Consider the following 139,431-nt stretch of genomic DNA (forward strand, 5'->3'; position numbering starts at 1 on the left):
TTGTTACTATGTTATTGATTGCATTTAGTTTTATTTTCAAGAAAAATAAAGTATATATTTTACATTTTCTAAAAAGTGTAGAATATAATAAATAAAAAGATGAAAAAAGAGAAAATTCTATGAGAGAGAGAGAGAGAGAGTGTGTGTGTGTTAAGGAGAGAACTTCATTTTATTTTAGGTAATTACATTCTTAATTTATTTGTGTACTAGAGTTTGTCTGTGCCGAGAGAGAGAGAGAGAGAGAGAGAGAGAGAGAGAGAGAGAGAGAGAGAGAGAGAGAGAGAGAGAGAGAGAGAGTGTGTGTGTGTGTTAAGGAGAGAACTTCATTTTATTTTAGGTAATTACATTCTTAATTTATTTGTGTACTAGAGTTTGTCCGTGCCGAGAGAGAGAGAGAGAGAGAGAGAGAGAGAGAGAGAGAGAGAGAGAGAGAGAGAGGGAGAGAGAGAGAGAGAGAGAGAGAGAGAGAGAGAGAGAGAGAGAGAGAGAGAGAGAGAGAGAGAGAGAGAGTGTGTGTGTGTGTGTGTGTGTTAAGGAGAGAACTTCATTTTATTTTAGGTAATTACATTCTTAATTTATTTGTGTACTAGAGTTTGCCCGGGCCTAAAGGCACGACACAACGCGTTTTGAACGCAACTAAAATGAATTGTGAAACTATTGACCACCCCCGCCAATGAAACTAATTTATACGGGAAGATTTTTTCTTAAATTAGGATTAAACAGATTTTTTTCTTGCCTTTGTTTAGTTTAAAAACACACACACACACACACACACACACACCAAAAAAATTGAAATTGATCAACCGATAAACAAAAATATTTCTTACCCTTTTGTTTAATTTACAATCTGCCTTGCAATAATTTTATACATGAAATTTTATTACTTTCTATCTTTCTATAACAAAAAAGAGTTGGAATAGGAAAAGTTAGAAAAGATTTCACTTTGCTTCACAGAGAGAGAGAGAGAGAGAGAGAGAGAGAGAGAGAGTGTGCGCTAAGGTTTCAAAAATTACTTCCTTTTCAAAGCCCGGCTCTTTTTTTTTTTTTTACAATGAAATTTTAATGCTTTCTATCTTTCCATAACAAAAGAGAGTTGTAATAGCAAATGTTAGAGAATATTAAAAATAGGATTTTCCAGCCCTAAGACTATTCCCAGCCCTTCGATTTATGTGGGGATAGATTTGGACCCTTGATTTATGTACGTAGGATTCAAATACTGAGCTCTGTTATTATGTAGATTATGCTAAATAAGTAAGATTACCGAAATGGGCGATGATTTTCATTGCAATTGTCCTCGTTTATTCCCTTAAATTTTTTTGAACATTTTATTAAAGATCTTGACAATGGTACATCAAGATAGGGGTGAGGGGAAGGAAAAGGGGAATCAAACAAAGGTTGGATAAATAGCCAAACAGAAAAAAACCCATAACACCTATAAGCCTAAAATACCTAGATTAATACAGGGCCTAAAGAGCCCAGATAGGCAGATAGTATAATGCAGAGCTCATGAAAACATCAGAGGGCGGTGTCCAAATACAACATTAACAGCACACAAAACAAGATTAGGTCACATAAGTAGGCTACGCCACGTCGCCACCCAAAAAAACCCCGAAACCTAATCTACTCATCTGTGAGACTTCAAGCTTCACCGTCCAACCACCGCCAACCACCAAATTCAGATGGCCAAAACAAGCCACACTGTCGGAACGCCACCAAATTAAGGTTGCAATTTGTGGATCTCAGTCCCACGGGTCATCCAGTGCTTAAATCGTTCACGTTTACAGGTGGGTTCTCAAGTGGCCCGCACATGGAATCTGAATTTGTGAGGTTCCTATGGAGAAAAAATCAGCAACTAGACTTGTGATTCTGTTTGGGTGTGTATTTGTGCTTTTAGAATTATTGAAAAATTAGACACTGTGCGCTTTAGAGACCCAAAAACCTGAATAAAATAGTAAGATGAATGATAGAGTACTTAAAAAGATTGAGCTAATTTTTAAGAAAAGTTATTGAAAAAATATTTTAAATTTAATAAACATCTCAAATTGTTTTTTAAGAATTCGGCTTGTTCCGCTTTCTCAAATAAGTACAAGAATTCGGTCCCTTCTGTTTTATCAAATAAGTACTTAAAAAATAAGAACTTATTTTCATGCTTAAAAATAATAAACTTATAAATAAGTCTACTATTTTTAAACTTGAAAATTACAAATAAGTATTTATCCAATCCGGAATGCTTCACATTGCAGAGAAATTTTTCAGTGTCGGGTGGGCACGGTGCCATGTGGTGCCGAGCACCATCTTGGCTGTCCAAACGTGTTTTGGATGACCCATATCTGTTTGGGTAATTTTTAAGTATAAAATTACTTAAACGTCTTCTCAAGCCCAAATAGATCTGAGCAGTCTAAAACACGTTTGGACAGTCGAAATGCGTTCGGCACCACATGGCACTGTGCCCGCTCGGCATTGAAAAATTTCTCCACATGGCAGTCTACTGTAAACAAATTTTCTGTGTCTATAACACCTCTGATTTACCCACAAAGCGTGCCTTCACATTTCTCTCCCTTTCATTCTAGAGAGTGCGGTGCTGGCAAGCACCACAGCCACCCACTTCCGCTTTACCTTCACATTTCTCACCCTTTCTACTGCCTCTCTCTTTTTCTCTCTCTCATACCGTCTAATTGTCCCTTTTGTAGGTCTTGTTGGGAAATTATTTCCCCACAAGGCGTGTATTTTCTTTCACATTCTCGGCCGTTCTTCTTATTTGTTCACCGATCAGTAAATTAAATTCCAGAGTCTTGCTGTACTTTAGTAGTACTTAAGTAGTCAGAAGCTGCTCCAAAATCACCCACCTAAACTAGTCCAGACCCTCGGTCCCACGGGTCATCCATTGCATCGCCGCTCCCCACCCCCCCTCTCCTCGAAATAAATTGAACAGTTTAACTTCTTCTTGGATCCGCACCTCCAGAGCTAGAATTTTCTGACCCATGAAAGATTACTCTTCTGTCCATCAATTAAGAGAGAGAGAGAGAGAGAGAGAGAGAGAGAGAGAGAGAGAGTTGGCAGATATGAGAGAGAGTATGCAGAGATATATGTGGCACGAAGCAGGGATCTACAGGCATTTTAGGGAGACCATCTGTCTTCCTCTTTTAACGGCCAAGAGGTCCTCTCAACGATCCTCTCTCCTCCTCTTCTTCCTCCTCCTCTTCTTTCTGGGCGCGTTCGTTGCCACGCGCTTACTCGACTCCACCCTCACTGTAAGTTCCAATCTCATTCCTTCCCGAAACACTTCACCTCGCATTAATTATCGTATCTTAGTAGGTCCATTTGCCCTTTGTTCTTCTCCCTGTATTTTTCTTTAAGAGTAGGCGTACGAATTAATCTCGCCCAAAAAGTTTTCTTTAGTGTAGGCGTACGTATTAATCTCGCCTCAAAAAGTCTACGAACACACAACTGTGTTCGGAATCGTTCGTGTATGCGAGCCCACATGCTTCGGACGGTGCTCTTAAATAATCACGACTGGAGAGACGTTTTGTGGTCAATTAAAACGACGTCCCGTCGTTGAAACGTCGGTAGCCGCGCCGCCTTCCGACACGGGTTCCTTACTTACTTTTATGTTGCTAACGTGCGCCTGGAGAGTCGATCCAGAGGTGCTAGAGGTACAGAAAAAGTTGTACAAACAGTTTGCACAAATTCATTTTGGACTCCATTCGGATTCTATAGAGATGTTTGGAGCTGTTCATTTTGTTTAAAATTTGTTTTTTAGGAATTGAGATGATTTGTTTCAGGGACGCTAAAAAACAAATTTTGAACAAAATGAACGGTTCCGATCATCTTTGTGGGACCTGAATTGGGTCCAAAATAAATCTGTGCAAAGCTGTTTGTACAGCTTTTGCTGTACTCATATCATTTCTGGAGTCGATTACCCTTTTCCTACGATTGCCCTGACAGAGGAGAAATTATTCCCTGCTTCTAAGCCGGGAACAGTATGCTTCAGGGGCATCGCAGCAGGCATTTGCGTCGAATCAAATAAGCAAATGCGGTTGGAAATATCGCTTCCGGAAGTACTGAATAATGTTTCCTCTTATTCGGACAGTGCATATGCTTGTGGGCCGAATTAAAGTCCTTCAATAATGGTCTTTTAAACTCGTATGTAGCGACTTCGGGTTGGTGCTGTGCACTACACAGTACTGTATTGCTCACCTCTGAGCCGTCCGAACGGTGCATCCGACAGCTCAGATCTCATCTCGACAACCAACGATCGAGAGACGTTCATTGTTGAGATGAGATCCGAGCTGCACGCACCAGTGCACAACACCATCCCCAATTTCAGAATAAACTACACCCGCCTTTCAGAGCCGTTCAATTTGCGAATAAACTATATCCCCCTTCCAGAGGGATCGGGGGCATTTCGGCTATCCAAAAATGTTTTCAATTGTTTGATTTTGTTAAAATACTTTTTTTTGAGAAGAGTATTTTTTAAGATTCTGAACAATTAATTGCTGAAATGGACGGCTAAAATGCTGCAATATGCCAATATATGCCAGTTGTGCACCTCTACACTATAGGATGCTAGGATCCCTCTCGGAGCCGGGAAATGTTTGAATGAGTGTCGAACCATAAATCCTTCTCCAACCACATACGATACAGACTATGACCAGGAGTTTTTAAAGTCACAGTGCAGTGTGTGGGAAGTGCTTGTATGTTTGTGTGCATTTGTCTGTGGCACTCACTTTTTAAATGAACATGAACATTTGCATTCCAGTATCGGCCTTAATTTCATAATTCTAACCGTTCATATTTTAGATCTTATTGATATGTTCTCGTCGTCACCAAAAATTAGTTTAATCGAACATGTGTAAGTACATGATTGATCCAAATACATTTAGATGCAAAAATTGGGGTTTTTTCGGCCCGATTAGGAGGGTGCAAAACACAATTTACGGATCAATATTTTTCAGTCATGTACTTAAAATGATTTTTGAGAAAGACAAGCATCTTGACAAGATCCAAAATACGAACAACTCGGATTATGAAAATACTGGAGTAAGGCCAATATTGAGATGCGAAGGGATGAGCTACACCCCTGCAGTATCAAAACCCAATGGCGGAGATACTGTCAGTATCTGACTTCTGTCGCTTACATTGGGTATTGTTTTGGTGTTTGTTTATTGCATGCAGTCTATTGCTGGGAATCCCACACCGAATACAATCCTAACCACCACAACCACCCATGTGTACCCATCCGAAATCCCCAAAAAGCCCCTGCCAAAAATCCAAATACCACTCAACTGCACATCCGGTAACCTCACCCGAACTTGCCCGGCGAACTATTACCCAAAGGACTTCTTCCACTCCCAAGATGACCGGGACCGTCCCCCACCTGCCACGTGTCCGGATTACTTCCGTTGGATCCACGAGGATCTACGGCCGTGGAAGAAGATGGGGATCACGAGGGACATGGTGCAGAGGGCCCGAAAGACGGCCAACTTCAGGCTGGTGATAGTCGACGGAAGGGCTTACGTGGAGAGATATGTGAGGGCCTTCCAAACCAGGGATGTTTTTACGGTGTGGGGAATCTTACAGTTGTTACGGAGGTACCCTGGGAAATTACCTGATTTGGACTTGATGTTTGATTGCGTGGATTGGCCGGTCGTCAAAGCGGTGGATTACAGTGGGCCCAATGCGATGGCCCCACCTCCGTTGTTCCGGTATTGCGGAGATGATGCCACGTTGGACATTGTTTTTCCCGATTGGTCGTTTTGGGGATGGTAAGCGAAAGTTAACTAATGTAGAAAAATTAATTTTTTCAGGCATTTGGCACTTTGCACTTCTAGAAAAATTAGAAGTCACTGATTTTTTTTTTTGGATCTATATCACCACATAATTCGACTTTAATAATGGTTTTGTTTTCTGAAGATGTGATAGTCAGGGCGAAGTCAAGATTTTTAAAAACGAATATGCAAGTTATTCTTTCATTTGCTAATCTAAAGGATTAATTGAATTAGGAGGTCAATTATAAGGTGGATTATGTGCGGAGTAATTTCGCTTTACAAGTGGTCCCAAATACTTATATTTTTCAAAAAATGCATGATAGATAGCCTCATTTATAATACTATGAACTCTTGAATAGAGAAAAGAAAAGAATGCTTATAGTTTTTATGAATTTAGAATTTTTTTTGGTGGGGTCAAAATAGCAAAATTTGGCTACAAACTGCCAAATGTCCATGTGAGAAATCAAAATTAGTGGGGTCCTTTATCTTACTTCAGAATGGGAGAGCCTGAGTGGGTGCTTGTGCCAAAAAAACAGGCATCATCCCAAGCCCAAAAATATGATGTGAACCGTTCACTATGTTCGGTTCACTATGTAGAACTTGATGCTTAAAACAATCTTTCAGCAAATGAAGTCGATCGGAGATTAGTAAATCAGTGAACAAAGCACATTTTTCACACTATTTTTAATTGCCCAAAAATGTAGTTCATTCACTGAGTTATCAATATCCAACTGACTTGATTTTTTACGAGTTTGTTCTACGCGTCAAGCTCTACATAGAAGATAGAATGGTTCAAATCACATTTTTGGGCTCAGGATGATTCTTGTTTTTTGGACACAGACACCGTACTGTAATTGGGTCCGGTTCTAAATTCACACCTGTGATATATTTTTATGAGTTAGATATCTTGGATGTGTGGTATTCAATGGAGGGAATATTTTAATAATATAAGTATTTCTTGTAGGGCAGAGATAAATATAAAGCCATGGGAGGGATTGTTAGAGGAACTAAAAGAAGGGAACAAGAGGAAGAGATGGATGGATAGGGAGGCTTATGCATACTGGAAGGGCAACCCGGTGGTTGCTGCAACTAGAGTGGATCTCCTCAAATGTAATGTCTCTGACAAACAGGACTGGGGTGCTCGCTTGTACAATCAGGTATTCAAAATTTCTTCATGCGTGAGCATGTAAAGTACATATCTATATGCATAAAGATATGGTCAATTGTATGTAATTAACGGCCTTTTGTTTTATGAAAATGACTAAAGTAGCAACGTTTAACAAAGCATTACTCTTAGAAGTTACAATGGCTTTTAGTAGTATATTGTTGTACTGCTTACAATGTTCTAATGTTCAAGATCTATCCTTTGGGTCCAAAGTGGCTGCCTTGGAGGGATTTTCCTTCATATCAAAACCAAATGGTTTCTTCAGGGCTTCTGAACTGGGCAGTGGTGTAATAGATTCATGATGGCATAGCTAAGTAACTTTCTTGGCGAGTTGATCTTCATTCTTTTATTTCGTTTCAAAGCGACATGTGATTTGTTCTAAAAACTATAAAACTGTCTTGCAATGTGGATAATTTGAGAATCAAGTATGAATGGGAGCTAAGTTGTTAATTGACAATGTCGTAACCAATCTCTGAAGCAGATTGTGATCAGTAATTTACTCTTGGATTTCTATACTTTCCTCTCTTCCTCTCCCACCCCTTCGAAATATTTATGCACCAAAAGTGAACAGTAAGGACTGATAAAAGCTGTGCTGCTAAGCCTGCTATGATCAAATTTTTTGTGTGGATAAACTGTGCTGCTATGATCATGAAAGCTGTTGTTTTTAACGGTGAAAGCTCAGACCTCAAGTCGTAATACAAGGGTGTTGGCTTTAAGACATGGAGGAAAAGATTTGAGAGTTCATGCGTCCAGTTAACTTCAGGTGTTTGGAGCCTTGGATAGTCTTGTCTGGTTATTGCAAGTTACATACCATGAATGCAAAAACTGCAAATCGAGTCCCTTTGAAACACCATATATGCGCCAAGGCTAATATGCTTTTACATTGTTGTTATGATTCCATTTGCTTATTCTAAATCGAACTAGAAATTGTGGAAGCAAGTTAGCAACTATATATCAAAATTTGGAACTTTTGTAGGATTGGATTAAAGAAACACGGGAAGGGTACAAGCAATCAGACTTGGCCAGCCAGTGTATGCACAGGTAAAAGAATTAAAATTTTAGTATCCCTCTTTCTGTTATTTCCCTTGAAGGCAAGTGATTTTACGAAATGTATTGTTACATCTCTTTTACAGTGAGATATTCACTTGCACACTTAATTTCGTGTCTTTTGATAAATATTCTACTTGCCAACACATTTTATTTCTTTGTTGATCTCGTGCTATTTTAACAGGTATAAGATATACATTGAAGGATCCGCATGGTCAGTGAGTGAAAAATACATTCTTGCATGTAATTCTCTTACCTTACTGGTGAAGCCACATTACTATGATTTCTTCACAAGAAGTTTGATGCCTGTGCACCACTATTGGCCCATAAGAGAGGACGACAAGTGCAGATCTATTAAGTTCGCAGTTGAATGGGGCAACAGCCACAAGCAAAAGGTACATTCTTTTCTTACTTTGGTCTTCTCTTCATAAGCAATAAGTAAACTTGCGCCATACCTACTGTTCCATTTTGGTCATTTTGTCCAAAGCTTCATTTGATTTGAATGTCAGATTTAAGAAATTTGGCCCAAAAGGACAGGGGTTTTCATAGTGTAATCAGTTTTACCGTTCGTGATTTTCATTGCGGAGGTCCATTTATCTTCAATCAGAAAAAAATTCTTATTCCTTTACTGGCCCCCTCCCTCTTGGAAATGAAATCCTAGTTCCATCCTTGCAGGCACAAGAAATTGGGAAGGCAGCAAGTGACTTCATTCAAGAGGATTTGAAGATGGATTATGTGTATGACTACATGTTTCATCTCTTGAGTGAATATGCCAAACTCATGAGATACCAGCCCACCATCCCTAAAAGAGCAATTGAAATCTGTTCGGAGAAATTGGCGTGTCCCGCGATAAGATCACAGAAGAAGTTTATGATGGAATCGATGGTGAAGGGTCCAACAGACGTGAGACCATGCAACATGCCTCCTCCATATGATGCTCTTGCTCTTCATACGCTTCTCAAAAGGAAAGCAAATTCAATTAGCCAAGTAGAGTTGTGGGAGAAGAGATACTGGGAGAATCAAACTAAACATAATTAGTCATGTTCCTTGGTATATTCATCATTCAGTATGAATTCACTCATGTGTACTTTATGCCTCAATTTCTACATATGCATAATTATATCAAAAGGAGATTTTACATGTCTCTGTGGTCAGTCCTTTGAGATTTAGTGATTTTCTTTTTAAGCGGTGAACAGAAAAATGCTATTCTTATTATTTCTCACCAAATCGGTCACTCCTAACGGGCTGTAATTGGTTTTACATACTTATGTGCCCTGTACATTTATCATTACACCTAACAGGTTGTAATTGGTTGAGTTCAATTTTTGCTCACTTCTGCTTCTTTTTTTGTTTCGTTTTGTTTTGTTAAGTTCTTCTTTCGCAATCGCGTGCACGCACACAAAGGTGTCCATATATGTGTAATTGTTCTTGACATTTTCAGTTCGTTTTGAAAAGTGAAAATATAGTTTCCAGTCCCGCCCTATAGTTAGAGTCCCAGATTTCAAAGAAGGTAGTAATACTTTGTTCAAGTAGATCTCAATTGAAGAGCTTTCAGACTGCTTCATGGAGAACGAAATGTGCATACCACTGGCCTAGTGCCTTAATTTTTGATTAACAAGTCATACCATATAAATCATTGGCCCAGTATCTTAATTTTGATCCATAAGCCATACCACCTGGCCCAAAATACTTAAGCCAAAGGTATTAATAGTAACTCACAAGATTTGTTATATGTCCAATATGATCCATATAGACTACTGATGACAAGAGGACCATACATTTCTAATGGAATTCAAGCCAGCAAGCTGTTATCCAAAAGCCCTCGGTGGCGGTCGAAATCTACGAATTATTGGTCCTCACGGAACCTGCTCAGGGTCTGTAGTCCTATGGTAACGCCTATAGGAGGTAAGTTGCTATAGCTGGTCGCAGGGCTGACACTTATGTTTGGGTTGTCCAAACCCGACTCCAAGTTTGGTTGCTCACATACTATTAAGTTATAAAAAATAGAACGGCATACAAGTCACAAAAAAAAAATCAACGTTACATTGAACTTTTAGCTTGCATTACATCAAAAATAAAAATAAAAATAAAAATTTGATTATATTGCTTTATTGTTACCATGGTTTGACTTAAAGAAAACAACTTCTCCTTGCATTTCTTGAAATAAAATTTTCAGTTAAGTTACCGTACTTTAATTAGCTTATCCATGTACTCATTTTCAATTGAGATCATAGTCAATCCACTTAATTTCTTGTGTAATATATAGTAGCCTGAAAAGAAATTTTTATGTGACTTTAACAAAGAAAAACTACTCTCCGCCGAAATAACTGTTTTTACAAATCATTTTTAGGAAAAAAAGCCTACTATATAAGGTTAAAATTAAGCGACTACTGATATTTACCAATATAGACTTTTTAATGTCTATATTAGTTATTAGTTAATCGAAATGAATATGAAAGTAAAATGGTTTTACCAAAACAAAAAAAAGATACATCACAATAAAGTTTATTTACCAAATAAACCCTTTAACTTTTAATAGCAAAGGCCACATGAAAAAATAATACAAAAAGAAGTAATAGTAGGTTTGTTGGGCTTATTCCGGGGCCGGCCCTGGCTGGTCACCCCCTCCTCCACCCTTTAAATGAGCAGAGAAACGATAGAAAAATGGGATGTGGAGTCTACTTTGTTGACGGGATTTATGTGGACAGTGTGCATCAGTTGACGGACTAACTCTATTCTTGTCCTACTAGTAGAAATTGAACTTTGTATGCCCCCAAGGACGACCAGATGATCCTGTTGTAAACCCTTGGACAAGTAGTGCTGGGCTCTTTCTAGCTGTTATTTGTAAAATATGGGGATATTCTCCACTGCTGGGCTCTTTCTAGCTGTTCTGCTTTGTAATGGAATTTTTTTGCATTCCTGTTTGGGCAGTGGATCAATTCCAGCCATCACCTGCATTGAACAAGAGAGACAAGCTCTCCTGAAGTTCAAACGAAGCCTAACAGACACAACACGTAGGCTCTCCTCTTGGACCGGCGAAAATTGTTGCAACTGGAAAGGAATTCAGTGTGATGGAAATACATCCCATGTCGTGAAGCTTGATCCAGTCAGTTTAGACCCAGACACAGCGCCAATAGAGGCCAATGAAGTGAACCCTTCATTGCTTGAGCTGAAGTATCTGGAGCACTTGGACTTGAGCGGAAACAATTTTCACGACATCCCGATTCCCATTTTCTTTGGATCAATGACGTCGTTGAGGTATCTTAATCTCTCTAATTCAAATTTTAGTGGAAGGGTCCCCCATCATCTTGGAAATGTTTCTAACTTGATGGTTCTGTTGGAAATCCGGTCTTCATTATGATGAAAGTGATGGCGTTATCTCTTCAAATTTGGAATGGTAGAAGCATTCGAGTCACGTTAGGAAAACGCTTTCCTAAAGACAGTATTTGCCCCCACCAGAAGGTGTGCACCGGATTATAGCAAATCTGCCTTCAAGATAAATCGAATCTGAACTCTAGGTTCTTTCTGTCATCGTTTGCACAAACGGAGACAGACAGAATATCCGCTAAACAAATGTAGAAGAACCAAGAACTGTTACTCTTTTTTGAGATATAACAGAATATCAGTTTGCCATTTCTAGGAAGAGAATGTGTAGAGGAAAAGAGAGCAATTTAGTATGGAATTTTCAGCCCCTTGAATGACTTTACAAATGGCCTATTTATAGACTTATAAGCACCCTTGTATGAAAAGTTGTTACTCTAATAAACAACCATAAGAAATGGTCATGTCCTTTGAAGACACCAATTAGGAAAGATCATGTCTTTCAAAGACAATTAATAGAGAGGAACATGCCTATTAGTAGACATCCTTTAAACAATTAATTAGGAAGGATCATGCCTCTTGGAGGCACCCCATGATTCACATCCCTTCCTAAACAAGGGAAAGTCTTCAATACACCTCTTTAAGGTGTGTACCATATGCACCTATTGTGTGGTTCATATTGTACCACCTCATAAAAAATTACTTGTAGGACCGGTCATTCATAACATTTTATTTCGTATCGTAACTTTTATACTAAAAATTCGTAACTTTTCAACAATATGATTCGTAACTTTTTAGCAATAGATTCGTAACATTTTGGGATTCATAACATTTTGGTGTATTTTAATAAGGGTGCATACGATACACACCCAAATAAAGGGTGTGTATTGTAGCACTTTCCTCCTAACAATCACATCTTTCCAAATGAACACACCTCAATTTCATGGGTGTTACAACCATTTACATAAAGTCACAACTCATGCGAAAAAATGTAGCAACCTTTCACAAAATCCTCATTTAGTACCTTTCCGAAAATTCCAAACTAAAATCCAATTTTATTTTGGAAAACTCCAACAATTCTTGATCTTAACTGCATTGATACGGGATCGTTAACTATTGATGATTTCACTTGGGTTTCTCGTCTTTCCTCGTTGCAATACCTTGATGCGAGTGGCATGAATCTTAGTCGAGCGCTGAATTTGAATGTGATGCTAAATATGCTTCCTTCTTTAACAGAGTTGCGCTTGTCGGGATGTGAACTCTATAGCACTCTTTTAATATCTCATTTCTATTTGAACTCCACTGCTTCAAATATCAGGAAACTGGATCTTAGTTGGAACTCATTCGCCGGCGAATTCCTTAAATTTATTGAAAACTTGACTGCTTTGAGAGTTCTCGATCTTTCCTATAACGACTTGAATTCTTCTTTTCCTCTCTATCTGGAAAACCTTAAAAGCTTTGAACATCTCAATCTTGCCGGCAACTCGTTTACCGGTGATGTTGTTGGGTTATCGAGGCTCTTGCTGACTCAATGTACCTTGAAATCATTAGACATTTCTTCAAACCAATTCGAAGGGCAGATGTCAAGAAGCTATGGAAATTTATCTGGATGCGCCATGTATAATTTAGAGATGCTAATTTTTGTTGGAGTTTTTCAAAATAAAAGGTTGCGGGAGATTATTCGTGAAAAGGTGCGACACATTTTCACATGGGGTATGACTTTACGTGAATAGTTATTACACCTATTAACTTAGGGTGTGACTATTAGAATGGGGTGTGTTTGTTAGGAAGGGATGTGATACATGGGGGTGCCTCCATGAGACATGACTCTTCCTAATTAATTATTTGCATGAAAGGGTGCCTACTAAAAGGCATGATCCTTTCTCATAATTAATTGTCTTCAAAAGACATACCCTTTCTAATGTGTGTTTACAAAAGACACAACCTTTCACGTAAGGGTGCCTATAAGTCTATAAATAGGCCATTGGTTAATTCTTTTGACACACCAAAAAAAATATCCAGAAACTCTCCTGCTTCTCTGTCTCGTTGTTTTCTATACTGTTATTCCGTTATTCTGCAGAAACGGAATTAACAGTCCTTGGTTCAATTGATTCTCTTAGGCTCGGTATTCTGTCTGTCCTTCGTTTGTGCGGACGCAGGCAGAAGATCATTGATCGGGTTTCGTTTTATCCTCAGAACAGATTCGCTGTAACCCGGTGCACATCAATTGGTGGGGGCGAATACTGTTTTCGGAAAGCGACGACGTAACGTGACTCGAAGCGGTTTCCATCAGTTTGTTCAAGTTTCAGAAGGCTCCAGATTTTGAAGGTTCCAATTTTTGCACCAACAATCGAAAACAGTATTTCTACCATGGCTTCAAAATCGTTGTCAGCGTTGACACAAGATTTCGTGAAATTGGACAAGTTTGATGGCGGTAACTTCAGACGTTGGCAAAAGAAGTTGCATTTTTTGCTTACGACTCTCAAAGTCGTGTATGTTCTCACCAACCCCTTTCCAGAGGAGAATGAAGATGAAACATTGGAGGAGGCTTGTGTGAGGAAGAAGTTTGAAAGTGATGACTACATTTGCAAGGGTCATATTCTGAATGCACTTTCGGATGCTTTGTTCGATGTGTATTCGGATACGGAGACTGCAAAGGAGATGTGGGATTCCTTGGAAGGGAGGTATTTGACTGAAGATGCAACAAGTAAGAAATTTCTGGTCAGTCAATTTATGAACTACAAAATGATTGATAACAAGTCTGTGATTGATCAGTTGCATGAAATTCAGCATATCTTAAATCAGTTTAAGGTTAAGAACATGAACATGGATGAATCGATCATAGTGTCATCTGTGATTGATAAACTTCCTCCCTCCTGGAAAGAGTATAAGAAAACTCTTAAACACAAAACTGAAGATCTTACGCTGGAACAATTGGCTGTCCATCTTCGGGTGGAGGAAGAGTCAAAGCGTCAAGAAAATGAGGAACTTGGAGATAATATCTCCAAGATCCATGTGGTGGAGGGAGGAAAGAGTACCAACAAGGGTAAAGGTAAACAGAAGCAGAAAGCCCGAAAGGGCGATGACCGTGGTGATGAACCAAAAGGGAAAAAACCAAAAGTTGTATGTTGGCGTTGCGGTCAGCCAGGGCACTTCAAGAAGGACTGCAAGTCCAACAAGAAGAATGATCCAGGGGCATCGAGTTCAAAGAATAACTTTGTGGCTGTAATATCCGAGATTAATGTTCTCGAGGATGCTGATAACTGGTGGATCGACTCAGGGGCTACAAAGCATGTGTGCAATGATAAGAGGTTCTTCACCGACTATGAATCGGTTGAAGATGGTACAGTTCTTTACATGGGTAATTCATCAACTGCTCTTATCAAAGGCAAAGGAAAAGTGGACTTAGAGTTCACTTCTGGGAAGATTCTGACTCTGACTGATGTTTACTATGTACCAGAAGTTAGGAAAAACCTTGTATCTGGAAGCCTGCTTAATAAGCATGGTTTCAAGTTAGTGTTTGAGTCAGGCAAATTTGTTCTGTCTAAGAGTGGTACTTTTGTTGGGAAAGGCTATTTGTACGAGGGCATGTTCAAGCTTAATATTAATAACACAGTTGCTATTTCTGCTTACTTGATTGACTCTCTTTCTTTATGGCATAATCGGTTGGGGCATGTTAATACTAGGAAAATGGATACTATGGTTAAATTAGATTTGATACCTAAATATGATGTTGATATGGTTGATAAATGCAAAGTGTGTTCACTTACTAAAATAACCAGAGTTCCATTTCCTAAAATTGAAAGAACAACTACTCTGTTAGAACTTGTTCATAGTGATGTGTGTGACATGCATAGCACTCCAACTAGAGGAGGTAAGGAATATTTTGTAACTTTCATAGATGACTATTCCAAATATTGCTATGTGTATCTATTGCATTCAAAAGATGAAGTTCTTAAGAAGTTTATTGCTTTTAAAACCGAAGTTGAAAATCAATGTGGAACAAAGATAAAACGTTTAAGGTCTGATAGGGGTGGTGAATACCATTTCCCTGATTACTGTGAATCAGTTGGGATCATTCATGAGAAAACTGCACCTTATACTCCACAGCAAAATGGAGTTGCTGAAAGAAAGAATCGGACTTTGACTGAGATGGTTAATGCTATGCTTAGCAATTCAGGATTAAGTAGTGGTATGTGGGGCGAAGCCATACTTACTGCTACTTATATTTTGAATAGGGTGCCTCTCAAAAAGTCTAATATAACTCCTTATGAGTTATGGAAAAGAAAGAAACCGAACCTAAGTTATTTCAAAACTTGGGGATGTAGAGCAATCGTTAGATTGCCGAAACCCAAAAGGAAGAAGTTGGGTGAAAAAGGAATTGAATGCATATTCATTGGTTATGCTTTACTTAGTAAAGCATATCGGTTTCTGGTTTCTGAGCCAAATGATTCAGTTGGAGTAAACACCATTATTGAATCACGTGATGCAGTATTTTATGAGAATAGGTTCGTATCTATTCCAAAGGTGCCTAATCAAGAAAATGAGCCAGACTCTGTGGAGTCTGACATAGAGGCGGAACCTACGGAACATGACGGACTTAGGAGAAGCAAAAGGGCTCGAGTTGCTAAGTCATTTGGTCCTGACTTCATAGTTTATCTAGTTGAAGGAACTAGAAAGATTGCAGATAATCATTTCATGATTTCGCTTCATGTGGAATCGGATCCCTTGACCATCGGGGAGGCTATGAAATCACAAGATTATGCTTTCTGGAAAGAAGCAATCCAGGATGAAATGGATTCTATTATGGGTAATAATACCTGGGTTCTTGCTGATTTGCCTCCGGGTTCCAAAGCCATTGGCTGCAAATGGATTTTCAAGAAGAAAATGAGGGTCGATGGTACAATCGACAAGTTCAAGGCACGGTTGGTTGCCAAGGGCTTTACGCAAAAAGAAGGTATTGATTATTTCGATACTTATGCTCCGGTGGCAAGGATCTCTACAATTAGAGTACTAATTGCGTTGACTTCCATTTATAAACTTGAGATTCACCAAATGGATGTTAAGACTGCATTCCTAAATGGTGAGTTGGATGAAGAGATTTATATGGAGCAACCGGAGGGTTTTGTTGTGCAAGGTCAAGAACACAAAGTATGCAAACTTGTTAAGTCTCTTTACGGACTTAAACAAGCACCTAAACAGTGGCATGAAAAGTTTGATAAGGTGATTGTATCAAACGGATTTAGGATACACCAGTCTGATAAATGTGTATATAGTAAATTTAGTGGTAATCAAGGTGTAATCATATGTTTGTACGTGGATGATATGCTTATCTTTGGGACTGATCTAGAAAGCATTCAAAGTACAAAGGATATCCTTTCATCTAGTTTTAGTATGAAGGATATGGGTGTTGCTGATGTAATTCTGGGAATCAGAATTAAGAGACAAAAAGGAAATTTAATCCTTAGTCAGTCTCATTACATTGAGAAAGTTCTAAAGAAGTTTAATCATTTTGATTGCACGCCGATTTCTACACCATTTGATCCACATGTTAAGTTGTATCCTAATACTGGTAGAGCAATTTCACAACTAGAATATTCTAGAGTGATAGGAAGCTTGATGTATGCCATGACTTGCACGAGACCAGATATTGCATACGCTGTGGGGAAACTAAGTAGGTACACACATAATCCGAGCGATGTCCATTGGCACGCAGTTAATCGGGTATTGAGGTATCTAAAGAAAACTATAGACTATGGGATGGTTTATAGTGGTTATCCTTCGGTTCTAGAAGGATATACTGATGCTAGTTGGATAGCCGAGAATGAAGATCACTTGTCAACAAGTGGATGGGTCTTCACACTTGGTGGAGGAGCAGTTTCTTGGGGATCTAAGAAACAAAGTCTCATTACAGACTCAACTATGGCAGCTGAGTTTGTAGCACTAGCAGCAGGGAGCAAAGAGGCAGAGTGGCTGAGAAGTATGTTGTGGGAGATACCCATGTGGCCAAAACCTATGCCACCTATATCTTTGCATTGTGATAGTCAGTCGACTCTATCACGGGCTTATAGCCAGGTGTATAATGGAAAGTCCAGGCATATAGGACTTCGACATAGCTATGTGAGGAACTTGATTACAGATGGGGTGATAACCATTGATTATGTAAAATCAAGTCAAAACTTGGCTGATCCTTTAACAAAAGGTCTTGCAAGGGATTTGATGTGGAGAACATCACAGGGGATGGGACTCAAGCCCATTGAAATCTAATCACTCTTGGTGGAAACTCGACTCAACGCTTGAATAACTTCAAGTCTTGGGTTCAATGAGCAAAGTACACCATAAGTTGTGGTTGCAAGCATTTTCCGATTTTATCCATCCCATGGTAAATGCTTGGTACCTGTAATGTAAACATGGAGGTTAAGCTACTTAGCTTTTAATAGACTTCTAACGGTTTGTTAGGTTTCAAGTGCTGTAGTTACAGGGGCACTTTCAAAGTCTACCTATATGAGTGTGAAGGTGGTGCCGCCTTCTATGGGTTCAAGGGCTAGGACTCTAGAGCACTCACGAAATTCAGGATAAAGACACACGGCCAAACCACGTGTCGGCAAATTTGAATACCTGAGTCAGGCAAGATGCGTGCGTGAGACATGTCCGGTTGGTCATTTAAGGATCGCTAGTTCAAAGACAAGTCTACTATGCTTTCCGACTAACTTTGATGTGTTTTCACTAGGTGAATGGTTCAAGTCGTGAGACACCTTCATTGATGCACAAGTCTTTTCAAAGGAACCAAGAAAACTTTTTCTCTATTTCGAAAATGGTGGGGGATTGTTGGAGTTTTTCAAAATAAAAGGTTGCGGGAGGTTATTCGTGAAAAGGTGCGACACATTTTCACATGGGGTATGACTTTACGTGAATAGTTATTACACCTATTAACTTAGGGTGTGACTATTAGAATGGGGTGTGTTTGTTAGGAAGGGATGTGATACATGGGGGTGCCTCCATGAGACATGACTCTTCCTAATTAATTATTTGCATGAAAGGGTGCCTACTAAAAGGCATGATCCTTTCTCATAATTAATTGTCTTCAAAAGACATACCCTTTCTAATGTGTGTTTACAAAAGACACAACCTTTCACGTAAGGGTGCCTATAAGTCTATAAATAGGCCATTGGTTAATTCTTTTGACACACCAAAAAAAATATCCAGAAACTCTCCTGCTTCTCTGTCTCGTTGTTTTCTATACTGTTATTCCGTTATTCTGCAGAAACGGAATTAACAGTCCTTGGTTCAATTGATTCTCTTAGGCTCGGTATTCTGTCTGTCCTTCGTTTGTGCGGACGCAGGCAGAAGATCATTGATCGGGCTTCGTTTTATCCTCAGAACAGATTCGCTGTAACCCGGTGCACATCAATTGGTGGGGGCGAATACTGTTTTCGGAAAGCGACGACGTAACGTGACTCGAAGCGGTTTCCATCAGTTTGTTCAAGTTTCAGAAGGCTCTAGTTTTTGAAGGTTTCAATTTTTGCACTAACAATTTTAAGTGATAATTCATTCATCTCCGGTAGCTTGCCGGATTGGCTGGGCCAATTCAATATACCTTGATCTGTCGTCGAACTCATTTTCCCATCCCATCCCGGATTTGTTTGGGAAACTTCAACTTCTGAAGTACCTTGATCTTTCAGGGAATTCGTTTAGTGGGTCCATTCCTCAATCGCTGGGGACGTTGTCAGCTTTGGAAGAATTGCGTATTTGTGGGAATCAGTTAAATGGAACAATTCCAGTTTCTCTTGGTCAATTATCAAGCCTTAAGATACTGGATCTCTCTTCTAATCAGTTAACTGGAACCATTCCATTATCTCTAGGTCAATTATCAAACCTAAAGATACTGGATCTCTCTTCTAATCACCTAGAAGGAGTTTTAACTGAGGCCAATTTTGCCAATCTCACAATTTTAGAGGAGCTGAGAATATATTCTAACTTGTTGACATTGAAGGTGATATCGCCCCCCCCCTTTTCAAGTGAAATCACTTCTAATGGGTTCTTGCAAAATTGGGACTGGTTTCCCTCAGTGGCTTCGAACCCAAAAGAAAGTTTACGAGTTGGATATTTCTAATGCTAGCATATCAGGAACCCTGCCTCAATGGCTAGATGAAATGCCTCTTGTGTTGTTGTATCTTTCCCATAACCTTATCGGTGGACCGATTCAAAAACTTCCTCCCACTTTACGGGCATTGTATCTTTCCCATAACCTTATCGGTGGACCGATTCAAAAACTTCCTCCCACTTTAACGCAATTGGATCTCTCCTATAACTTAATCTCTGGACCTCTTCCACAAAATATCAGTGAGATGGTGCCCGGTTTGGAAGCTCTGTTACTAGCCGGTAACTTGATAAGTGGTTTGATACCCGATTCATTGTGGGAAATTCCAGATCTAGCAGTTCTTGATCTCTCCAAAAACAAGCTATTTGGGAATCTTCCCCTTTACAAGGGGTGGGGGGAACTTTCATCACTATTGGATATGAGATTATCGTCCAACAAGCTTTCGGGAATTCTTCGTTCCTCTATTGGAAATTTTACTGATCTGGTGTGGTTACACTTGAACAACAACAGTTTTTATGGAGAGCTTCCTTCGACATTGAGAAACTGCACAAGTTTAACGGTATTGGATCTTGGTGAGAATAGATTCTCTGGAAGCATACCTACATGGATCGGAGACTCGTTTTATTTGAAAGTTTTGAGACTGCACAAGAATATGTTCATTGACAACATTCCTTCACAATTGTGCCAAATGTTGGGACTCCAAATCATGGACTTCGGAAATAATCTCTTGACGGGACCCATCCCGCGTTGTTTAGGCAATCTCTCTCGCATGATTTTGGATGAAAGTGGGTATCCTAGGAGTAATTATTGGCAATTATTTGACACAATCATGATGCAAGTCATTAAAGGACGCGAACTTGAATTCACCAGCTGGAACTTAGTACTTCTAGCCAACATGGACCTTTCGAGGAACAATCTGGTTGGATCAATCCCAAAAGAGATCACAAATCTTTCTGGGTTGTGCGGGCTTAATCTCTCTCATAACAATCTGACAGGAAAGATCCCTGAGAAAATTGGGGGGTTGAAGTTACTGGAATCACTTAATTTCTCCGAGAATCAACTTTCGGGGATAATTCCACAAAGCATTTCGGGGTTGAATTTCTTAAGCCGCTTAAACTTGTCATACAACAACTTGTCTGGACGAATTCCAACGGGATACCAGCTCCAAACTCTTCCCTCATCTAGTTACCTTGGCAACAGTGAACTCTGCGGAGATCCATTACCAAGAAAATGTCGCGGTGATGAAAAATCTCAACCTCCGACGGCCACGGGTCACCGGGAAGAACACGAGGAAGATGACTCTGAAAAAGTTTGGTTCTACGTGGCTATAATGAGCGGCTACGCAACGGGGTTATGGGGATTCGTAGCTGTTCTGGTGTTAAAGAAGTCTTGGAGGCATGCTTATTTCCAGTTTGTGGTCATGGTCAAAGACGAGGTACTACTGGCGATTGCACTCAGAGTTGCTCGACTGAAGAATTACATCGATCAGTTCGGTGGGCGAAAACGCAAATCTACGGTATGCGTAACTATCACCTTCACTACTTTTTAAATAGTGCACTTCTTGTATTGTTCCACAACTTCTAAGATTTGATTTTATTAGTCTTTGTTTACTTTCTTGTTCTAATAAAAAACATATATAGTACCATGTTCTGTAGTACTATATAGTAGTACCATTTTGATCATATGCATGAATCTATTTCCCAATACAAGTAGTGTTTAGAGTAATTGTTTACTAGTCCGGAAGTATCGCCACGTGATACTTCGGATCACTTTACAATTACACATTCCTGTGGAGTCCATACACTTTTCGTGATAGATCCCACAAAAATGTGTGATTATAAAATGACAGGAAGTACCACGTGGCGGTACTCCCGAAGTATTATATAATTTCACGTAATTGAAACTCATAGTACTTATCTAGAGATATTCATATATACCAAAGGGTAAATTGCAAAGACCTCCCTTGAGGAAGTTTTGAAAATGACCATAAACACCCTTATTTTGGAAAATATTACTCCTACTAGATTCCCCCATCGTTAGTCAGGGGTTACAAAACTGGACGGAAAGTGATATAGTTAGGCATTAGCAATCATTTGGATCATATTGCCCATTTTGCCCTCATTGGATTGACTTATTCCTTCTTTGGGGTTTTGGCCGGTGGTGGCTTTGGTTTGTTTGAAGGTGGTGAACCGGCGGTTTTGGTTGGCGACTGTCTGAATCTAGTGGCTACCGTTGTCGAACGGTGATGCTTGGAATTCAACAAATGAGTTGATTAGATTTTGGATTTCCTTTAGGCTGGGTTTTGCCCACCTTAGTCGAACGGTGATGCTTGGTTCCTATTTTGTAAAATATATTGTTTGATTTGGGCTTTTAGGCCTCTTAGGCGTTTGTGTGCTGTTTATTGTATATTCGGGCATTTTCGGCCTTTAGGTGTTATGGGCTTTGTATTTTGGCTGTTTTTTTCAACCTTTTTTTTTTATCGGCAAAAGATGAATTTTATTAAAAACGGGGAAAGGGAAAGGGAATCTAACAAACAGTTGGATAATACACTTCAAGGGCAAAGCCTAAAACACCCAAAAGTCTATAGGTCCACAACAAAAAACATTAAGCACAACCCAAACCCAAATAAAATGTCACTTTCTCTCATAAAATGTTACTTTTGCTAATAAAAAAAATTTGTGCCTTCTCTCTCTCTCCACCTTCTTACATCTACTATAATTCAGAGAGAGAGAGAGAGAGAGAGAGAGAGAGAGAGAGAGAGAGAGAGAGAGAGAGAGCCCACTTTTCCATGATTTCAAATTCCAGAACCAGTGCAACGAAAAAAGATTGAGCCAAGTTTTTCTAGGACTACAACCCCAATTTCCTCCCTTTCTCCTACTAATAGCATTGGTGGTTGCAATATCAGTTCTTGGTGTAGAGAGAGAGAGAGAGAGAGAGAGAGAGAGAGAGAGAGAGAGAGAGAGACGGTGGTTGTGGAGAATTGGTTGTTGAAGATGATTTTGTAGTCAACGGAGGAAGAGGTGAAGGAGGCTGTGCCTCATGGTGTTTTTAATTAATCAATTTTGTTTTTTTTTTACGAAATGGAGTTTGGACTGATTGATTATCATGGTGTTTTTAACCTAAATTAATGTTACCTTAAAGATGGTCGCATTATTTACTTTTAGTTTTTCCTGTTTAGTTTTCTATAATATTTTTTGGAATCAATGATTCATCTCGACAAGAAAGACTACAAGAGTATAAAAATATGGAACCCTCTTCTTTTTTTGGGTTTGTAGTAACCTTTTTTTTTAGTTTTGAGCGTAGTTTTTTACTGTTTAGACTCTCCTTATTGAGATGAATGATTAACCTTAAAAATTGACGTGAATTTAATAAAAAATTAATAAAGATACCAACACAGTGACCTTTTTTTTCTTTTTTAAATTTTATCTTTCATATGTATCTCGTATAAAAGTAAGGTTTTTTTTCCTGAAAATAGAATAGTGATTGGAGTAGCCCCCTTTTCTTTAACCGATTGGACTACTTTGGTTTCTAAACATTCGATTTAAGTGGACATTTATAATTGGTTATTACATTTACAATAGCTTTCGCAGAGAACTATCTGCGGCCTGAGGGTAAAGTAATAAAACACCAATTTCTGTTAGAAGTGTTAAGAGCGGAGGCTTTTGTAACTACTGAAATTTCAAGGGAGGTTTCTGTTGTGTCTATTAGGCTTTGTTTGAACTTTACGAGAGCTTCTCTCTTGTTCAATGCAGATGAAGGTCCACTGCCCAAAATCATAAAAAAAAAACACACCCCATTAATTGCAGGGCAGAACTGCTAGAAAGAGCCCACCAGGCCACCACCGGAGAGTATCCTCATATTTAACTTATGTGCGTTTCATCAACACCCCCACTCGATAATTGTCAGTCCAATCACGTGATGGAATAAGCCAAAAGAGACTTATATCTAAGAATTCACGCTCTCTGATAATAAAAATCACAAATAATAAATACTAACAAAAAACTATCAACTCTCACTTAGTTTGAATAAAAGTGACTTTTTTTCCGTTGGAGGAGTTGTTAATGATCAAAATGCTAGAATTTATAAATAACAATTTATTTTTCATTCCTCGAAAGAATCATGTTTTGTTTGAATTTATAAATTTATTACTTTCGAGCGAAAAAATTGAGAATTGAGCGCTTTTTATAATTTATTCTCTCTTTTTTTTTTCGGGCAAACTGAACTTTTTATTAAACTCGAAAGGGTACATCGATAGGAAAGAAAATAGTACAAAGATCTACAAGCATAGAAATATATTCCCTCTCATTAAAAAGGGTGAATTGACATATAAAACACTTTTCGTTAATTCCATCACGTATCCGGTTGAATAGTTGTTGGCAAAGTGTCGGAGAAAAAAACATTTAAACCACAGGGTTTTATAGTCATTTCTGGTCAAGAGGTATGTATTATTGAGGGTAAACCTCAGGAGGTGTTAGTAATTTTATCCAGAATAGGATCACTGGTTCTCCGTCGGGGGCCATACAACTTACAAGGTTGAATTTGCACTAGAAGAACATGGGGTTGTGGCTTAAAATCACATAAATTCCATCACCAAAGTAGACTCCACATTATGATAAAAAAAAAAGTAGACTCCACATTCCACTTTTCCATATTTTTTCTGCTCAATAAAAGGGTGAAGAAGGGAGCGACACGGCTAGAGCAAACTCTTATATATAGGAGTGATCATAGGAATATAGACCCATGCACAGTGACGGAGCCAGAAATCGAAGTCGGAGCGGGCCGAAATATTAATGAATCTTTTCTTTGAAACGAATATTAAAGAAATTTTGGTTTGATGATTTTTTCATTACTAAATCCACTCATTTGAGTTTCCACGGGATGCTTTTGATAAATTGAAGGATTAATCTCAAATATTGTTATTATCATATCGTTCGGTGAACACTTTATCGTTATTGCACGTTATTATTCACCATAATTTAGTGTTCTCGAAATAAAAATTATTCTTACTTTTAATTATATTTGTAAGTTTTATGATTTTTTTATCAATATTTATAAAAAAATATGTAAAATATACTAAAAATATGAAATTGGGTTGGGCCGGGACCACCTCTGGCCCCTATATACCTCCGCCCTTGCCCATGCATGCATGTAGAAGTGATCATTTTTTTTTTTTTTAACAATTTGCTTCTCATCCAAGGAACCCATTCATGATAGGTTTTATGAGAGACCAATATTCATCCGTAGGTTTTTATTGTCACAGAGGGCTAGTGGATTAAGCCGGGCTTGCATTTCACTTATCGAAAAGTCAGGAGGATGACAGAGACGACCTAAAATCTCTTTTTATCATAATTATGTAGAGTAATCACTGCTAGCTTACTCATTATTTACCTAGAAATTGAGGCATAAAGTACACATGAACGGATTCCTATACCCGCCGGCTACGGATGAAAATACTCCCAAGGAACTTGACTAATTATTTTTAGTTTGATTCTCCCAGTATTTCTTCTCCCACAACTCTACTTGGCTAATTGCATTGGCTTTTCTTTCGAGAAGTGCTTGAAACGCAAGAGCATCCTATGGAGGAGGCACATTACATGGGCTCAAGTCTGTCGGACCCTTCACCATCGATTCCATCATAAACGACTTGTGCACTCTCACCTTAGGACAAGCCAATGTCTCCGAACAAATTTCGAGAGCTCTTTCAGGTATGGTGGACTTGCATCTATCTCAAGAGTTTGGCATATTCATTCAACACATGAAACATGTAGTCATACACATGATCCATCTTCAAATCCTCTCTAATGAAGTCGATTCCCGCCTTCCCGATGTCTTGTGCCTGCAAGGATGGAACTAGGATTTCATTTCCGAGAGGGATATGGAACCAGAAAAGAAACAAGAACTTTTTTTGATTGATGATCAACATACATCCGTAATGAAAATAACAAGCAATAAAATTAACGAAAATATATATGAAAACTTAAACCCCTGATTTTGTTGGGCCAACATACTTGGATTTCATACATTACATGTGTTAATGGCAGTTAGTCCAGAGGCGGTTATCACTCAGTCGGTCCATCAAGTGGCTTAGAGCTAGTGAGGGAGTTTTTTTTTTTTGAACAGCCTTAGAATTAGTGAGTTAGTTGATCGGCATCGAAAATATCCAAGAAGAAGAAGCAGCAGCTTACTTTTCCCCGGGAAAAGCTTAATTTTATCCAAATATTTTCAAAAATATCCAAGAAAAAGCCCCAAAAGCTTGCGTTTGTTAATTTTGCGTCTAACTTTTGCGGATTATTGATTCATCTCGAAGAGAAGAATCAAAATTTTTTACATTTACCTAAATATTTGCAGAAATATGTACAAAAAACCCACATATTAGTGGAACAAATCCTAGCATGGAGCGTATGACAATTGACGAGTTAATGTATACTATACATAATCAACATCTAATTACCAAAAACAAGAAGCCGATCAATTAGGACTAACAGAATTGGGCTATGAATATGAAGATCTAGCGAAATTTAAACAAAGCCCTATTTAATTCGCTTATCTCCAAAACTCCAACTCTCAAAATGAAAACAGAAAGCGCTAGCGATTGAAACAAGAGAAATACCTCTTGCTCGTGGCTGTTGCCCCATTCAACGGCGAACTTAATAGATCTGCACTTGTCGCCCTGATCGTTTATGGGGGCCAATAGTGTTGCATCGGCATCAATCCTCTCGAGAAGAAATCGTAGTAACGTGTCTTCACCAGTAATGTTACAGAATTACATGCAAGAATGTATTTTTCACTCACTGACCATCCAATTCCTTCAACGTATATCTTGTACCTGTTAAAATAGCCAGCACTAGATCTATCAATGAAAAAATAAAAACACCAATTGCCTTTAAGGGATCGGAGTAAATCTTTAACCTGTGCATACACTGGCTAGCCTGGTTTGATTGCTTGTACCCTTCCGCTCTTACTTTATTCTAATCCTACAAAAGTTCCAACTTTCTTTAGTTGGTTTGGTTGGGGAGTTTTCTGGGCTACATTCAACTTTGTGTTGAATGTTTTTATTTTGTTTTAGGGTCCCCACACCCCCCCCCCCCCCCCATATATTAACATCATGAAGCATGTGTTTTGTCTCTTTTTTCCTTCCTCAATGTATAATTTGTTGAGTTTCTAATAAAAATTTTTTGCCGGTCGATTAAAAAAAAAAAAACTTTAGTCGTTAATTAGGTACACCGACCAAATGTATAAATATATGCATGTATATAAAACTCACGCACATCCATCTCTTCCTCTTATCTTCTTCTTTAATTTCCTCTAACAATTCTTTCCATGGTTTTATATTTATCTCTGCCCTGCAAAATATCCCATATTCCGCGATCAATTGCTTACCACACATTCAAGATGTCTGACCAATTAATTAACAATATAGCAAGGGTACAAATTTAGAACATGACCCAATTACAGCAAACTATGCCTAGCTAGCTAAGTTTCTCTCTCTCCTAATATTAAGCAATGTTATGGTGACCACATTTTGAGCACCGTCTAATGCATCTCGTGTCATCAATGAATTGGGAGAATATGCTCTAGGGGAAATTATAGTTACCCCCCTTTAACTATGCCTCGCGTACACTTACCCCTCTCTAACTTTTTTTTTGGCACTTAACCCCCTCAAACTAACGGAAATTCAAACGGTCATAACTTCAAACAGTCATAACTTTTTCGTCCAAAGTCGAAAATATGCAAATTATATATCGATTTCGAGATCTTGAAGTCAGTTTTCTAATGACACCAAAATCACATCACGATTCAAAGCACACAGAAAGTTATGATCAAAAGAGTAAGGGCTGGTAGACAGAAAGACCATTTTGATCATAACTTTCTGTGTGCTTTGAATCGTGATGTGATTTTGGTGTCATTAGAAAGTTGACTTCAAGACCTCGAAATCGATATATAATTTGCATATTTTCGATTTTGGATGAAGAAGTTATGGTCGTTTGAAGTTATGACCGTTTGAATTTCCTTTAGTTTGAGGGGGTTAAGTGCCAAAAAAAAGAGTTAAAGGGGGGTAAGTGTATGCGAGGCATAGTTAGAGGGGGGTAACTATAATTTCCCCTATGCTCTACTACGTCACAAATGGGCACATGGTCATCAAATGTGGCGATTGAAGTATTGTTGCTATATCTTTTCTTGTTAAGCAAAATGAATTTATTAATCTTTATAAAAGATTACGAAAATTAAAAGGATCAAGATCATATCGGCAAAAATTCACCTGAGACCTAAAATAAGGCAAGACACCACTGAATACCAAAAAATCCACAAAAACTCAACATAAAACAGCCAAAAACCAAAGCGAATCTCAGACCCTACACATAAACCGCCATCGATCATCAATTAGCCAAAGAGTCAAACAGACAAAAAACAAAGTCACTGAGACCTAAAAATAACGCCATCCCCCATATCAAAAAATTCCTTCTTCTATCTCCGTAAAAGACTACACCTCTATTTCTCCCTATTATCAATTTCCGCAACCAAAAGAAGCAACCAAAATCGAAACCAAGAGACCACCGATCAAAACCAAAAGACCAAAACACCCCAAACTTGCCCAATCTCAAAATCAAAAAGCCAGAGAGAGAGAGAGAGAGGCACCATCCTCGAAATCAATATCGTCCTCCGAGATAAACTCTTCCTCAAAATCATCTAGAGCTTAAGTATTGTTGCTATATTCCCTCTGAGAGAATTCTATCCGCCATAGGTGGAAACCCACCGCCTGTGGGCTCCACAATTATTATTTTTATAATCTGAACCATTCATCTTGTAGGATACGTAGAGTAGTATATCTATTTAAAAAAATCAGTTTGATTAAATATCGATAGGTATATAAAAACTTGAATTTCGGTTTACAAAATAGACGGTCATAGATTTTGAAGTTAAATTGTCCATGACTATCTATTTTCTAAGCTCAAATTTGATTTTTAATATACTTATTGATGTCCGATCAAACTCATTTTTTGAAAGAATATACTATTCTGTGGACTCTACAAGATGAACGGTTTAGATTATAACAAAAAATGTCTGGTGGGGCCCATAATGGACGGTCTATCTTGAGAAAACAAAATCAATTACAAAACATCCAATTATGGTGATATAGATCAAAATAATCTGTGGCATTTAATAATAATAATAATAGTGTGCTCCCGGGACACCGCAGCAGGCATTTGTGTCGAATCAATTAAGCAAATGCGGTTGGCAATGTCGCTTCCGAAAGTACTGAATAATTTTTCCTCTTATTCGGACAGTGCATGTGCTTGTGTGCCGAATTAAAGTCCTTCAATAATGGTCTTTTCAAAAATGATAGAGGTACAGAAATTTTGGGACCGAATCCGGACCGACGGCCGCCGGCGAGCCATCTCCGGCCACCGGACGGCCGATCCGAGCCGTCCAAAAATTCTATAAAAAAAAACCGAGGGGCCCTACGCGGGAATCAACGTCATCCGAGGTGTGTAGGGTGCTTGATCGGAGCACCCCTTTTCGTATGTGTATGTGTACACATACGAAAAGGGGTGCTCCGATCAAGCACCCTACACACCTCGGATGACGTTGATTCCCGCGTAGGGCCCCTCGGTTTTTTTTTATAGAATTTTTGGACGGCTCGGATCGGCCGTCCGGTGGCCGGAGATGGCTCGCCGGCGGCCGTCGGTCCGGATTCGGTCCCAAAATTTCTGTACCTGTAGTGTTACTCTGGTCTTTTAAACTCGTATGTAGCATCAGAATAAACTACATCCGCCTCCTAGAGCCGTTCATTTCGCGAATAAACTATATCCTCCTTCAAGAGGGATTGGGGTCATTTCGGTCATCCAAAAGTGTGTTCAATTGTTTGATTTTGTTAAAATATTTTTTGGCTGCTGATTTTGCCATTTTCTTCTTTGTTAACGTTACTTTCTTACAAGTGTATTTTTTTGTGCAAAAATACACTTGCAGGGGAGTGGCGTTAACAAAAAAAAGAATGATAAAATCATTTTTCTATTTTTTTTGGGAAGAGTTTTTTTCAAAAATTATGAACAATTAATTGCTAAAATAGACGGCTAAAATGTTGCAGTATATGCCTGTCGTGCACGTAGGGCCGGCCCAGACATAAGGCCCAAGAGGCCTAAGCCTTGGGCATCCAAAAAAATTTCAATTTTAGGGGCACTCCAATATTATTTATAAATTAGTATATATATTATTTGTTCGTATTATAACACAAATGTCTTTGTAGCTCAGCGGTAAGTTAATTTTAGTCTATATGGAGTGTTCGAGTTCGAATTTTCTAGGCAACTTTTTCTTTTGAATTTTTTTTTCAAAAATAATACTATTGTAACTATCAGGTTTCAAAACCAAGTCAAGTAGAATTTAAGCCAATCATTTTGGCCGTTGATAACAAAACAGTTAAAATGTATGATAAAGTCTAAAGTAGTTATATAAAGAAATATTTCTATCATTGTTGTTTAATTCTAAAAGTACGAACATAGGGCATCATTCCACAATTTAACCTTGGACATCTAAATCCCTTGGGCCGGCCCTATAGGATGCTCGAATCCCTCTCGGAGCTGGGAAATGTTTGAATGAGTATAGAACCATAAATCCTTTTCCAACCACATACGATACAGACTATGACTAGGAGTTTTTAAAATCACAGTGCAGTGTGTGGGAAGTGCTCGTATGTTTGTGGATTTGTCTGTGGCACTAACTTTTTAAATGAACATGAGCATTTGCATTCCAGTATCGGCCTTAATTTCATAATTCTAACCGTTCATATTCTAACTGTTTGTATTTTAGATCTTATTCATATGTTCTCGCCGTCACCAAAAATTACTTTAATCGAACATATGTAAGTATATGATTGATTCAAAAGCATTTAGATGCAAAAATTGGGGTTTTTTGGGCCTGATTCGGTGTGTGCAAAACACAATTTACGGATCAATATTTTTCAAGTCATGTACTTAAAATAATTTTTGACAAAGACAAGCATCTCGACAAGATTCAAAATACGAAAAACTCGGATTACGAAAATATTGGAGTAAGGCCAATATCGAGATACGAAGGGATGAACTACGGGGCTGGATTCCATCCAGTCTATTAGGAACCAGTTTTGTCCAGTTAAAGGTGGTGATGGAGCCAGCCCACCAGCCCCTAAATCAAGGGCTCTTCCCATGCCACCCCATCTCCCTTCAGCTCCTTTCTCTAACCCAAAATAAAAACAAAATAGTTCTGTCGATAAAAAAAAAAGGAAGAAATAGATTAACAATTTGTTGATAATTAATATCCGCCAAAGACATTTTTAGTATTAACAAATATTCTCAGTATGTTATTGGTAGGTATTAATTATCAAAACACATCATAAGCCGTTATTTTCCCAATAGTTTTATAAGAGATCTTGTAAGAAATTAGCTCAATCTGACATTCGTAAGGATTTTTTCAGAATTCATAAATGTTCTGACGAATTCTGAAAGGGCCCCTGCAAATTTTGAAAGAACCCCTATGAATTCTAAAAAAGTCGCAACAAATATCGGATTGAGCTAATAAAGAACTCTTAAAAAAATAAAAATAACTTGTGATTTGGGTTTTTTTTATTCGAAATGGGCCCCACAATATCATCAAAATTTGTAGGAACCTTTTCAGAATTTGCAGGGGCTCCTACGAATTTTGTAAAAACCCTTATGAATATCAGATTGAGTAAAGTTTCTATTTGACAAAAAAAAGAATATCAGATTAAGCTGATTTCTTACAATAACTCTTATGAAACTATTTTAAAAATAACTTACTGTTTGATTCATTTTTTGAGATCGGAAATAGGCCTCACAAAATCATCAACAAATTGTTAATCTATTTCTTGTTTTTTTTATCCGCAGTTTGTTTTTGTTTTGGGTTAGAGAAAGGAGCTGAAGGGAGATGAGGTGGCATGGGGAGAGCCCTTGATTTAGGGGCTTGTGGGCTGGCTCAATCACCACCTTTAACTGGACAAAACTGGTTCCTAAAGACTGGATGGGATCCGCCCCCATGAACTACACCCCTGCAGTATCAAAACCCAATGGCGGAGATACTGTCAGTATCTGACTTCTGTAGCTTACATTGGGTAATGTTTTGGTGTTTGTTTATTGCATGCAGTCTATTGCCGGGAATACCCCACCGAATAAAATCCTAACCATGACAAGCACCCACGTGTACCCATCTGAAATACCCAAAAACCCCCTGCCAAAAATCCAATTCCCAATCAACTGCACTTCCGGTAACCTCACCCGAACTTGCCTGGCGAACTATTACCCAAAGTACTTCTTCCACTCGCAAGATGATCGGGACTGTCCCCCGCCCGCCACGTGTCCGGATTACTTCCGTTGGATCCACGAGGATCTACGGCCGTGGAAGAAGTTGGGGATCACGAGGGACATGGTGCAGAGGGCCCGGAAGACGACCAACTTCAGATTGGTGATAGTCGACGGAAGGGCTTACATGGAGAGATATGTGGGGGCGTTCTAGACCAGGGGTATTATTACGGTATGGGGAATCTTACAGTTGTTACGGAGGTACTTGGGAAAATACCTTATTTGGACCTGATGTTTGATTGCGTGGATTAATTGGCCGGTCATCAGAGCAGTGGACTACTGTGGGTCCAATGCGACGGCTCCGCCTCCGTTGTTCCGGTATTGCGGAGATGATGCCGCGTTGGACATTGTTTTTTCCGATTGGTCATTTTTGGGGATGGTAAGCGAAAGTTAACTAATGTAGAAAAATTAATTTTTTCCGGCATTTGGCACTTTGCACTTCTAGAAAAATTAGAAGCTACTGATTATTATTATTATTATTATTATCTATATCATCGCATAATTCGACTTCAGTAATTGATTTTGTTTTCTGAAGATGTGATAGTCTGGGGCGAAGTCAAGATTTTTAAAAAAGAATATGCAAGTTATTCTTTCATTTGATAATCTAAAGGATTAACTGAATTAGGAGGTCAGTTATAAGGTAGATTTATATGAAGTAATTTCACTTTACAAGTGGTCTCAAAGACTTGTTATATTTTTCAAAAAATGCATGATAGATAGTCTCATTTATAATACTATGAACTCTTGAAAAGAGAAAAGAAAAGAATGCTTATAGTTTTTATGAATTTAGAATTTTTTTTGGTGGGGTCAAAGTAGCAAAATTTGGCTACAAATTGCCAAATGTCCATGTGAGAAATCAAAATTAGTGGGGTCATTGTATCTTACTTCAGAATGGAGAGCCTGATAGGGTGGTTGTGCCAAAAAAATGGGCATCATCCCGAGGCCAAAAATATGATCTGAACCGTTCACTATGTAGAACTTGATGCTTAAAACAATCTTCTAGCAAATCAAGTCGATCGGAGATTAGTAAATCAGTGAACAAAGCACATTTTTTCACAATATATATATTTTTGAATATTTTTAATTGCCCAAAAATGTAGTTCATTCATTGAGTACCAATATCCAACTGACTTGATTTTTTACAAGTTTGTTCTACGTGTCAAGCTCTACATAGAAGATAGAACAGTTCAAATCATATTTTTGGGCTCGGGATGATTCCTGTTTTTTGGACACAGACACCGTGCTGTAATTGGGTCCGGTTCTAAATTCATATACCTGTGATATATTTTTATGGGTTTTATATCTTGGATGTGTGGTATTCAATGGAGGGAATATTTTAATAACATAATTATTTCTTGTAGGGCAGAGATAAATATAAAGCCATGGGAGGGATTGTTAGACGAACTAAAAGAAGGGAACAAGAGGAAGAGATGGATGGAAAGGGAGGCTTATGCATACTGGAAGGGCAACCCGGTGGTTGCTGCAACTAGAGTGGATCTCCTCAAATGTAATGTCTCTGACAAACAGGACTGGGGTGCTCGCTTGTACAATCAGGTATTCAAAATTTCTTCATGCGTGAGCATGTAAAGTACATATCTATATGCATAAAGATATGGTCAATTGTATGTAATTAACGGCCTTTTGTTTATGAAAATGACTAAAGTAGCAACGTTTAACAAAGCATTACTCTTAGAAGTTAAAAATGGCTTTTAGTAGTATATTGTTGTACTGCTTACAATGTTCTAATGTTCAAGTTCTATCCTTTGGGTCCACAGTTGGCTGCCTTGGAGGGATTTTCCTTCATATCAAAACCAAATGGTTTCTTCAGGGCTTCTGAACTGGGCAGTGGTGTAATAGATTCACGATGGCATAGCTAATTAACTTTCTTGGCGAGTTGATCTTCATTCTTTTATTTCGTTTCAAAGCGACATGTGATTTGTTCTAAAAACTATAAAACTGTCTTGCAATGTGGATAATTTGAGAATCAAGTATGAATGGGAGCTAAGTTGTTAATTGACAATGTCGTAACCAATCTCTGAAGCAGATTGTGATCAGTAATTTACTCTTGGATTTCTACACTTTCCCCTCTTCCTCTCCCACCCCTTTGAAATATTTATGCACCAAAAGTGAACAGTAAGGACTGATAAAAGCTGTGCTGCTATGATCAATTTATTTATTTATTTTTGATAAACTGTGCTGCTATGATCATGAAAGTTGTTGTTTTTAACGGTGTAAGCTCAGACCTCAAGTCGTAATACAAGGGTGTTGGCTTTAAGACGTGGAGGAAAAGATTTGAGAGTTCATGCGTCCAGTTAACTTCATGTGTTTGGAGCCTTGGATAGTCTTGTCTGGTTATTGCAAGTTACAAACCATGAACGCAAAATCTGCAAATTGAGTCCCTTTGAAACACCACGTATGCGCCAAGGCTAATATGCTTTTACATTGTTGTTATGATTCCATTTGCTTATTCTAAATCGAACTAGAAATTGTGGAAGCAAGTTAGCAACTATCAAAATTTGAAACTTTTGTAGGATTGGATTAAAGAAACAGGGGAAGGGTACAAGCAATCAGACTTGGCCAGCCAGTTTATGCACAGGTAAAAGACTTAAAATTTTAGTATCCCTCTTTCTGTTATTTCCCTTGAAGGCAAGTGATTTTACGAAATGTATAGTTACGTCTCTTTTACAGTGAGATATTCACTTGCGCACTTAATTTCGTGTCTTTTGAAACATTCTACTTACCAACACATTTTATTTCTTTGTTGATCTCGTGCTATTTTAACAAGTATAAGATATACATTGAAGGATCTGCATGGTCAGTGAGTGAAAAATACATTCTTGCATGTAATTCTCTTACCTTAGTGGTGAAGCCACATTACTATGATTTCTTCACAAGAAGTTTGATGCCTGTGCACCACTATTGGCCCATAAGAGATGACGACAAGTGCAGATCTATTAAGTTTGCAGTTGAATGGGGCAACAGCCACAAACAAAAGGTACATTCTTTTCTTACTTTGGTCTTCTCTTCATAAGCAATAAGTAAACTTGCGCCATACCCACTGTTCCATTTTGTTCATTTTGTCCAAAGCTTCATTTGATTTGAATATCAGATTTAAGAAATTTGGCCCAGAAAGATCAGGGGTTTTCATAGTGTAATCCGTTTTACTGTTCGTGATTTTCATTGCGGAGGTCCATTTATCTTCAATCAGAAAAAAATTCTTATTCCTTTACTGGCTCCCTCCCTTTTGGAAATGAAATCCTAGTTCCATCCTTGCAGGCACAAGAAATTGGGAAGGCAACGAGTGACTTCATTCAAGAGGATTTGAAGATGGATTAGTGTATGACTACATGTTTCATCTCTTGAGTGAATATGCCAAACTCATGAGATACAAGCCCACCATACCTAAAAGAGCAATCGAAATCTGTTCGGAGAAATTGACATGTCCCGCGATAGGATCACAGAAGCAGTTTATGATGGAATCGATGGTGCAGGGTCCAACAGACGTGAGGCCATTCAACATGCCTCCTTCATATGATGCTGTTGCTCTTCATACGCTTCTCAAAAGGAAAGCAAATTCAATTAGCCAAGTAGAGTTGTGGGAGAAGAGATACTGGGAGAATCAAACTAAACATAATTAGTCATGTTCCTTGGTATATTCATCATTCAGTATGAATTGAGAATTCATTCATGTGTACTTTATGCCTCAATTTCTACGTATGCATAATTATATCAAACGGAGATTTTACATGTTTCTGTGGTCAGTCCTTTGAGATTTAGTGATTTTCTTTTAAGCGGTGAACAGAAAAATTTTACTATTTCTTATTATTTCTCACCAAATCGATCACACCTAACGGTCTGTAATTGGTTTTACGTACTTATGTGTTAGATGTAATTATGTGTATTATCATGTAATTAGTTTAAGTATTTAGGACCATAATGCAATTATTGTACAGCCTGTATATATTTCCACGTTGAATGAAAAATAACCCTAAGTGGTTTTTCCTCTCTATTACGATTACCCTAAATCGAACTTGGTATCAGAGTGGTAAAACCTGGCGATCTTGTTTCCGTTGTTCTTCTGTCCTTCTCGATCACGACCCAGCCTTGTTCGAACTCAGTCGTACTGTTCCGGCGTCATCTGAGGTTGACCCGTACTGTTCCGACGTGGACTTGTACTGTTTTGACATTGTTTGATGCTAACCCAGCCATCTCAGCTCTCGCTGGCCCTCGCCGCAGCTCCGACGACCTTTGCCGGACTGTCGTTGCGCTTCATCAAACTTCCGACAGGTACTTAGAAGGACTGATCTGTGGTCGCTGGCTCTTTTTCTGACTTCTGGCGCACCCTGTTCTCATTACTCAGATCACGATCACGATCGTCGATCTGCTTTTGCGTTGCTGCTATGCTTTTGCCGTCGCCGTTGATCAATTCTGTTGTTCTCACCGACTATTTTTTTTCTTTTCGCTACTGGTGTTGTTCTCACCAGCGTAGTTCTGTAGTTCTGTTGTCGGTGTAGTTTTTTTTTTTGCTGCCATTGTTGGGTTTCGACAGATATATAAAGCGGATAGTGAATAGGGTTGTGAGTCAGTGGACTTCATTATTTTTATCTGCTACCTTTGGGTCATTTTTCCCTTGTTTATTTGCTGGTTCTATTGCTATTATATTGAATAACTATGTCAGAGGATTCAAAAGATAAAGATGCTCGGGTTGTGGAAACAGGTGGAGTGAGTAAGGTTGTGATTCTAGATAACTCTCCACTGGATATTTGTCCCATCAAACTGGATGGCACAAATTATTTACTTTGGTCTCGAACTTTTACTTTATCGAGGCTAAGGGGATGTCTAAGTTTATTGAAGGTCCAGTTACTGAGCCTACTACTACTTCTGAACTTAAGACATTTAAGTCTCATCGATCTTTAGCCATGACCTGGTTGTTAAACTCTATGAAAGCTGATATTCGTAGTCCTTTTTTGCTCCTTGACACTCCGTATCAAATTTGGACTGTTTCCAAACAAACTTATTCTCAGCAGGGTAATGATGCTAAGTGTTTTGAGTTGAGGAAGAGACTTCGTACTTTGGATCAACACAATAAGTCTGTTGCTGTTTACTTCGCTGACCTAAGTAGGGCATGGTAGGAATTTGACTATTATCAGGGGTTTCAGGCCGTCTACGCTGTTGATGTTGCTGCTTGGATAAAGAGAATTGAGAAGGAGCGTGTATGACTTTCTTGCTGGTCTTGATGTGGAATATGATCCAATTAGAGTGCAGGTGTTAGGTCATGTTCTGTTTTCATCTTTGGGAGAGGCCTATGCCATTGTTCAGCAGGAAGAGAGTAGGAGGAGTGCTATGTTGCAAGCTCCTACTTCTGATCGTTCTGCCTTGGTTGCTATTTCACAGGGACAGTTTGGGTCTAGCAGTGGAAAGTCTCAGTCTAGTACTAGCAGTGGGACCATCGACCGTATGTCACTCCAATGTGATCATTGCCACAACACTAGACATACCAATGATTTCTGTTGGAAGTTACACGGTCGTTCTTCTCATGGGCGAGCTAGTGGACGTGGAGGTCGAGGTCGTGGTCCCGGGCGTTCTCAGGCTCGGGCACATGTTTCAGAGTTTGCTATCTTGTTTGACTCTGGGTTCAGTACAGGAGTTCAGCCATCTTCTGATTCTGTTGGCGGTTTCTCTCAGGGGGAGATGCAAGCTCTCAGGCGTCTTATGGCTCGGGCTGATTCTTTCTCTACTGTAGCTCCTTCTTCCACAACAGCTCCTACTACATCCTATTTTGCTCATTCAGGTATTCCAGCTAGTGTATTTACTGCCTCCTCTGATATTCCTTGGATTATCGATTCTAGTGCTTCAGATCATATGATAGGTTGTCCCTCTATTTTTGATTCATATTCTACTTGTTCTGGTAAGGATAAGGTTTGAATTGCCGATGGGTCGTTCTCTGCTATTTCAGGGAAATGTTCCGTTTGCTATTCTTCCTCTATCTTTCTTTCTTCAGTTTTTCATATTCTAAATTTTGCCACTAACCTTCTTTCAGTTAATAGTTTTACCCGTTCTGCAAATTGTTCTGTGACATTTTTTCCTACTCATTGTGTCTTCCAGGAATTGAAAACGGGAAAGGTGATTGACAGTGGTAAAGCACATGGTGGTATCTATTATCTGGAGAACGCACCTCATCCATCTCAGTCATCTTTAGCATGTGGACAAGCTCTACAGGCAGATATGAGTTCCACTCTTTCTTTGTTACATCGGTGGCACTGTAGATTGGGTCATCCCTCTTTTGGGATATTAGAGAATTTTTTTTCTATTTTAGTTAAATATTGTCCTAGGGATCAGTTTATTTGTGAAGCTTGTGAGTTTGGAAAACATAAACGCTCTTTTTATGCACTTACTAATAAACAAAGCGGTTCTCCATTTACGGTTATCCATTCTGATGTTTGGGGTCCTTCTCCTGTTACCTCTTTAAAAGGCTATCGATGGTTTGTTACTTTTATTGATTGTTATTCTCGTGTCACATGGGTGTACTTACTCAAATCAAAAAATGAAGTTTTTTCTTGTTTCAAATCTTTTCATCGGATGGTGTGCACTCAATGCGATACACATATTAAAATCCTTCGGAGTGATAATGGGACTGAGTATATTGATAAGATTTTTCGGACATATCTAAATGATAATGGTATTCTTTTTCAGACGACTTGCGTTGACACTCTATAACAAAATGAAATCGCTGAACGCAAAAATCGTTATCTTGCTGAGGTCGCGCGATCTCTTTTATTTACTATGAATGTTCCCAAATACTTATGGGGAGAAGTTATTTTAACTGCCACGTATCTTATCAACTGTATGCCATTCAGTGTCCTCAATTTTAAAATACCCATTGAGTGCCTGCCCAACAGTTATCCCGTTACAACTCTTCCACCAAGGGTTTTTAGTTGTGTGTGTTTTATTCATGCCCCCAAACCTTCTGGGGGCAAATTATGACATAAAGCCCATAAGTGTATTTTTTTTTGGGTACTCTCCTTCCCAGAAAGGCTATAAGTGTTATGGCCCTTATTCTAGAAAGATGTTTGTCTCTATGGATGTTACCTTTTGGGAGACAGAGGTTTTTTATCCTCCCTCCAAACCATCTCTCCAGGGGGAGCATCAGCAGGAGGAAGAGATGTTTACCTTTTATGATTATAGTGAAGGGGAGAAATTATTCTATGATCATAGTGAGGGGGCGAAGAAAAAAACTGGAGAGGAAAAAACTGAAGCGGAACCAGTAGCTGTCGAAAGGGAAACACATGATATTGGTGGTGACATTGAAAAACAACTACCTGCACGGCTGCAGGGAGCTGGCTTACAGAGGTATGCTAGACGGAAAAATAGAAAGTCTTCATGTGTGTTACCACATTGTCAATCACAATCACTCCAGTTCCAGATTCCTCATCTGACTCTTCTGGTAATGATTCTTCTCTTATTGAACCTCTTCTTATGGATCCTGACAATCTTCCTATTGCTATTCGAAAGGGTGTTAGGTCTTGTACTCAATATCCTATCTCACAGTTTGTTTCTTATGACCGTCTGTCTCCTTCGTACCATACCTTTGTCTCTTCTCTTTCTTCTATATATATTCCACAGAATTGGCAGGATACATTCAGGATACCTAAGTGGAAAGGAGCTATGGTAGAAGAGATGACAACTTTAAAAAAGAATGACACCTGGGATCTAGTTGTGAGCACACTCCCCCGGAAATCCTGTTTGCAAAATTTGGGTGCGGCCCTTTTTGTTGGAAAAGCGCGGCGAAACGCCTCGATTCAGAGTCGCCACTCGGGTTTTAGCGGAGAAAACACCAAGGAACCGAACTCGAAAACGTTTGCCACGTTTGTTTGATTTTTTTTGAAAAAGGCTTGTAGACTGGACCGTCGTCACCTTCGATATCTGAGGTTCGGGAGCCAGGTTACGAGAGGAGAAGGGTTTTATGGCACCCCTCTCGCCCAATCCGGAGATCGGTCTCCACTCGGGCATTTTTGTAAAACATTTGCATTTTTCTCTCTTTTGATCATTTTTTAGCCAGCTAGGGCGGGGGAACAGTTAACGGGGGTTAAAACTATAACAAGTTGTGATTTATGTGACAAAATGGTTTATGGATGACTTTGCTTGCAGTGATACGTATAGATTGAGAACAAGCACTGAGCAACCCGATTGAATTTGAAATACGCTGCCCTGATGGAACATGAGCAGGGTTCGCACCAGCATGCACTGGCCGAACTAGTGCATGCGGATGTGACCTGCGCACGCCACCCCTGAACTGGCATACTCCACTTTCAGGTTTCACAGTCCTTGTTTGCAACCCTCTGGGCTCTGGAAAGGGACCAGCGCACACCCAGGACAGACCACACAGTTAATAAGGCAGAATATATGTAGTTACGGACAGGTGAAATGGCTTGAAGCTATAAAAATAGACAGGAAACCCCCTAAACAGAGTGGGGACATGAAGCAGGCCAAGATCACACTAAGATACAAGGGCCAGCCACTGGGTCGTGGGACAACTGCCGTACGCCAGTCATACGATACCGTACGCAGGTGTGGCCATTATCCAGTGCATGGCTTTGCATCATCTGGGCTCTGGAACATGACCAGAAGGATCCCAGAGGCCATTTTAAACAGGCAAAAAGCAAGCAATAACTACTACATCTAAACAGCTCTAGATATACAGAAAGCAGTAAACTGGTTATTTAGCATGCAAGGGTGATTGACAGAATGACAAAATGACAGAAATGATGATCTATGATCCCCACGCCAGTAGTGCTCGCGCTGCTATGACTGGCGTACGGCATATAGTCACTGGCGTGCGCCATGTGTCACCTCATACGATTGTTGTATTTTACCAGTTTAAGGCCAGGACTGGTATTGTTTTACCAGCCTGGGCCTTACTGGTTGCCCTCAGGGGTTGAAAACATTAAAGAACACAAAGGTGGTATACCTTTTTGTTTGAGGATTGAAGGTGGTAGTTGAGCTTAAAGCTTGGAGATGGAAGCTAAGATAGAGACTGGGTATCAGTAGGGTGTATGGAAGTGGATTGCTTGCTTTCCTCTTTCAATGGAAGAAAATGAGGTGAAGAGCAAGAAGAAAGGAGGAAGAGAGATTTTTCTTCTTAATGAGACTAACCCCTTGCAAATGAATGCAAGGGGGGTATTTATAGGGGAGAGAGACTGAGATCAGTTTGGTGCTAAGGCCCTGTTTGGCTGGTTGCTTGAGGAAGGGAGCCTCCCATGCATTAAATGCATGGGACTTGCCTTGATGGGGGGTGTAGGAGAGAAGGGGGACGGCCTGGATGATATAATCATCAGGGGCTACTGTGGCCGACGTCAGGGTGGCACAAAAGTCTCGTCCATGTGGCTGAATAAAGTTGATTTGACTGGCGTGCGCCACACATTGACTAGCGTGCGCCACTTTTAACTGGGTCAACGGTCAATGACTGACACGTGGCAGATAACTGGCGTACGCCTCCAAGGCACTGGCGTAGGCCAGTTGGGTTTTGCTGGGGGTGTTTGGCCCTGGTTTGAAGGGTTTGAAATGGGTTCGAAAGGGGTTTGGGACGCTCAAAGCTCAAATACACCCTCGTCCTTAGACTGTTTTCGACCATAATCATCATTGGGGGAATAAAAGATCGACAAATAACGTTATTTGGACAGTCCAGAATGGGGTGTCTACATTAGTGTCACTTCTAGAAGGGAAGAAGCCAGTGGGCTGCAAGTGGGTGTTCACTGTTAAGCAAAGCGTTGATGGTACAGTTGAGAGATACACGGCAAGGCTTGTTGCCAGAGGTTTTACTCAAACTTATGGTATTGGCTACGAGGAGACATTTGCTCCAATAGCGAAGATGAACTCTGTGCGAGTTCTTCTCTCGTGTGCTGCCCACTTGAATTGGTATTTTCAACAGTTCGATGTGAAAAATGCTTTCCTTAATGGTGATTTAGAGGAGGAAGTTTATATGGATATTCCACCGGGTTTCTCTTCTCCTGCAAGTGAGGGACAAGTGTGTAGATTGAAGAAGGCACTTTATGGGCTAAAGCAGTCACTTGGAGCTTGGTTTGACAGATTTTCTAAGGCTATGTTGAGTTTTGGTTACAAGCAGAGCCATGCAGATCATACGATGTTCATCAAGCAAAGTAACGGTAAGATTGTTGTTCTTATTGTTTATGTTGATGATATAATAATGACAGGCAACGATGCGAGTGAGATTCATAACCTTAAGTCTTGTCTAGCTCAAGAGTTTGAGATTAAGGACTTAGGATCATTGAGATACTTCCTTGGAATGGAAGTAACAAGGTCTATAGGGATGACAAAGTGAATCGAACCGATGGGTACTCGAACCGTAACCGAAAATTTTCCACGAACTATAACCAAAAATTTCCCCGTGGGTATGGGTATGGTTGAGGCCTTGGATAACCGAACGGGTATCGGTGCGAGTATGGTTTAGCAGATCCCCGAACCGAAACCATAATATATATTTATTTATACATATATATATATATACACACACATCTATACACACACATATATGTATAAATATATATAATAAAAGTGACCAAGGGTGGAAGTGCAAACTTCCAAAAATTTTAGGGACCAACTTGTTGCATGTGTTAAGGTCTAAGGACCTAGATTGTGATAACCATTTATATATTTAATCAGTGAGTAGGTAACTAGGGTTCAAATCAACTGGAACGCCTTTTTACCCTTTCTCGCCTCCGGTCTCCATGCCTGAAGAGCTCGAGCTCTCTCTCTCTCTTTCTCTTAGAGCTCGAGCACTCTCTCTCTCTCTCTTCGTCCGATTTTCGATCCGAGGTTTCTTTCTCTCTCTCCATTTGGATCGAAGGTAGAAGAAGCATAACTCCATAGCTCGTACGATGAAGCATAACTCCATAGCCTGTACGATTGAAGGTAGAAAATCTCTCTCTCTCTCTCTCTCTCTCTCTCTCTCTCATTGGATCTGTAACTTGGTTTTTGCAGGCTATTGTGCAGTCCGCCGTTACACTTTTTCGGGTCCAGTTGACTCATTGTCTCTAGTTAATTTCTGTGTGTGTGCGTGCTGAATCTGTAATTGAAATTTTGTTGAAATGTTGGTTTTTTTTCTCCTTTGTTGATTTGGTTCGGTTACCCATTCGGTTCAGGAATTACTCGAAAATCGAATGGTTCGGTTATGGTTCAATTCCCCCCTCCCCGTTCGGTTATCGGGGCGGATATGGGTAGCGTATCGGTTTCGGAGATCGGGGACGAAAATCCCCATATCCACCCCGAACACCCCGAATGCCATCCCTAAAGGTCTGATAGAGGTATCTTTATTTCCCAACTCAAGTATATACTTGATCTTTTGGAAGAAACATGTATGTTGGGCTGTAGACCTGCAGATTCTCCTATTGAGGCGAATCATCATCTTAAAGGAGTGTACTGATAAGGAGAAGTATCAGCGACTTGTGGGTCGACTAATATACTTAGCCCACACTCGACCAGATGTTACTTATGCAGTGGGTGTTGTTAATCAGTTTATGCATGATCCTCATACTTCATATCTAGATGTAGTTTATCGTATTCTGATGTATCTGAAATCAACTCCAGGAAAAGAAATTATGTTCTCTAATCATGGCCATTTGCGATTGGAGGCATTCACCAATGCTGACTGGGCTGGTTCTGTGGATGATAAGCGTTCTACTTCTGGCTATTGCACTTTCTTTGGGGGTAATCTGATTACCTGGCGAAGTAAGAAGCAATCAGTAGTCGTCAGGTCTAGCGCAGAAGCTGAATATAGAGCTATGGCTCATGGGATTTGCGAGCTTTTGTGGCTCCAAACTTTGTTACATGATTTAGGGTTTGCTAACAGTGTTTCGATGAAACTCTACTGCGATAATAAAGCTGCCATCAACATTGCTCATAATCCCGTTCAGCATGACAGGACGAAGCATATAGAGATTGATCGACACTTCATCAAGGAAAAGTTGAACGAGGGTTTGATATGTATGCCGTTTGTGAGATCTGGAGATCAGTTAGCTGATATATTTACAAAAGGGCTGGGTAGCAAGAGTTTTCATCCTATTGTGTCCAAGTTGGGCTTGATTGATATCTTCGCACCAACTTGAGGGGGAGTGTTAGATGTAATTATGTGTATTATCATGTAATTAGTTTAAGTATTTAGGACCATAGTACAATTATTGTACAACCTGTATATATTTCCACATTGAATGAAAAATAACCCTAAGTGGTTTTTCCTCTCTATTACGATTACCCTAAATCGAACATTATGTGCCATGTACATTTATTATTATTACACCTAACTGGCTGTAATTGGTTATGAGTTCAATTTTAGCGCACTTCTGCTTCTTTTTTTGTTTTGTTTTGCTAAGTTCTCTATTACGATTACCCTAAATCGAACATTATGTGCCATGTACATTTATTATTATTACACCTAACGGGCTGTAATTGGTTATGAGTTCAATTTTAGGTCACTTCTGCTTCTTTTTTTGTTTTGTTTTGCTAAGTTCTTCTTTTGCATTCGCGCGCACGCACATAAAGGTGTGCATATATGTATAATTGTTCTTGACATTTTCAGTTCATTTTTAAAAGTGAAAATATAGTTTCCAGTCCCACCCTATAATTAGAGTCCCAGATTTCAAAGAAGGTAGTAATACTTTTTTCAAGTAGATCCCAATTGAAGAGCTTTCAGACTGCTTAATGGAGAACAAAATGTGCATACCACTGGCCTAGTGTCTTAATTTTGGAAAAAAATGATGGATAAAGACGTATTTTGATAATTAATACCCGTCTAGAATGTTTTCAGCATTAAAAAATGTTCTTAGTATGTTCTTGACGGATAATATTAATTATCAAAACACGTTTTGAGCCGTCATTTTTCCCTAATTTTGATTAACAAGCCATACCATATAAATCATTGGCCCAGTACCTTAATTTTAATTCACAAGCTACACTACATGACCCAAAATACTTCGGAAAATTCTTGGCCGGTCCCAAATTTTACATGGGATTCCATGCAAATCCTTTTTTAAAGTGCTATCCCATCTAAACCATTTTTAAAGATACTTTTACTATTTTGCCTTTATCACTTTTCATACCTCAAGAATTCACACCTTCCAGAATTCACATCTCTGAGAATTCACACCTCCAAGAATTCACACTTCCAAGACCTTCGAGAATTCACACCCATTTGCAGAATTCACACCCCTAAAATTCACATCTTTTTAGGAATTCTTAGAGTGAATTTTTTGGTGTGAATTGCTGGTGTGAATTCTTGGTTTGAATGCTTCAAAATTAGATTTGGCAACTTAAATAAAAAAACTAAAAAAAAAAGTATACACATTCCGATGCTACTATTGGACTTCTTTTTTCAATTTTTGTTTAAACATCAGGAACTACTGCAAAAATTGCTCATTATTCCCAAACAGTAGGCTTACTGTTTTGCAAAAATTCACCCCGCTTTTCAGAATTTACACTCACACTATGTTGACATATGCAGTCATTGCTTTGCAAAAATTCACACCGCTTTTCAAAATTCACACTCACGCTATGTTGACATATATACATATAGAGATATCCTGAAAAGAATTCACATTCCTCTTTGTTGTTCTGTAACTTCTGTTGGTTCTTTGTAGAATTCACACGCATTTTTCAAGATCCACATCCCAAAATTTCACACGCCCAAAATTCTGCACTAAGGCTCCGTTTCGGAACAAAAAAAAAAAGTCTTTATTTTTTAAAAAGACAATTTCAAACTCAAAAAATATGGACTTATTGAAATCTAAAAATATGCAATATGAATTTTGTTTGGAAAATTTCGATGAGATCTTTCATACAATGCAAAAAAAATTGAAAAATTAATTTTCATTTACTTTATTTTTGAGTTTGAAAATGTGAAATAAACTACTTATTTTTTAAGAAAGTTTCTGGAACGGAGTCCCATTCTCACCCCAAATTACACAATTCACACCCATAAAATTCAGAACTCACCCCTAAATCCAAGTACGAAAACAAAACCATTAATCAATTCAGATTAAAGAAAATAACACTCCTCGATCTGCCATTCAAAACACACAAATCTAATCTTTCTTAGATTACAATTGGAAAACCTCTCGATATGTTCAGAAACTTCAGTGGAGTACCGATTACCCAAAAGAAATTTCATAGGATTACTGGTCGAACCAGTTCAGCGCAAACCCGAGGTCGTCTCGATTTCGGTCCACTTCGTCAACTCAGAGAGAAAAACCACCAGATCCTCATTCGCTGTCGAGATCCAGAAGGTCTTCAGAGGCTTCCTCGTTCGGAGGAGCATGAAAGAATGGAGGATTTCGCGAAACGACACCGTCGAGTTGATTCGGAGGGAGGTCAAGGAGCGGTTGAGGTTGAATGAGATGTTAATGTCTTTTCTGTTCAAGTTGGATTCGGCTCGAGGTGTTGATAACTAAGTTCGGGGGTAAAGGAAGGCGGTGATTAGGAAAGGGGATCGCGTCGCATGAGAGAGTTGATGCTATTGCTGTCGGAGATAAAACCATGAAGGTTGAAGGCGGGAAAATAACGGGGTAATTTCGGTAGTTTACTTAAGTCAGGGTTTATGTGGAATGGGTTAGACGTGGGCTGGGCCTAGAGGGGTATAGAGGTACAAAAGGGGACCGGCCAGTAAGAAGCCCACTACTGATGACAAGAGGACCCTACATTTTTTATGGAATTCAAGCCAGCAGGCTGTTATCCAAAAGCCCTCGATGGCGGTCGAAATCTACGAATATTGGTCCTCACGGAACCTGCTCGGGGTCTGTAGTTCTATGGTAACGCCTATAGGAGGTAAGTCGCTGGTCGCATGACCGGCCTTGATATTTGAGTTGCCTAAATCCGATCCCAAATTTGATGGTCCATGTACTATTAAGTTATAAAAAATAGAATAACATGCAAGTAAAAAGAAAAATCAACGTTATATTGTACTTTTAACTTGCATTACTTCAAGAAATAAAAATCAAAATAAAATTTCAATTACTATATTACTTTATTGTAACCACGATTTGACTTAAAGAAGAAAAGGACACTGGGTTTGGTGTCTTCAAGGACTCTACTATGAGTCAATCACCCACCAGAGAAAAAACACGGATTTTGCTAGAACAATTTAAAAAAAATAAAAAAGAAGAAGAAGAAGAAGAATTTAACCCTACGCTAACGCTGCAATAGTCCTCATCCTTTTCTACTTGAGACGCATGTGTCAAGGATTTAGGGGTGGTGCTGTGTAGTAATGTGCACAGTACCGTGCTGCGCACTTTCGAGCCGTCAGATCGTGCATCCAACAGCTCGAATCTTATCTTGACAATGAACTGCTCTCGATCATTGATTGTCGAGATGAGATTCGAGCCGACGGAAGCACCATCAGATGGCTCAGAGGTGCACAGCATGGTATTATTCATCTCACTGTACGGCATCAACCCGAAGTCCCGTGTCAAGTCATGCCATGTGGTGTTTTCTTGACACGAGTCTTGCCCCAACTTGCACGAAAATCCAGAAAATAGTTATAGCTGAGCTGTATAATGTACCAATATTCATTTTCCTTTTTCATGATCTGGATAGCGACAAAATATTCGTAGTAAATCGAGTCATGGATCCTTAATTGGCATGGGAGTCTGTTCTTTCAAGCTTCGTCCAAACCTAACGCATTCCGTTTCTATCGATCATTGCCTATGAAAGTGCCTGGAAATTGAAGTGGACCCCTAAATCCCACCACTAAAATTAGTAAGGCTCCGTTCCGAAATTTTTTTTAAAAAATAAGTACTTATTTTGTCAATTCTTATTAAAAAATAAGAAGGGCCATTCCACAAAATCCAAATAAAAAGTTCCTTCCATATTTTCAAACTCAAAAAAAATGTAAATGAAAAAAAAAAATTCAATTTTTTTGCACCGTATTAAAGATCTCAATGAGATTTATCAAACAAGATCCATAGTGGTAGGAAAATTATTTGCGTAAACACATGATTTTTGAGCTTGAAATTGCCTTATACAAAAAATAACACTGTTGTTATGATAATGGGCGCCGGTTGAGGGAAATCGTACTGGCAGCTGCGCTGGGCCGTCTCCAGCCACCAGACGGCCGATCTGAGCCGTCCAAAAATTCTAAAAAAAAAAACCAAGGGGGCTCGCGCGGGAATCAACAGCACCCGAGGTGTGTAGGGTGCTTGATCCGAGCACCTCTTTTCCGTGTATATATGATCAAGCACCCTACATGGAAATTGGGTGCTCGGATCAAGCATTCTGCACACCTCGGATGCCGTTGATTCCCGCGCAAGCCCCCTTGTTTTTTTTTTATAGAATTTTTGGACGGTTTGGATCGGCCGCCCGATGGCCGGAGACGGCCCGGCGCGGCCACCAGTACGATTTTCCTTCCCGGTCGGTCGGTACCTATACAAATTCTTCCAAAATAAGTATCACCCTTCTTATTTTTCGGAACAAACCTTCTTATTACAAAAAAAATAAGTTCTTATTTTGTTTTCGGAACGGAGCCTTAAGTGCCACCCAATGGACAGTGGAGAGCTAGAGATAGCAACCCAATGGACAGTGGAGAGCTAGAGATAGCAAAAGCAAGAAGAAGGCAGAAAAGCAGAGGCTAAAGAGCAATCAATGTTTCATAGACTAGAATTCGATATATATTAATTATTGTAATCAAAAGGAATATGAAAGTAAAATGATTTATAAAAACAAAAAAAATTCACAATAAAGTTTATTTACCAAATAAATCCTTAAACTTTTAATAGCAGAGGCCAAATGAAAAAATAATACAAAAAGAAGTAATAGGAGGCTTGTTGGGCTTACCCCGGGACCGGTCTTGGCTGGTTGCCCCATTCTCCACCCTTTTAATGAGCAGTGCAACCATAGAAAAATGGAGAAATTTTTTAGTGCCGGGTGGGCATTGGCCATGTGGTGCCGAGCACCATCTCGGCTGTCCAATCGTATTTTGGACGGCCCATATTTGTTTAGGTAATTTTCAAAACATCCCCTCAAGTCCAAATAAATCTGATCCGTCCAAACGTATTTTGAACGACTAAAATGCGTGCTTGGCACCACGTGACCGGTGCCCGGTCGGCACTCAAGAATTTCTCGACAAATGGGATGTGGAGTCTACTTTGTTGATGGGATTTATGCTGGACAGTGTGCATCCGTTGACGGAGAGTCTATTCTTGTCCTTCCAAAACTAAAGCCCCACAACCACCCCATGTCCTTCTAGCAGAAATTAAACTTTGTATGCCCCCCAAGGAGAACCAGATGATACTGTTGTAAACCCTTGGATAAGTAGTGTGTTTCCCTTTGCAACCAGTTGGATAAGTAAAATATGGGGATATTCTCCACTGCTGGGCTCTTTCTAGCTGTTCTACTTTGTAATGGAATTTTTTTGCAGTCCTGTTTGGGCAGTGGATCAATTCCAGCCATCACCTGCATTGAACAAGAGAGACAAGCTCTCCTGAAGTTCAAACGAAGCCTAACAGACACAACACGTCGGCTCTCCTCTTGGACCGGCGAAGATTGTTGCAACTGGAAAGGAATTCAATGTGACGGAAATACTTCCCATGTCCTGAAGCTTGATCTAGTCAGTTTAGACCCAGACGCAGCGCCAATAAAGGCCAATGAAGTGAACCCTTCATTGCTTGAACTGAAGTATCTGGAGCACTTGGACTTGAGCGGAAACAATTTTCACCACATCCCGACTTTCCTTGGATCAATGACGTCGTTGAGGTATCTTAATCTCTCTAATTCACGTTTCAGGGGAAGGGTCCCCCATCATCTTGGAAATGTTTCTAACTTGATGGTTCTTGATCTTAACTGCATAGATAAGGGATCGTTAACTATTGATGATTTCACTTGGGTTTCTCGTCTTTCCTCGTTGCAATACCTTGATGCGAGTGGCATGGATCTTAGTCGAGCGCTGAATTTGAATGTGATACTAAATATGCTTCCTTGTTTAACAGAGTTGCGCTTGTCGAGATGTGAACTCTATAGCACTCTTTTAGTATCTCATTTCTATTTGAACTCTACTGCTTCCAATATAAGGAAACTGGATCTTAGTTGGAACTCATTCACCGGCGAATTCCCTAAATTTGTTGAAAACTTGACTGCTTTGAGAGTTCTTGATCTTTCCTTTAACTACTACTTGAATTCTTCCTTTCCTCCCTATCTGGAAAACCTTAAAAGCCTTGAACATCTCAATCTTGCCTACAGCTCGTTTACCGGTGGTGATGTTGGGTTATCGAGGCTTTTGCTGACTCAATGTACCTTGAAATCATTAGACATGACGTCAAACGAATTCGAAGGGCAGATGTCAAGAGCAGATGTCAAGAAGCTATGGAAATTTATCTGGATGCGCCATGTATAATTTAGAGATGCTAATTTTAAGAGCTAATCGATTCATCTCCGGTTACTTGCCGGATTGGCTGGGGCTATTCAAGCGTTTAAAATACCTTGATCTTTCAGCGAATTCGTTTAGTGGGTCCATTCCTCAATCGCTGGGGACGTTGTCAGCTTTGGAAGTACTGCGTATTAATGTGAATCAGTTAAATGGAACAATTCCAGTTTCTCTTGGTCAATTATCAAGCCTCATGATCTTAGATATTTCTTACAATCAGTTAACTGGAACCATTCCAGTTTCTCTTGGTCAATTATCAAACCTAAAGATACTGGATCTCTCTTCTAATCACCTAGAAGGAGTTTTAACTGAGGCCAATTTTGCCAATCTCACAATTTTAGAGGAGCTGAGCATAGATTCTAACTTGTTGACATTGAAGGTGATATCTGACTGGATGCCCCCTTTTCAAGTGAAATCATTACTAATGGGTTCTTGCAAAATTGGGACTACTGGTTTCCCTCAGTGGCTTCGAACCCAAAAGAAAGTTTCTTTTTTGGATATTTCTAATGCTAGCATATCAGGAACCTTTCCTCAATGGCTAGATGAAATGCCTCTTGTGACCTTGGATCTTTCACATAACCTTATCGGTGGACCGATTCAAAAACTTCCTCCCACTTTAAAGACATTGGATCTTTCCCATAATAACCTTATCGGTGGACCGATTCAAAAACTTCCTCCTACTTTAAAGGAATTGTATCTTTCCCATAACCTTATCGGTCGACCGATATTTCAAAAACTTCCTCCCACTTTAAAGGAATTGGATCTCTCCAATAACTTAATCTCTGGACCTCTTCCACAAAATATCAGTGAGATGGTGCCCAGTTTGGGAACTCTGTTACTAGCCGGTAACTTGATAAGTGGTTTGATACCCTGCTCATTGTGGGAAATTCCAGCTCTACAAGACCTTGATCTCTCCAAAAACAAGCTATTTGGGAATCTTCCCCATTTTAAGGGGTGGGGTGCACCTTCAGCACTACGGGTTATGAGATTATCGTCCAACAAGCTTTCGGGAATTCTTCCTTCCTCGATTGGAAATTTTGCTTCTCTGGGGTGGTTACACTTGAACAACAACAGTTTTCATGGAGAGCTTCCTTCGACATTGAGAAACTGCACAAGTTTAATGGTATTGGATCTTGGTGAGAATAGATTCTCTGGAAGCATACCTACATGGATCGGAGACTTGTTTTATTTGAAAGTTTTGAGACTGCACAAGAATATGTTCATTGATAACATTCCTTCACAATTGTGTCAAATGTTGTTCCTCCAAATCATGGACTTCGGAAATAATCACTTGACGGGACCCATCCCGCGTTGTTTAGGCAAACTCTCTGGCATGATTTTGTATGCCAAGGGTTATGATGAGCGTTTGGTTCACACAAGCATGATGCAAGGCATTAAAGGAAGTGAACGTGAATTCACCAGCTGGACCTTAGAATTACTAGTCAACATGGACCTTTCGATGAACAATCTGGTTGGATCAATCCCGAAAGAGATCACAAATCTTTCTGGGTTGTGCGGGCTTAATCTCTCTCATAACAATCTGATAGGAAAAATCCCAGAGAAAATTGGTGGGTTGAAGTCACTGGAATCTCTTGATTTTTCCAAGAATCAACTTGTGGGGATAATTCCACAAAGCATTTCGGAGTTGAATTTCTTAAGCCGTTTAAACTTGTCATACAACAACTTGTCTGGACGAATTCCAACGGGAAACCAGCTCCAAACTTTTACCTCATCTAGTTACCTTGGCAACAGTGAACTCTGCGGAGATCCATTACCAAGAAAATGTCGCGGTGATGAAAAATCTCAACCTCCGACAGCCACAGGTCACGGGGAAGAACACGAGGAAGATGACTTCGAAAAAGTTTGGTTGTACGTGGCTATAATGAGCGGCTATGCAACGGGGTTATGGGGATTCGTAGGAGTTCTGCTGTTAAAAAAGTCCTGGAGGCACGCTTATTTCCGGTTCGTGGTCATGGTCAAAGACAAGGTACTACTGGCGATTGCGCTCGGAGTTGCTCGACTGAAGAATTACATCGATCAGTTCGGTGGGTGAAAACGCAAATCCGCGGTATGCGTAACTATCACCTTCACTACTTTTAATTAGTGCACTTCTTGTATTGTTCCACAACTTGTAAGATTTGATTTTGTTAGTCTTTCGTTTACATTCTTGTTATAACAAAAAACCGAGACCGGAGCGTAGTCTCAGAATACTCCCTCCGTTCCAAAATGACTGGCCTTTTTAGAAAAGTGTGTCATTTTTAATTACTTATATATTTCAATATGAGTGTTAAAAAATATACAATATGAATCTTGTGTGATAGATTTTAATTAGTTCTATTAAATAAAGTTTTCAAAATCACATAGAACTTCATAAATCGAACGATATAAGCATTTTAAAATAGCACGAAATCCCAAAAAGACCACTCATTTTGGAACGGAGGGAGTAATTTGTTTGCGTCACAATAATATTTTTTTGAATTTTCCGAGACGAAACCCGGGCTGCGCGATTGAAACGGGACTCATTTCCTCGTCTGCGTGGGAGTTTCACAGCCGTCTAATATGGAAAGTTTCCAGAAATGGGGTTGGCTCCCACCCCATTTATTTCCCCTACAACCACCTTCCTCCTTCCACGGTCCCACCCGTACACATGGCGCTCTCTCTCTCTCTCTCTCTCTCTCTCTCTCTCTCTCTCTCTCTCTCTCCTGCCGACATCTCACTCTTCCCTATATCTATCCCCCTCTCATTCACTTTTTCGTCCACACACCCACTCGCCTGCACCACCTCCAGCTACCAACACCACCACCCCACGCCTCACCACCCGAGCACGCCACCTACCTCACGGCACCACCCACGGCTCCTCTCCCCACGGCCTACACCACCGCTATTCTCCATAACCACTGCCGTCGCCGCGCCGCGGCATCACCACGGTTCACCACCCACACCACACGGCACCACCACCCGAAACCACCCACCTCCTCTCCCTCTCTCTCTCGGTATATTCCTCTCTCTCTCTCTCCCTCTCCCTCTCCCTCTCTCACTCACGGGTCCTCTCTCCCTCTCACTGTATATGTACCTATACATGTACAAATATGTATATAGGTATATATTTAGATATCAGTTATATATATACTACTGTTAAAGATTGTTTTCATGGATCTTTGGTTGAATAAACAATCTTTTTTTTTTTTGTAATGAAGTTTGAACATATTTTTGAAGTGTGGAAACGTAATAATTTGATTTTTAGATATAAAAATAGAATGAATATGATTTTTATTAAATCAAATGTATCTTACTGGAAAAGTGAATAAATTGGAAGGGTATGAATTTTTAAAATTGATTGTATTCTATAATTTAAAAAGTTATTGATTTTGGAATTAGAAAGGTGAAAAAGATATAATTGGTATAGATTAAATTTTTTTAAAGTAAAAAGAACATTTTTAGAATAATTATGTTATTTATAAGAAGTAAACATGATTTTTGGGAAAAATCGTGTGAGTTGATGACGAATGATGATTATTGGTGAAAGTTATGGAGTTATTAATTATTTTCCAAATACGGGCTGTGAAGCCACGAGACTTCGAACCATCGCTGGAATTTTGTTAAGCACGAAAATTCGCCACTTCACTAGTGCGAGGTTTTAAGTTAGAAGCGTATTAACTATAGTTCGAATTTATGACTCGCACAGGTCCCAGTTCAACCCGTTAAATCTCCCTGTATCGTGTTGCTTGGGACTTACACATCAGAGGAGAGTAATTACGAATATACTCTTGTTTACATAATTATGGTTTAGAATGCTGCATCCGTGATTATGTGTTTAAAAGCATCAAACCTCGCATGAATTAATTAAAATTGGACGGCTTGCAAGGAAGCGTCACTTTTAATTGAAAAGGAATTTTGATTGTTGATAATTGAGATATTGAATATGATGTTGTGATTGAATTGCTTAAAGAGAAGCAATTAAAGTTAAGGGATGAAATTCTTTTAAAGAGAAAGGAAACCGAGGTTATCGGTATCGAAACATCTGAATGTTGAGTTTGGCCGTTAAGAGGAATATTAGGGTTTTGATGTCATGATTACCTAAATCTTGGGCTAGCTATCCAATCATTGTCGGTGTTCTGTTCATGAAAGATGTTGAAAAGAGATATGTCTGTTCTCCCTCCTTTCTTTTGTTCTCCCCCAGTTCTATTGTAAAGTGGAAAAATGCATAAAATGACTTTGCATTCTAAATTGTGGAAACTTAGTATATTGTAATTCTCTCATTTAAATGTTTTGTGTTTATAAAACATTTCAGGACGTTCGTGGATAAATAATTGACTAGTCTCTAAAGTCTTTCTTGCTGATGACGTTGCTGTTTCAATTTCTGTATTGTAAAATGTTGAAGAAGTTTGCAAAACCTTGTAAAATAGTTTGTATTTGGTGTGGTCTATAGTAGTGTTGGAAAATAAAGCCTGCGGGCGTGCTTGTTGTACTATCATTTATGACAACTCTGAATGTATGTCATGAAGTTTTTAAATTTACCACTTCCACATTTTTAAGTTAATAAACTCATTATTTTTAGAAAGAAATTTACAGACGCGGTACAAGATGGCCTTTGGTGATTTCATTTCACTGGCCGGTCATGTATTCCTACCCTACGGGTTTGGGTCGTGGCACTTTGCCCACTTTAGTCGAATGGTGATGCTTGGTTTCTATTTTGTAAAATGTATTGTTTGATCTGGGTTTTCAAGCCTCTTAGGTGTTTGTGTACTATGTATTGTTTATATTCGGGCATTTTCGACCCTTGCGTGTTATGGGCTTTGTGCTTGGTTGTATTTTTCAACCTTTGATTGGATTTTTTTTCACTTTCTTTAATAAATTGTTACTTTTGCTGATAAAAAAACTTATTCCTTCTCTCTCTCCACCTTCTTATATCTACTATAATTCAGATATATATATATATATATACTACAACAAAAATCAAGTTTTATAGCGTGTGAAAAATGTTATAGAAAGTAATAGATAGTGTTCCGAAGAACGACTTATTAGCCGATGCCGTGAAATGTCTGGACCTTTTAATAGCGTTCTTTTAATGCTATAAATTCTTCCTCTTTTATAGCGTTTTTGGAATGTTATCTATTAGTACTCTATTATAGCGGTGCACGAGCGCTGTATGATTCTAAATCTTTAACAGCATTCTTTGTACGTTATACTTTCTGAATTAATGATAGCGGTGCAAGAATGCTACAAACCACTGTCCTTTTTCATAGCATTATGGCACGTTATAAAATGGCACTCATTTATTGTGAAAGTTCAACTCACGATGTTTGACCGGATCAATAGCGTCCAATAGGCTCATTTGGTAGCACTTTTTTGCACCAAAATCTAAATGATCCAATTGCTATGAATCCAACAACCATATATTCACATAATTACATACAAATTAACATGGAAATAAATAATATTTTATCCAAATTGAAGTATTGTGTTAACATAGAAAAAAACCAGTAGCTTCCAAATGCAAACAAATGCAAAAAGACATCATATAAACATCTAAATAGCCCTAAAATAGCCTACCTCTCTTCATACTAAAACAAAGAAGAGAAAAGAAAGTGTCAAGGAAAATGGTTCAACTAAGTTTCAACTGGCGGTAACAAGATCATAATCTCCATCTTCACATGACAAAGCATTGATCTTCTCTGTTTTTTCTTCAATCGGCATTGATCTTCTCTTTCTACTTGAAGACCTACAACAAAAGAAAACATTTCAATTTCAATTTAGAAAATTTAAGTTTCTAATGAAATAAACTTTAGCGAAAGAAAAGACTAATCTCTTGGTCATAGTTGAAGTGCATGAAAAAGTCAAAACTCTTTTAAAATCAGCATAACTTAATGGGAGGCTCCAAATATCCAAACCACACAAAGCAAAACCTATAAAAACATTTACCCCCAAACAGATATACTTTTGCCCCTGCTTTTAACTTTGAATCCAAGTCCAGCACTTGCCATACTTCATATAAAAAGACTATAAATACCGTATCATGCTCTAGAAATCAAATCTAAATCTTTCTAACACTCAGCAACCAACATACCTTCAGGTTCCCGAAATAGCCATTCCAACTTCTATGCACCAAATTCAGCAACTAATTTCCTTATTTCAGCAACTATAATATTATATTCCAGCAAACAACCATTTAGCAGTATAGCATTTAGCATCAAATTCTTGCATTCAATTTGTATTTTCAAGCTCCATGTTCTACAGTGAAAAGAATGAATGCTTTTTCCGCCCATGAAAACGAAGCAAAGAGGAACTTCAACCATACACATTTAAGTCGGCCACTTAAGCTATACTGGACCATAAATTTTGAAAGAGAGTGTCAAATAGAGAACATAGTGCTCATAGAAATACGAGCGAATACAAAGATTAGCATACAGGTTTGTTGAACACTTTTTAATAGAAGAGCCGACCATCGTTTTGCCATCTTGGGGTTTTGGTGGTGTCTTTGTTATGATTTCCGAACCACCAGAAGTGTGGCAAAGTTGCCTACCTAATTTTTCCTTTGACCTTCAACAGATCCAAAAGAGGGAAGAGGAAAGCAATTTAAAAGCACATAAGTTGTGAACTGACAAAAAAAGCCTCAATAGAACAACAAGGGCAAATCTTCATCTACGTACCTTGCATCTTAACCTGCAATGATATCTTTAACCTATATAACTTCTGTGACTCTCACTTCAACCTTGAAAGAGACATGAAGCAGAACACACTTAGAGACCATACTTGCATGAATTTTCAAGGATTTCCACTATCCACCATCCACCAAGTAAGGTTCCTCCAATCTAGATGTGTACAAGAAGATAGATAGTTCTTAACTTGAAATCATTAATAAGATATATACACAACTTAACCATATACAAAATTACCTAAAAAAAACTGCTCATTGCTTACATATAAGCTGTCAAAGGGAAGTTAAGCAGGGAAATCAGAACTTCGTTGTTTGATCCATGTGGTTTGCTCAAACAGGTAGCTTAATATTGAACTAAAGATGTGACAGACAAACAACCTGTTATGATGAGCAGCCCAAATACAAGCACATGCGAGTTGCTCCATCCTATAGTCGACCAAAGCGAAGCTAGAGGAAAATATTTAATGACAGCAAAAAGGCTCAGAATATCCCCTGCTGCATAGTTAAAAATGGTGAATACTAGAAACAAGTTTCAGAAAGCAAAATGAAGCATACAGAACAAAGAACTTGAGAAACTAATATTAATACTTGAAAAAGTGTGTGTGACATTGCCTGAAGTAGTTACTGCTCATAATGAAGGTATTGATCGGAAAAACTTATCCAACAAACAAGACAAGGACAACAAAATTTCTTCCGGGGATGCAATCAAGATTCTAGTCATTCTACCGAAAAAAATAAAAGACAGAGAGGGTAAAGCAAACATAATACAAATTAAATTAATGTTTGATCAAAGGAAGAACTCACATCTGCTCCTTCCAAGATATTAACAACTTCCTGTAGATACACAGGAGTCGGGAAAACTTTTACAGAATGCAAATGACACACTTCTTAAATCCCTGTGTAACACCTTTGCTCAAGAGAGCTCGTGATCTGAGAATAAGATTTGGAACTCAATTAGCATAGTAATCAAGCACAAAAAGAGAGGAAAAGGAAAAAAGATGTATAGTTCATTGAAGTGGTGTGACTAGTCCAGTAAATTACTGAAGGTAGTTTACTCCAAGACAAGTAAAAGCTGCTCGTCTCCATACCATTAGGTCCATTACATTTTAAGTACACAACCAACAGCAAAAACCTATGTTGAAAATGCTTTATTACACATAGCATATACTTCACAATAACAATTTATAAGCCATCTTCGGTGTTAAAGCTTCAGGTTATATGAAAAGGCTCAAACCTTAGGAATCCGGAGAGGGTTTCTTGAAGCACATTCACAAAGTTTACTGATTTTTCTATCATTAGGTTCCTTGTCCTGCCAAAATATAGAAGACAACTCATAATAGACCTAAAAGAAATAACAAATAGTTTGGAATGGATTAGCACAAAAGCCCCAATATCATTGGAATGAATGAAATGAATCAACATAGATGCGGCCCACAGAGAAGAATATGAGCAGCCACAAAAATATGAACAACAAGAGAAAAGAAAACGGTCCCGACCTATGACTTCTAGATCAGTAGCATCGGAAATATAGCAGGAAACCCTAATGCACTAAAGAACCTTATGCTTTATTCTTCGCGAACTATGTATATAAAATGGAGATTTAAACAAAGTAGAATACTTAGAGCCCATAGACCCAAAACCCCCCTAATTTCTAGTAAACAATGCAGAATCACAAATCTCCAAAATCCAACCTTCAAATATGATTTGTTCTTATATTGATCAAAAGATGCTTCTTTGACAAAAAGCTTTTTGTCACTAACCCATAAACCATTGGATTTTGATATTGCAACCTCTGCTGAGACATGACAATCATATCTAAGAGCATCTCCAGCCTTGACCCATTTTAACACTAAAATTTAAAAATGGAACAAAAATCACAAAAATCTCTCTCCAATTTTTGACCCAAACCCTTCCCCATTTTGGATTTTACCCATTTTTTTGCCCAAATCTGAGACAACTTTTGTCTTGACCTATTTCTCCAAGGGCTAGTTAGAGAGAGAGAGAAAGAGGGAGATGTGTAAAATTTGGGTTTGATGGTTGGAGAAGTGTCTACCCAAAATGGATTTTTACCCAAAATTTGACTCAAATTTTAGAAAAAATATGGGTGAAGGCTGGAGATGCTCTAACAAACCCAAATTTGGAACCAGTTCTTTTGCTATGCTTATTAGGAAAAAAAGCATCTTTGACAACACCATAATTAGTGAAAGTTCTCCTGAGCCAATATTGATTAACCTAATCTGGCAAGTTGTCAATGAATAGAGTGAACCAAGATTGATTATTACTCCCTAACCCACCAATCTTATTCCTCTGTTTGTTAATCACAGGAATCCATCCTCCCACGCTTTGGCTCCCAACTACCATAGCCGAACGATTTATGTCATAATAGAAAACTCAAGCAGCAGCAAAAAATCACTGCTAACCAAAGACAGATACTCCACAAAATAGATCGGACGCAAACAGATTTGAAACAGCAAGCACTAGCAGAGTATCCAACCAAATCGAAACGAATTGACCTTAGTGACGGAGGTCGGGCGAGGTCGACAGCGCTGGCGAGAAGGAGCTCTGAAGACCCAACGGAACCCAGCCGGCGATAGATCGAGGAGTGTGGAAAAGATCGGGGTCTCAACTGAGAATCCGTAGACGATGACTGGGAGTGAATTGGCGACAGCTCAAAACGCCGGTGAACCCAAAGAGGACCAACATCACCAACCCAGATCAGCGATCGATTACCTTCGTGCGGATGAATGGCAACAACTGGAAAGAGGAAAGAAATAGGAACGGGGAAAGGAAAAGAGGTCGGGGATAGGGCCCAGCGCTGGCCGTTGTAAAGGAGGTGCAGGGAAATCGATTTGGGGGTTAGGGTTTCAAAATCGCCATTTTTCTCTCGGAATACACGTAAACTAAAAAGTTTTGAGAACAGGGAAATTAGTTGCTGAGATCGATGTTGAGAGAGAGAGAGAGAGAGAGAGGGGAGAGAGAGAGCGAGAGAGATAGGGTTTGAACGAGGAAGAGAGAGAAGGGGTTTCCCGCCGATTTTGGCTCTAAATATTTGGAAGAATGGCACCTTTCCCTCAGTGAACGCTGTAATTTTTATTTATTTTTAATCCTCAATGCTGTAATTGAGTTGAACGCTATAATCAAGTTTAATGGAACGTCGTGAAACTTCTTCCCCTCCGCTACAGTATCTTGAACACTATGGTAGCCTCAATATACAACTCCATTATAGCATTTTTTTAAAAATGCTATAAGATTATGCAATTAAAACTCATATGTGTTGTAGTCTAGAGAACCCACTTTTTCATGATTACAAATTCTAAAACCAGTGCAACGAAAAAGGGTTTAAAAGATTGAGCCAATTTTTTCTCCCTTTCTCCTACTAATGGCGGTGGCAGTCACAATATCGGTTCTTGGTGTAATCAGAGAGAGAGAGAGAGAGAGAGAGGGAGGCGGTGGTTGTGAAGAATTGGTTGTTGAAGGTGATTTTGTAGTTAAATGGAGGAAAAGATGAAGGAGGTAGTGCCTCATCGTGTTTTTAATTAATCAATTTTGTTTCTACGAAATGGAGTTTGGACTGATTGGTTATCGTGTTTTCTTCTTCTTCTTATTTTTCCTTGAAGATGTCCCTGTCATGTGCGTTTTAAGTTTTAACCGAAATTAACCTACCTTAAAGATGGTCGCATTATTTACTTATAATTTTTTCCAATTTAGTTTTCCATCATATTTTTTTGAAATCAATGATTCGTCTCGACAAAAAGAACTACAAGAGTATAAAAACATGGATTGAAATTGAAAAGAATCCAGCTAAAACGATACTTAAAAATAATACGAAAACAAGTAGTTATTCCAAATTAACTTCTTCTTTTTTTTGGGTTTGTAGTAACCTTTTTTTTATAGTTTTGAGTGTACTTTTTTACTTTTTAGACTCTCTTTAATGAGATGAATGATTAATCTTAAAAATTTACGTGAATCTAATAAAAATTTAATAAAAAAAGTGGATAAAGATACCAACACAGTGACCTTTTTTTTCTTTTTTCTTTTTTCTTTTTTTAAATTTTATCTTTCATATGTATCTCGTGCAAAAGTAAGGTTTTTTCATGAAAATAGAATAGTGATTGGAGTAGGCCCCCCTTTTCTTTAACCGATTGGATGATAAATGCCAAAATATACATATTTTGGCAATTCAATCTACATTTATTAGTTCTTTATTTTTGTTAACTGATTTTTATTATGTGTTTTTGTGTTTATAGGTTGTTCGAGTCCGTTGTCCGAGACTTTGGATAAAAAGAAGATTTTAAAGAAGTTTGGGGTTAAAATGCGAAACGATTCAAAGTTGAATGATTGATTTATTATTTTATAAAGTCTAAAGGGCCTTTGTGTAATTAAGGTTTTCAATCCCTATATAAAGTACTTACCCTACTGATGACGTGAGGTTCCGTCTGGCGTGAAAAGACAAAAAGCTCCCTGGGAAAAAAGGGTTTCGGACGAAACAGGAAAAATAAAAAGAACGAGGCTGCCGTCAGGAACATCACGCACGAAGAACAGAACGAAGAATGTGGGCTACCGAGCCGAGACTTTTGTTTCGAGTGTCTTTTTCCTTTCAAGTTATTTGAAATTTGTTTATTACTCGCACTGAGGTACTCGTTTTAATTTTTGTTCTTAATTAAAGTTGTTCGTTGGTATTCAATTAGTTGTTATCTATTATTTATTTTCTTTCTCCAGTATTAGAAGCATGATTCAAATTAGGGTTTCTTGTGTTTCTTGTTCAATGCATAGTGAGTGGTTGTATAGGTAAGGTCGCGGAGAGATTAGCATATCGTGGCCAGTCCGGGCACTGCTCCTGCTTCCAAGTAATGAAAAAATAATTTTAGATTGGAAAAATACTTCTCGTAGATGAACTCGGGCATTGTCGGAGCCAATGTGAACTGGGAATGGGGGTCCAAAACTCATTTTCCGCTGCATATGAGTAAACGGCGACCACAGGGTCTCGCATATTGCGGGGTATCTTTTTCAATCCAAAGTTGAATGTTTTTAAGAATACTGAATGGGGTAGGTTAATCCGGAACTAGTTGCGAGTGCTATGAACCTTACGACCGTACCTCTTTTTAATTATTTGAAAAGAACAATCAGTTTCTAGATTTTAATTAATCTCAATCAATCAGCAAGGGGTGACTATCTAAGAACCCATTTTAATTAGTAACAACCCGAGTTTTTAGTCACCACACATCACCGTCTTTGTGGATTCGACTCCGGATTTACCGGATATTGTGCTACGTCGGTCTCCGCCCTACGCTTGGGGCAACCCATTAATTTAGGACTAGGAAATCGTCAAGCATTGGATTACTTTGGTTTCTAAACATTTGTTTAAGTTGACATTTATAATTGGTTATTACATTTACAATAGCTTTCGCAGAGAATTATCTGAGGCCTGAGGGTAAAGTAGCAGAACACCGATTTCTGTTAGCAGTGTTAAGAGCAGAGGCTTTTGTAATTACAGAAATTTCAAGGGAGGTTTCTGTTGTGTCTGTTAGGCTTTGTACTTTACGTGAACTTCTCTCTTGTTCAATGTAGATGAAGGTCCACTGCCCAAACAGGACTGCAAAAAAAAAAAAAACATCCCATTAATTGCATAGCAGAACTGCAAGAAAGAGCCCACCACTGGAGAGTATCCTTATATTTAACTTATCCAACTGGTTTGAAAGGGAAAACAACAATTATCCATGGGTTTCAAACCCTGTGGTTTTTATGTGCGTTTCATCAACACCCCCACTCGATAATTGTCTGTCAAACACGTGATGGAATAAGCCAAACAAAAGAGACTTATATCTAAGAATTCACCCTCTCTCATAATAAAAATCACAAATAACAAATACTAACAAAAAAACTATCAGCTCTCAGTTTTTTTGAATAAAAATGACTTTTTTCCGTTGGAGGAGTTGTTTTGATCAAAAGGCTAGAATTTATAAATAACAATTCATTTTTCATTCACCGAAAGAATCGTTTTTTGTTTGAAATTACAAATTTATTACTTTCGCACGAAAGAAATAAAGAATTGAGGGCTTTTTATTATTTATTTCTATAATTAAGAAGGGTGAATTGTCAATATAAAACACTTTTGGTTAATTTTGTCACGTATCTGGTCGAATAGTTGTTGGTAAAGTGCCGGAGAAAAAAACATTTAAATTACGGGGGTTTTATAGTCATTTCTCAAGGAGGTATGTATTATTGAAGGTAAACCTCAGGAGGTGTTAATAATTTTACCCAAAATAGTATCATCTGGTCCTTCGGGGGCCATACAATACAACTTACAAGGTTCAATTTGCAGTAGAAGAACATGGGGTTGTTGGTTAATCACAACCGTCCACATCAATTCCATCACCAAAGTAGACTTCACATTCCACTTTTGCATCTTTTTTCTACTCAATAAAATGGTGAAGTAGGGAGCGACATGGCTAGAGCAAAAACTCCTATAGCAAAAACTCCTATATATAGGAGTCATGGGAATACAGACCCATGCATGGCATAGGAGTGATCATTTTTTATATTTTTTATTTTTACATTTTGCTTCTCATCCAAGGAACCCATGGCTGGTTCTATGAGAGACCAATCATCTATATGTTTCTATCGTCGCAAAGGGCTAGTGGAGTAAAGCCTCGCTTGCATTTCACTTATCGAAAAAGCAGAAGATGTCCAATGAGGGATGACAGAGACGACATAAAATCTCTCTTCTCAACATAATTATGTAGAGTAATCTCTGCTTACTCATCGATCATTTACCTAGAAATTGAGGCATAAAGTACACATGAACGGATTCCTACTGACCGGCGACCGATGAAAATATTAAGGAAACATGACTAATTATGTGTTAGTTTGATTCTCCCAGTATTTCTTCTCCCACAGCTCTACTTGGCTAATTGCATTCGCTTTTCTTTCGAGAAGCGTTTGAAATGCAAGAGCATCGTATGGAGGAGGCATATTACATGGGCTCAAGTCTGTTGGACTCTTCACCATTGATTCCATCATAAACGTCTTGTGCACTCCTACGGGCCTGGGACAAGCGAATGTCTCCGAACAGATTTCGAGTGCTCTCTCAGGTATAGTTGGCTTGTATCTCAAGAGTTTGGCATATTCACTCAAGACATGAAACATGTAGTCGTACACATAATCCATCTTCAAGTCCTCCCTAATGAAGTCACTTCCCGCCTTCCCAATATCTTGTGCCTGCATGAACAGAACTAGAATTTTATTTCCGAGAGGAATGGAGTCGGTAAATAAACAAGAACTTTTTTCGATTGAAGATCAACGTACGTCCGTAATGAAAATAACGAGCAATAAAATTAACGAAAATATGAAATTATGAATACTTAAACCCCTGATTTTGTTGGACCAATATACTTGCATTTCATACATTACATATGTTATGGCAGTTAGTCCAGAGGCGGTTATCAGTCAGTCGATCAAGTGGCTTAGAGTGAGTTTGTTTGTTTGTTTTTTTTTTTTTTTGAACAGCCTTAGAGTGAGTGAGTTAGTTGATCGGCATCAAAAATGTCCAAGAAGAAGAGGCAGCTTACCTTAACCACTTTTATCCCAACATTTTCGAAAATATCCAAGAAAAAGCCCCCAAAGCTCGCGTTTGTTCGTTTTGCGCTTAACTTTTATGGATTATTGATTCGCCTCGAAGAGAGGAATCAAAAGATTTACTTTTACCCAAATGTTTGCAGAAATATCTAAGAAAAAACAACAAAAAGCTTAGTGGAAGAACAAGGCCTTCTTCTTCTTCTGGTACATTTTCTTCAAATTCTTCAGCATGAAGCGTATGACAATTGACGAATTAATGTATACATAATCAACATTTAATTGGATTACCAAAAACAAGAAGCCGGTCATGGACTAACAGAATTTGGATATGAACTATGAAGATCTAGCGTAATTTAAACAAAGCCCTATTTAATTCACTTCTCTCCAAAACTCCAACTCGCAAAATGAAAGCAGATAATCGCAGAAAGTGCTAGCGACTGAAAAACAAGAGAAAATACCTCTCGCTCGTGGCTATTACCCCATTCAACAGCGAACTTAATAGATCTGCACTTGTCTCCCTGATCGTTTATGGGCCAATAGTGGTGCATCGGCATCAATCCTCTTGAGAAGAAATCGTAGTAACGTGTCTTCATCAGTAACGTTACAGAATTACAGGCAAGAATGTATTTTTCACTCACCGACCATCCGATTCCTTCAACGTATATCTTGTACCTGTTAAAACAGCCAGCACCGGATCGATCAACAAAGAAATAAAAGCACTAATTGCCTTTAAGGGATCGGAGTAAATCTTTAACCTGTGCGTACACTGGCTGGCCTGGTTTGATTGCTTGTACCCTTCCGCTCTTTCTTTATTCCAATCCTACAAAAGTTCCAACTTTCTTTAGTTGCTTTGGTTGGAGAGTTTTCTGGGCTACATTCAACTTTCTATTGAATGTTTTTATTTTGTTTTATGTTTGCTCTCTCTCTCTCTCTCTCTCTCTCTCTCTCATGTATTAACATCGTGAAGCGTGTGTTTTGTCCCCCTTTTTTTTTTTCTTTCCTCGATGTACCATTTGTTGAGTTTCTAATAAATTTTTTTTGCCGATTGATTAAAAAAAAACTTTAGTCATTAATTAGGTACACTGACCAAATGTTTAAATATATGCATGTATATAAAACTCAGCACAGAAGAAAAATTTGAATACCTGTTTGTACAAATGAGCACCCCAGTCCTGTTTGTGAGAAACATTACATCTCATGAGTTCCATTCTACTTGCAGAAGTCCTCGGGTTGCCCCTCCAGAATGCATAAGCTTCCTTATCCATCCATCTCTTCCTCTTATCTTCTTCTTTTATTTCCTCTAACAATTCTTCCCATGGTTTTATATTTATCTCTGCCCTACAAAATACCCATATTTCGCGAAAATAGTTCCTCAATTGCTTACCACACATCCAAGATGTCTGACCGATTAACAATATAGCAAGGGTACAAATTTAGAACATGACCCAATTACAGCATACTATGCCTAGCTAAGTTTCTCTCTCTCTCTCTCTCTCCTAATATTAAGCAATGTTATGGTGACCACATTTTGAATACCTTGTGATGTATCTTGTGTCATCAATGAATTTGGAGAATATGCTCTACTACATCACAAATGGGCACATGGTCATCAAATGTGGCGACTAAAGTATTGTTGATATATCTTTGTTTTGCTAAGCAAAAAGAATTTATTAATCTTTATAAAGGATTACAAGGATTAAGAGGATCAAGGGTATATCGGCAAAAAGTCACCCGAGACCTAAAACAAGGCAAGACGCCTACTGAACACCAAAAAACCCACAAAAATTAAACATAAAATAGCCAAAAACCAAAGCGAGTCTCAAACCCTACACATAAACCCCCTCATCAATTAGACGAAAAGCCAAAAGAGCCAAACAGACAAAAAAACAAAGTCATTGAGACCCAAAAATTACACCATCCCCCATATCAAAAAAAAATTCCTTCTTCTATCTCTGCAAAAGACTACACCTCTATTTCTCCCTATCATCGATTTTCTCGACCAAAAGAAGCAGCCAAAACCGAAACTAAGAGACCACCGATCAAAACCAGAAGACCAAAACTCCCCAAACCTGCCCAATCTCGAAATCAAAGAGAGAGAGAGAGAGAGAGAGAGAGAGAGAGAGGCACCATCCTCGAAATCAACATTGTCCTCTAAGATAAACTTTTCCTCAAAATCATCTAGAGCATAAGTATTGTTGCTATATTCTCTCTCAAAGTAAATTCTATCGTCCATAGGTTGAAACCCACCGCCTGTGGGCCCTACAAATTTTTTTGTTATAATTTGAACCATTCATTTTATAGGGTACATAGAGTAATATATCCATTTAAAAAATCAGCTTGATTAAATATCGATAAGTATATAAAAACTTGAATTTCGGTTTACAAAATGGACCGTCATAGATTTTGAAGTTAAATTGTCAGTAACTGTCTATTTTCTAAACTCAAATTTAATTTTTAATATGCTTATTGATGTCCGATCAAGCTCATTTTTTGAGAGAATATATTATTCTGTGGACTCTACAAGATGAACGATTTAGATTATAACAAAAAATGTCTGGTGGGGCCTGTAACGGGCGGTCTATCTTAAGATAACAAAATCAATTACAAAACATCCAATTACATGGTGATATGGATCAAAATAATCTGTGGCATTTAATAATAATAATAATAATAATAATAATAATAATAATAATTTGAAAGTGCGAAGATGCTGAAAATATTAGTATTTTTTTCGCATTAATTATAAATAGTACTCTCTTTGTCCCAAAAAAGATGATAATTTTTGAAATTCATGTCATTTTTCGTTTCTTATATCTTTCAATATATAATATTTTTAATGAATTTGAAAATTTTGTATTATAGAACTAATTGAGAACTATCAAATAAGATTCATATTGCATATTTTTTGAAATTCATATTGAAAGATACTCCTATAAGAAATTGAAATTAGCATGAATATCAAAAATTGATATCTAATTTGGAACGGAGGGAGTAACTATTAATTGCTTACCATCCCCAAAAGGACCAATCGGGGAAAACAATGTTGACCGTGTCATCATCTCCGCAATACCGGAACAATGGAGGTGGGGTGGTCGCATGGTAATCTTCCGATTTGATAACTGGCCTGTCGGCAACGCTGAACATCAGGTCCAGGTCAGGTAATTTCCCAGGATACCTCCGTAACAATTGTAGGATTCCCCACTGCGTAAAAACATCACTGGTCTGAGGCGCCTTCTTCCGTCTGTCCACGTAAGCCCTTCCGTCCACTATTACCAGCCTGAAGTTGGACGCAGGCCAGGCCCTCTCCACCATCTCCGCCGTGATCCCCGTCTCCTTCCACGGCTGTAGATCCTCGTAGATCCAACGGAAGTAGTCCGGGCACGTCGACCCTCCTCCTTGATATTCCTGATGATCATCATCTTGGCCGCCTAATTGGGAATACTGGAAGAAGTTCTTTGGGTAATAGTTCGCAGGGCAATTTCGGGTGCGGTTACCCAACGATGTGCAGTTGAGTGGTATTTGGATGGTCTTCGGTGGGGTATTCCTAGCAGTAGACTGCATGCAATAAATTAGTAACAAACACCAAAAACAACGATATCCAAAGTTAGTGAGACCCTAGTTTGGACCACCGAATTCTCTGGTCCGGACCAAACCGGATCACAGAGCTGCAACTTAGTTTTTGCTTCCTCTAGCCTGGTCCGGACCACATTTGACCTGGCCCGGACCAGAGGTGCTGAAACTCCTGAAAACACATGGAAAACGCCAAATTCCACCTCACACTCAACACAGGTGACCCCATCTCCAAGGGGTATACTCCTCTATAAAAATTGCTAGTGCATGCCACACACAAGTGCAATCAACCATATATACAACCATACACACCCATATTTACGGTAAATCCACTGTTATTTTGTGATGGACTTAACTTAGAGTCACCGTCTGTATTGTACTAAGTGAATGGCTATGAAAATGTGCATGGTTTTTATTCTCGTGGCTAAATTATGAGTTTAAAGACCATTACAATCACATGCGTAGCCGTTTTCTTGATTGCATTGCCTTGTCCTGGCTGAATAAGAGGAAACATTGTTGAACACAAGCAACATGTATAGCATATCTATGTGGCAGTATCTCGATCGCTAGAAACTAGCAATCCATGTAATTGCTGACAAGACACTCTTCCACCTTAGCGTGTTGTGCATCATATTGTGTTTTTAGACCTCCTTCAGAGAAAATAAGAGGGAAGAAAAACAAAGCATGAATGGACAAATAAGAGGGAAGAAAAACAAAGCATGAATGGACCTACTATTTAATACGAACCTCGTTGGTTGAATGGTGAAATGTTTTTGGAAGGAATAAGGGTATTCTATCCAACTTGAAGAGACTCTCAAAACGAATCTCGTCGATTGACTGGATGATGCAAACTAAAGCGACGACGAAGCTGCTGTAGACGATGCATTGCCATCCGCTTGGCCTTGGCCACTTCATTTTGGCAGGAAATTGGAAACCTGTTTTGTTTGGAGAAAAATGGGCAGAGTTTTTTTTTTCCTTTCTAAATTTGGGCAAGTAAAATAGGCATAGAGAGAGGTGATTGAAGAAAAGAGAGGGAACGGGAAGGGAATATCATTTGAGTTGCTGTAGTGAAGTGAGACTATGAAACTATAATGTACTGTATAACTAATTCCCAGCTAGCTTTCTTCTTATACATACGTTGATACGAGGTTTTTTTTTTTTTTTTTGGGACACTACATACGAGGTTTATGGTTGGCGATTTCGTGCCATTGAGTTTACCTTTTTGAATTCTCCAAAGCTGGGAAGTGGGAAGTCAACTCATGAAGAAAGTTAGAACTCCAATAAATGTACTACTACCCATTTTTTTTCCAACCCCGCTATTGGTATCAACCAATAGCATACCGATGGGTACCAACGGGAATGCGGGACTCATTCCGGGTCTCGCACGGATGAACAGTTTTGCCCTTACAAATTCAGAAAACATATATTTCGATATTCATTAAAGTTGATTTCTTCCAAGGTTCCACAAATAATTATATTAAAATTTATGAATATTTTTCAGTATTTTTGTAAGGCCCCCATAACGTGTGGTGACTCATGCATATATGTAGTGGCCTACGTCAGCAGGAACGGAGCAAAAAAATTAACCACACGGGGGCAACAATGTATGCGAGACAAAAAATAAAAATAAACATGCAAAACAATGTAAATACATTAAAACAAAAAAAATTACAAAATAGCAACACTCCATACCTAATTATGCTTTTCATAAATTAACAGATTGCAAAAGTACGTAGCAACGACTTATCTCAATCTATCTAGTAAAACGATTAGGCAAAAACATACTTACACCTTAGATTTCACCAAGATTACTTAAGGTTTCCAAAAATCTATTCTCTTATGTTCCAATTTTCTAGAAACTACCTTAAAATTTTTATTGATGGGGGATTTTTGTGTGTGAAAAATTGAGAGTTTTATTGATTGAATATTTACAGTGTTAACCCTCAAATTTTATGTTTTGATATATTGTAACCCAGCCTTTAGAAATTAATGTTGGTATGCTTTGTATTTCAAAAGTTACCATTATATCGGGGGGGGGGGGGGGGGCGGCGGCGGCGGCCTATGTACTTTCATAGAAAATTTAATTTTTTAATATAATAATAGAGTTTATTTTTTCTTCTTGCAATGGTGACTGTCACTACTTGCTCCTCGTTGACTCTATCTCTGCCTACAACGTGCGATGGTCCTAGACTTTTTATTAATTCGCAGTTGCATAAAATAGATTATTTTGGGGAGCACTGAAAAAGCTTGTTGATCGTCAATGGCTTTATACTCAAGCATGCTGAGAAGTAGTACGGAGTACGTAAGTTTGGAGGCCATGTTCATGCAAAGTTGAACAATTGATTTTTTGTATTGGGTGATGGGCAAGTAAAGGCCCATTTTCTATGATGTCACATTGTCACTACTTTAACCTCTAATATAAATGCCGTATTACTGATACACAAATTGGTTCCTCAAAATTAATTGATATGTACGAACTGGCTCGAAAGCCCTCACCTAAGTAGAAAAAAAAAAATTCCTCGAATTGAGAAGTTGAGAATTTCCTATAACAAATAGCGATGGCGGCTAATCCACGATTTTCGACCTCACATGGGTACATCCCACGGAAATTTTGAGAGAGTGGGTTTCTTTTTCTCCTTTTTTTTTTTGTTGGTGGAAATTTGAGAATACTGTATATGGTAGTTTAACAATTTTCCAATGTGCCAAAAAAAGAAAAATATGGTACTAATTTATTTTACCTTCCATTCATTAGTTGGAGAAATTTTTGGGTGCCGAGTGGTTATATCCCATGTGGCACCCGCTCGGCACATCCGGGCCATCCAATACATTTTTGAACGGCTCAGATTGAAACCCTCTCTCTTCACTCACACCAACAATACTTTCTCTCTCCTTTTTTGATCTCTCCAAATTTGAGCTGTCCAAAAATGCAATAGACGGCTCGGATGCACCGAGTGGGCACCACATGGTACCCACTCGACACTGAAATTGCCCATCACGTGGTACCCGCTCGGCACTGAAATTTTTTCCCATTAGTTGACTTCCCACCTTTCTTAGAGGTGAGAAATCAAAAAGGTAAACTCAAAAGCACGAAATCGCCAACCATGCATAAACTGATGAACACTCATATTCAAGAAAGCTAAGCTGGGAAGTTAGTCTTATGTAAAGAGTTATATTCTCATTCCTCTCTGTTCTCCAATCACCTCTCTGCAGGCCTATTTTATTTACCCAAATTAAAAAAAAAAAAAAAAAAAACAAAAACACCTCTTGCTGCCCTGTTGTTTTCTCCTAACGGGTTTCAAATTTTCTGCCAGAATGAAGTCCCCAGGGCCAAGCCGATGGCGATTCATCATCTACGGCAGCTTCTTCATTGTTTTACTTTGCATCTACCATTCAATCAGCGAGGTTCGTTTCGAGAGTCACTTCAACCAACTACATGTGTTTGATTCCTCGAAAAGTCCAGAAAACCTTTTCTTTGCATTTAGTCCAAAAGGTCGAGTTGGACTTTTTTGAGGAACCAACAAAAAAACCTTTGGGGAGAAGTTTTTCTGTTCAATAAAAACAACGTCTTTGAAGCGTCGGTAGCTGTCGTCGTTGAAGCATCGGTGGCTCGCATTGCAACATGCATTTGTGTCGAACCGAACCAACAAGCAATGCGCACAGTGAAAAATGTCTCTTATTTTGACATTGCATGTGCTTCTTGGCCGGCCTAAAGTCCTTTAATAATAGTCTTTCAACTCCAATGTAGCATGATAATAAACATCTTGGCATTTTTAATAGAGGAGCACCCCGTGGCAATGAGGTGACCTGCAAATATTTCGGCATAAGCCTGTTTTGGCTTAATAATTTAGCATTTTTTTTTTATTTAAATTTTTTTTCATGCTTGTGATTTATGCATCATTTTTTTTTGGATTATTAGTTTTGTGTCAACGAGAAATAATTTAAATTTAACAATATTATGATCAAATTCTCAAAAAAAATATTCGCTAAAGACAAAAGTAATCTAAAGTGGGCCGATATATTAGATTATTTTATCTGTTTATTGCAGTGCATTTCTGGAAATACCTCACCGAATACAATCCTGACCACCACAACCATCCACGTGTACCCTTCCGAAATCCCCAAAAAACCCCTGCGAAAAATCCAATTCCCACTCAACTGCACGTCCGGCAACCTCACCCGAATTTGCCCGGCGAACTATTACCCGACGAACTTCCTCCACTCCCAAGATGATCGGGACCATCCCCCGCCCGCTGTGTGTCCTGATTACTTCCGCTGGATCCACGAGGATCTTCGGCCGTGGAAGGAGACGGGGATCACGAGGGACGCGGTGGAGAGTGGTCGGAAGACGGCACACTTCAGGCTGGTGATAGTCGAGGGGAGGGCTTACGTGGAGAAATACAGGAGGGCAGTTCACAACAGGGATTTTTATACCCTGTGGGGAATTCTACAGTTGCTACGGAGGTACCCCGGGAAGATACCGGATCTGGACCTCATGTTCAATTGGGCGGACACGCCGGTTGTCAAATCGGTGGATTACAGTGGGCCCAATGCAACGGCCCCGCCTCCCTTGTTCCGGTATTGCGGAGATGATGCCACGTTGGAGATTGTTTTTCCTGATTGGACGTTTTGGGGATGGTAAGCCAAAGTTATTTCATGTAGCAAAATTAAAATATAAGCAATGCTATACCCACCGTACAAGTTTTATTGCACATGTCAAGGGGTGAAATTGAGCAGATGCGCAATTGCAACCAATGAATCTAGAAGAATTAGTTATCAATATTAGTTAGAATTGATTTTTTACAGAATTTTATAAAAAATTATTTTAAAATTTATGGATATTTTTTTATATTTTTTGTGGAACCCAAAGTACGTCTCTCACACGCATATGATAAACACATGCGATAAGCCTAGACTTTCTATTAAACATTTAGCAATAATACCTAAGTGGTTGTTTAGAAAGAAGAAGAAGAAATTATTGTTCTTTGCTGGCCGCATTTAATGTTCTCTTTGCTTTTCAAAAAACATTTTTTAAAAAATTTCCCCTAGATTCCTCCTACTTCTAACATTTCTCTCTCTATCTCTCTCCACTTATTATCCCTACTATTTTTCAAAAAAAATTTCAAATCCAAATCCAAACACAGCATAGTGACCATATGCTCATGATTTGCATATAGTAAAGCATAGTCTCCCAATACACTACTACTCAAAATATGGTGGTCAAATGTGATCGTTATAGCAATATAGCATTGCTTAGTAGTTAGAGAGAGAAATTATCTTAGCCAAGCATAGTATGTTGTAACTGCATCCTGTTCTAAATTTGTAGCCGTGATAGGAGTATATTATTAATGGGTTAGATATCTTGGATACACTGATAAGCAATTGAGGGACTATTTGCGTTAAATGGGTATTTTTTTAGGCCAGAGACAAATATAAAGCCATGGGAGGAATTTTTAGAGGATCTAAAAGAAGGAGAAAAGAGATGGATGGATAAGGAGGCTTATGCATACTGGAAAGGCAACCCGACGCTTGCTCCAACTAGAAGGGATCTCGCCAAATGTAATGTCTCTCACAAACAGGACTGGGGGGTTCGCTTGTACAAACAGGTATTTAGACTCTTTTATACGTGCGTGAGTTTCTAATTGTACATACGTAAATATTTGTTCAGCGTACCGAATTAATGGCCTTTTATTTTGTGACAATGACTAAAGTTGTCACCTCTGATGATGGATTATAAATAAAATCAGAATGGCCTTTCATTTCGTTGTTGTATTGCTTACAATGTTGAATGCTTTATTATTCAAGTTCTATCCCTGCATGTGTGGGGTCAAATTAGAATGGAAAACCATGGGTTTCTTCAATACTTCTGAGGTAGGGTGGTGTTCAAAAGGTGATTATCCTTAATTATTTGATCATTTTGTTTCACGGAACACTTGATCTGTTCTGGAAACTATAAAACTTGTCTGACCCTGGCCGATAATTTGAGTGTCGAGTATGAATGGGAGTTAGGTTGGTAATTGACAGTGTCGTTATGTATCTCTAAAGTGGATCAGAATCAACAAGTTACTCTTGGATTGTACAGTATGTCTTCCGTTCCACCTTGGTGAAAAAAAAATTATCATGGACTGATAAGTAAACAATAGTAGTTTTTATAAGGTGTAAGCTCACCTCGAAATATAAGGTGTTGCGAAGGCTTCAAGACTTAAGGGAAAAGAATAAGAGTTCGCGACTCGGGTTAACTGCGTGTTTGGATATTCTTGTCTCGTTAATTATTGTGAAAAAAAAGGAAGACAAGTTACATATTAGGAATTCCATTTGCATATTCGAATCAAACCCATGTAAACACCACATATGCGCCCAAGGCTAATTAAAACTTGGAACTTTTGTAGGATTGGAATAAAGAAAAAAAGGAAGGGTTCAAGCAATCAAACCTGGCCAGCCAGTGTATGCACAGGTAAATGATTTAAGATTTTGGTATCCCTCTTTCTCTTACTATTTCACTTAAAGGCACTAAATTGTTTTTAGAAATGTGTAGCTATGTCCCTCTTTTTGTGTTTTTATTTGATTTCTTTGTTGAGTATCTGGTGCTATTTTAACAGGTATAAGATATACATTGAAGGAGTCGGATGGTCAGTGAGTGAGAAATACATTCTTGCATGTAATTCTGTTACCTTACTGGTAAAGCCACGTTACTATGATTTCTTCTCGAGAGGCTTGATGCCGATGCACCACTATTGGCCCATAAATGAGGACGACAAGTGCAGATCTCTTAAGTTTGCCGTTGAATGGGGCAACAGCCACAAGCAAAAGGTATTTCTCATGCTCCTTCATTTTCTTTTCATAAGCTAAATTTACCCCATTGCTACCGTAGACCCACAGACGAAGTAGTTCAAGAAAGTGATATGATAGTATAGTGTGTAGTAGGACTAGGGAAAGAGGAAGACCTAAACTGGCCGTGATACAGAAAGATTTGAGCTTTCTAAATCTAAGTAAACAAGTAGCCATAAACAGAGTTTAATGGAAAAATAGGATGCATGTAGCCGACTCTAATTGGTTGGAATACAAGGCTCAATTTGGTTTGCTATTGTTTCAGTTGCTCTTTCTGCGGTATTTGTTTTCATTTTGCGAGTTGGAGTTTTGGAGAGAAGTTAATTAAATAGGGCTTTGTTTAAACTATGCTAGATCTTCATAGGGCTTTTTGTATTTCTCATAATTAAATGCTGATTATGTATATATTTCGTCATTTGTCACATGCTTCATGTAATGTATCAAATTTAACTATGTAGCCCAACAAAAACAGGGGTTTTAATTTTCATGTTTTAGTTAATTTTACTGGTTCTTATTGTCATTACAGATGTACATTGATCTTCAATTAGGAAAAAGTTCTTATTTCTTTACTTGCTCCCTCCCTCTTGGAAGTGAAATCCTTGTCCCGTCCTTGCAGGCACAAGAAATTGGGAAGGCGGGAAGTGACTTCACTCAAGAGGATTTGAAGATGGATTACGTTTATGACTACATGTTTCATCTCTTGAGTGAATATGCCAAACTCATGAGATACAAGCCCACTATACCTGAAAGAGCAATTGAAATCTGTTCGGAGACATTGGCTTGTCTTGTGATAGGATCACAGAAGAAGTTTATGATGGAATCGATGGTGAAGGGTCCGACAGACGTGAGCCCATGCAACATGCCTCCTCCATATGATGCTCTTGCTCTTCGTACGCTTCTCAAAAGGAAAGCAAATTCAATTAGCCAAGTAGAGTTGTGGGAGAAGAGATACTGGGAGAATCAAACTAAACATAACTAGTCAGGTTCCTTAGTATATTCATCGTTCGGTATAATTCATTCATGGGTACTCTATCCCTCAATTTCTAGGTAAATAATGTGTAACCAGTGATCAATTTCTTATCATTTCTCACCATATGGATCACACTCGCGGTTGCTATGGGATCAAGAAGTGGCTCGAGAAGCTACATTAAAGTCATGGATCGGAGTTAGGTTGAGCTATTGGAGTTAGTTTATATTCCTCTTTTGTAAGCACTTGTAAACCTTTTTATCTATAGCGAATTTGGTAGATTAGGCTATGGTTTTATACTTAGGGCGTGTTGACTTTCAGTAATTTTCACATATATGATCGTGTTGGTGTTCTTTAATATTATTGTTATTTTACTTTAATTGTTAATTGGAATGGCAGAGCATGAAACTTGGCAAGTGGTTTTGAATTGGTGGCAGAATTAATTTTGAATTGTTCGTCTCATTCACGCCCATCTGGAACTCTTTAGCGCTTTAGATTATTTTTTACTACTGTGTTAGACCCATGTTTATGGAATGGTTCTGAATACATCTGTGTTGGGATATGTGAAATCTTGTCTATTTATGTAGCATTGCACTTTCTCAATTTCCATTAATTATATTGGATAAGAGCTTCTTCGGTGTGCTTACTCAAAAATTTACCCAAATTTGAGTAAAATCTCTACAGTATCTGGTATCATCCATTCCAATGGCAAACAGCTTTTTTTCTTTTACCCAATTTGAGATTCAAAAAAATTCAAAAACCTTTTAATTTTGTTGTCCCTTCACATTCACCCCAAAATCCTCCGACAAGCGCATATAAATCCGTTTACCACGGGAAGTAAATCCTCCCCAACTCCACCAGCTGAAAATCACACGAGTATTTGGAAATCCCAAATCTGAACGCAAATTTCCGCTAGGTACGTACACCACGCGGACTACCGGCCCCATCCAACACAAATCACCTCCAGCTACCACCACTACCTACCTCACCACCGGCTGCTACAAAAAACTAGGCATTGCAAATTTGAGTAAAGTGTAATGACCCGACCTTGCTCACTATAGACTCTCTTTCGGCCTGAACACTCAGTCTTTAAAGTTATACATAGTTTTAAATAGCGGATGTAGTGGTAGCATTTTTAGTGTTGCGGTACAAGTCATATCGAACGATAAGTATTAGAAATCGAATGTAACGGTCTTGTATTTTTTAAAATCATTAGCAACACATATAAAACTTGACGATATATTTTATTTTCCTCACTGGCTTAATTTGTCGCATTTTAACCGATCTTAAGTCATATATCAATACATTTTCTTCACTTGAAAAGTACCCTTAGAATCCTTTTCCCACATATAAAATGTCAATGGAATACCAAATTAATTAGGGTTGAGCTCTTGTCCAATGTGGGACTAAGCATTCTCTAATCTCTACCACTCCCCCAAATATGGGGTATTACAATTTTCCCTCTTTAGGGATGCAACGTCCTCTTGCATATGTCAAGCAACCTCCCTTCCTCTGTCTGTGGTAGCAAAGCGTATCCTACTCATCACTTGGATAAGGACAGGGCTTTTGTACAATTTGTAACGACTCGACTCGACTTGCAATGGATCTCTTTCGGCCTGAACACTTCGCCTTAAAAGGTAAACCGAAGAAGGTGACATGTGGCTTTTGATGGGTATTGATATAAAAAATGTGGCTTTAGCTCCCAACCAATGTGGCTTTTGGTGGGTGTTTAGGCCCCGTTCCAGAACGCCTTCTTAAAAAATAAGTACATATTTCACATTTTTAAATTCAAAAATAATATAAATGAAAAATAATTTTTCAATTTTTTTTGCACTGTATTAAAGATCTCAATGAGATCTATCAAACAAGATTTATAGTTATAGAAAAATTATTTACATAAGCACATGATTTTTAAGCTTGAAATTACCTTCTTAAAAAATAAGTACTTATTTATCGTTCTGGAACGGAGCCTTAGGCTCCTTGATTTGGGCAAAAAATTCGAGTAAGCTCAATTTGGTATGATCAGTTTTGGGTAAAAAATTGGAGCTCACTTTTGAGTGATTTCTACTCAGATTCAATCAAGGAGTTGTTTCCACCGAGAAACCCCCTGCGCTTGCCACGCTTCCCCTTATCTTTACTCATCATATTCCATCCCAGTTGTGCATGTGTAAAGTAGAGTCTTTTTTGGACCATTAAAAAGTGTTAAGAAAATAGAATCCCACATTACTTGGGAGTGAAATGGGTGATCACTTAATAACATCTGGGACCTCTTCACTCATTGCCAATTGATTTTGAGATGAACATAAAGTTTCCACTTGGTATCAGAGCGGGGCACGTTGATTGTCAACGGAATGGCTTTGTAGTTAAGTATGGTGAGAAGTACTAGTAGTATAAATTATAATGCAAGCTTGGAGTCTCCCAACGTTTGATGCAATGGTGATATATATATATATACACCTGGCCCAAAGTTGACGAATTGATAACGCATTGAACGATGCACTCGCACGTAAAGGCCCATACCCTACCGCTAGGCTTAAGACCCATCAACCACAAAGAAAATGGAGTACTACGGTAGTACTCCCTAGTACTCTACTTTACTGGAGACTTTATTGGAGTTGGCGTTGTAACTTTTTATACGAGAAAATCTTTTTGACGGAAGTTCGGTGAACAATTGTTTACGGAGGTGAATCACGATAGTCGACCAAGAGTGTTTTTGGATGGCTAGAAATTTTTTTATTTAAATTCAAACTGTCCAAAGCCAAAATGGAAGGCCGAAATCGCGCAGCTCCATGAATAAGAGATTCACAGAACCTTCATGAATAAAATTCACGGAACCTCCGTGAATAAGCCAACCTCCTTTTTATACTCCCTTCATTTAAGGATTTCCATTCATGAGTTGACTTCCCGGGAAAAAAAATCAACTGAATGGCACGAAATCGTGGAACCATCCATAAACCTCGTATGTATTGTTCCAAATAAAATAAAACCTCGTATGTATTGTTCCAAATAAAAAAAAACCTCGTATCAGCGTATGTAAGAAAGCCAGCTTATATATAAAGATAGATAGATTTATAATAGTCTCACTTCACTACAGAAACTCACTTCACATTCCCTCTCTCTTTGCCTATTTTACTCACCCAAATTTTATTAGAAAGAAAGAAAAAACAAACCACTGCCTACTTTTTTCCCAACAGAGCAGATTTCCAATTTCCTGCCAAAATGAAGTGGCCAATGCCGAGCGGATGGCAATTCATCGTCTACGGCAGCTTCGTCGTTGCTTTAGTTTGCATTGTCCATTCAATCGACGAGATTCGTTTTGAGAGTCTCTTCAAGCTGGATAGAATACCCTTATTCCTTCCCGAAACATTTCACCATTCAATCAGCAAGGTTAGTAGTATTAGTGGGTCCATTTGCGCTTTGTTTTTCTTCCCCCTCCATTTTCTTTGAAAGAGGTCTAGGAACATAACATGATGCGCAACACGCCTTGAGTGTCTACTAACTTTTTCCTATGAATTCCTTCTGAGAAGAGATCAGGTTATTCGTACTGGCTCTTATCGCAGCACGCATTTGTGTCAAATCAACAAGCACTTTGATGAAAAAATGTCCGCTTAATTCCCAAGCAATCAATAGTGTTTCCTCTTATTTAGACACGGTTTGTTGTGACAACCTGAATTTTTATATTGCCTCAAAAGTAATTAATTACCCAAATGTTACAATCGATGGGCCTAAATCCATAAAAACAATAGTGATTTTTCCAAATGAGCTCTAACAAATTAAGTCCTTCTATTACTCCAACTCAAGTTCCCATTTTCTAGCTCTGCACCTGAAAATTTAATAACGGTCGGGCAGAATATGCAATAAAAGGACAATAAATATGGCTCCAAATAAGGACATGCTCAATCAAACGATAATAACAAATCAAGCTTAATCAATCTAAAACAACAATTATTTCGTAGCCTCGCACCCGGCTCATCTCGATAACACGTCAAGCATTACCTAGGTCAATATCTATATAGATCACTTGGGCCACACAAATTCTCTGGACTTCCCGTAGAGCAGTCAATCATATATACATTTTTTTTTATAATTCTGTGACCCGGTGAGCTTGCACATGTAGCTTGCACATAAACTAATCTGTCTATGGCTTTCAGCCAAATATCTTCTGTGTCATGATATAAAATATGACATTTATCGAATCAATAAGCTTAGAGATCAAATGAGTAGAAACATGGGAGAATCAAAAGAATACTCTTTGAAAAGAGATTTAGATATGAATATATTGCACACTACCCGGCAATTCAGATCATAATCGTGGCCATAGAACATGTAGAGACTACACCTCCAAGATCAACATATTAAAATCCCGTCACCACCAAAAATAAACTACTTGTCTAATTAACTTTGCTATATGGACGTCTGATATTTAGTGATCACTCCCAGTAATTTTCACTCCACGGTAATTCTTTCAAAGTTTAGTTTAGTTAGAATATACCAAGTGATGCTTACATTGGGTATTGTTTATTGCATGCATGCAGTCTATTGCTGGGAATACGCCACCGAATAGTACAATCCGAACCACCACAACCACCGAAACCCCCAAAAAGCCACGGCAAAAAATCCAAATACCACTCAACTGCACATTCGGTGTCCATCTAACTTGCCCGGCAAACTACTACCCAACGAGCTTCTTCCCCTCCCAAGATGATCGAGACGTCGACCATCCACCACCCACCACGTGCCCGGATTACTTCCGTTGGATCCACGAGGATCTACGGCCGTGGAAGGAGACCGGGATCACGAGGGACATGGTGGAGAGCGCCTGGATGGAGTCCAACTTCAGGGTGGTGATACTCGACGGGAGGGCTTACGTGGAGAGGCACAGGAAGGGGCATACTTCCAGGGAACTTTTCACGCTGTGGGGAATCCTACAGTTGTTACGGAGGTACCCCGGAAAATTACCTGATTTGGACCTAATGTTCAGCATTGCGGACCAGTCATCTATCAAATCGGCGGATTACAGTGGGCCCAATGCAACGGCCCCACCTCCATTGTTCCGGTATTGCGGAACAGATGACACGTTGGAGATTGTTTTTCCTGATTGGTCGTTTTGGGGATGGTAAGCAAATGTTGGGACTACTACAAGAGTTATATATTTGGAGTAGTGCTACATGTACCGACCTCCCCGGTACCGAAATCGTACCGCCGGCCGCCGGTGGGCCGTCTCCGGCCACCGGACGGCCGATCCGAGCCGTCCAAAAATTTTAAAAAAAAAAAACGAGGGGGCCTACGCGAGAATCAACGGCATCCGAGGTGTGTAAGGTTCTTGATCCGAGCACCCTTTTTTCGTGTATATATGTATATTCGCGGGAATATACATATATACACGAAAAAAGGGTGCTCGGATCAAGCACCTTACACACCTCGGATGCCGTTGATTCCCGTGTGGGCCCCCTCGTTTTTTTTTTTTAAAATTTTTGGACGGCTCGGATCGGCCGTCCGGTGGCCGGAGACGGCCCACCGGCGGCCGGCGGTACGATTTCGGTACCGGGAGGTCGGTACCAATATCATTTCTGATATATTTGTGCCTTGATTGGATTCAAACTTGGAAAAAAAATTTCAACTCAAAAAACACTTATTTCTTTTACTTTTAATCATTACTCTTATTTCTCTCTTCGCTTATTTTCCCTGCTCCACTCATTACTCTCATTTATTTCTTTATCTCTCTCCACTCATTACAAATATCTCTAATTATTACCATAATTTTTCTATCAACTCATTACTCCAAAAATCAAACCCAACAAAACTCAAATTTGACTCAAAACAAGGCATTGATGTAGAAAGAGAATGTTCTTTGTACTCCCTCCATCAAAAAATTTTAATCTCATTTAGCAATTTTTTTGTGTCCTAAAAATATTGTTCCAATTGAAAAGTAATTAGTAAAAAGTGATGAGTTCATTTTTTTTTATCTTAACTTTTTGAAACTAAGTACATGCAATGATTATGTTTTGAAGGGTGAAAAGAGAAAAGAAAAACATATGACAAAGGCAATAATGATGTTCCCCTACTAAGTTGGAATCCTTAAATGGCATATATTTAGTTCAAAAATTGTACATAGTTTCGTTACTTTCGTAGGGGCCTAACTTAATAGAATGGAGGGAGTTTATAGCAATAACACTTTAGCGGCTACATTTATGCGACAATGTGCTCATTCGTCATAGAGTAAATAGTACTCAAAATGTGGTCGTCATAGCATTGCTCAATATTTAGCAAGAGAAACTTAATTAGCTAGGCATAGTATGGTACTATGGTGTAATTGGGTCATGTTCTAAATTTGTACCCGTGATATATTATTAATGGGTCAGACATGTTGGATGCGTGGTAAGCAATTGAGGGACTATTTTCGTGCAATGGGCTATTTTTGTAGGGCAGAGCTACATATAAAATCATGGGAGGGATTTTTAGAGGAGCTAAAAGGCCGAGACAAGAGGTGGATGGATAAGGAGGCTTATGCACACTGGAAAGGCACCCCACTTTCTCGAGATAGAAGGGATCTCTTCAAATGCAATATCTCCGACAAACAGGACTGGGGCGCTCGCCTGTACAAACTGGTATTCACACTTCTTTTTTTAAATATGCATGTACGTGAGTTTATATATGAACATAAGTAAATATTTCATTTGTATATCTAATTAATGGTAGGAATGACCATTTCTACCGATCCTGTCCAACCAACTCCGATCCTCACCCCTAATGGGTAGGAGCTTCTGGGATTTTTTTTGGCATCAAAAAAGAATGATATGTAATTTCAAGTCTGTTTTGCCCATGCGTTGCTTTAGTCTATAATAAACTAATAGTTTTTGAAGGTTATGTTTCCTTTTTCATAGTAATGAAGCTAGTTTAATTTTTTATAAGGTTTGGACCGTGGAGATCCCCTTCCCTCATTTTGGGTGGGGATGAAGTTTTTTTTTTAAAATCCGGTGGAGAATGGGGCGGGCATGGAAATTGGTTAGGGGTCAGTGAATTGGGGATGGGGATAGTGGTATCCATCCCGTCCAGCCTTATATTTTTAAAATGGCAAAAAAATTATTAAAAAAACTTGATAATGGGTACATCAAGTGGGGGAGAGGAGAAGGGAAATAAACCAAAGGTTGATATAAAATAGGGGTTTTTACTTTTTAGAGGCCGGTCATTTTTTTTAGCTTTATCCAAACCCTGAATATAATATTTTTATCCAATCTTTTTAAAATAGTCCTGACTCATATTAATTCCGACAAAAATATCATTGTCTATGAGAACTGTGTCTATGAGAACTAGCTATGAGAATTGTTTCTATGAGAACTGGCTATGAGAACTGTGTCAATGTGAAGTAGGCTATGTGAACTGGAAAATACACAGTTCATATAGCCCCACACACACTAAAATACATAATTCTCATAGAAAATATACAGTTCTAATAGACAGTTCTCATAGAAAAATACACAGTTCTCATGGACAATACACAATTCTCATAGAAAATACACAGTTCTTGCAGAAAATACACAATTCTCATAAAAAATGCACACACGAATAAAAATTGAACAAAAAAAAGAAGAAAGTAAAATACACTACCCACAGTTCGTAACACAGATAGTTTCCATAGTCCCAAAAATCAAATTTCAAAATGGAATTATTTAACAGATCCCAAAAGCCAAACGAAAATTATTGCGGAATTACCCCACCCCCCAAACGTGAAAATGGTACTAGAAAATAAATATATTACCTCCATGGTTGCAAGCTTGCAGGGTGATGCTCTTCAACCATAGAAATTTCTGGTGAATTCCTACAAATATAATCAATTGTCCATCGTCTTCTTTAACTCAACTCAACTCCATCATGTTTGATATCCAAGAACCCACCATCTCTCCATTTACTGCCATGGAAGCCCCCAAATCATCTCAGGGCATCCATCGTTGAAGAATTTGACCGAAAGATGCGGTGTTCGATCTGCACGGCGTCGGATTGAGAGAGGTCGTACGACAATGAGATCGATGAACTCGTTGGAGTCGACGTCCTTTGGTGTTGAGCTAGCTAAACTCGCCGAGGTCAAAGTGGCCGTCGCCGTCGACCTCGCGGATCATGGTGGAGATCTAGTTAGAGGCTGGTTGAAGACGTGTGTTATATCCTGATTTTATTTCCTTTTCTTTTCACTTCTATAGGCCATGTTTGATAGAAGGTTTGGGAGGGGATCGGATTAATAATCTTATGGCCCCTAATACCTTGTTTGGTTAGGCTTTTGTGAGAGGAATTAGTTGTCCCATGGGATTTGTTAATCCCCCAAAATGGGGATATTAACAATACCGGGGGTGTTACTATGAATCTCATCCACATGGGATTGAGCAAGACCAGTCTAAAAACCCACTTCAATTCCAATCTCAATCTCAATCATAATTCCAGCCAAAACAAACATGTTACAATCCTACAATCGAATCTTGTGCAAAACAAACATGAAAAAATGATTCATCCCCTCATTAATAATTTCACTTCATTCTCAATCTCAATCCTAATCCAACTTCATTACGAATCCCCCTAAAATGAAACCTGCAATCAAACATGCCCTTAGCGGCCGTCCTCAACGGCCTCGACCTCGAAGAATTCGCCACAGTCGAAATTGTCCATCGAGAACTTCTCGAACAGTTAGCGATGCAGCGACGAAGGTACTCCTGTGGCCGCCAATAAGATGTCATGGGCCTTCACAAAGTCGTTGTAGATTCGAATAATTCTGGTGGCGGATGCGGAGGAGCTGGGAATTGTCCCCGTTGATTCCTTCCTCTTGTTAACCAGTGACGAAGACGAGATGTGAACATAAAGAGAGATGTAATCTGGAGGAGTTTTAGAGATGCGGGTTTGGTTTGAGGTAGAGAGAAGCGAGTGGGAACAAATCACATAGTCCACGAAAGGGTAAAAAAGTCATCAAACAACGTAACCGAGTCTATTCAAGTTTGGAAACTTTATTTAGAGTTGGGTTGAAATCAAACCTAAAGGGACAAAGCTCACAAGGGACAAAGCTCACAAACCCAGAAGGGCCAAAGGCCGAACTCTGAAAACAAGCCAAGCCCAAACACCTAAGAGCCTCAAACTGCACAGATCAGAAAAGAGAAAATGATAGCCCAGGATTAGAATTCCCCCTTAATAACTGGTAAGGACGTGATTTTTTATTAGTGACTTGTAAGGATTAGTGTAGTTTTCTTATTTTGGAAAGGAAACTTTAGCATAGGGTATCCTATGGTTTAGGCATTTTTTTAGGATTTTAGGATGCTCTTTTCTATTATAGAGCTTTAGTGCTTCAAGCGCTTTCATAGAGTACTCTAGAGTTTTAGACATTTTCATAAGGTATTTTAGGTACTTTCATAGAGTACCCTAGGGCTTGTCCTTGAGCTCAAAAAATGAAAATATGAGAGATCTTTGGCTAAGTCTCCCTTTTGGAAATGGGCTCATCTTTCTTGGTAATTTGGGCCCCCAAAGTGTTCTGGGCCGTCATTTCCCCATCAGAAAATGCAATCCAAACACCCAAAACAGGCCAAGCCCAATCCCATAGAACCAGGCCCAACCCGAAACACCACAACCTGCCCTAGCCCTAACACAAGTCAGCCGCTGCCACCGCCAATCACACCACCGACCACCGAACACGGCGAGCATACTACCACCAGCAAAAGCTCCCACTTGGACCGCGAAGCCATCACCATCAAACCCCCGAGAACGATGACCCCACCGCGCCCTGTTGCCATGGCCTGTTCCCTTTTATTTTGTGACAATGACTAAGTTGCAACCTTTGATGATGGAATACTCTTGTTTATTAGAATGGCCTTTTATACAATGCTGAATGCACAATTGTTCAAGTTCTATTGATCCCTGAATGTGTGAGTTCGAAGTAGCGTTGCCTTGTAGAGTTTCCCGTCATGAAAAACCAAGGGTGCGGATAAAAAAAAAAAGAAGAAAAGAAAAGAAAAACCAACCGTTTCTTCAATACTTTAGGGTGATGTTTTGAACTTTTAATTGATTGATGAATGTCAACGCAAAGTAGCTCACTTAAGGCCAATTCTTGTAAACTTAATTATTTTCTTTATTTTGTGTGTTTTTGTTCGTCTTTTCTGAATTTTTGTTAGAATCAAAGTGAATTTTTTGAAATTAATCATCAGTCTCAATGAGAGAAGTCTAAAAAGTACAAAATTATGACCGAAAACAAAAACAAAAGTTTACTAAATATGAAAAAAGTACTCCAATAGTAGTCTTATTTGTCTAAAATGCCGTCTTATTGAATTTTTTCGACCTCGATCCATATTTTTATACTTTTTTCCAATTCGTTTCGTCAAAATAAACGATTAAGCCCAAAAATTATGATGAAAAGCTAAACAACAAATTAAGAAAAGTAAAAAAAATACCGAAATAAGTTTCAGACATATAAGTTTACAAGAATGCAGAAGTGACCATCATTCTTTGATTTTGTTTCAAAGCAATACTTAATATGTTATAGAAACTATTAAACTGGTCCATTTTTAAAATATGTGCCATTTTTTATTAATTACCTTTAAATATGGATCTAAAAAAAATATGCACATAGATTTTGTTTCATAAATCTCAATTAGTTATATTATACAAAGTTCGCAAAATCATGAAAACTATTATATATTGAAAGATAGTAGGCGATGCTTAATAACTCTTTCCCACAACTTCATTGTATGTCTTATCAATTTAATGCCTCTACAGTTATTGCAACTTTGAATATTCCATGTATTCTTGTTTATTGGTACTAAGATACTCTTTCTCCACTCATCAGGCATCTTTCTAGTTAGAATAATTTTGTTGAGCAGCTTTGTCAACCACGACACTCCACTATCACCAAGGTTCTTCCATACCTCAATAGGAAAACCATCTGGTCTTAAGGCCTTGCCTGGTTTCATCTTTCTCAGCACATTTGCCACTTCAAACTTTTGAACCCTCCGATAAAACATATACTCTTGGCTCACACGCCCGCTGATGTAAACAATATTGAAAAAAGAAGAAAAAAAAGAAAAAGAAAGAAGCTTTCTACATTGTTGTTATGGTTCCATTTGCTTATTCCAAATTGAACTATAAACTAATGGAATCAACTATCTAACTTGGAACTTTTATATAGGATTGGAATAAAGAAATACAGGAAGGGTTCAAACACACAGACCTGGGCAGCCAGTGTATGCACAGGTAAAAGATTTACTTAAGATTTTGGGATTCCCTCTTTATAAGATTGCACTGTGTTAATTTGGAGAAAAAAGAAGAAGAAGAAGGAAATACCAACCCCAAGTCTAAACAATCATGGAAACTAGATAACAGAAACCCTTCATCATCATGATGTTGTCCGTCATTTGCTCACAAGGGGATTCTTTTATCTTTGGTTCACAGAATCTCAGTTTTTTTTTTTTTTTTGGTGTGGGGGGGGGGGGGGGGGGGGGGGGGGGGAGGTTTGGTGGGAAGCAAGAAATGCATAGATCATAGAAAACAGAGAACTGCAAACAGTTTAAAAGGGGAGCCGAAAAGTTCGCGGAATGTTGCCACTGAGAGTAATGGAAGATTTTTGTTGGTTGATGCTCTGACCGGAAAATAGGCTGAAAAATGGTGTAATGCATCACGGAGGACAGCACAACTTTGTAGGGAGGGTTGGAAGAAGACGAGACAGTCATCGGCAAAGTATAGGTGAGACAAGGAGGGGCTGTTGATGGAGAGTTTGATCCCTTTACAGAGATTGGAGTCATCCAAGTAATTGAGGGCGCTCTTTGGGCGTTTTTGCGGATTAAAAAAAAGTAATTGAGAGCACATGATAGGGATTCCACGAAAATAATGAAAAGGTATGGAGAGAGAATCCCTCTGTCTCAAACCGCATTGGGGAAGGAAACGGTCCGTCGGTGTGTCATTAACTAGGACTGAAAAGGAGGCAGTTTAGTAGTTATTTGTCTCGATGAAAAGAATAAAAAAACATAAAATTATCAACATAAAAGACGAACAAGACAACAAAATTGGTTTTTTCAATTTCTTTCCGTTCTTAGTGTACCTTCTTTCTTCTTCTTTTTTGGCTCTTTGTTAGTATGAGATTTCAATTTTCTCTCAGGAAGACAATTAATTAGCTAGGCTTGGTTCTTCCTGAATTATTGCTCTAGTATTTTCGTATTATTTACTTTTCATGGTTTTTTGTTTAGTTTTCATTTTAATTTTTTTGGGTTAATCATTCGTTTTGACGAGAGAAATAAGAAAAGTATACAAAAAAAAAAAAAAACCCAAGTTAAACAAAATTCAGATGGGACGACATTAAAGACAACCATTTCAAAAAAATTCGGCTCTAGTGTACCTGTTGTTGTTTTTTATGGTAAGTTTTCATTTTTTAGACTCCTCTTGTCGTGATGAATAACCAATCTAGAAAGTTTAATGTGAATCTAACAAAAACTAGAAAAAAGAAAAACACAAAAATAATATAGAAAGAGAATAATTTAGGAAGCTATGGGACCTCAATTTGGAAACAAAATGACGCAAATCTACATATAGTCAAAACAATAATGCTAGTACCACAAACACTTACACACAATCACACAAACTCACCCACATCAAAATATGTGATCCACATATATTATATAATCACACAAACTCATTCCCATCAACTAGCGGAACCAGTGAAGGACCACATGGGACACGTGTGGTTGTGGAGTGGTCATTCGCATAAACAAGTGAGATTTTGTGAGCCATGAAAAACACTTGAGTGAGGGTTTTTGTTATCTAGTTTCCGTGACTGTTTACACTTGGGTTGGTATTTCATTTTTCTTTCCAAACACGGAGCAAGGTTTGTGTCTGTATCGTGGTCCCCAGCCCCTCTTTCTGTTATGTTAGCGCTTTCCGATAAAAATTATCCGATAAAATAATTTTATGTACCTCGAAAGGATACCCTGAAATAAGAAATTAATGGTCTATATTCCCTTTAATTTGGATCATTGATTTCTCATCTCGGAGCATTTTTGCTATATCTTTTCGGTAGGCCTGTCAATGGATCGGATCGGATTCGATCCGAAAAATCCGATCTGGATCCGGATCCGAATTCGATAACGTTGATCCGATAATCCGAATTCGGTAATCCAAATACGGATCGGATCGGATTAAATCCGTTATCGATCTGAATCCAAACTTCATTTTTTTAAAATTTTTTAAACTTTTTTTAAAAAAAGTAAATTTTTTATTTTGAAAAAAAATGTTTCAGAAGTTGTATTTTTATTTTTTACTTTTTATTTTAATTTTTTTAAATTTTTTTTCCAAAATTTTTTTTTTTTTGAAAAATATAATTTTTTTTACTAAAATTTTTAAAGTAAAAAAGTTTTCGGATCAGATTCGGATTTTCGGATCGGATCCGAATTTTTCGGATTCGGATCCGGATTACCACTATCGGATTCGAGTCTTATCGAATTCGGATTGGATTTGGGTCTTATCGGATCCGGATCTGTCGGATGTGGATCGGATCTGGCCCATTGACAGGCCTACTTTTCGGGGTACCTAGCATTGCGCAAGTGTTCTTAGAACAAAAATGTTACTCCCTCCGTCATTTTTTTAAGAGTTCGGTTTTGTAATTCCAACTTACACCTTGCTCATCAACTTTTACCTCCACTTTCTCTCTTTATATTCTATGGAAATATAATCATTACATTTTTACTCATTAACTTTTCAAAATAGAATATACTTTTAGAGGCAAAATAAAAAATTCACGAACTTTTATCTACTAACTTTACAAAATAGATACTTATTAAGAGACAGCCTAAAATAAAATACTGAACTCTAAAAAAAAGGATGGAGGAAGTAGTATACAGGAAAAGAAAATATATAAGTGTTCAAGAAAGTGAAATGGACAGTTCAGATTGACATGAACACTTTCATGTTTCTTTTCTTTCTTTCTTTGTATTGAAATGGGTGGTTATGTCCATTTACAGTGAGTCATTTCACTTGTGCACTTCTGTGTGTAATATAATTTATTTTCCCTGTGTGATTTGGTGCTATTTTAACAGGTATAAAATATATGTTGAAGGACGCGGATGGTCAGTGAGTGAAAAATACATCCTTGCCTGTAACTCTATTACCTTATTGGTGAAGCCACGTTATTATGATTTCTTCACAAGAGGCTTGATGCCGATGCACCACTATTGGCCCGTAAATAACGATGACAAGTGCAGATCTATTAAGTTTGCCGTTGAATGGGGCAACACCCACGAGCAAGAGGTATTTCTATTACTTTTTCGTTTTCTCTAATTCAATGCATATTACGTACTATATGTTTTTTTTTAATCTACAAAAATCTTTATTATAAAATAGAGCGATTTTTATTTGCACATACCAATATAAGCACATCTACAGCAGTTGATCGCCTTCAAACTAAGATCATAGCCGTCCGATTAAGAAAATGTTTCCTTAAGTTATACTTTGACCTGCTGTTGTGGTAATATATAGACTTTCCTTTTCAATTTATTACCTTTTTATTTTTCCATTTTAAATTGATATTATTTCAAGAGAGTTCATAATTAACCTGTAAATTATTGTCTTTTTTTATTTCTTCTCTCTACCTTGACATGAGCTTTTTAGAATGATGCAGAGAGTGAGTGTTATATTGGACGAGCAGAGTAGACATGTAGAGCAGACAACTTATTATTTAAGTTGGGAACTGTATTAGGTACGGGCATCCGCTAGTATACTATATGCTACGTTATTTGGATCTAGATCTTCTGTGAGGATTTATCTGTGAAGATCTTGTAAGGATTTTACTGAGAGGCTGACAACACATTAACGAGGATATCCAATGGTCCACAACAATCCTTCCTTTGTTTGGACAAACATGACGCCGGTTTAGGGAATAAAATTCTCCGTTAGAACCCCAAATTGTTTTCTACTTCTCATCCGTTTCACAGCAACGCTTTCTTCCTTCTTCTTATTATCCGGTAAAACCTTCTTCTTTTGGTCAAATTGAAGTATTTTGCCCCAACAGAACCAGGGGTTTAAGTTTTCATGTTTTAGTTAATTTTATTGCTCGTTATTTTCATTATGTGTGTAGGTTGACCTTCAGTCAGAAAAAAGTTACTTTTTTCTTTACTAGCTCTCTCCCTCTTGAAAATGAAATCCTAGTTCCGTCCTTATAGGCAGAAGATATTGTGAAGGCAGCAAGTGACTTCGTTCACGAGGATTTGAAGATGGATTATGTGTATGACTATATGTTTCATGTTTTGAGTGAATATTCCAAACTCATGAGATACAAGCCCACTATACCTGAAAAAGCAAGAGAAATCTGTTCAGAGACATTGGCTTGTAAAGCGATAGAATTACACAAGAAGTATTTGATGGAATCGATGGTGAAGGATCCGACAGACGTGAGGCCATGTAACATGCCTCCTCCATATGATCCTCGTGCGTTTCGCACGCTTCTCAGAAGCAAAGCAAATTCAGTTAGCCTAGTAGAATTGTGGGAGCAGAGATACTGGGAGAGAGAATCAAACAATACATAATTAGTCATGTTCCTTGGCATTTTCCTCGGTTGTGAATTCATTCATGTGTACTTTTTTGCCTCAATTTCTCGGTAAATAATGAGTAAACAGTGATTACTCAGCATAGTTGTAATAAAAGAAGATTTTACATCGTCTCTATATGGTCGCTCATTTGAGAACTTCTGATTTTTCGATAAGTGTCTTCAAAGCACTATTTCTTGTTAGTATTTCTTACCAAATCGATCACGCCTAACCCGGAGTGCTGTAGGAGTTCGGATTAAATCCAAGTTATCCATGCCAAGATATGGACGGTCGGAACGGCTGCACTACATGGTGTAATGCGGCAAATGTACTACAGTCCCTCCCATTCCAACTGACTGGTTGTTTTTACCTTTATTTGCACCCATTACATCAACCGTGTACACACTTTCTGGAATGAGTTCAATTATAGTCTCAGTCCTGGCGCACCACATCTCCCTTCTGAAATTTTCAATTGTTTTGTGTTAGGACCGGAGGGACACCACGCATACAAATCCATATAGTGATTTCAGAGAAAAACTCCCTTTGATATATATTCACATACAATATACACAAAGATGAAAAAACTTTCCGAAAACCACACATCGGTTCCTCTCCGGAAAGCCGCAGACTGGCTCCCCACACTCGCCTCACCCTCTCCCACACATTATGTCACACACTAATGTGGCTTACATTTTAGAGAGAGCGCAAAGACATTATATTTTAGTTGAAGATAACCTTAATAGGATTTACAAGCTATATATATATATATATATATATATATATATATATATATATATATATATATATATGGGCTCCGGGTAAAATACACAAGACACTCAATACTATGGGTATCTCTCACAAAACCCTATCACTATGGGTGGATTGATCCCAACAATATGTTTTGCTAAGTTCTTCATTCATACTATATATTTTCACTCTCTTTTTGATGAATATAATGCACTTCATTTTATGTGTTTTAATGAAATTTTCCATGTAATTTTATCACTAAAAGACAAAAAATAGAGTGCATTCATTTAAAGGGGAGTGCGGAAGACATTACCCTATATCACATTTCAATTCGTGTTTTGTTTACCTTCTTAAGATCTGGTTGTGAATGCCCACGAAGTGATTGATGAAGTGCTCAAGGCAATTATCATGAATGAAGATATTGTTTACAATCCCACGATTCCCACCCAAAACTTAAGGTCTAAATTCAGAGAATCAAATACTTTTTCAACTAGATCGATCCCATTCGAAGACTTGAGCTTCCAGAATGCTAAGTTCAGGACAACTCATGATTTACCCTTTGCCGTGGACGAGAAGTCAAGACCTGAACCCCAACCTCCTCTCTGACTTCTTGACTCACATTCTAGGAAGCAAGTAACTTAATAAGACCCAAAGATGATGAGAGGACCATACCTTTTTAATAAAATGCAAGTCCGGCTTTAATCCACTAGTCCTTGGTGACCGTAGAAACATATGGATGATTGAGAAGCAATATGGACAAAAATATGATCACTCCTACGCCATGGGTTTGTATTCCTATTATCACTCCTATAGGAGTTTGCTATAGCAGTGTCGCTCCCTACTTCACCCTTTTATCAGCAAAAAAAAGATACGAGTAGTACAAAAGTGGAATGTGGAGTCGACTTTGGTGATGGGATTTATGTGGAAGGATGTGACTCCGCCACACCATGTTAATATGTTATTCTAGTACAAGAAACTTGTATTATACTTTGGTGATGGGATTTTATATGGACGAATGTGAACACACACTCTCTCTCTCTCTCTCTCACCATGTTAATATGTTATTCTAGTACAAGAAACTTGTATTATACTTTGGTGATGGGATTTTATATGGACGAATGTGAACACTCTCTCTCTCTCTCTCTCTCTCTCTCTCTCTCTCTCTCTCTCTCTCTCTCTCTCTCTCTCTCATGGCTTTACAATTACTAAGAAAATGGAAGACATGGGTATATGATTCGAATAGAAATGTTGGAGGGACACAAATAAAGTTGGAGAAAGGGAAGAAATTAGGGTATGAGGTTGACTTTTGAACAAGATCCCATTCGGAAGAAGACGCGATCTTCATTTTTCAGCTAGTCAAAACGTATGAGGTCTCATAACTCTCCAATCTTGTCCTACGTCACACTCAAAACTGCTTAATTTGCTCAAACAAGCCTCCAATTAATTGCTTAGTTATACGTCAAGATACTATTCCAGCTCCGTTTGGAAAATATCTAACCTGTTCATTATACTAAATTTACAAATTTTGCGCTCAAGAGGCATAACACATATGTCTCTTGTTAAATATGAGAGAAGAAATATTTTTTTAAACGGAAATGATACTCACACAATCGTTGTGTGTGTTGTGTAACAAATTCTGACCGTTCAGATGTGTTTGGACGCTCTAGATTTTACAAAGATGCTCTTCCAACGAAAAAGTTTAATTCTTCCAAGGAAAAGTTTGAACGAATCTTAACCATTTATTACAATAATGGACGGATGGAGATTGGTTGTGTTTGATGTTTTGCACAACCGTTGTGCATGTAGCATCTTTGTTTATTAAATTCGATTAATAACATGTACATAGGGTCTTGTATTTATACAAGAGTGGAATGCTAAACCATAGAAACAAAATCAAATCATATACCATGGAAAGGTAATCAAATCATTGATCCTTATCAATTATAATCAACTATAATCAATCACAATATTTTTATTATTCTAACATATATAATAGAGAATCGAAAATCCTATGTGTACCGACTGAAATGTAGGAAAATCGTACCGACGGCCGCGCGCGGCCGTCTCCGGCCACCGGACAGCCGATATACATATATACACGAAAAATAGGGTGTTTAGATCAAGCACCCTACACACATCGGATGCCGTTAATTCCCGCGTTGGGCCGCTCGGTTTTTTTTTTTTTTTAATTTTTGGACGGCTCGGATAGGTTGTTTGGTGGCCGGAGATGGCCGCGCGCGGCCATCGGTATACCGTCGGTAGGAATCCTATCGCGCGGCCATCGGTATACCGTCGGTAGGAATCCTATCGGAGCAAATAGCACCACTCATAGAGAATACCTATTGTCTTCACGTAATATGCAGCTATTGCAAGCAAAATGACAAGTACAATTATCCACAATCTCAATCCTGCAAGCCAATTCCTCTCCAGTGGAGTTGGTGTGCGGCATTTGCCTCCCTAGCGGAGGCGCAGGTTCGAGCCCACGGGGGCGAGTTTGGGGTTTAGGGCTATGGATAGCCTCTAAATGCATGTGGACTAACATATTAATACCCTGCTAATCCCAGCTGATGTATACAATATTGGCAAAAAAACCTGCAAAATAATAAGGGCAAATTTTTGAAGGCGTCTCTCTAATTTTACGATTGTCTCAATTTCATCCATCTAGTTTCAATTGCTACCAAATAAACCATGAAATTTGTTTTACGTTCCAAATTGGTAAAATCGTTAACACCGTTAATGAAACTAATGGAAAAATATGATTAAAAAATTAAGTGCCCCAATTTTCAATCCGATTGAACCGGTGCTAAGATCTTATTTTTTAGATCATTTTATCCTAGATGGTCGTAATGAATATTTGACTCTAAGGCCTTTCAACAAACACCAAAACTCTTTATTTAGTTTCAGGACTCTTTTAGGATACTCATTGAAAGGCTTTAGAGCCAAAAATCCTTTATGATTATCTAAGATAAAATGATCAGAAACATAACATCTTCACATCAGTTCAAACAGATTAAAAATTTGAACATTTAATTTTTTAACTATATTTTTTAATATATAAACGGAGTAAAAAAATAAGTGTTCCAATTTTAAACTTGAATCGTACATTTGATGTTTTATGGGAAGCTTTTAGGGTATTAAGATGTATATTCGCAATGGATTTTCATTTTGAAATGTTTTAATTTTTTTTTTTTGATCAGTAGAAATGTTATAATTATTTTGTTAAAAATTGTGGACGTGACATTGTACGACAGTTTTTCCGTACATATGCAAGTTAAGCTTTCATGTGTCGGCCACCTAGCTGGTGTATTTTATTTACCTTTTGTACAAGGCCAGGCGTGGGCCCATCCTATTTGGAAAATAATTATTCGTTGTGTTTTCCGGAATGGGGTGTGACATAGCCGACCCTAATTGATTGAGACTTAAGACTCGGTTTGGTTTGATTTGGTACCCAAACCCACCAACTTTAGTTGCTTTCATCCCTCCTTTCTCTCTCTCTCCTCAAACACCACCGGCTCACCACGCCATTGGTTTCGGTGCTAAGTGCAAATCGACATTGTGTAAAATCACCGACGATTCATCGCTTCAATCGGCCAAGGTCGACGTTGAGTTTATCGACATTGGTTCAATCTGCCAAACCAGTCTGATATTAGCGAACCAGGCCACGACAGTGCAAAAAATTGATAAAAACCGCTACGTAGTAGGAACCGGCCGGTTTACTTTGTGATTTTTGGTCCCACCGCTATACCGGTTAGTACCCGAACCGGCACCTCAAAAAACCGCTACGAACCACCCGAAACAGTTCATCGTGGCCGGTTTATAAAGCTATGAAGATATACCTAAGAAGGTGACATGTAGCCTTGGCGGGTGCATATTAATAAACCAAATCAGAGTTTAGCTCTCAACTAATGAGGGACTAGGCATTCTCTAAACTCTACAACTCCCCCAAATATGGGGTATTACAATCTTCCCTCTTTAGGGATGCAACGTCCTAGTGCATATGCTAGATCAGCAACCTTCCCCGATGTCCTAGGTAGCAAAGCACATTTCATCCACCACTTGGACAAGGGCGGGGCTCTTGTACCATCGACTCGAAAGGTAAACCAAAGAGGTGACATATAGTTTTTGGTGGGTGTTGATATACGAAATGAGGCTTTAGCTCCCAACCAATGAGGGACTAAGCACTTTTGCTACGACTCTACCAAATATGGGCTATTACATAAAGGTTTCGGGCTCCTTGATTTGGGTAAAAAATTGAGCAAACTCAATTTGGTATATATGAGTTTGGGTAAATAATTGGAGCTCATTGTTGAGTGATTTTTACTCAGATTTAAGTAGTACTCCCTCCGTCCCTTTTTAAGTGTCCTGCTTCGTAACTCCAACTTATTAAAAAGAAATTATCATTATACCTTTCACATTAACTTTTTCCTCCACTTTTCCTACTTAGAGCATCTGCATCTTGCTCGTGGAACAGCCTCGCCCCGTCAAAGTAACGAGAAAACCCAAGTTTCTCTCCTGCACCAGTCTTGCTTCTTCCCTCGTTACTTTCCAAAATATTAACTTTGGAACAGTTACTCTTTTCTTTAGGCGAGGTACTATTCACATTTTATCCCTTATTTTAATGTTTTGTTTTAAGGATCATGTTTGGAGCACAACACTCAAAAAAATGTGTTCCAATTTTCGATCCGTTTGAACTGGTGCGAAGATATTATTTTTCTGATCATTTTATTTTAAAGAGTCATAATTAATTTTTGACTTTAGGGCTCCTGTGTACGAGCCCTAAGATAGCCATAGAATTAAATGAAAAACAAATACTTAATTATGATAATCCTAAAGACAAAAATTAATTATGACTCTTTAGGATAAAATAATAAGAAAAATAAAATCTTTGCACTTATTCAAACGAATTGAAAATTAGAACACTTAATTTTTTCATATTTTTAATATATAAACCGAATTAAGGATGAACATAGTTGGAAAAAAAATGTTAAAAATGAGAGATGAAGTGTGAACAAAAGTATGAATATTTAATTAAGTAGAGAATGAGAGTAAAGAGTCTGATGCAGTAGACATTGTAAAAATGGCTAATTAAAGTAATAAAGTGAATTTTTAAAGTGTAATTTGATCCAAAATTTGAAGAGTCTTGTGCGGATGCCCTTACCTATCATTATTACACTTTTACTTACTTACTTTTCAAAATGGAATCTACTTTTAGGGATAAAATAGACAATACACCAACTTTTACCCACTAACTTTACAAAATGGACACTTATTAAGGGACAGCCCAAAATGAAATATTGGACACAAAATAAGGGACGGAGGGAGTAGTTTTTATTGAAAAACCCCCCTGCGCTTGCCACGTGTCCCCCATTTTTACTCCCTAATTAGTAGACGACGATTAACATATTCCCACTTGTACAAAGTAGAGTCTTTTCTGGACCATTTAAAAGCAATTAAGTTGATCGTCAATTGGCTTTGTAGTTAAGTATGGTGAGAAGTAGTACTAGTAGTACTCCATAATGCAAGCTTGGATCCTCCGAATCTTTGATGCAATGGTGATATATGTAACTGGCCCAAAGTTGACGAATTGATAGCTTTATTGGACGATGCATTCGCACGTAAAGGCCCATGAGTACTAAAACCTACCGCTAGGCTTAATTAAGACCATCAATGTGCCTGATCAACCACAAAGAAAATATGCTACTCCGTACGTAGGAGTACTACTTTAATTTGTTGGAGTTGGAGTTTTAACTTTTTATACTGAGAAAATCTTTTCTAACGAAGGGTTCCGTGAAGAATTATTTACGGAGGTGAATCGCGACCCGTCTAAGATTGTTTTGGATGGTCCGGAGGTTAATGATACTTTTCTGAAAAATAGTTTTATCTCTTTTCCGAAAAAGTTATAATTAAATTCAAACCGTCTAAAGTAGAAATGGACGGCCAAGCTCACGGAGGCTCCGTGAATCCCTCGGAGGCTCTGTGAATAAGCCAATCACGTTTACTACCTTCATTCACGCCCATCTGGAACTCTTTTTAACGGAGGGTACGATCAGTTTTGGGTAAATATATAATTGGAGCTGATCGCTTTGGAATGATTTCTACTGATCAGATTCAATCAATGAGTTGTTTCCACCGAGAAACCCCCTGCGCTTGCCACGTTTCCCCCTATTCTTACTCATACTGGTCCCAGTTGTGTAAAGTAGAGTCTTTTCTGGACCATTAAAAAGCACTTTGATTGTCAATGGCTTTGTAGTAAGTATGGTGAGAAGTACTATATATACAGGGCGGTTCCGGAAATGCCCAAAAAAATATTTAAAAAAATACTTCATAATTTTCGATCAAATTTTGATGATTCAAACCGTTCAATGTGATCAAAACGTGATTTTAAGGGTACTCGTGAGAAATCAACAAAAAAAATTACCGGAAAGGGCTTGATTCGAACAGTTTTTTATTGAACGGTTCAAATAAAAACAGCTCAAATGAAGCCTTTCCCGGTCATTTTTTTGCTAATTTCTTGGGGGCACCTTTAAAATCACATTCTGCACATATTGAACGGTTCGGATCATAAAAAATTGATCGGAAACTATGAGATTGAGATTTGGAGTGATTTTTTAGGTATTTTTTTTAGTGTCTCTTGAACCGTATATATATATATATATATATATATATATATATATATATATATATATATATATATATAGTCAGTCTCAAATGAGGGAGTCCTTATTTTAGTTAAAATGCGGACCTGCTCATTTCTCCCATTTTCCGATAGAATTTCGATGATCCGAACCGCTCAATGTGTTTAGAACGTGATTTTAAAGGTACCCGCGAGAAATCGGCAAAAAAAATGACCGGGAAGAGCTTCACCAAGCAGCTTTTGTTTGAACCGTTCGATAAAAAACAAACAAAAACTTCTCGGATGAAACCCTTCCCTATCATTTTTTTTGCTGATTTCTCGCGGGTACCCTTAAAATCACGTTCTGAATACATTGAGTGGCTCGGATCATCGAAATTCAATCGGAAAAGAGAGGTCCATATTTTATTAAAATGAGGTGATCCTTACGGAAGACGGACTCTATATATATATATATATAGACACACACACCTGACCCAAAGTTGACGAATTGATAGTTTTATTGGACGATGCACTCGCACGTAAAGGCCCATACCCTACCGCTAGGCTTAAGACCCATCAACCACAGAAAATATGGTAGTACTCCCTAGTACTCTACTTTATTGAAGTTGGCGTTGTAGTAACTTTTTATACGAGAAAATCTTTTTAACGGGATTTGTTGTTTACGAAGGTGAATTGTGATCGTACAAGAGTATTTTTTGACAGTTAAAAAAAATTTCATTTAAATCCGAACTGTTTAAAGCCAGAATGGAAGATCGAAATCGCGCAGCTCCGTAAATAAGGGATTCACGCAGCTTCCATGAATAAGCCAACCTCCTTTTTATACTCCCTTCATTTAAGGACTTCCATTCATGAGTTGACTTCCCGGGAAAAAAATCAACTGAATGGCACGAAATCGTGGAACCAACCATAAACCTCGTATGTATTGTTACAAATAAAATAAAATAAAACCTTGTATCAGCGGATGTAAGAAAGCCAGCTTATACTCCGTATATAATTGGAGCTGATCTAAAGTGATTTCTACTGATCAGATTCAATCAAGGAGTTGTTTCCACCGAGAAACCCCCTGCGCTTGCCACGTTTCCCGGGCCTGAGTGTTCGAACAAATAAGCCACTTTGGCTTATTTTTTGTTTTTATTCAAATTTTTTTCGTATCACTTGACTAATTGTCATTTTTTGGGATTATTGCATCCTCACGTCAAGAGGAATCTAAAAAGTAAAAAAATTTGACAGAAATCCAATTTTTTTTGAATAAAGACGAAAAAATTGGTTTATTGATTTTTTTTCGTCTTTATTAAAAAAAATTGGATTTCGGTCAAATTTTTTACTTTTTAGATTCCTTGTCGTGAGGATGCAATAATTCCCAAAAAAATGACAATAAGCCAAGTGATACGAAAAAAATTTGAATAAAGACAAAAAATAAGCCACTGTGACTTATTTGTCCGAACGGCAGGTCCCAGTTGTGTAAAGTAGAGTCTTTTCTGGACCATTAAAAAGCACTTTGATTGTCAATGGCTTTGTTGTAAGTATGGTGAGAAGTACTAGTAGTACAATGGAAGCTTGGAGCCTCCCAATGTTTGATGCAACGGTGATATATATATATGAGTTCTCTTTTTATAAGAACCACCTCTTTTTAATAAAATGCAGACCTTTCTTTCCCGATCGAATTTCGATGATTCGAGCCGCTTAATGTGTTCAGAACGTGATTTTAAGAGTACCCGCGATGAATCAGCAAAAAAAAAAGACCGAGAAATGCTTCATCCGAGCAGTTTTTTTTATTTTTTATCGAACAGTTCAAATAAAAACTGCTCAAATCAAGCTCTTTCCGGTCATTTTTTTTGCCGATTTCTCGTGAATACCCTTAAAATCATATTCTGAACACATTGAGCGGCTCGGATCATCGAAATTCGATCGGGAAAGGCGAGAAATGGAAAGGTCCGCATATAAGGTCCTCATTTTAAGGTCCTTATTTGAAGATATATATATATACACACACACACCTGGCCCAAAGTTGACGAATTGATAGCTTTATTGGACGATGCACTCGCACGTAAAGGCCCATACCTAGGCTTAAGAGCATCTCTAATCCAACACCCTCCAAATCTCCATTTGAGAGGATCAAATTAATCTATTTTATTTGAAAAGTAGATTTAGAGGATTGTACTATTTATCTCAACTCCAACCCAATACTCTATTTATCAACTCCAACACATATTTGGAGGAGATTCTCTATTTTTTCTTTCATCCTCAATATTTAGAGGATCAAAGTTCATCCTCCCAAATGAAAGAGAGTTTTAGAAGATGGGTTGAAGAATATTTTTCCTCCAAAATAAAGAAATGGAGTGTGGGTTGGAGATGCTCTAAGACCCATCAACCACAAAGAAAATATGGTAGTACTCCCTAGTACTCTACTTATTGGAGTTGGTGTTGTAGTAACTTTTTATACGAGAAAATCTTTTTAACGGGATTCGTTGTTTACGGAGGTGAATTGTGATCGTCCAAGAATATTTTTTGACAGTTAGAAAAAATTTCATTTAAGTTCGAACTGTCTAAAGCCAGAATGAAAGGCCGAGATCGCACGGCTCCGTAAATAAAGGATTCACGCAGCCTCCATGAATAAGCCAACCTCCTTTTTATACTCCCTTCATTTAAGGACTTCCATTCATGAGTTGACTTCCCGGGAAAAAAATCAACTGAATGGCGCGAAATCGTGGAACCAACCATAAACCTCGTATGTATTGTTACAAATAAAATAAAATAAAAACCTCGTATCAGCGGATGTAAGAAAGCCAGCTTATATATAATAGATAGATAGATTTATAATAGTCTCACTTCACTACAGAAACTCACTTCACGTTCCCTCTCTCTTTGCCTATTTTACTCACCCAAATTTTATTAGAAAGAAAGAAAAAACAAACCACTGCCTAATTTTTTCCTAACAGAATAGATTTCCAATTTCCTGCCAAAATGAAGTGGCCAATGCCGAGCGGATGGCAATTCATCATCAACGGCAGCTTAGTCGTTGCTTTAGTTTGCATCATCCATTCAATCGATGAGATTCGTTTTGAGAGTCTCTTCAAGTTGGATAGAATACCCTTATTGCATCCCAAAACATTTCACCATTCAATCAGCGAGGTTAGTAGTATTAGTGGGTCCATTTGCGCTTTGTTTTTCTTCCCCCTCCATTTTCTTTGAAAGAGGTCTAGCTAGCAACATAACATGATGCGCAACACGCCTTGAGTGTCTGCTATGTACTGTTTTCCTACTGAGTTCCTTCGAATCTGAAAAGTTATTCAGTGCTTCTAGCCTAGAACAATATGCTTCACGCCAAATTTTACCTTTAGCGACATTAGAAAACTGTTGAAAAGTAAGATTGATTTAGGAATGAATAAACATGTGTTTCTACTATTGGTTTGGAGGCTTTGTGGATAAGCCTCATATGTTAACTATGTAGCTAGTTACGTGATTGTATTTGTGATATGAGTTGGAGATTCAGAGTGATCCAAATCCCTGACTCCTTCCCTATCTTGTATCCTGTATATAGTTGTGTTTGTATAGAGAAATATTTGGGAAGTGAGAGAGAAAAAAAAGAGGGAGAGACGTGAGAAAGAGGGAGCCTTGCGGGGGAGTCCCCCACCACCAGTGGATGTGAGCAATAGAGATGCAAGTGTGAGATGTGTAATTTAGTAATATACCAAGTGGCAAGTGATGCTTAGTCATCAAGTCCACCTTATCCTTCTCCATGTCCACCATCAATTCTACGAGGCACACACGTACACCACAACACCACTATTGCACGTTATACAAGGCACTGAATGTCTTGTTTTTTTATTGTCACTTCAAAAATTATTTTTGCTAATATCACACCAAAAATTACTATTGTCACTTCAAAAATTACTATTGTCTCACCAGTCACACCATTCCATTGTGGATGAGAATGACTATTTTTAAGCACAACCAAACTAAAGAACGAGAATGAATATTTCAATCTCATTTCCTCCAATTTCATTCCAACAGCAATTCCCTTCCATTGTCAATTTCATTCCATCAAACCAAATGTTAGTGGTTTCTAATTAAAGTCGGGAAATGTTTGAATGGGTATAGACATGGCCGGCTCTAGGCTATGTCTTAAGCCCCCAAAAATGTCCAAAAACTAGGGCCTTCACTTAATTTTAGTACCTAGTATATATGTGTTGTTACACGGCCCATTTTTTTACCTATGAATATGTTTTGCATAAGACCCAATGACCCAATAAAAATGGAACGGAGGAAAATACAAAAAGCTAGAATAAAGTTGGATATAGGGACCTCAGGATCGCTAATCTCTGGGAAAATTTTTCGTTTTGGTGACTACACCATTAACATAGATGCATTTTTTTCCTCTTAAACGATAATTCTCATTGCAAACAAAACCTAACGAACAGAAGAAGAAGGAATTACACGTTAAGTGATAGGATATTAAGGGCCTCATTTTCGAAGATCGTCTCAGGCCTCCGAAATTTTAGAGCCGACCCTGAGTATAGAACCACATCGGTCTTTCTGATTCCTTTCAAGTGTGTGACTCAACTCAATAATCTTTGGGACCACGCAGTAATCTCTCCAAAACTGGACTGGTTGGAAAAATTGGCTGCTGCAAATTCTGAACTGTTGGCGAAATCTCCACCAAATCTGAAACACGCTTCGAGTCACGACTATGTCGTTTTCCTAAAGACAGTATTTGCCCCCACCAGATTGGTATGCAAAGGGTTACAGCAAATCTGCCTTCAAGATAAATCGAAACCCGAACTCGAAGTTCTTTCCGTTTGCGTTTGCACTAACGAAACGGACAGAATACCTACTGAACTGAAATGAGAACCGAGAACCACTGCGTTCTGTTTTCTGCAGCAAAACAGAATGCAGAATGAATGCTAGGAAGTATAGAGAGAGATGTGGAATTTCGGATTTTTGTGTGTATATGAGCACTGGATTCTGCTAAGTAGTGATCTATTTATAGGCCACTACGCACCCATTGAGAATGGGTATGCACCCGATCTAGTCTGACCGTTGGATCAGATCCTACGGTCTAGATCGATCAGTCGCACCCAGTCACACTGAACTGGTGTGCTGTTTCACTCACATCCAATCGGATTTGATCCAATCCGTTGGATCAAGCCTATTCGCGGCCGACAGCTGCGATCGCAACTCCACGGACCAGCGCACCCGTACGCACGAGTCGCACCCGATCGGAACCACCCCGTGTGACTCACCTGCGCATTAACGAAACGGACAGAATACCTACTGAACGGAAATGAGAACCGAGAACCACTGCGTTCTGTTTTCTGCAGCATAACAGAATGCAAAATGAATGCTAGGAAGTATAGAGAGAGATGTGGAATTTCGGATTTTTGTGTGTATATGAGCACTGGATTCTGCTAAGTAGTGGTCTATTTATAGGCCACTACGCACCCATTGAGAATGGGTATGCACCCGATCTAGTCTGACCGTTGGATCAAATCCTACGGTCTAGATCGATCAGTCACACCCAGTCACACCGAACTGGTGTGCTGTTTCACTCACATCCAATCGGATTTGATCCAATCCGTTGGATCGAGCCTATTTGCGGCCGACAACTGCGATCGCAACTCCACGGACCAGCGCACCCGTACGCACGAGTCGCACCCGATCGGAACCACCCCGTGTGACTCACCTGCCACGCGTGTGACATGCGTCATCCACGTCCACCTTACTGCCAACTCGCAATAAGAAATGACTCCTATAAGGCGCCTAGCGCTGACGTGGTAAGTGCAAAGTGCGCCGCTAAAGCGCCACAATGCACCACAGCCCGCGCACGCGTGTGTGTACCGGCTCTGCCGGTATGGTGGGCTGCACCACATTAGATCATTAGTTACTTACTTTAAGAATGTTTCCTAATATATACCACTCTAACATCTCTCAGCTAACCAATGTGGGACAAAGCTCACAAAGAGAAAAACAAGCATTCTAAGGAAACAAAGGAAATTTACAAAATCAAAACCGACGACTCTTTTATTTTGAAAATCTCTAACGGTCTGTCGCATACATTTTTGAAAAAGTCAGTCTGTCGCTTACATTGGTTGTTGTTTTGGTGTTTTCATGCAGGCCATTTTAGGGAATACGCCACCGAATAGTACAATATTCCTAGCCACCACAACCACCGAAATCCCCATGCCCCAGCAAAAATTCCAATTCCCACTCAACTGCACATTCGGTAGCCATCTAACTTGCCCGGCAAACTACTACCCAACGAGCTTCCCCTCCCAAGATGATCAAGACAGTCCATCAACCACTACTACGTGTCCGGATTACTTCCGTTGGATCTACGAGGACCTACGACCGTGGAAGGAGACCGGGATCACGAGGGAGATGGTGGAGGAGAGGGCAAGGGTTGAGTCCAACTTCAGGCTGGTGATACTCAACGGAAGGGCCTACGTTGAGAGATACAGGAAGGGGTTTGAGACCAGGGATCTTTTTACGCAGTGGGGAATCCTACAGTTGTTGCGGAGGTACCCCGGGAAATTACCTGATTTGGACCTAGTGTTCAGTGTCTCGGACAGGCCAGTTATCAAATCAGCGGATTACAGTACTCGGCCCAATGCAACGGCCCCACCTCCATTGTTCCGGTATTGCGGAACAGATGACACATTGAGCATCGTTTTTCCTGATTGGTCGTATTGGGGATGGTAAGCAAAAGTTAACACTAGTACTCCAAGAGTTATTTGAGATGTGAAAAGAAAGAAAGAAAGGGAGTAATTTTTTCAGCATTAACTCCGCACTTTTTTCTTTTTTAAAAAAAAAAATAGTAATAAGAATGTCACTGATAGTTTTGATCTCTGTCACCACGTAATTGGAGGTTTTGTAATCAACTTTGTTTTCTAAAGTTGTGATGATAGTTAAAGGAAATATAGCAATAATACTTTAGCGGCCACATTTGTTGACCATGTGCTCATTTGTCATGTGATTGGTGACACATTACATACTACTCATAATATGGTCATCGTAACATTGCTCAACATCAACAGAGAGAAACTTAATCTTGTTCTAAATTTTACCTGTAATATGTTAATGGCTCGGACATGTTAGATGTATGGTAACTTGGTAAGGAACTGAGGGACTATTTTCGTGAAATGGGTATTTTTGTAGGGCAGAGGTAAATATAAAACCATGGGAGAGAATATTAGAGGAACTAAAACAAGGAGACAAGAGATGGATGGATAAGGAGGCTTATGCATACTGGAAAGGCACCCCGCTTTCTCGAAATAGAAGGGATCTCCTCAAATGCAATATCTCCGACAAACAAGACTGGGGTGCTCGCTTGTACATACTGGTATTCAGACTTTTTTTTTTTAATATATGTGTGTTACGTATGTATACGTACATACGTAAATATTTGGTCAGTGTATCTAACTAATGGTAGGGATGACCATTTTGGTTGATGTGACCCCACCCAATCCGATCCCCACCCTGAATGGTAGGGGATTAAGAATTTTTTTTGGGATCAGGTAGATTTTAGGGATGATTTTTAAAAAATTCAGAGAATGGGTAGGGGGCGGATACGTATCTGTTCCAGCCCCAAACCCACTCCGCTTTGATCCCATGCACCCCGATCCCTTACCTGCCCTGCCCCGAAGTTCCATTTATATATACACCAGTGTATTAGTTTTAACCTTTTAGGTTAGGGTTTCACTTTCACATATGTATCTTTCATTTCTCATGCAAGAGATTCAGACATCTGATTCTTTCCCCAACTATTTCTAATCCTTTGCGTACTTGATGTAATTTCAAGTATGTTTTGCTCATGTGTTGGCTTTAGTCTATAAGGAACTAGTAATATTTATTAATGAAAGTAATGTTTCCTTTTCCATAGTAACGAAATTATTAATTTCTTTTTAAGGTTTGGATCACTAATTCCACGCAGGGATCCCTCTTTCCTGTTTGAGGTGGGAATGGAGGTTTAAAAAAAAATCCCTGGCGGTGATGGGGATTGGTTAGGGGTGGGTGGATCGAGGATGGGGATAGTGATACATCCTCCCCAACCCCGCCCATCGCCAACCCTAATATTTATGCATGATGGATTATTCTTAGAAATTAGAATAGCCTTTTATTTCGTTGTTGTATTGCTTACAATGCTGAATGCTCTATTGTTCAAGTTCTATCCCTTCATGTGTGAGTTCAAAGTGGCCTTGCCTTGAAGGGTTTCCGTCATGGAAAACCCAGGATTTCTTCAACACTTGAGGTAGAGTGGTGTTTTAATCGATTAATCGATGTCATCACAAAGTAGCACACTTAGTTAGGTGATCATCATTCTTTGATTTCATTTCAAAGCAACACTTGACATTTTCTAGAAAATAAAACAAGTCCGACCAAGGTGATAATTTGAGTGTCAAGGATGAACGCGAGTTAAGTTGGTAATTGATAGTATCCTAACTGATCTCTGAAGCGGATCAGCATCAATGAGTTACTCTTGGATTAAGTGCCTTTGTTCCACCTTGTTGAGATAATAATCAAAATATAACAATGGATTGATAAGTGAACAGTAGTTGCTACAAGGTGTAATCAACTTGTAAATAGGTATTGCGATGGCCTTTTAAGACTTGCAGGAAAAGAATGAGAGTTCATGCCTCGGGTTAACTACCTGTTTGAATATTTGTGTCTCATCATTGTAAAGGGGAAAAAGAAAAAGAAAAAAAAAAAAAAAAAACAATGGAAGGCGTTAATATCACGAGACCTTCCTTTAATGCCACGACACTGAATCTTGAGTTTACAATTTTACCCTCAACCTCTCCCAATTGGATCCATGGTGGAATCAAGATAAGGGAAGGGTTGAGGGCATAATAGTTGCTATATAAAGAATGTCATGGCATTAAAGGATTATTTCGTGGCAATAACAGCAGCTTATACATTGTTGATTAGGAATTAGGAATTTCATATGCTTATTCATCAAAACCGTACTTAGTGTCCGAGAAATACCACATGTACGCCCAAGGCTAAAAAGCTTTATACATTGTTGTTATGGTTCCATTTGCTTATTCTAAATCTAACTAGAAAACAGTACTGGAAGCAACTATCGAACTTGGAACTTTTGTAGGATTGGAAGAAAGAAAGACAGGAAGGGTTCAAGCAATCAAACTTGGCCAGCCAGTGTATGCACAGGTAAAAGATTAAGATTTTTGGTACCCCTTTTTCTAGAACGGTGGGCCCTGCTATGAGGTGATCACAGGGTGTGCCGTGAGGGAATGGAAAATCTTTGTAGGGCAGCTGATCTGGCCGTTCATTTCGGCACGGATGGCTCGGATTTAATCCGAACTCCTATTGATCTGGACCATCCATAGTCGGGTTACAATCCAAACCATCCATTGTCGAGATGGACTGCCCAGATTTACCCAACAAGAGCTATAGGGCGCCCCGGCCTATAGGATCCCTCAGTTCATGCCGTGAGGGGGTGCGAGAGCATTTTGGGCATCCCACAGATGAAAAATCATGCACACCGTGTTTGGAGAGAAAAAGGAAATACCCACCCAAGTCTAAAACAATCATGGAAACAAGACAATAGAAACCCCTACATCATCATTTGCTCACAGAGATGCTTTTACCTTTGGTTCACAGAATCTCAGTTGTTTATGGCCTGTATTCCCTTAATTATCGGTGGTTTTTTTTTTTGGATTAATCATTCATCTCGACGAGAAGAATCGAAAAACTAGTTTCTATGATTGTTGTTTAGACTTGGGTTCGCACATATTTCCTTTTTCCTTCCAATTAAAGAAGGTGCAAGGTGTGCAAGAGTTTCAATCCGTGGAATGCCCCTCTTTATGTTATTTCCCTTTAAAGTCAAGTGTTCTTTTAGATATGTGTAGTTATTCACTTGTGCACTTCAGTGTTCCGTATTTTTTCTTTGTTGATATCTGGTGCTGTACTTTTAATAGGTACAAGATATACCTTGAAGGATTCGGATGGTCAGTGAGTGAAAAATATATTCTTGCATGTAATTCTGTTACCTTACTGGTAAAGCCACGTTACTATGATTTCTTCACAAGAGGCTTGATGCCGATGCACCACTATTGGCCCCTAAAAGAGTACGACCAGTGCAGATCTATTAAGTTTGCCGTTGAATGGGGCAACAACCATGAGCAAGAGGTATTTCTCGTACTTTTTCGTTTACTCTTCATGATAAGCACTAAATTTACACCATTGCTATTGTTTTACTCGCTCTTTCTGCGATATTTGTTTTAATTTTACGAGTTGGAGTTTTGGAGAGAAGTTAATTAAATAGGGCTTTGTTTAAATTATTTTAGTTCTTTATATTCGTACCCCATTTATGTTAGTCCATGATCAGCTTCTTGTATTTCATAATTAAATGCTAATTATGTATATGTTTCTTCATTTGTCATACGGTTCATGTGATCTATCAAAATTAAGTATTTGGGCCCCACAAAATCAGGGGTTTAAGTATTCGTGTTTTAGTTGATTTTACTGCTCGCTATTTCCATTACGTATGTACATTGATCTTCTTTCAAGAAGAAAGTTCTTGTTTCTTTATTGGCTCCCAACCTCTTGAAAATGAAATCCTAGTTCCGTACTTGCAGGCACAAGATATTGTGAAGACGGCAAGTGACTTCATTCAAGAGGATTTGAAGATGGATTATGTGTATGATTACATGTTTCATGTCTTGAGAGAATATGCCAAACTCCTAAGATACAAGCCCACTATACCTGAAAGGGCAATCGAAATATGTTCGGAGACATTGGCTTGTCCTGCGGTAGGATTACACAACGCGTTTATGATGGAATCAATGGTGAAGGGTCCAACAGACGTGAGCCCATGTAACATGCCTCCTCCATATGATCCTCATGCATTTCGTACGCTTCTCAAAAGCAAAGCAAATTCAGTTAGCCTAGTCGAGTTGTGGGAGCAGAGATACTGGGAGAATCAAGCTAAACATAATTAGTCATGTTCCTTGGCATTTTCATCGGTTGCTATGAATTCATTCATGTGTACTTTTTGCCTCAATTTCTCAGTAAATAATGAGTAACCGGTGATTACTCTGCATAATTATAACAAATGGGGATTTTACATCGTTTCTGCGGTCACTCATTTGACATCTTTTGATTTTTCGATGAGTGTCTTTAAATCACTATTTCTTATAGTATTTCTCACCAGATTGATCACGCCTAACGGGCTGTGCTTGTTTTTACTTGTATTTGCACCCATTACATCAACCGTACACAAACTTTCTCGGATGAGTTCAATTATAGTCTCGGTGCTGTCGCATCTTCTGGAATTTTCAATTGTTGTTTTGTTTTGCTAAATTTTTCTTTCATATATATATATATATATATATATATATATAATATCATCACTCTCCTTTTTATGAATGCACTCCATTTCAAGTATTTTAATGAAATTTTCTGTGTAATTTTATCACAACAACAGAACCCTGTCCCCAGTCATTGGGGCCTTGGGGGTATGGGCGGGGGAGGATTGGAGACAGACTTAACACTTGGCAAAAGATAGAGTGCATTCATCTAAAGGGGGAGTGCGGAAATCATTACTCCATATGTATAAATATACACAGAACATCTTGTTCTAGGCATTTCCAATTCAAGTTTTGTTTATCTTCTTAAGATCTGGTTTTGAATGTCCATCAAGGGTTTGATGAAGTGCTCAAGGCAATTATCATGGAGTGAAGATATTGTTTATGATCCCACCTAAAATTTAAGGTCCTAAATTCAGAAAATCAAATACTTTTTCAACTAGATCTCATTCGAAGACTTGAGCTTCCAGAATGCTAAGTAGAGGGCAACTCATGATTTACGCTCTGCCGTGGACGAGAAGTTAAGACCTGAACCCCAACCTCCTCTCTGACTTCTTGACTTAAGTATGATACACCAACGAAATTACAAAACGCCTTAACCACACATTCTAGGAAGAAAATAACTGAATAAGTACCCAAAGATGATAGGAGGACCATACCTTTTCAATGAAATGCAAGCCCGGCTTTGATCCACTAGTCCTTGGTGACGGTAGAAGCATATGGATGATTGGTCTCTCCCGTAGAACCTGCCAGGGTTCCTTGGATGAGAAGCAAAATGGACAAAGAAATTATCACTCCTATGCCTTGGGTTTGTATTCCTATGATCACTCCTATAGGAGTTTGCTATAGCCGTGTCGCTCCATACTTCACCCTTTTATTGAGCAGAAAAAAGATACAAAAGTGACTCCACTTCGGTGATGGGATTTATGTGGACGGCTGTGCATCCGCCACAACCCCATTTATTCTAGTACAAGAACCTTCTATTCTACTCTGGTGATGGGATTTATGTGGACGAATGTGAAGTCTCTTGCATCTGCCACAACCCCATTTATTCTAGTACAAGAACCTTCTATTCTACTCTGGTGATGGGATTTATGTGGACGAATGTGAAGTTACTCTCTCAAATTGCTCCTTCTTATGCAAATAAGTTGGAGAAAGGGAACAAAATTAGGGTATGAGGTTTACTTTTGAACAAGATCCCATTCGGAAGAAAGACAACACAAGCTTTATTTTTCAACTAGTCAAAACATTTTCGTATGAGATCTCTGTAATACCAGTAATGCCACCGCACACAAAACTGCTTTGCTCAAACAAGCCTCCGATTTATTGCTTAGTTATACATCTAGATACTATTCGAGCTCCGTTTTGGAAAATATCAACTTGTTCATTATACTAAATTTACAAATTTCGCGCTCAAGAGGCATAACACATATGCCTCTAATGAAGAATACCTTTTGTCTTCACGTAATATCCAGCTATTGCAAGCAAAATGACACGTACAATTATCCACAAGCTCAATCCTGCAAAATAATAGCAACAAAACGAAGTAAAATTTACTGTTTTCTTAGATTGTTAACTCCGTCAGTATAGAAATGATTCACATGAACAAGACAGGAGAACATTGTTGGGAAATTGAGAGACACCTTCACATATTTCTGTCATCCAAAAGCACTTACTCCTAAAGTTCCAAGTGAGATAAGATAGATAAGCTTCTGGTGATAAGAATTGTGGCTGTGGTCCAGACTCTAGATAAAGTTCTATTCAGGTTAAATTTCAACCTATATTATGGTAGACCTTCATTCCATATTGTTAGTTTTACATTTCTGATTGAGACCTTTATTCTTCTTGTCAATAGGAAGGATCGCTGTTAATTTTCTGTTTAATATGACTATATTTGGGATCTTGATCTACCTCCTCCTTCCAAATTGGAACCCTAGACTGGTTGGTTAGCTAGACCACAATAATAGGATGATAAACAATACAGTAAGAGTCTGTTAAAATATGTTGAAAATACTAGTCGTAACACTCAATTGTGTTGGCACAGCTGATGGTATACAAATCATAGCCTAGATCCAATTCTAGTATGCGGCTAGTTTTCTAAGCTGTAAAGCCAGTAAATCATTTCCAAGATGGTAAGGCAAGATCTATGTCACTTAACTTGAGTTCGCGAGGGCGTACAGGTGCGAAAGTGGTAACAACAATTTTTAGAGAACTGTAAGACAGCGTCTCAGAGTGCCTTTTCTGTATATTTAAATTTCATAGTTTATATATGATTTTTTGAACCTTTACGCAATCTGTAATAAAATTTGATGTCATTGCTGTTTACACAAACAAAAAGATAACCATATGGCCATATATGAAAATTTTTAGACATTTAGTCAATTTACATTGGATGTGGTGCAAGTATATTTGTTGTGAAGGAGTATGATATTCGTGATACATCTTTTGTTATACTTAAGTTTTAAGAGCGTTCTAAAATGTCTATACTAAATTATATGTTATGAATATTTAGTAAGTTATGTTGTTGATTACATAGGTGTGGTAATTCAATGGAATAATACTTTATCTTAAATAAAAGTTAGCTTTGATTGAAATAATATGAATGAATTAAGCCAGTGGCCTAGTGGCTTCTACATTATAGGCCCTAATTTTAAACCCCTTGGATTTAGTTATTCCACACTGCGCATTCAAGTAAAAAAAAGCCTCCTCACATACAGCTGGTTTTACTCTTTAAACCTGAAATCACATACTGCTGGCATCATAGTTCGTGCTGAGAATTGACACAAAGCTAAATATAGAGATTAAAAAATGGGCCATGTGTAAAAACTAAAAACTAATTCCCGAATTCATTGTAAATTCAGGAAAAATCCGTCAATTTGCGTTTTGAGTGCGGGTGCGGTTTCCTCTACACACGAATTATGCGACAATGGGCAAGATATTCCCACCAGCTAATTATCCCATATCAGTAAAATGGAGCAAGTACGTACCATTTCTCTTGGCGTCATTGATCATAGTCACCCTTGCACTTGAATCCAATGACGCAGACACCAAAGCCCTGTATTTAAAAGCCACATGTTTCGATATCAACAACTTTTTTCATAGACAGTGCTGTAACAATGCAACATATACGTGAATACTACAGGAATAATAGAGGGACTAGTAGTAAGACCTTGAATCTTGGGAGAACATCAAAGCAGTTACAAGGCCAGGGTGTGCTTTTCTAACCACGTTTTGTATGTGCATATTGGAAGAAGTTATGATCAAAACATCACCCTGAATTGTTCCTCGGGGTAGGTAAATTAAAATGGAAACAAAAGTGAGGCACTTGCAAAAATATGTGAAATTGGGAACATAGGTGGTAATTGAAAACTGATGCAGCTCAACTTTCAGTCTTTTCTTTAATACAGGAGATAAAGACAGAGACTCACAAGCAGTAGTCGCTGACTTGCTGATATTATTGAAATTAGCCTTTCTACTAGTTTTCCTCCTCTTACTAGTATTGGGTCAAAATTAAGTGAAGAATCAACTTCTACTGCAATTAGAGGATGAATCTTAAGAAGGAATTTTAATTTCACTCTCCCAAAATGGGAGATTCTTACAACGGTCCTTATTTATCCTTTCCATACTTTTAGTTACAAATAAGTTCTTTTCAGGTCAAAAGAACTTATTTTAGTCCCCAATTCCTAGTCTCCAACGGCGAAATCCATGTCTCAAGAACCTAAAACAAATTAACCGAAGGATTATTACACCGAGAGGAGCATTCCATCCGCTGAAGCATTAAACGCACAAACTGGGTCTCGAACAACATGCTTTGTGCTCACCCTTTTCCACGGAGAAGTGTCCCACTTCACAATACTTCCACCTTGACCTATATATCAGAAGGTGCTTCATGACTTTTTTCGTCCATATAAGTTAAGTAACTTTCTTTATACAGAAGAAAAGTAGCAGGCATAGGGTTCTAAAAAGAACCTCGCATTGCAGTAATATAGAGAACTGGATTCTTTTCACTACGTCAAAACCTGCAGCCAAAAACCTCATCCTGGAAGCACAAGATTATGTTAGTTACACAAATACGAGAAAGAAACATAAAGTTAGCTTCCTGCGTAAATAAAGCAAGCAAGTAGGAAGTCTCACAGAGGTGCACTTTAATTCCTTTTCAATTCTATTTATTCGTACATGCATTTTTTGCGTGCATTCATTTTTATATCATTAAGGATAATTCATTTTTTTACATGCAGGTTGATTTGTTTTCATCACGGGGCCATTCAGATGGTTGTGATAATCTGATCACTCAGTTTCCAACAAATTGAGGATCAAATTGTATGACATTTCATGTGTATTGTGTTAAGGTATTCAGAAACGAACATTTAAGAATTAAGAAATGGAAGATATAGATAGAGGGGATGGAAAAAAAACCCAAAGATCCTGCCACTCAATCAAATGTTTGTATGAATTAGTTCCTATATAAGGTTGGAAGGACAAATTATAGCTCACGTGTTCCTTTGACAAAGAAGCTACTGGCTTCGATGATGTTACATCCCAAACCCTACCAGGGCCACCACTTCCTACAGACACAAGAAACTTGCCATCAGGGCTGCATTACATTACCAAAATCAACTGTCAGCAACATCAAAATTGTAGAAAAATTTCCACAATGAGAATCAAAAGCAGACATTGAATTCAATGAATCTATTACTGAGAACCTGAAATCTAAATCCTTCACAGAGGCATGAGCATTAGACACATCAAGAATAATTTCCATGCTTGGCCACTTGAAAACCCTCAACTTTCCATCCTGTATTGCACCAAAAACAAGATCACCAGTTGACATGGTAATTTGCACAAGATGCCGTTTTGCTTCTACGTTTCAACTTCACTGTCTAAATTCAATTCCAAATCAAAGAGAATTGAGACATCCTTAACCATTAACAAATAAATACTATCTAATGTTTTGTTCTAGTGATATATGCCACAACTACAAGAGGTTTTCCCTTGACTTCCATATAGCATGTGCTTCAGCACAAAATTATAAGATGGACATTTTAATTCGGTAAAAATCAATCATGAAGACAAGAAAGCATATAATGTAGAATTGATTTGTCACACTCCAAGTGCAGCAAGCACATTCTGAAATAGTAGAATAATGGGAAAAGTGATCTCTACCTCGCCTCCTAGAGCAAGAACAGAACCATCATTGTTAAAAATCAATGCCAACTGTTGGCCTACATCTTCCAGTTCATCAATGACTTTGTCTGATGGTTCTAGACCTAGTTTCTTACCATCAGTGCTCTTGACTGTATCCCATTCAAAGCATCTACATAAATTAAAAGACGAAAGATAAAAAGGAAAAAAAGCACGAGAATAATATTCCTAGGCAAATTATAAGAATATAAACATACGATCAAAGTCAAAAGGTGCATTCATCGTGAAAGAATTGTCTCAATTACCAATCACTTCCACATACAAATATTGACACCTGTAATTGCATAATGAGTATGGTCATATACTCATATCTAATTACGACATAACAAGGTTCTAACCATATTTGGTCCTTGGAATGAGAACTTCTGCCTGAGTAGAAAAGCAAAAACAAAACTACGGAACTTAGATACCTAGAATTGGGTATTTTGCCAAAAAGATACATGATACATCTAAGTTTCTAACACATATCCCATTCTCATCACCATACTATATCATCTGCAACAGAACTACTATTATCTGTAGAATTAACAGATGCATATGTCATCACGATTCACACAAATAGTAGGAAGTAAATGCACAAAGGTATCGTATTCCATCACACTGCATATCAATCATATCAAAGATGAAATATCGACACATTCTAAAGAAAAATGACCTATTTACATTGGCCATTTCACATAGCTTTTGGATCATATACATGCTCTCAAGAAAGTTTCCTGACCAATGCTGTCCAAGTTTGGAATAAAAATTCAAAATATCCGTTTGGAATTCTAATGAATGGGGTATTCATAACAGAGGAAGGACACCAACCAACACTAAATGCATTGACCATCTTTTAGATCCCAAAGAAGCAAATCAAGTCCATAGTTCCTATCAAGCACGAATTAAATTTGCATTGTTTTTCGATAACTGAGCCCCTTATAATGCAAAGGGAACAGAGAAGTACCTGCAACTTTTTGGCAAGGAACAGATGACACCATCTCCTCCTGGGTGGACAGCCATTCTGTAAGGCAAATCAGAAACAGTTCCAAGCTTTGCCACCTACAATAAAACACAACCAAATAAAGTTTGTCATAATGAAAGGCCAGTAATACAATTCATAAGAAAACGGTAACTAAGGAATAGAAGGCTCTCTTAACACTTTGCAACTCTGGGAAATGGGTTTTCTAAGACTAACATGAAAGACAGCCATTTACACAGATATAGAGCAGTGTAATTGAGTGGCAAGACTTAAGCACAATAAGAGCGTCCCTGGTACTGTTCAGTTATGGAACTAAAAACACAATGAAACATTTCATGAAAGAGATACAACATTAGGCGGCCCAAGCAAGATTAGTTTGACACATAAGGCCGGGCTATTTTAAACTCCTCCTTGTCAAGTCCAACTCTGCCATCGTAAGGCCTGGATTAAGTGCTCCTCTCTTTCTTTTTGCTTCTCTCACCCTATCTAATTATTCTGCATGTTTGTACCCAAGCAATAACCAATAAGAATTTTTCTAATGGCGGCTGGCCAGTACGGCAATCAACAATATGTGAACTGGTGTCACTAGTAATCAACCCCAAAGAGGCATGTGTTTAATTAATTTTTACTTGTGGGAACTTGTCCATTTTTCCCTTGGCCGCCTCATTTGCCTCTTTATCCACTCCCCCTATAATGCCGTGCACACACCTCCCCAATCGCCTCACGTGCACCCACATACTCATAAATTGACACCTGAGCCTAGCATGCAAACTACCTATAAATAATGCTGAGAAGTGAGGTCCTTGAACGGTGAACATATTTCAATTGAATCACTCAAAATAATTCATGAACTGAAAGTCCTTCTTGATTGCTATGTATTCGTCTTTGTTTTCTTAATTTCAGCCAATCACGAAAAGCACAATGATGCTGAGGAGTGAGGTCCTTGAACGGTGAACATATTTCAATTGAATCACTCAAAAAAATCCATGAACTGAAAGTCCTTCTTGATTGCTATGTGAATGTCTTTGTTTTCTTAATTTCAGCCAATCACGAAAGGCACAATGATGAATGTCTCGGGTATCACACTATGCATCACAAATAAAGGTCCCTCAGTGATCCAACAAAATCATGTACAGTATACCTTCTCTTTTGTGTGTGATCACATTAACCATCTACAAAGTCCATAAGATTTCATACATATTTTTTTTGGAATTTAGTAGGTAAGCCCTAATTATTCTGCCCTACCCTAGTATCAACATTGCTGCTTCTTTTTTTACGACGAAAGAACCACCCCACGGTAGGGCCACATTGGACCCACCCATGCAGTGTAAACCTATGGGGAACCAGTGCAGCAAACCACCGCCACAATCCCCCACTTCAAATCCCGAGTGCCTCCAAGGGAAATCGAACCCTGCCATGTTGCAGGCACAGGTCCGCCCTTACCACTGGGGCAACCCAGGGGTGGGTGTATCGACATTGCTTTGTTAGCTCGAACCCAGTATCTCGGAGCAACTACAACACTATCGTACCAATTTCTCGTGCCGAATTCAAATACATATAATACGTGATTTTTTTTAATGGGCAAATGTCAGTATTGTAAGAATAGTTAAATCAAACCCTTGGAAGAGAAATTTAGAACTATTGGACCAAGTTCTCAGGTCGAATTCATATATAAACATATGATACATGAATTAGGGTATGATATAGATGCACATGAATTTTATGAAGGGTTTAATAGACACTCACAGGCTGATCATTAAGGCAATTGGATTCAAAATCGAAGCGGGCTAGGAGGAGAGCGTTGGGGATGCCGCTGCGACCTTCGCCGCCGCCTCCTGCGAATACCAGATAATTATCATCGGAGATCCAGGACGCTCCGTACAGAGTAATGCCGTACTTCTTGCAGTTCGCGGGCTCCATCGCGCTCTCTCTCTCTGATAAAGAAGACGTTACTAAACGGAATCAGAAACGCCCTCACAAGATTCTTTTTTTTTTTTTTTATCAGAAACGCCCTCACAAGATGATGAGAAGGTAATTCTTTTTTTTTTTTTTTTTTGATCCGCATGAGAAGGTAATTCTCTCCAAGGAAAAAAGATGATGAGCGAACTTAAGTACCAGCCGTTAGATTGAGATTTGAATAGGATCAGGCCGTTCATTCTTCAAAATGGGAAACAAGGGGTACGTACATGAGGTTGATTGTTTCCGAAACAATAGGCCCCGTTTCACCTTATCAAAAAATTAAAAAAATAGGCCCCATTTCACTAACTTTTTCAAAAAATAAACAACTTATTTTAAATTTTTAAATTTAAAAATAATATAAATAAAAAATAAATTTTCATTTTTTTTACATTGTTTAAAAGATCTCAATGAGATCAATCAAATAAGATCCATATTGCTAAAAAATTATTTATTTAAGTACATAATTTTTAAACTTGAAATTGCCTTCTTAAATAATAAGTAGCTTATTAGAGTTCTGAAATAGGGAGTATTATTCAACCACACACTTAACATCTTTTGGTGCGGCCCACACTATCAGGGCAACTCTAAGATTCTCGGGACTTAAGACGAAATTGTGAGGGGGGAAAATTTTAATAAGGAAAGAAAATAGAGGCCTCTGAGACTTAAACCAACACCTATTTGATTGCAAAACTAGCTTCTCCATTAGGCTAGCTAGGTCATTTGTTATATAAGCGTTATATCGAATAGGTCATTTGTTATATAAGCGTTATATCAAATATAAACACATACCTTGTTATTTCTATCTGAGGCTTTAATTCTGAGTCAAATTTCTGGGGCTTAAGTTGGCGGTCTCGTTTGGTTTAGCTCAAAGCCGACCCAACACACTACACCAGAGGGTATGACCCTAATTTATATGTGGATGAGTTCATGTAAGTGTTTGTAGTTGTAGAATAATTGTTTCCAAAATCAAGGGGAATTCCAAGGATTACTGGACCATCAATGTAACCATGACTCGGCTGTTGCTGTCCCTGCTCATGGTCAGTTCAAATTTGGCTTTCATCAACATGACCAGATCAATGGTTGAACTTCTTATTTTTTTAAGTTGAAAGAAAATTATTGATTAAAAGGATAAATTACACAAGGTGGAATTAGGAATCTAACCTGTCATGTATTAACCCAAAATTCACTAAAGTGAGAGTACAAATTGCAATTTTTTGCGATTGAAAAATTGGATTTAGTGTCTAATGATCTAAATTCTAAAACCCCTCAAAATACTCGATAAAAAAACAAGAACTCCAGTGAAATAATCATGGTTTTTAAAAACAAAAAACAAAAATAAAAATTGGATCAACATAAGAAGGAAAGACGTTCCGCATGGTCTTTCTTTTTCCTTTTCCTTTTCCTTACCTTCCCCGCTTTTTACTTGTGTCTCCGTTTTCTTGATCTGGTGGTCCGGCCTCCTGCGATGGTTCCATCCAAGCTGTTCGGCGATTTTGGTTCAAATCGAAGCAGGGAAGGCAACAAGTGGTGGCAAATGGTACTAAATTGGTCAAATGTTAACATTGGGAACAAAATTAGCCAATCGCTTATACTTTGGTGACAAAAAATGGTCACCAAAAATGTAAATAAGCCAATTTTCAATTCTTGTTTTGTTTTATTTTCTTCTTCTGTCACCCATATACTTGCACTGTCTCTTATCCCTGACATGTTCGATTCATGTTTTGCTAACTAGTGCAATGCCCGTGCTTCGCCCATTTCCGCATGTTCATTGGATGAATTTGTAGTCGAGAGAAGTTTTTTTTGTTTTTGTTGTGATGATAGTATAGGAATAGCAAGAGATTATTGAATTGAACCACAGATTTTATGGAATTTGAATTGAACAAATCAAAGGGATTCGGTACCTCTATCTTATTCAAGGCGCAAAGGAAACCTTATTTCGCTATTGAAATATTTTAATCCTTCAATAACAGGCCCGAAAAAAACTTCTGCAAACATTCAACTCTAATAATTTTTCAAAAGATGCACAAAATCAACAAAATTCCTTAAAACAGGACATTAAAATTGACTTTTCTAGAGATGATAATCTTACAATTCCTTTCTCCTTAAATGACTGAAATTTTCAACTTAAAGCCATCTATATAATTGTTCACCTGGGTTCAATCACCATTAACAAACACAAAATGATGGGAAAAAAATATTGAAACAGAATTAACACACCAAATTCAAAAACAAAATCAAATTCAGGGAGAGAGAGAGAGAGAGAGAGAGAGAGAGAGAGAGAGAACTTAGAAGTAGAAATTGGCTTTGTGTTGGGACACCCTAACCGCCATGCAAACCAGCTGAAAGAACTCTACCGTCATCTTAAACTCTCTATTTTTCCTCTTCTATCTAAATCTAATCCAGTACCAACACCAAAAACAAACAAAATGCAATGAAATTTAGAGACCAAAATGTTGGAAACAATGATTGATCCTCAGTCCTCACCTAGAATGTTCAGCTGTACGTTATATGTTGTTGGGCAGAAAATTTATTCTTAGGAATTGTTTAGTTGGTTTGGATAGAGTAGCCATGTCATGTGCAACTTGGATTTGGCAAATTTGTCTTTGCTAGCATTTTAGTATTCTGTATGGTAACACAGTCATGGTAACTGTTAGCTCAAAGGTTTCTATGAATACCTTGTTGATTTTGATGATAACAAAATATATTTTATTGAAGAAGAAATATAATTAATATTGTGATATTTGATACTCATTTGAGTTAATGTTTATTTTGTAGGATTTGGTTGAAGTACACATGGACACATTGCTACACCAAATCACTATCTCAATAGTCAAGATAAATTGAATGGAGGAAGATTAAGGACAAATCTTCTCCTAACTTTATTGGCTAGAGAATGCTTCAAATGAAAGGAATTATTGGTTGTACGATTTGTGAGATTTAACTCCAACGGGTAATGGCAATGGAAATTCCCATATTATATGGCTTGCAGATTAGCGGCAAAGAAAAGGAAACCAAAGAATTGATTGGCTACTAGAATATATACTAACGGCTAGTACTGGATGGAGAAATGGTATATTGATTTCAAAGTGGAAGAAGGAAACAATTCAGAGCAAGATTTATTGGCTACACAAATTGCTCCAACGGCTAGTGGAGCTGCCTTCGATTATCTCGTCACTCCAAGCATAAATAGAAGAAACAGAGAAGAAGAAACTGTGACAGAAAAGCTTGAAGAACAAAATCTGCATTTACCATTCTTTATCTGTCAACTCCGCGCTTACATCTTGAATATTAGTTTGAGTGTTGTTCTTGAGCCAAAAATTATAAAAGAGATTGTGCACCCTTGTTCATACTCTTGTGAGAGTAAATCTTTTTGTGAGTGGTTTTGGAGAGAAAATCACTTGAGGGTTAGGTGTTACTAGCACCAGAGTCAAAACTAGTTGGGTTAGGTGTGACTAGCACCGGAGTCAAAATTAGTCGGAGCAATTGGAGATAGATTGCTCGTTGTAAAGGTTGTCTAGCACCCGCGAAGCTAGAAGGATTGTAACTATTGGAGATAGTGCAACAAATCCCGAGTTGAACACTTGGAGAGTGGACTAGGCCGTGAAGTTGCGGACCGAACTACTATAAATCCTTGCATTTGATTCTCTCTTCTCTACTCTCTTTATTTTCAGTTTTGCATATCAATATTGCATGAGTAGAATAGTATATCATTGAAATTGGAATTGTGGTTGAGTAGATTGCAATTAGTTTTTAAATTCCGCATGATATTTGAGATACCCAATTCACCCCCCCTCTTGGGTTGCTATTTGGACCAACAATTGGTATCAGAGCGAGGCTCTAATTATTTTTGACTTAATCGTCTTAGGGTAAGATCTATGGCAACCCCTTATAGCACCTTCCTTCCCGAGGGCCAATCGAGCAATAGACCTCCTTTATTTAGCGGGTCTAACTATAATTATTAGAAGGCTAGAATGCGTGTTTATATTCAAACTGACTACAAGTTGTGGAAAGTTATTGTTGATGGGCCGCACCATCCTACCAAAACCGTTAATGGAGTAATAGTTTCTAAAGAGGAAAAAGAATGGGATGCGAATGATGTTAAAGGAATTGAACTGAATGCTAAAGCTATGAACCTATTATATTGTGCTTTAGATCTTAATGAGTTTAATAGAGTCTCTGCATGTGAATCGGCTAAGGAAATCTGGGATAAGCTAGAAGTTACGCATGAGGGTACCAATCAGGTTAAAGAATCCAAAATTGACATGCTTGTTCATAAGTATGAATTGTTTAAAATGATGTCTGATGAATCCATCTCTAACATGTTTACACGCTTTACTGATATTATTAATGGCTTGAAATCTCTTGGAAAGTCTTACTCTAATGTTGATCTTGTGAGAAAAATTCTTAGGTCATTACCAAAGCAATGGGAGCCAAAAGTGACGGCAATAATTGAGGCCAAACAAGACCTCACAAATTACAGTTTGGATGAGCTTTTGGGTTCTCTTATGACTCATGAAATCACGATGAACTTGGAGGATAATGGAAGTCGTAAGAAAAAGGACCTTGCTTTTAAAATTTCTACTTCAAGTACATCAAGTGAAAGTGAAGATGACTCCGAATCAAGCGGTGATGAAGATCTAGCGGTAATCACAAAAAAGCTCAAAAAGTTCATGACAAGAAAAATGCGAAGGGCAAAAAGAATTTTAGAAAAAGATGGTTCCAAAGGAGAAAATAGCAAGAAAAGAGACATCATATGCTACGAGTGTAAGAGGCCGGGCCATTTGAAATCACAATGTCCTGAAATCAAGAGGTCAATGAAAAAGGCAAAACGAAGAGCAATGCTTGCAGCACTGAGAGAAATTGATTTGAGTAGTTCCGAAGAAAATAGTGACCAAGAAGTTGCTAACCTATGCTTGATGGCACATGGTGAGGAAGAGGTAAACTCTACTGATGATTTTGATGATCAATTTGATTATGATGAACTGTTAGATGCATTTGAAGAATTACATTCGAAGTTCACAAAATTGAGTTCAAAATATATGTCTCTCAAAAAGACTAATTTTTCTCTCTTAGCTGAAAATGAATGTTTGAAAAATGAGAAAGATGCCTTGAAAGGGAAAATTGAAGAAGTTTGTTCTCCAAAAGAGATTGATTTGGTATTTGAAAATAATTTGAGACTTGAAAATGATGTTTTAAAAAATGAGGTTGAGGATTTGAAAACATCTCTTTCTAAGTTTGTTCAAGGAAAAGAAAATTTGGATATGCTTCTTGGAAAACAAAGATGCGTTTTTGACAAAGCGGGCATCGATTTTAATCAAACCAAAAAGCAAAAGTTTTATCAAACTTTGTTTGTGAAATCAACTTCTTCTAGTCATGCTTACACTACTTGCAACTATTGTGAAATGATTGGTCATTTATCATATTCTTGTCCTATTCGTAAAAATATTTGTGTTGGAATGAAAAAGACATGGGTTCCTAAGTATCTTGTTACTAACCCTCCCGGACCCAAGAAAATGTGGGTACCAAACAACTACATATGATTTATTTTGTAGATTGACGTGCACTCAAAGGTAAATGTTTAAAGATGGTTTTTAGACAGCGAGAAAAGTTGGTTTTTAGATAGCGAGAAAGGTGGATTCTTGAAATGGAGTTAGCTCAACAGATTGGTAAAGTTACATCAAATTCATATGATATGATTATTAATTGTTAATTGCCCAAGGTTCGTTAATCGATTTTAAGGTATTGATTTTGATGAGTTATCTATTGTCTATTGACTCTGCACTTTTGGAATTTTTTAAACTTGCTCAAAGTTTTTGTGAAATATTTTTTCCAAGTGACCTTATTTCTAAATGGTTAATTGCTCTGCGAGATGAAAGATGATAGACATTTTTTAATCCCTTTCAAATGGCCAATGAATGATATTTACTTTTACAGTAAGCTGACATATTTAATCCTCCTTGCGTAATGGTTATAAATGTTTTCATAAGTCTAATGCGTTTTTCAAGTAGAGATAGCTTATGAGTTATTCATGAAGCGTGAAGTGTTAGTGCAATGAAGAAGGCTTAACTTATGTGGAATTGGCATGTGCACCTTATCCGTTTGATCCGCAATACAATTCTGGACATGAAAATTCGAAGGGAGTTTCAAAATCTTCATAAATGAGAAATGTTACGAAAGCTAAAAGGACAGGATCCTAACGACTCTTCCCGTGCTCTTTTTGTTGATGACAAAGGGGGAGAAATATTGTGAAAGCTAGAGGGGGAGAAAAAGCTCAAGCAAAGGATACATAAATTCAGGGGGAGTATCTTTATTCTTTTGTTATAATTATATTTCTGAATTTATTTGAATAAAATCATTAATGGTTTGTCATCATCAAAAAGGGGGAGATTGTTAGCTCAAAGGTTTCTATGAATACCTTGTTAATTTTGATGATAACAAAATATATTTTATTGAAGAAGAAATATAGTAACTAATATGGTGATATTTGGTAACATGATAAAGCCTTTTCTTTTAAGATAATGTTTTATTCAAAACTTAAATGTAAGATAACATTCAAGGTAGTGGGACGTCACCCAAGTCGCGTTCGGATTTGTCCGGCCATGAGGATCCGGGAAGGGTGATTTGGCCTATTGCTCCGGTAAATCGTTGACAGACGTGCTATCAGGGATGTTCCCTTTTATTTAAAAAAAAAAAAGGCTGGATTATGTTATAATGGAATATGTAAGCACTAACACACCCATCTCAATATGAGAAGGTTATTTCGTTCTGATAATGATAGAATTAAAAATTCTGAATTAATAGAATATGCTAATGTGCAAGAACAATTAAATCACTGGACAATTCCTCCAGTTCGTCATTCTGTTATTTACAGACATGGAATGTTTGAATTAAAAAGTAGTATGGCAATTAAAACTGTTGAAAGAACAGAAAGCCTGGAATTGAATGATAAGATAATTAATCTTATGGATAGCACTGATCTGCTTGCACGCATGCATAATTATAGGTATGTTCATATTGGTTTAGTGCAAATTGCTCTTAAACCTTTAACTCTACTGGGTATGGACACCTGCCTACAAGTCACTTTGCATGATGGAAGGTGTAATAATTGGAGATCCTCAATTATTGGGGCAATTGAGACCAGCTTAAGTCATGGTCCTGTTTATTTTAATGCTTTCCCTGATTTATCTCTATCTCTTATTGATAGAAATATAGGAGAATCTTTGAATTGTATAATCCAGACTAGAGGTTATGATTTCTTGCCTGGATCCGAAGTTATTGCTGTAATTTATAGAATTTATTACAAAGTTATGAATACTATGAATCCCAGGGTACGAATGATGCGCCCTACTGATAGAACTGTTTTAATAGAATCTAATATGTTGACATCAAATATTGCAACTAATAGGTTGATTAATTGGGAAGAAATTACCTTCCCTAATAGTTGGACTATGCCTAATGCGGTCCCTCCTAGACCCATTAGTAATACAATTGAACAAATAGTTCAAGATAATGATGGCACTGTTTTCTTAAATTTTAGAAACTCCCAGGCCGGTACTTATACTAGAAGTTTGAGTTCTCAAAATAATCAAACTCCCTATAGAGTTAGCATACCAGATACTAGTCGACATTCGACATCAGAAATTCCAGAATCACATCATCCAGTAGAGGATGAGAATCTGATTGGGATAAGATTATCCCAAAACCAAATACCTCATGGAGTTTATACTCACCAGAATAACACAGTAGAATCACCTACTGCTAGTGAGATGGCATTTACAATTAATAATGATAATAGGGGCTGAACTCAGAAAAGAAATTAATGCAGAATTTCAACTCCCAAAATATCAAGAGTTTAGGAGTTGGTATTTCGCTAAATATGATGCAAGTCAATTACAAAAATTCAAAAATGAATTTTATGATTGCCTTGAAAGTCAACAAAAAATTATACCTTTCACTCAATGGTTTTATGGAAGGTATTGGCTTGAATGTGATAGATCCATAAATGTTATACAGGATTATCATAGGAATTGGAGGTCTATGACGGGAACTGTGATTCGCGCAGTCCATCCTCCAACTATACCTTTGTCTATTGAGGGCAATTCTGAATCTGATCAACCTTTGGAAACTGCTGCTTTTGTCAGACCTACAAGCACAGATCCAAATGGTAAAGTTTATAAGCAGAATAATCATACTAATGCTTGTCTTAATACCATTGGAGACCAATTGGTCAGAATGGAAGAGCAGATAGCTCAAACTAGAGAAGATATTAGACTTATAAGTCCTAAGACCGAAAACAAGGAGGATGAGATTTCACCATCCAATATTCGGCCACCATTACCAATATCTGGGTTTAATCTCACAAACCCTAATAAAAATTCTGATTTACTTAAAGATTTACAAATGAGATTTAAGGGATTAACCCTTAATGCTATCTCTGATGACCACGACCAGGAGATGTCTTCTCAGGATGTGGTAGAATTAGAAAATTTCTTTCTTCAGTCTCAACATGAGACTATTAATAAAATTCAATATCCCAAAAATTTTCCTTATAGTGGAGCTGATAGGTATTATTATCCTAGACCTACTCCACAAGATATGCTTTATGAGGAGTTTGGTTTTCAAAAACAGATGTCCTATAGTGGCAGGACTATCTATGAATGGAACATAGATGGTATAACTGAATATCAAATTTTTGGTGTTGCACATCAAATGATGATGTATAGCACAATTTGCACTAATAATAAAAATGAGGATAAGGAAGTCGCCGGTTGGATCACAGTTGGATTCACTGGTATGCTTAAAGGTTGGTGGGATAATATTTTAACCACAGACCAAAGACAAGAAATTTTGAATGCAGTAAAAACTACTGAGACTGGCACAATAAAGCAAGATGCTGTTTATACTCTTGTCCAGTCAATAATTTTACATTTTGTTGGTCATTGGGATAACCAACGAGAAAGAAGTAGAGAACTACTTCAAAATTTAAAATGTCCAACGTTGACTCATTTTCGTTGGTACAAAGATGTGTTTCTTGCAAAGGTTATGCAAAGAATTGATGCTAATAGTGAGCATTGAAAGTCAAAATTTGTTGATGGTTTACCTTATTTCTTTGCGGAGAAAATCAGGAAGAAATTGCGAGACCAAAATAATGGTTTATCTATTGATTATAATAGATACACTTATGGCCAGCTTATAGCCATAATTATCCAGGAAGGATTGACTTTGTGTAATGACATAAAATTGCATAATCAATTAAAAAAACAGAACCTAACCGGTAAGCAGGAGTTAGGGCAATTTTGTGACCAATTTGGTTATGATCTACCCCAGTATTCGAAACCTCATAAGAAGAAAAGTAGTAATAAGACTACTCGAAAGTATTCCAAGAAAAAATATGGGAAAAAGAAGTTTAAGGATAGGGATGAGCCATCAAGCTCAAAAAATCCTAAGAATACTGCTAGAAAGCAGAAAAATGAGGAAAATAAGAAGGTCTCCTTCAAATGTTTTAAATGTGGCAGAATAGGTCATTATGCAAATAAATGCAAGACTAAAAAGAAATTAGAAGAGCTTCAATTAGATGAAGGGTTAAAGCAGACCCTTTACAAGATTTTAATTGATTCTAGTGATTCTGATCCAGAAGATCAAATTAATGATCTCTCTGAAAATGAAGATACCTCTTCCACTTCAGAAGAGGAAGAAATCACTAATGATTGTAATTGCAATGGTATTGAATGTTCGACTTCTGATGATTATTGGAAGGCGATAGTAGAAATGAATGGTCTCAGTGTGAATGTTCTCACTGAGAAACAGCAGGGTCTTTTAGAGGTTATTGATCAAATTGATGATCCCCAACTCAAGATGAGGGTAATTGAAACTTGTATATCTTTAATGAAAGAAGAAGAGGAAGAAAAACCCCAGCTTCCTAATGAAAATTATAGTTTAAAGATTATTCTTGACAGATTAGAACAGGTAGATAATTTTAAACCTGTTACAATTCCTGATTTGAAGAGTGAAATAAATACTCTGAAAGCCGAGATTAGATCATTGAAGACTTTCCAGAGCAAAGCTGCTCAAGAATTTTATGATATCAAGACAAGATTGGTTGTCTTGAAAAATAAGGGCGAATCAAGCAAGGTTGATGATTTGGCCTATTTAAATTCCATAAACAAAGTGGTTTACCAAAAATGGCATATTAAGGTTAATTTGGTAATCCATAAGGAATACACTATCAACAATATTATTGCTTTGGTTGATAGTGGTGCGGATATGAATTGTATCCAAGAAGGGATTGTTCCAACCCAATACTTTGAGAAAACTTTTCAAACTCTCACTAATGCCAGTGGAGAGAAAATGATAATTAAATACAAACTTAATAATGTTTACATTTGTAATAAGGGAGTTTGTTTAGAAACAACTTTTCTATGTATTAGGAATCTTCAACAGGAGTTAATCCTTGGAACTCCTTTTTTATCTATGTTGCTTCCCATGAAGACCAGCACGGCTGGAATAACTGCTCAGATAGGTGATCATGAGATATTTTTTGAATTTGTCTCTCCACCTGTTTACAAAGAAATCAATGATATAATGAGAAAAATTTCTCATAAAGATAAACAAATAAACTTTCTCAAAAAGGAGATTCAAATAATGAATATTGAAGAGGTTTTACAAAAACCCTTTCTAAAAGAAAAAATTTCTCAAATAGAAGAGAATTTTAAAAAGGAAATTTGTAGTGATATCCCAAATGCTTTTTGGGATAGAAAACAGCATGTTGTTTCATTACCTTATGAGAAGGATTTTAATGAAAAAAGAATTCCTACAAAGGCTAGACCTTCTCAAATGAAACAGGAATATTTGAAATTATGTCAAAATGAGGTTGACAATTTATTTCAAAAACAATTGATTAGGAAAAGCTATTCTCCTTGGAGTTGCACAGCTTTTTACGTTAATAAAAATGCTGAAAAGGAACGAGGTGTTCCTAGATTGGTTATTAATTATAAACCATTAAATGAAGTCTTAATGTGGATTAGGTATCCCATTCCTAATAAAAAAGACTTGTTGGATCGACTGAATAAGGCAGTCATTTTTTCCAAATTTGATTTAAAATCAGGTTATTGACAGATTCAAATTCAAGAATCTGATCGGTACAAAACAGCATTTGCTGTTCCATTTGGCCATTTCGAATGGAATGTTATGCCTTTTGGTCTGAAGAATGCACCTTCAGAATTTCAAAATATTATGAATGATATTTTTTATCCCCATGCTGATTTTGCAATCTGTTACATTGATGATGTTCTAATATTTTCGGAGAACATAGATCAACATATTAAACATCTTAGAATTTTTAAAGATGTGATAAAAAGAAATGGTTTAGTTGTTTCTGCGCCTAAGATGAAATTATTCCAGACTAAAGTCAGGTTCTTAGGACACAATATTCACCAAGGGAAAATTATCCCTATTGATAGAAGTATAGAATTTGCTTCTAAATTTTCAGATGAAATTAGGGAAAAAACCCAATTACAAAGGTTTTTAGGAAGTCTCAATTATATAGGAGACTATTATAAAGATTTGGCTCAGGATTCTGCACCATTATATGACAGGCTTAAGAAGAATCCTCCTCCATGGTCTGAACAGCATACTAGAGCTGTTCGAAAAATTAAATTGAAGGCTAAGCAATTACCTTGCCTAGCAATAGCCAATCCTGAATGGAAGAAAATTGTAGAAACGGATGCTTCAAATATAGGATATGGAGGTATTTTGAAACAATATAATATCAAATCTAATCTAATAAAGAAGAGCTGGTAAGATTTACCTCTGGTTTGTTTAAAAATGCTCAAACCAATTATAGTACAATAAAGAAAGAAATTCTTTCTATTGCTAAATGCATAAATAAGTTTCAAGATGATTTACTCAATCAACAATTTTTAATCAGAGTTGATTGCAGTGCAGCTAAACAAGTGTTGAAGCAGGATATTAAAAATCTTGCTTCAAAACAAATTTTTGCTCGTTGGCAGTCCGAATTATCTGCATTTGATTTTGAAATTGAATACATTAAAGGAGAAAATAATTCTCTACCTGATTTCCTTACCCGTGAATTTTTGCAAGGATGAATCACAATAATTTTGTTTTGCAAAGAACAATATTTTTGCAATATCTGAAATTACAAAGGGCTGTTTTCAACTCCCATGTTGAAATGACAATTTTAAAATGGCCTCATACTCGTAGTAATGTTCTACGATGGGTTCATACCAGAGAGGCATTATTGCGGCATTATCAAAAATATGAAACCGATGATGATGAAGACTGGGATATGGAATTTCTCCAGTTAACAATTGACAGGCTTCAATTGGAATTAACATTATTATCTACTGCTTAATTTTGCAGAATGAACAGACCACCAGATAGAGGACGTGGTCGAGAAAATTCTTCTCGTGGCAGGGGTCGTCCAAGAGTGACCCAAGCAGAAGTAGAAGCCTACTTAAAGGCTCAGAGATTGCAATATCCGTCTCTGCAAGAGGCTAATTTCGCCTCACCATCATCACCTTCAATGGCGGAGGTCGTTCAAACTGAAGCAATCTTCAGAACCTCAGAAATAACTGAGACAATTATGATCCTGGAATCTCAGGATGAACAATTCAAAGATGATCCTTGGGAAATTAGGTCCCGATACATGGATATAATGGGATATCCAGTTCCTGAAGGCAAATATCGTTTTTGCTATGAGCAAATGCTAATTCAAACAGGTTCGGTGGAATTTAGCCACACCTTCGAAAAAGTAGATCAAAAGAATGGGCCTATCAGTTATAGTAAAGCCATAATAAAGATGGTTATTCCAGTTCATAGATGGGGAATTCACCCACAAAAGTCAAGAATTGACTATGAAAAATGAACATGGAACATCCACAGTCCAATATAATTATTGGGATTATATTGAGGCTTGGACCAAAACCTTTTATTATCAAAATCCCAAGAAAAAGCATTCTTGGTTTATTAAAATATGTCCAAAATCTGTTGGACAAAATGAATTTCCAAATTGGTTTATATCTTGGTGGAACAAATTTGGGCCACAACCGGATTATCTTCCGCAAGAATTACAAGAGGAAATGGAGTCCTTCATGAAATTTCAGTCTCAATTATGGGGACCAAATATTCCAAAAGGAAAATTATCTCTTCAAGCAATGGCATCTTGCGGAATCCCATGGATTTGAAGAAGGGATATCCAAGTTGCCAAAGGCAATTTTGGCTTTCCAATTCTGGAACGATTCTATCAGCACAAATGGTGGAAAGGGCTTCAAATTGAGGAGCAGCTGTCAATAATAAAATTGAAAAATCAAGAGCTAGCCAAGCAGGTTCAGCAGAGGGAAAAACCCTCAATCAAGAATCCATTCTTGAAAATTTCGGCTCAAATAAGAACCAAAATCCATCCCTAACTGATGAGGAAATTGTTATCAAGACAATGGATTATATGAAGGACCAATTTTTACAATCGGTAAATCAAGCTTCAGATGATGCATCCATGACATCAGCCACCAGTAATGAGGCTGACAATAATCCTTTTGCTTGTCTTGCTGGTGAATCTCAAGACCCCTATGAAGAAGATCAGCATGAGCCCACATTGGGTGACTTCTGGGATAGTATGGTTGAAATTGTGACAACCCAATCTAGGAAAGGAAAAGAAAAACGGGATCAATAATGGATGCTTAGGCTTCAAATCAAAGGAGACTCAATTATTGCGGGTACTCAATAATAGAGTACATTTGAATTTTCGGTGAAAGGCTCAATAATGGAGTGTTTTCAAAGTTACTCAATAGAAGGGTAAGTTTCAGTTTTAGGTGGAAAGGTTGTGCATCAATTATTTCCACAGTTGTACAGTTATATTGTAATAATTCCTTTTCCTGTAGAGTTTTCTATATAAAGGACGCGTCTGCTTTTATTTAGGCAGGTTTTTGGTTTTGCCATCTCTCTGTAAAAATCAAGCTCTGTGTCTCTCTCTCCCTCTTGTAATATTTGCAGTCTTTTTCCCTTAATAAAAAGGTTAGTTCTTTTCCAAATCTGTAATAAAAGCAGTAATACAAAGAATAGGAAAAGAACTAACCTTTTTATTAAGGGAAAGAGACTGCAAATATTACAAGAGGGAGAGAGAGACACAGAGCTTGGTTTTTACAGAGAGAAGGCAAAACCAAAAACCTGCCTAAATAAAAGCAGACGCGTCCTTTATATAGAAAACTCTACAGGAAAAGGAATTATTACAATATAACTGTACAACTGTGGAAATAATTGATGCACAACCTTTCCACTTAAAACTGAAACTTACCCTTCTATTGAGTAACTTTGAAAACACTCCATTATTGAGCCTTTCACCGAAAATTCAAATGTACTCTATTATTGAGTACCCGCAATAATTAAGTCTCCTTTGATTTGAAGCCTAAGCATCCATTATTGATCCCGTTTTTCTTTTCCTTTCCTAGATTGGGTTGTCACAATTTCAACCATACTATCCTAGAAGTCACCCAATGTGGGCTCATGTTGATCTTCTTCATAGGGGTCTTGAGATTCACCAGCAAGACAAGCAAAAGGATTATTGTCAGCCTCATTACTGGTGGCTGATGTCATGGATGCATCATCTGAAGCTTGATTTACCGATTGTAAAAATTGGTCCTTCATATAATCCATTGTCTTGATAACAATTTCCTCATCAGTTAGGGATGGATTTTTGTTCTTATTTGAGCCGAAATTTTCAAGAATGGATTCTTGATTGAGGGTTTTTCCCTCTGCTGAACCTGCTTGGCTAGCTCTTGATTTTTCAATTTTATTATTGACAGCTGCTCCTCAATTTGAAGCCCTTTCCACCATTTGTGCTGATAGAATCGTTCCAAAATTGGAAAGCCAAAATTGTCTTTGGCAACTTGGATATCCCATCTCCAAATCCATGGAATTCCGCAAGATGCCATTGCTTGAAGAGATAATTTTCCTTTTGGAATATTTGGTCCCCATAATTGAGACTGAAATTTCATGAAGGACTCCATTTCCTCTTGTAATTCTTGCGGAAGATAATCCGGTTGTGGCCCAAATTTGTTCCACCAAGATATAAACCAATTTGGAAATTCATTTTGTCCAACAGATTTTGGACATATTTTAATAAACCAAGAATGCTTTTTCTTGGGATTTTGATAATAAAAGGTTTTGGTCCAAGCCTCAATATAATCCCAATAATTATATTGGACTGTGGATGTTCCATGTTCATTTTTCATAGTCAAAATTCTTGACTTTTATGGGTGAATTCCCCATCTATGAACTGGAATAACCATCTTTATTATGGCTTTACTATAACTGATAGGCCCATTCTTTTGATCTACTTTTTCGAAGGTGTGGCTAAATTCCACCGAACCTGTCTGAATTAGCATTTGCTCATAGCAAAAACGATATTTGCCTTCAGGAACTGGATATCCCATTATATCCATGTATCGGGACCTAATTTCCCAAGGATCATCTTTGAATTGTTCATCCTGAGATTCCAGGATCATAATTGTCTCAGTTATTTCTGAGGTTCTGAAGATTGCTTCAGTTTGAACGACCTCCGCCATTGAAGGTGATGATGGTGAGGCGAAATTAGCCTCTTGCAGAGACGGATATTGCAATCTCTGAGCCTTTAAGTAGGCTTCTACTTCTGCTTGGGTCACTCTTGGACGACCCCTGCCACGAGAAGAATTTTCTCGACCACGTCCTCTATCTGGTGGTCTGTTCATTCTGCAAAATTAAGCAGTAGATAATAATGTTAATTCCAATTGAAGCCTGTCAATTGTTAACTGGAGAAATTCCATATCCCAGTCTTCATCATCATCGGTTCCATATTTTTGATAATGCCGCAATAATGCCTCTCTGGTATGAACCCATCGTAGAACATTACTACGAGTATGAGGCCATTTTAAAATTGTCATTTCAACATGGGAGTTGAAAACAGCCCTTTGTAATTTCAGATATTGCAAAAATATTGTTCTTTGCAAAACAAAATTATTGTGATTCATCCTTGCAAAAATTCACGGGTAAGGAAATCAGGTAAAGAATTATTTTCTCCTTTAATGTATTCAATTTCAAAATCAAATGCAGATAATTCGGACTGCCAACGAGCAAAAATTTGTTTTGAAGCAAGATTTTTAATATCCTGCTTCAACACTTGTTTAGCTGCACTGCAATCAACTCTGATTAAAAATTGTTGATTGAGTAAATCATCTTGAAACTTATTTATGCATTTAGCAATAGAAAGAATTTCTTTCTTTATTGTACTATAATTGGTTTGAGCATTTTTAAACAAACCAGAGGTAAATCTTACCAGCTCTTCTTTATTAGATTAGATTTGATATTATATTGTTTCAAAATACCTCCATATCCTATATTTGAAGCATCCGTTTCTACAATTTTCTTCCATTCAGGATTGGCTATTGCTAGGCAAGGTAATTGCTTAGCCTTCAATTTAATTTTTCGAACAGCTCTAGTATGCTGTTCAGACCATGGAGGAGGATTCTTCTTAAGCCTGTCATATAATGGTGCAGAATCCTGAGCCAAATCTTTATAATAGTCTCCTATATAATTGAGACTTCCTAAAAACCTTTGTAGTTGGGTTTTTTCCCTAATTTCATCTGAAAATTTAGAAGCAAATTCTATACTTCTATCAATAGGGATAATTTTCCCTTGGTGAATATTGTGTCCTAAGAACCTGACTTTAGTCTGGAATAATTTCATCTTAGGCGCAGAAACAACTAAACCATTTCTTTTTATCACATCTTTAAAAATTCTAAGATGTTTAATATGTTGATCTATGTTCTCCGAAAATATTAGAACATCATCAATGTAACAGATTGCAAAATCAGCATGGGGATAAAAAATATCATTCATAATATTTTGAAATTCTGAAGGTGCATTCTTCAGACCAAAAGGTATAACATTCCATTCGAAATGGCCAAATGGAACAGCAAATGCTGTTTTGTACCGATCAGATTCTTGAATTTGAATCTGTCAATAACCTGATTTTAAATCAAATTTGGAAAAAATGACTGCCTTATTCAGTCAATCCAACAAGTCTTTTTTATTAGGAATGGGATACCTAATCCACATTAAGACTTCATTTAATGGTTTATAATTAATAACCAATCTAGGAACACCTCGTTCCTTTTCAGCATTTTTATTAACGTAAAAAGCTGTGCAACTCCAAGGAGAATAGCTTTTCCTAATCAATTGTTTTTGAAATAAATTGTCAACCTCATTTTGACATAATTTCAAATATTCCTGTTTCATTTGAGAAGGTCTAGCCTTTGTAGGAATTCTTTTTTCATTAAAATCCTTCTCATAAGGTAATGAAACAACATGCTGTTTTCTATCCCAAAAAGCATTTGGGATATCACTACAAATTTCCTTTTTAAAATTCTCTTCTATTTGAGAAATTTTTTCTTTTAGAAAGGGTTTTTGTAAAACCTCTTCAATATTCATTATTTGAATCTCCTTTTTGAGAAAGTTTATTTGTTTATCTTTATGAGAAATTTTTCTCATTATATCATTGATTTCTTTGTAAACAGGTGGAGAGACAAATTCAAAAAATATCTCATGATCACCTATCTGAGCAGTTATTCCAGCCGTGCTGGTCTTCATGGGAAGCAACATAGATAAAAAAGGAGTTCCAAGGATTAACTCCTGTTGAAGATTCCTAATACATAGAAAAGTTGTTTCTAAACAAACTCCCTTATTACAAATGTAAACATTATTGAGTTTGTATTTAATTATCATTTTCTCTCCACTGGCATTAGTGAGACTTTGAGAAGTTTTCTCAAAGTATTGGGTTGGAACAATCCCTTCTTGGATACAATTCATATCCGCACCACTATCAACCAAAGCAATAATATTGTTGATAGTGTATTCCTTATGGATTACCAAATTAACCTTAATATGCCATTTTTGGTAAACCACTTTGTTTATGGAATTTAAATAGGCCAAATCATCAACCTTGCTTGATTCGCCCTTATTTTCCAAGACAACCAATCTTGTCTTGATATCATAAAATTCTTGAGCAGCTTTGCTCTGGAAAGTCTTCAATGATCTAATCTCGGCTTTCAGAGTATTTATTTCACTCTTCAAATCAGGAATTGTAACAGGTTTAAAATTATCTACCTGTTCTAATCTGTCAAGAATAATCTTTAAACTATAATTTTCATTAGGAAGCTGGGGTTTTTCTTCCTCTTCTTCTTTCATTAAAGATATACAAGTTTCAATTACCCTCATCTTGAGTTGGGGATCATCAATTTGATCAATAACCTCTAAAAGACCCTGCTGTTTCTCAGTGAGAACATTCACACTGAGACCATTCATTTCTACTATCGCCTTCCAATAATCATCAGAAGTCGAACATTCAATACCATTGCAATTACAATCATTAGTGATTTCTTCCTCTTCTGAAGTGGAAGAGGTATCTTCATTTTCAGAGAGATCATTAATTTGATCTTCTGGATCAGAATCACTAGAATCAATTAAAATCTTGTAAAGGGTCTGCTTTAACCCTTCATCTAATTGAAGCTCTTCTAATTTCTTTTTAGTCTTGCATTTATTTGCATAATGACCTATTCTGCCACATTTAAAACATTTGAAGGAGACCTTCTTATTTCCCTCATTTTTCTGCTTTCTAGTAATATTCTTAGGATTTTTTGAGCTTGATGGCTCATCCCTATCCTTAAACTTCTTTTTCCCATATTTTTTCTTGGAATACTTTCGAGTAGTCTTATTACTACTCTTCTTCTTATGAGGTTTCGAATACTGGGGTAGATCATAACCAAATTGGTCACAAAATTGCCCTAACTCCTGCTTACCGGTTAGGTTCTGTTTTTTCAATTGATTATGCAATTTTATGTCATTACACAAAGTCAATCCTTCCTGGATAATTATGGCTATAAGCTGGCCATAAGTGTATCTATTATAATCAATAGATAAACCATTATTTTGGTCTCGCAATTTCTTCCTGATTTTCTCCGCAAAGAAATAAGGTAAACCATCAACAAATTTTGACTTCCAATGCTCACTATTAGCATCAATTCTTTGCATAACCTTTGCAAGAAACACATCTTTGTACCAACGAAAATGAGTCAACGTTGGACATTTTAAATTTTGAAGTAGTTCTCTACTTCTTTCTCGTTGGTTATCCCAATGACCAATAAAATGTAAAATTATTGACTGGACAAGAGTATAAACAGCATCTTGCTTTATTGTGCCAGTCTTAGTAGTTTTTACTGCATTCAAAATTTCTTGTTTTTGGTCTGTGGTTAAAATATTATCCCACCAACCTTTAAGCATACCAGTGAATCCAACTGTGATCCAACCGGCGACTTCCTTATCCTCATTTTTATTATTAGTGCAAATTGTGCTATACATCATCATTTGATGTGCAACACCAAAAATTTGATATTTAGTCATACCATCTATGTTCCATTCATAGATAGTCCTGCCACTATAGGACATCTGTTTTTGAAAACCAAACTCCTCATAAAGCATATCTTGTGGAGTAGGTCTAGGATAATAATACCTATCAGCTCCACTATAAGGAAAATTTTTGGGATATTGAATTTTATTAATAGTCTCATGTTGAGACTAAAGAAATGAATTTTCTAATTCTACCACATCCTGAGAAGACATCTCCTGGTCGTGGTCATCAGAGATAGCATTAAGGGTTAATCCCTTAAATCTCATTTGTAATTCTTTAAGTAAATCAGAATTTTTATTAGGGTTTGTGAGATTAAACCCAGATATTGGTAATGGTGACCGAATATTGGATGGTGAAATCTCATCCTCCTTGTTTTCGGTCTTAGGACTTATAAGTCTAATATCTTCTCTAGTTTGAGCTATCTGCTCTTCCATTCTGACCAATTGGTCTCCAATGGTATTAAGACAAGCATTAGTATGATTATTCTGCTTATAAACTTTACCATTTGGATCTGTGCTTGTAGGTCTGACAAAAGCAGCAGTTTCCAAAGGTTGATCAGATTCAGAATTGCCCTCAATAGACAAAGGTATAGTTAGAGGATGGACTGCGCGAATCACAGTTCCCGTCATAGACCTCCAATTCCTATGATAATCCTGTATAACATTTATGGATCTATCACATTCAAGCCAATACCTTCCATAAAACCATTGAGTGAAAGGTATAATTTTTTGTTGACTTTCAAGGCAATCATAAAATTCATTTTTGAATTTTTGTAATTGACTTGCATCATATTTAGCGAAATACCAACTCCTAAACTCTTGATATTTTGGGAGTTGAAATTCTGCATTAATTTCTTTTCTGAGCTCAGCCCCTATTATCATTATTAATTGTAAATGCCATCTCACTAGTAGTAGGTGATTCTACTGTCTTATTCTGGTGAGTATAAACTCCATGAGGTATTTGGTTTTGGGATAATCTTATCCCAATCAGATTCTCATCCTCTACTGGATGATGTGATTCTGAAATTTCTGATGTCGAATGTCGACTAGTATCTGGTATGCTAACTCTATAGGGAGTTTGATTATTTTGAGAACTCAAACTTCTAGTATAACTACCGGCCTGGGAGTTTCTAAAATTTAAGAAAACAGTGCCATCATTATCTTGAACTATTTGTTCAATTGTACTACTAATGGGTCTAGGAGGGACCGCATTAGGCATAGTCCAACTATTAGGGAAGGTAATTTCTTCCCAATTAATCAACCTATGAGTTGCAACATTTGATGTCAACATATTAGATTCTATTAAAACAGTTCTATCAGTAGGGCGCATCATTCGTACCCTGGGATTCATAGTATTCATAACTTTGTAATAAATTCTATAAATTACAGCAATAACTTCGGATCCAGGCAAGAAATCATAACCCCTAGTCTGGATTCTACAATTCAAAGCTTCTCCTATATTTCTATCAGTAAGAGATAGAGATAAATCAGGGAAAGCATTAAAATAAACAGGACCATGACGTAAGCTGGTCTCAATTGCCCCAATAATTGAGGATCTCCAATTATTACACCTTCCATCACACAAAGTGACTTGTAAGCTGGTGTCCATACCCAGTAGAGTTAAAGGTTTAAGAGCAATTTGCACTAAACCAATATGAACATACCTATAATTATGCATGTGTGCAAGCAGATCAGTGCGACCCATAAGATTAATTATCTTATCATTCAATTCTAGGCTTTCTGTTCTTTCAACAGTTTTAATTGCCATACTACTTTTTAATTCAAACATTCCATGTCTGTAAATAACAGAATGACGAACTGGAGGAATTGTCCAGTGATTTAATTGTTCTT

The 139,431-nt window shown here is 37.9% G+C and overlaps 8 protein-coding genes and 2 pseudogenes across 10 annotated transcripts; 8 read left to right on the forward strand and 2 right to left on the reverse strand.

The window, feature by feature from the left end:
* The first annotated feature begins 2,527 nt into the window (after nt 1-2,527).
* On the forward strand, nt 2,528-9,120 carry LOC131319587 (uncharacterized). Its single transcript, XM_058349932.1, has 6 exons — nt 2,528-3,251; nt 5,176-5,765; nt 6,733-6,925; nt 7,910-7,974; nt 8,165-8,375; nt 8,656-9,120. Exons 1-6 carry the CDS (start codon nt 2,982-2,984, stop codon nt 9,016-9,018), a joined length of 1,692 nt encoding a protein of 563 aa, XP_058205915.1. The 5' UTR covers nt 2,528-2,981; the 3' UTR covers nt 9,019-9,120.
* Nucleotides 9,121-17,711: 8,591 nt separating this feature from the next.
* Nucleotides 17,712-19,298, forward strand: LOC131321313 (protein NSP-INTERACTING KINASE 3-like). Its single transcript, XM_058352310.1, has 5 exons — nt 17,712-17,717; nt 17,761-17,836; nt 18,566-18,730; nt 18,867-19,134; nt 19,295-19,298. Exons 1-5 carry the CDS (start codon nt 17,712-17,714, stop codon nt 19,296-19,298), a joined length of 519 nt encoding a protein of 172 aa, XP_058208293.1.
* Nucleotides 18,894-54,686, forward strand: LOC131319586 (receptor-like protein EIX2). 2 transcript variants are annotated; one of them, XM_058349929.1, is made up of 3 exons: nt 18,894-19,091; nt 19,164-20,918; nt 21,584-21,836. In XM_058349929.1, the coding sequence occupies exons 2-3, from the start codon at nt 19,335-19,337 to the stop codon at nt 21,617-21,619; spliced, it is 1,620 nt and encodes a 539-aa protein (XP_058205912.1). In that variant the 5' UTR covers nt 18,894-19,091; nt 19,164-19,334; the 3' UTR covers nt 21,620-21,836. The 2 variants fall into 2 exon arrangements, with proteins under 2 accessions (XP_058205912.1, XP_058205914.1); XM_058349931.1 differs by lacking the exon at nt 21,584-21,836 and adding an exon at nt 54,465-54,686 and having other exon boundaries at nt 18,894-20,918.
* LOC131319590 (uncharacterized) lies at nt 24,740-69,039 on the reverse strand. 2 transcript variants are annotated; one of them, XM_058349936.1, is made up of 7 exons: nt 68,724-69,036; nt 67,417-67,961; nt 65,552-65,744; nt 65,162-65,226; nt 64,923-65,078; nt 26,013-26,070; nt 24,740-25,238 (listed from the first exon to the last, which is right to left on the reverse strand). In XM_058349936.1, exons 1-7 carry the CDS (start codon nt 68,889-68,891, stop codon nt 25,125-25,127), a joined length of 1,299 nt encoding a protein of 432 aa, XP_058205919.1. In that variant the 5' UTR covers nt 68,892-69,036; the 3' UTR covers nt 24,740-25,124. The 2 variants fall into 2 exon arrangements, with proteins under 2 accessions (XP_058205919.1, XP_058205918.1); XM_058349935.1 differs by lacking the exons at nt 24,740-25,238; nt 26,013-26,070 and adding an exon at nt 63,687-64,049 and having other exon boundaries at nt 64,865-65,078; nt 68,724-69,039.
* Nucleotides 31,562-36,557, forward strand: LOC131319594 (uncharacterized; annotated as a pseudogene).
* Nucleotides 48,934-54,413, forward strand: LOC131319585 (receptor-like protein EIX2). The gene is made up of 2 exons (XM_058349928.1): nt 48,934-52,241; nt 53,859-54,413. The coding sequence occupies exon 1, from the start codon at nt 50,100-50,102 to the stop codon at nt 52,224-52,226; it is 2,127 nt and encodes a 708-aa protein (XP_058205911.1). The 5' UTR covers nt 48,934-50,099; the 3' UTR covers nt 52,227-52,241; nt 53,859-54,413.
* A 2,202-nt stretch (nt 69,040-71,241) lies between the features above and the next one.
* LOC131319591 (uncharacterized) lies at nt 71,242-76,049 on the forward strand. The gene is made up of 6 exons (XM_058349937.1): nt 71,242-71,378; nt 72,022-72,611; nt 73,393-73,579; nt 74,363-74,427; nt 74,573-74,783; nt 75,418-76,049. Exons 1-6 carry the CDS (start codon nt 71,289-71,291, stop codon nt 75,778-75,780), a joined length of 1,506 nt encoding a protein of 501 aa, XP_058205920.1. The 5' UTR covers nt 71,242-71,288; the 3' UTR covers nt 75,781-76,049.
* Nucleotides 76,050-78,874: 2,825 nt separating this feature from the next.
* Nucleotides 78,875-91,301, forward strand: LOC131319589 (uncharacterized). Its single transcript, XM_058349934.1, has 6 exons — nt 78,875-79,155; nt 80,304-80,884; nt 82,193-82,376; nt 86,921-86,985; nt 89,817-90,027; nt 90,939-91,301. Exons 1-6 carry the CDS (start codon nt 78,988-78,990, stop codon nt 91,299-91,301), a joined length of 1,572 nt encoding a protein of 523 aa, XP_058205917.1. The 5' UTR covers nt 78,875-78,987.
* A 10,242-nt stretch (nt 91,302-101,543) lies between these two features.
* Nucleotides 101,544-109,640, forward strand: LOC131319588 (uncharacterized). Its single transcript, XM_058349933.1, has 6 exons — nt 101,544-101,814; nt 104,797-105,377; nt 105,838-106,021; nt 107,783-107,847; nt 108,618-108,828; nt 109,278-109,640. Exons 1-6 carry the CDS (start codon nt 101,647-101,649, stop codon nt 109,638-109,640), a joined length of 1,572 nt encoding a protein of 523 aa, XP_058205916.1. The 5' UTR covers nt 101,544-101,646.
* On the reverse strand, nt 106,552-118,137 carry LOC131319592 (SEC12-like protein 2; annotated as a pseudogene).
* Nucleotides 118,138-139,431: the final 21,294 nt, after the last annotated feature.

The sequence above is a fragment of the Rhododendron vialii genome, chromosome 3a, assembly GCF_030253575.1.
Source record: "Rhododendron vialii isolate Sample 1 chromosome 3a, ASM3025357v1".
Classification (NCBI taxonomy): domain Eukaryota; kingdom Viridiplantae; phylum Streptophyta; class Magnoliopsida; order Ericales; family Ericaceae; genus Rhododendron; species Rhododendron vialii.

What these genes read in the sequence shown, in the direction of transcription:
- LOC131319589 (XM_058349934.1), top strand. Translation starts at nt 78,988, where the DNA reads ATGAAGTGGCCAATGCCGAGCGGATGGCAATTCATCGTCTACGGCAGC. An exon ending in TTCACCATTCAATCAGCAAG is followed by an intron (nt 79,156 to 80,303) that starts GTTAGTAGTATT and finishes GCATGCATGCAG; the next exon opens with TCTATTGCTGGGAATACGCC. An exon ending in GGCAGCCAGTGTATGCACAG is followed by an intron (nt 86,986 to 89,816) that starts GTAAAAGATTTA and finishes CTATTTTAACAG; the next exon opens with GTATAAAATATATGTTGAAG.
- LOC131319585 (XM_058349928.1), top strand. Translation starts at nt 50,100, where the DNA reads ATGTCAAGAAGCTATGGAAATTTATCTGGATGCGCCATGTATAATTTA.
- LOC131319590 (XM_058349935.1), bottom strand. Translation starts at nt 68,891, where the DNA reads ATGAAGTGGCCAAGGCCAAGCGGATGGCAATGCATCGTCTACAGCAGC. An exon ending in TTCACCATTCAACCAACGAG is followed by an intron (nt 67,962 to 68,723) that starts GTTCGTATTAAA and finishes TATTGCATGCAG; the next exon opens with TCTACTGCTAGGAATACCCC. An exon ending in GCCAGCCAGTGTACGCACAG is followed by an intron (nt 65,079 to 65,161) that starts GTTAAAGATTTA and finishes CTGTTTTAACAG; the next exon opens with GTACAAGATATACGTTGAAG.
- LOC131319586 (XM_058349929.1), top strand. Translation starts at nt 19,335, where the DNA reads ATGGGTTCTTGCAAAATTGGGACTGGTTTCCCTCAGTGGCTTCGAACC. An exon ending in GGCGAAAACGCAAATCTACG is followed by an intron (nt 20,919 to 21,583) that starts GTATGCGTAACT and finishes GTTTGTTTGAAG; the next exon opens with GTGGTGAACCGGCGGTTTTG.
- LOC131319591 (XM_058349937.1), top strand. Translation starts at nt 71,289, where the DNA reads ATGAAGTCCCCAGGGCCAAGCCGATGGCGATTCATCATCTACGGCAGC. An exon ending in TCTACCATTCAATCAGCGAG is followed by an intron (nt 71,379 to 72,021) that starts GTTCGTTTCGAG and finishes TGTTTATTGCAG; the next exon opens with TGCATTTCTGGAAATACCTC. An exon ending in GCAACAGCCACAAGCAAAAG is followed by an intron (nt 74,784 to 75,417) that starts GTATTTCTCATG and finishes CCGTCCTTGCAG; the next exon opens with GCACAAGAAATTGGGAAGGC.
- LOC131319587 (XM_058349932.1), top strand. Translation starts at nt 2,982, where the DNA reads ATGAAAGATTACTCTTCTGTCCATCAATTAAGAGAGAGAGAGAGAGAG. An exon ending in TACTCGACTCCACCCTCACT is followed by an intron (nt 3,252 to 5,175) that starts GTAAGTTCCAAT and finishes TATTGCATGCAG; the next exon opens with TCTATTGCTGGGAATCCCAC. An exon ending in GTGCTCGCTTGTACAATCAG is followed by an intron (nt 6,926 to 7,909) that starts GTATTCAAAATT and finishes GAACTTTTGTAG; the next exon opens with GATTGGATTAAAGAAACACG.
- LOC131319588 (XM_058349933.1), top strand. Translation starts at nt 101,647, where the DNA reads ATGAAGTGGCCAATGCCGAGCGGATGGCAATTCATCATCAACGGCAGC. An exon ending in GTGCTCGCTTGTACATACTG is followed by an intron (nt 106,022 to 107,782) that starts GTATTCAGACTT and finishes GAACTTTTGTAG; the next exon opens with GATTGGAAGAAAGAAAGACA. An exon ending in GCAACAACCATGAGCAAGAG is followed by an intron (nt 108,829 to 109,277) that starts GTATTTCTCGTA and finishes CCGTACTTGCAG; the next exon opens with GCACAAGATATTGTGAAGAC.
- LOC131321313 (XM_058352310.1), top strand. An exon ending in GGTGGTGCCGCCTTCTATGG is followed by an intron (nt 17,837 to 18,565) that starts GTTCAAGGGCTA and finishes GTTATTCTGCAG; the next exon opens with AAACGGAATTAACAGTCCTT. An exon ending in AATTGGTGGGGGCGAATACT is followed by an intron (nt 18,731 to 18,866) that starts GTTTTCGGAAAG and finishes CATCTCCGGTAG; the next exon opens with CTTGCCGGATTGGCTGGGCC.